Source organism: Macrosteles quadrilineatus, unplaced genomic scaffold (genome assembly GCF_028750875.1).
Source record: "Macrosteles quadrilineatus isolate MER2022 unplaced genomic scaffold, UCM_ALF_1.0 Scaffold_3__2_contigs__length_128488019, whole genome shotgun sequence".
NCBI classification, from domain to species: Eukaryota; Metazoa; Arthropoda; class Insecta; order Hemiptera; family Cicadellidae; genus Macrosteles; species Macrosteles quadrilineatus.
The window spans coordinates 46839411-46983589 of record NW_026542596.1 but is presented as its reverse complement, the minus strand read 5'-3'; the positions used below and the strand labels follow the sequence as shown (position 1 = coordinate 46983589).

The 144179-nt window shown below is 34.4% G+C and overlaps 6 protein-coding genes across 8 annotated transcripts; 2 read left to right on the top strand and 4 right to left on the bottom strand.

Moving 5' to 3' along the window:
• Window positions 1–9608: 9608 nt before the first annotated feature.
• Window positions 9609–25787, bottom strand: LOC128988621 (tumor suppressor candidate 3). The gene is made up of 8 exons (XM_054410083.1): window positions 25571–25787; window positions 24477–24649; window positions 21698–21815; window positions 20333–20473; window positions 19653–19793; window positions 19248–19398; window positions 18127–18295; window positions 9609–9830 (listed from the first exon to the last, which is right to left on the bottom strand). The coding sequence occupies exons 1-8, from the start codon at window positions 25649–25651 to the stop codon at window positions 9815–9817; spliced, it is 990 nt and encodes a 329-aa protein (XP_054266058.1). The 5' UTR covers window positions 25652–25787; the 3' UTR covers window positions 9609–9814.
• Window positions 25788–28037: 2250 nt separating this feature from the next.
• Window positions 28038–43662, top strand: LOC128988624 (DNA-directed RNA polymerases I, II, and III subunit RPABC4). Of its 2 annotated transcripts, none has more exons than XM_054410087.1 (3): window positions 28038–29504; window positions 42484–42576; window positions 43554–43662. In XM_054410087.1, the coding sequence occupies exons 1-3, from the start codon at window positions 29318–29320 to the stop codon at window positions 43574–43576; spliced, it is 303 nt and encodes a 100-aa protein (XP_054266062.1). In that variant the 5' UTR covers window positions 28038–29317; the 3' UTR covers window positions 43577–43662. The 2 variants fall into 2 exon arrangements, with proteins under 2 accessions (XP_054266062.1, XP_054266063.1); XM_054410088.1 differs by lacking the exon at window positions 28038–29504 and adding an exon at window positions 39935–40187.
• Window positions 28047–30930, bottom strand: LOC128988622 (uncharacterized). The gene is made up of 2 exons (XM_054410084.1): window positions 30251–30930; window positions 28047–28179 (listed from the first exon to the last, which is right to left on the bottom strand). Exons 1-2 carry the CDS (start codon window positions 30743–30745, stop codon window positions 28138–28140), a joined length of 537 nt encoding a protein of 178 aa, XP_054266059.1. The 5' UTR covers window positions 30746–30930; the 3' UTR covers window positions 28047–28137.
• A 10393-nt stretch (window positions 43663–54055) lies between the features above and the next one.
• On the bottom strand, window positions 54056–87917 carry LOC128990395 (uncharacterized). The gene is made up of 15 exons (XM_054412743.1): window positions 87783–87917; window positions 87266–87428; window positions 77930–78085; window positions 76612–76830; window positions 75660–75835; window positions 74602–74854; window positions 73757–73983; window positions 72966–73133; window positions 69527–69650; window positions 68382–68580; window positions 67123–67325; window positions 65946–66028; window positions 65288–65388; window positions 64059–64181; window positions 54056–61213 (listed from the first exon to the last, which is right to left on the bottom strand). Exons 2-15 carry the CDS (start codon window positions 87392–87394, stop codon window positions 58887–58889), a joined length of 4488 nt encoding a protein of 1495 aa, XP_054268718.1. The 5' UTR covers window positions 87395–87428; window positions 87783–87917; the 3' UTR covers window positions 54056–58886.
• A 328-nt stretch (window positions 87918–88245) lies between these two features.
• On the top strand, window positions 88246–104253 carry LOC128989568 (iduronate 2-sulfatase). 2 transcript variants are annotated; one of them, XM_054411468.1, is made up of 8 exons: window positions 88246–88568; window positions 91728–91905; window positions 96522–96818; window positions 98450–98596; window positions 100633–100770; window positions 101920–101980; window positions 102121–102340; window positions 103736–104253. In XM_054411468.1, exons 1-8 carry the CDS (start codon window positions 88374–88376, stop codon window positions 104054–104056), a joined length of 1557 nt encoding a protein of 518 aa, XP_054267443.1. In that variant the 5' UTR covers window positions 88246–88373; the 3' UTR covers window positions 104057–104253. The 2 variants fall into 2 exon arrangements, with proteins under 2 accessions (XP_054267443.1, XP_054267444.1); XM_054411469.1 differs by lacking the exon at window positions 98450–98596.
• Window positions 104254–104881: 628 nt separating this feature from the next.
• LOC128988578 (transcriptional regulator ATRX-like) lies at window positions 104882–141407 on the bottom strand. The gene is made up of 11 exons (XM_054409980.1): window positions 141300–141407; window positions 134402–134520; window positions 132175–132299; window positions 131111–131239; window positions 123128–123267; window positions 118086–118173; window positions 115209–117233; window positions 113763–113875; window positions 113210–113355; window positions 108148–108357; window positions 104882–107425 (listed from the first exon to the last, which is right to left on the bottom strand). The coding sequence occupies exons 2-10, from the start codon at window positions 134517–134519 to the stop codon at window positions 108155–108157; spliced, it is 3087 nt and encodes a 1028-aa protein (XP_054265955.1). The 5' UTR covers window position 134520; window positions 141300–141407; the 3' UTR covers window positions 104882–107425; window positions 108148–108154.
• Window positions 141408–144179: the final 2772 nt, after the last annotated feature.

Sequence of the window (144179 nt, the reverse complement as noted above, 5' to 3'; positions counted from 1 at the left end):
AGAAGCAAGACAATCCCACACGAGCCTGGAGTTGAATTCGTAAGAGGACCACTTAGTTAATCACAAGGCAAAAATGTGGTTTTGATTCTAAAATAATCTGTTGTAATTATCATCGGCTGTATGGGTTGTTAATTGCTGCGTCTAAGGAATGTGACAGGTCATTAATAACGGCTACGCAGCTGCGTCAAAGAATGTGGCGGCTCATTAATAAGACTACAAGATCGCGCCACTCATCCTATGCTCCATTCATACGTGGCTTAAAATATCTACACTAGTATGGGCACTATTTAAAAGTAAAAGTATTAACACAAAATGACCTAAAAAAAATTTAATATTTAAGAATGGCTTACCGAACGTGAAAGAGGAATTTCCTCGTCTGGGTAACCAGGCCAGAGTTGAAGACTTTCGTACGGTTTTTACAAGCCATAAAAAGTTTTTGCCTCAATACACTGGTAACAATAATGTTGAGAAACACACAAGTTTACTTTATGTTCTTTCTGGTCAGGGTCAGTAGGGAGTGGTTCATTTTGACGGGTTTCCAAATCAAAAAATATAAACAGATAACCTTTAGATATAGGTTTACTCTCGTTGGGTTTCATGTAACATTTATGGTTAGGATCCTGAAAAGATTCACAAGGTTTGCAATAAACCTCACCACACTTTTGTGGGGTGTAGATCTTCCCTTGATCATAACCAACTTATCACAATCAAGACACTTTTTTACGTTTATCGATTTTGTAGTCCATGAAACACAGCTGATTTCTTAAAATAATATTACATTCTGAACAAGTTATTCAACCATGTTCTAACTTACAGGGAGGTGAGATGGTCTGACAGTAGCAGCAAATATTGGATCATGTATGTCCAATTTTATGAGCATAGGGAACATGGAAAGCTTCACAATAATATTTACAGACAAAAGCAGCAGTTAGACTGGTAATGACATTAAAATGACCATTAGAAAATCAAGTTAATTTTGGATTTAGCATTCTCTGGACGACCCTCAAAATAAACATCACGCCCTTTGGTATCATAGTTGTAAACAGTGATTTTATAATCGATCAACAGATCTTGAAACTTTTCTAGTTCAGGAATTCCTGCACCATTCTCTGGCATTTCTACCCTAGCTCTCCGTATGAGCTTTTGCGCCATCACTGTCTGCTTTTCCTATCATCTTGATGAATCACTTTATATAGAGGATCTTTTATTGCATGAGCAACAGCTACCACCAAGGCACGGGGGAGACAAAAATTATCTTTAATATTTATCACTACAATACCAGTCCTAGCTTTACATTCCTCATGAAATGTATTATACAAACCAGATCTTTTACGGGTACCCAAACCTACAGGGAGATTCACTCGGGTACACTCAACTTTAAAGGTATCCGTTGACTTGATGGATTCGGAATTACTCTGTACTATACCCCGAAAAATTTGCCACAACACATCTTCATCAATTTCCCCAGCAGGTCGAAACGCTACATATCCATCTTTACCTTTAAGATTATTGAAGGGTAAACCCGAGCTGGTCATTATCATGGGCCTGATTTTTCATCTTTTTTACAATTGAAGCAAATCCCTGTCTCAGCCAATCAAACTCACTAGTTTCAGGGAGAGGATTAGAAAATTAAATATAGTCTTGGTCCCATAAAGTCTAAATTTCTTAACATAGGACTGGTCCTCACTAATAGTTTCAACAGGCTCAACAACAGCCAGATCCAAAAAATATAACAAATTATCGACCATTATCTTTACTTTCTTCATTTTTTAAATTATATGAAAAAGTTGTTTATAAGCAATTAGTAACTTATCTAGAAGAAAAGTAGATTTTATCGATTCAATAGTAAACTCAGTGGATAAAGGGGATAAAACAGTGGGCATATTTTTGTACCTGACTAAGGCCTTTGACAGTCAGCTTCTTTTGGGGAAGATCCGAGATTTGGGTGCCGACAGCAGGTCATTGAAGTGTTCGATCCTATTTAACTCAGAGATCTCAGTATGTTGAAATTAAACAATTAAAAAATAACGTTTTTTCAACCTCGTGCTCCCGGTTATCTATTATTCAACATGGGGTTCCACAGGGTTCAATTTTGGAACCTGTTTTATTTCTTTGTTACATCAAAGGAATGCTCATGTCATTTCAAAACAATGTATCTAATAAAATAAGTTTGTATGCAGACGATGCAAGTTTAAAAATAAGCCGTACATCTGTCTCTAGTTTGGAATTTAACTCGTTGAAAACAATAGATGCTTTCTTAAACTATCATCAATTACTTTTAAATTCCAGTAAAACCAACTTTATAGTATTTTCAACAGGTAAAAAAAAATCCAATTGATCCAGTGATTAATTTTAAAAATTTCAATCTTAATCAAGTTACTACAACAAAATTTTTGGGCTTAGTAGTTGATGACAATCTTTCATGGAACTCCCATGTCGACCATGTTGTCAGCAAAATCACATCTGAAATTTATGCAATTTATAGAATGTCTAAATTTTGCTCAGTAGATATTTTGAAAAAGCTTTATTTTGCTTTCATTGAATCTGCAATTTCATTTGGCATTAGTGTTTATGGTGGAACATTGAAGAAAATTTTAGATAGAATTTTAATTTTACAGAAAAGAGCAATAAGACTATAATGTTAAATTTAAACTGGGATGTTTCCGTACGTGATCATTTCTTAGCCATGGGTATAATGAATGTGTAAGGCATTTATGTTTTCCATAACGTTCTTTTAACTAAAAATCTTGTCTGAAAGAATATTAAGTAAACTAGGGGATAACCATGAATATGGCACCCGGCATAGAAACAAAATTGCTCTTGGTGCCCATAGATTGGAATTTTATAACAAAAAACCGTCATGTGCTGGAAGAAAATTTTTGGAAGGGCTTCCAGAGTGGTTGAGGAAAATTGATGATTGTGAAAAATTTAAAACGCAGCTTAAAATATACTTAACACAAAAAGTACTGTATAATTTTGATGAACTGTACAGCTAATATTATGTTGTAAGTTTAAGTAGTTTGATAATTAAATTTTGACGCCATTCAATGTACATACTTGTATGATTGATGAATAAAGTTATATTTTCAATTCAATTCAACAGAAGCCATTACAATGAATATTAAAGGAAATCTAAATACCACCACCATTTACAAACGTAATTAATAAATCATATTTAAAAGAAAACTTAATATTACTACTCACGACAATAATCGTTTTACAAAAAAATAAACACACTACACACAATTCAGCAAATGTTATAAAACATAGCAATAGAACTACACCTCTGAACACCACCAAAGTAAGAGTGAACTAGAATTTTTAATCCTCTCCTGGTTTACAAGGTCGTCAAGGTCAAGGTCGTTGGGTTGGTAAACAGATTGAAAGTAATTAGCCAGTGCCTCAGCTACAGTATCTTATCATTTCCCTCAATTTCCTTATCTTCATATTGCATAGTTGTACCTTTATCACTTGCTCCTCTCAACTTCTTTATAACACCCCAAAATGCATTGTGGGCTATTAGACAAGTTCATTTTTATATTTGTAATATGTGCATCATAATCTGTCTTTATTCTAAATTTTATTTCAGAACGTAATTGTTTGAACTGATCTCAAAGATGATTCATTTGAAATCTTTTAAACGTTTGCGAACTTTTTCTTTATTTTTATTATAAATTTTAATTCGTGTGAGAACCATGAGGGATGTTTTGTTCGGCATTTGGGGCGTCTTGCTGGAATGTGTGTGTGTAGAATTGTATGTATTTTGCTGTAAAAAATTTCCAAAGTGTACTCATAAGATTAACATGGGAAACTCAAGAGCCACTGGGGCAGAGCCCTTTTGACGGATCTGCACACGGGGGTATTATTGATATAGATTCACATTTACATTGATGCAAGCGTTTAAGCCATAACCCATGTGTTACACGTTAATAATTTGTATAATCAATCAGAAGGTGGAAGGTGATTGAAGACGAAGATTAAGCCGTTGTGTTTTGGCTAATTGCTGTATGCTTCCTAGTCACATGTTGATCTTGACAAAATGGAACTATTTGCTATTGCTACGTAACGGCGTTTCAAACACATAATGAAATCTACAATTATTCAAGGAAACCATAGCGTATGGATGATATGTAAATTTTGTTAAAGTGTACCTATGGTTTTCATTCAAACTAATTCATCACTTTTTTTTATAATAACTAATATTAAAAAATCAGTTTTTCTCAGTAGGCCAATCACATAAAAATTATCAACTAAGACACTATTATTTACAAAGCTGTTATGTGTTGAAATAAATAGCCTACAGTATCATATCCGAGAAATAATAAATTTATGATATTTGATTGAGTAATACAGTATCTTGAACATAACTAAATCAAATGATCAATTGCTCAAATTAAAGCCTATAATTTACTGATTATTTTAAGTATAAAACATAAACAATACTGCAGCTATTGATTTTTAAACACAGAAACCCCTTATTAAATATAATTTTCATGTTAATTGTTCACCTTGCGTTTGCTTGAAACTCATGCAATTTGAATAACTTATAGCTTTAAAAAAAAGCCGGTATTTCACTGAAGGTTCTTAGACCAAAATATATAGGATTGTATAATTATAACTGGTAAAATACATCTTAAATTGAAGTAAAAATTCAAAAATAAATCAAATTTATAATTTTTGGTCGTGTAATAGTAGATAAATATGTAATATAAATAAATATGGACTCATAGCAAACATGTTTTTTTTTATTATTCAAAATTGAACTGTCAATAAACGTCCAAACAATATGTTAAGGCTATTAGTATACGATTCAGGCTAGTGTTGTCACTTGATTATATTAGTCAGGTTGGGTAGCAGGAAAATATTTCAGTTCTGGCAGAGAGGCTGCAATTTTAGGTGGTTATAGTATATTATTTTAAGTATAAAACATAAACAATACTGCAGCTATTGATTTTTAAACACAGAAACCCCTTATTAAATATAATTTTCATGTTAATTGTTCACCTTGCGTTTGCTTGAAACTCATGCAATTTGAATAACTTATAGCTTTAAAAAAAAGCCGGTATTTCACTGAAGGTTCTTAGACCAAAATATATAGGATTGTATAATTATAACTGGTAAAATACATCTTAAATTGAAGTAAAAATTCAAAAATAAATCAAATTTATAATTTTTGGTCGTGTAATAGTAGATAAATATGTAATATAAATAAATATGGACTCATAGCAAACATGTTTTTTTTTATTATTCAAAATTGAACTGTCAATAAACGTCCAAACAATATGTTAAGGCTATTAGTATACGATTCAGGCTAGTGTTGTCACTTGATTATATTAGTCAGGTTGGGTAGCAGGAAAATATTTCAGTTCTGGCAGAGAGGCTGCAATTTTAGGTGGTTATAGTATACAAGTTTCTGAACCTAAAACCGCCAAGACCCCAATTTTTAAGGACCTGGGTCGTCCGTAATGACGTCATCAAAATGGCGGCCGTAAGAGGATGCTGGGTCCCCATGAATTGGCTATAACGACCGAATGCCTGAACCGATTTTCATGAACTTGAATACATTATCTCGGCCTGGGTTGAAAATGGTCAAGTTTCATCAAGTCATTTCAAAATGGTGGCTGTTCAAAACTAAAAAAATATGAGGAAAATAATTGTGATAAAACGATTCAAAGAGCATATTCCAAAAGCGTCAACAGCCCACCAAACATCATCTTTTGCCGAACATTTAATATTCCAAGGCCACAATTATACCAACATTAGCAGCAATATGGATATTCTACATTTTTCTAAAGATAATATAAACTTAACACATTGGAAGAGTTTGAGATATATAAGGCAGTAAAATCCGACCACCATAATGTACTAAATGACCAACAATTTTTCTCGGAGTCAATTTTCTAACCAAAATCTTAAAAAGTTCTCAAATATGCTGAGTCAGGAAGGTTGGGAGGAGGTCTACTTTGCACCAGTAGAGTTGAAATTTAACATCTTCAACAGTATTTTTATGTATTACTTTGATATATGCTTTCCTATCACTAAATGTAGAGATACTGATCAAAAAGTCCCTTGGAATAATCATGAGCTAGAAACCGAGAGGAAAAAAAATTATAGAAAAAAGCACATTAAGGAGAATAACAAAAAGTGAATCTTTAGTGATTTCAGCTAAAGAAATGAACAAAGCATTAAAAAAAAAATATTTTCAAAGCTAAACAAAGTTATATGGATGACAAAGTTTTGAGATCAGGTAATGTGTCCAAGACAACTTGGAATTTAATTAATTTAAATATAAAAAACAAAAAAAAAGGTTGTGAAGAGCATAGATGAAATAGAGGTAAATTCAAAAGTATTCAAAGTTAAGTAACACTTTTAATGATTTTTATGTCAATGTAGTTGATTCTGGTGTAATTCCAAAAATAAATACACCAAATTTACTAGTACCTAATTTAGTAATAAATAACCAACAAAATAAATTTAGATGTGAACCAATCAGTGAGACAGATATCAGTAAAATAATTTCCAAATTTGATAATAAACTATCATCAGGCTTCGACGATGTTCCCATAACAGTAATAAAGCATGCCCAGAGTTCACTTAAAAAACCATTTGCACACTTGGTAAATTCATCATTTATATCCGGCATATTTCCAGATAAATTAAAAATTTCTAAAGTAAAACCTCTTTATAAAAAAGGGGACCAACTAGATGTTTCAAACTATCGCCCAGTAGCCTTGTTACCTGTCATGTCTAAAATTTATGAAAAAGCTATGTATAATCAGCTTGTTAACTTTTTAGAAAGTAATGATCTAGGCTACTCGATAAAGAGCAGCACGGTTTTAGATCAAACCATTCTGTAATATCAGCGGCTGCTACATATATTGAGTCAATAATAAATTCAGTAGATAGGGGAGATAAAGTAATTGGAATAATTATGGACATAAGCAAAGCATTTGACAGTGTCTCTCATCATAAATTATTTAAAAAATTGGAAGGACTAGGGGTTGTAGGAATTTCACTAAAATGGTTTCAATCATATTTAACTGACAGGAAACAGTTTGTAGAAATTACACACTTAAACAATCATAACCAGATGGTTAAAACAAGATCGCAGTTGAGAACAATTAAACATGGTGTACCACAGGGTTCTATTTTGGGTCCCCTACTATTTCTTACATATATCAATGGATTACCCAAAGTTATTTCAAATTCAATAATGAATACCATCTGTTTATATGCCGATGATTCTAATTTTCTTGTAAGCGGAAAATCTGTTCATGATATAGAAAAATTTGCCATCGATAACTTGATGAATATCAATAACTTTTTTTCAGATCATCAGCTATTACTAAATCTTTCCAAAACTAATTTTACACGCTTTCATCTAAAAACTAATACCAATTCAGATTACCCAGCACTAAAATTAGCTGGTGAAAATATACAAATTGTTGAGAACACTAAATTTCTAGGATTATACATAGACAGTAAATTAAGCTGGAATGATCATATTGACCATGTGGCAAATCGAATGTCAACAGGCCTATTTGCACTTTATCGATTATCAAAATTTTGTAAACTTGAATCCCTAAAATTGGTTTATTTTGCTCACTCACATTTATCCTTTGGTATAAGTATTTATGGAGGAACATCACAAGCTAATTTAGACAGAATTTTAATTCTCCAGAAAAGAGCAATACGCATCATGTTAAATTTGGATTGGCAAGATTCTGTTAGGGAAAAATTTGAAGAACTAGGCATAATGACTGTATATAGCTATTATATCTATCAATGTATATTATATACTGTCCAAAATTCAAATAATGTCTCACTGGTAGGGGATTCTCATCAATACTGTACCAGAAACAGAAATAACTATGCAACACCTTCCCATAGATTAAGATTTTTTGAAAAAAGACCAATGTATATGGGTATAAAATGTTACAATGCTCTTCCAACAAAATTAAAGGACTACAAAATTTAAAAATAATCTAAAAATGTACTTTTTAACCAATCCCCTGTACTCAAAGAATGAATATTTCCTCCTACATAATATATTAGAATAAGAACTTTTTCAATAGTGAATATATCTTGTACTTTTTTGGGATTAAGCATTATGATTTTGATCCAATGTAATGATGCCATTCGTGCACATGTTTGCAAAATATGAATAAAGTTGATTTGATTTCATTTCATTTCATCTAATTTTATGTATGACACTGCCATCGGTTTACTGGAGAGGGGAGGTGTTATTGACAGGACACAACCTGGGATGATAAGATAACGGATGTACACCACTGCACTGACCACCTGCAGTCTGGACTCAAACTCCGCCGGGTTAGCGTCGTCTGTTTTTTTAACTGATCAGTTACCATAAATGTCTCGTATTCGTGTTTGTGTCGTGTTTAAATGTTTATTTATTTTCGTGTAAATATGACGCTTTGTATGAAGAAAGAAAACTGTCCTTGTGCAGCTTGATGAAGGTGTCACACACACACCGAAACTAGTTGTGCTAACAACAAAATTGGATTGCTTTATAGCAGGTATTTAAACCTTTTCTAATGAAATATTTCAAACGTAAATACTACAACAGCAATCCAGATATCGTCCATCTATCACGGGAAGGGTATCGTATAATTATCGCATCACTGTCACCGCTTATCAAGGAGGTCGAGCGAGACTTGGACTGACAACACTGAATCGCTACCATTGTTGCGCTACCCACCCCACCCCCCGCCTAGCCACCACTGTTGACTACTACACCGCTGATAACAACAATGGACTACATACAGGACCAGCTGTTCAATACCTCGACATCACGCTCTGCAGATGGTCAGCAATGATACATCAAGTGTAGTTCTGTGCGCGGGACGCCTTTGTGTGATGTTGAGGCATAATTCTCACTTGCCACATCACGCACAACAGGCTCCCGGTATTTCCTTCCATAGGTTTTACCATTTAAAAGAAGGTTGGTAGCGACTTGATCGGCAGTAACTGTTGTAAAGTTGTCTTTTGGTTTTGTCGCATCTACATTTATGTTCTTGAGGAACTTCCAGGCCCGTCTGCTGTTCACCTGCATATCTAAACTCTCCACAAGATCACATCACTTAGTTTTGCGATTTTCGGCAATGACTGACATAAGCTCTTCATATGTGCTGACACTGTGCACATTTTTGTAAACTTTACTTGACAAAGTCTCTCAGGGGACAAAATATTGTGTGCACTGCACAGTGTCTCTATGGCCTCATACACTTTTTTGAGGCGAGGAGCAGTTATCCTCCTTTTTCTACAATTGATTATAATTATAATTTAAATTGCAAGTGGACATTTGATTGTGTTACTCTCTGATAGAAAAATATTCAGAGTCAAAATAACCCAGCAAATCTAATATTGTTTGGAACAAATAGTTTTTAATACTGTATTGTCTTTTATTGTTTAGTAAACTTCAATAGATTATCAATTTTGCTCACATAACATTTTTGGTTTCAAATGCATCAGTTCACTTTTGTATTAACTTCAGTTAGGTAATTCAAGTGAGGGTCTGATCAATGAAAAGCAGTCTGCCAAACAAGTATTAGTCTTGTACATACGGAAAAGGGAGAATAAAAGGCATGTTTCTACAAAAAGTTTAATGTGCCCACAATTAATTAAAGTTTATTTGCAATTTGATCATGTAGCAGGATGGAAACCGACCACATTCTGGATGGTTCTTGGTGTCACAATCACTTTCATAACAGTCAAATATCAACTGAACAACAAACTAAGGTTAAAATAGTCCAACAACTCAGAGAGCTTCTGCCCAGTCGGGATCCACTAGTAGCTACTTGAAGAGGAAACTGAAACATAAACAAGAAGTGATATAACAATCTAAGATTGGTTTTTATAGGCAGTTCATAAAATTTTGCCCATTTTTTCAACTGGCTGCTAACAATGTAATATAAATTATTACAATATTGCAATAGGTACAGTAGACCCCCAGCACTGCGCCACTCCGGTACTCCAGTAATAATGGGTGTGGTGAGGGATCCAATTTGAGACACATTATCGTGTAACACTTTAATTCAAAGTTACATTTTAGAAGTTAGCCTCCGGATTACATTGAATATATTATGAAATTGGTGTTAATACCTGCTTCGTAGTAATCCTAATTGTTGCTAGTGTCGCAACTAGTTTTGACTTTCTACAAAGTCATCTTTAAGCATCAAGGATGTCAAAAGGGTGGTCACTTCATATGAAGGTCGTCATTACACACAAAGTACATAAAAACACGAACACAAACACGGACATTAAAATAGTACCACATTGACCGGTAGTCTAGACTCTTCATCCATCCGGTCGTGTCACATCATTCCTTACTACAGTTACCGTTTTGTTTGTTTTAATCGTATTAAATGTGCCTTTTTTACCATTTTAATGTCCGTGTTTTTATGTACTTTGTGTTTAATGATGACCTTCATATGAAGTGACCCCGCCACCTTTTCACACCACATGGATTGCACTTCAATGCCAGGGGTAAGGTAAGGGTAGCTGACATGTTCTTGAAGCTGGTGAGAGCAAAGTCCAATAGAGCTTCATGGGTAAAATCTTCTATGATGTTTGACAATGGGAAAATTAATATTGTTGAAGAACACATGAAAACAATGATTGATGAAATGAGGCGTGATAGTTCAGTGGGTTTTGCACACACTATCTCAGCAGATTTTGGAGATCCGAAGCACATGTCTGCAGGTGTTGCCGTTATCTTTAGAAATAAATTTGGGAGACCACAATCTACTGATTATATCTCAAAAAATCTAACAAAGCAGCAAAACTTAAATAAGGGAGCAACAGTCTTTAGTCTAGTGACAAAGGAAGTCTTTTGGGGAAAGCCATCAAAGACAGACTACGACAGCGCTTTTAAACAGCTAACAGAAAACTTTAAATCTAGTGAGCTTAAGACTTTGGTGTGCTCACCAATGGGTTGTGTCCGTGACCTAATTGAAGTGGATCATTTTATACAGAAACTAGTGGAATTCCAGCAGGCAACTGAGGCTACAATAATCATTGTCTCTTATTTCCAAAAATCAATCCGATGTCTGAGGAATGGTTTTTTTCACAAAGATTTTGTGAGAGCCCTGGAAAACTCTGTGGTTAAATGGACTACTGCCCCCCACACTCAACAGTCATCACCAGTGCAGAATGCAAAGCATCAGCAGCCAACTCCGTCAATGAGAGCCACAGCAGTCGACACTAATATCCAGCAACCACCTCAGCAGCAGCCAACTACATCTTTGAGCTCCCCACCAGTCGACACTACCGACTACCAGCAACTACCCTCATCCACCATCAGCACCAGCACCACCAGCACCTCTACACTATTAGCAGAAAGTTCTCCCAAGTGCAGTGTAACCTGTGATGATAAGAATGAAAGTGAAGGTGTAATGGAAAAAGGTAAAGAAATGTCAAAATCTTTTTTAGATTAATTCAACTCAACGTATGTTGTTAAAGAAATAAAATTTTACAGTTAGAATATTTATGTAAAGAAAAAGATTTGAATGTAATTTGTTTGTGTGAACACTGGCTGAAAGATGATCAGATTAATTTATTTGTTCCTAAAGATTTTGTTCCAGCCAGTGTTATATGTAGGGAATCTAAACTTAATGGCGGAGTGGGTGTTTATATTAAAAATTGTCTGAATTTTACAGTTATTGATGTTACTGAATTTTATATTGAGTCTGATTTTGAAATTTGCTGCATAAAACTTACGGATGAAAACGTTTTGATTGTTAGTATTTATAGAGCTCCAAGTGGAGATGCGAATAATTTTTTTGACTGTTTTGAGCGTTGTATTAAAAAACTATTACTTAAGAACCCCTTAATAATTATTGCGGGTGATTTTAACATTGAAATGGGGAAAAATAATAATGACTTAAATAGCAGTTTCACTAGATTTAGTAATATTTTGAGATCACTTGACCTTTTTTTAACAAATAGACAACCCACACGTAGTAATTCCTGCATAGATAACATTATTGTAAATTTCAATAAGAATTTATATCAGACTATACTTGGGGATAGCTGACCATATTCCTCTATTTTTTTAAATGTGTACAACTAAGTATCCACAAAGAAATGAAAACAAGGTGTGTTCCAGTGATTCGTATTTTAGAAAACAAAATAAAGAAAATATTGATTTATTTATTACTTACCTAAAACAAGAAAACTGGGATATGATTGGCGATTTTAAACAAAATAAAATAAATGTTGAAAAACTATTTGACAAATTTTTTTTAAAGAGATATAGATTTGTGGCATTTTTGTTCACCATTAATAAAAGCAAAAAACAAACAAAATATAAAAACCAATAAATTAATCAACTGGTACACACCGGAATTAGAAAAGACAAGAAATGAAATGTTACTGTTATTTTCTGTTCATAAGAATCTTCTTCCAATAAGATCAGAACAATCTCAGGCAGCTTACAATGCATATATTCAAATTAAAAGAAGGTACAGAAAAGAATTGGCAGGAGCAAAGAAATTGGCAGTTGAAAAATATATTAACAATGCCCCAAACGACTAAAATTCCCCCTCTTTTACCCCGGATGTCAGCCTGGATCCAGATGAATTTAATACATATTTTCAAAACTCAATAAAAGAGTTAAGTGACGGAATTCCTACTACACCTTTTAGTATGGAACACTTTTTGAGAGATAAATCTATCTATCAAGATTCATTCATGTGGCAAAAAGTCTCACCGGTGGACATTATAAAAGTTGTGTCTAAATTTTCAAACTCTAAGGCTATGGATTTTTATTGGTTATCAAATCATATAATCAAACAAACAATTGAATTTATAAGTAAACCACTTGCTTTTATCTTAAATAACTGCATGCAGGAAGGTTATTTTGCTCAATCACAAAGTTTCAAAAGTCACACCAATATTTAAGAAGGGTGACAAAAATATGGTTCAAAATTACCGCCCAGTTTCAATTGTTCCAATTTTATCAAAAATATATGAATCAATTATGTATAATCAACTCAATTACTTTTTTGAATCACATAATATAATTACAAACTGTCAACATGGCTTTCGTAAAAATAAATCAACAACATCAGCAATAATAAATTTAGTAGATTATTCTTTGGATGCTTTTTTTTTTTAATATCTTTAATATCTTTTGAGGCGAAAAAATCTGTTTCTCTCGTGCTGTGTGACCTCAGTAAAGCATGTGTCCCATTTGATATTCTCCTAAAAAACTTCAGTTTTACGGTGTGGCGCAAAGCTCCTTGAAACTGATTGAGTCATACCTCTCAAAGAGATTACAATATGTTTCCGTTAGAAATAATTGTTCCAAGATGATTGAAGTGGTATCTGGAGTCCCACAAGGATCAATCCTTGGCCCTTTTTTCTTTACAGTGTATATTAATGATTTGCCCAAAAACTTAAATACCTATTCCATTATTTATGCTGATGATACAACATTACTTTCCAATCATGAAAACTTGATTTATTTATAAGAAATGTCCCGACAAGCAGAGACAATGGCTTATGATTGGTTCTCGACAAATAAACACTTGTAATTTGGAAAAAACACAATATATAACATTGAGTTTAAAAAGAGAAGTCAATATGGAATTGGTCAAGCTTTTAGGAATACATATTGACTCAAAATTAAACTGGTCTGATCACATCAAATCTGTTTGTAGCAAAATTTCAAGAGTGACTTGCCTGCTTTGGAAACTCAAAAGTTTTGTTAGTCCTGATTATTTGAGACTAGCATACTTTGGCCTCTTTCAAGCACATGTAATATATGGATTACTTGCATGGGGTCACTCACCACATGTTAATGACATCCTATTGCTTCAAAAAAAAGCTATTCGTAATATGGCAGGAGTCGATCACGTAGCACACTGTAAGCAACTTTTTGTAGAGTTCAAAATTCCTACAGTATTCAATCTATACATCTTTCAAGTTCTGGTTTATGCTAAAACAAACTTAAATATGTTTCGTACTAGGCAAAATATTCATAATCATAATACCAGGGGGAGGGGGAATTTGGATATAGTACCACATAGGCTTACCAAAACTAAAACTTCTTTTAAACTAAATTGCATTTACTTTTTTAATAAGCTGCCTGAGAATGCAAGAGAGGTTAGTTTAAACAGGTTTAAATCTGTATTGTACACCTGGCTGGTAGAAAATCCCTTTTATAAACTTGAGGAGTTTTTAATACACAAGTTTGTATTTCTTTTTAATACATTAATGTCTTGTTTTATTTTTATTTGCTATATGTTACATTTGTATAACATTGTATAACAAATTGACTTGTCCTATTTCTGTACAAACAGATCAATGGAAATAAAATATTCTTATTCTTATTTTTACCACCCTTTTGACATCCTTGACGCCTGAAGATGACTTTGTAGAAAGTCCAAACTAGTTGCGACACTAGCAACAATTAGGATTACAACAAAGCAGGAATTTACAACAATTTCATTTAATCCACAGTATGTAACTGTATTTAGGAGCTTCGCGGTAACAAAAATATCATCATCGTCTTCTGCAATCGTGGTGAATTCATCATCATTTTTTGGCCGCATAGACATTATCATAGTCTCCAGTGACCGTGATTAGACATCATTATCGTCTTCACGGTCATGTAGACATTGTCATCGTCCAGCAGTTGAGGCAAAATTCTGATAATTTCCCACGGTCGTGTGACAATCATATTCATATTCATATTCAAACATCTTTATTCGTAAATCATGTACATTGGTGGTACAGTGAATAGTGTCAGAATACTTAAAATAAAAATACTATTTCTATTTATGGGAGGTGGAAAATTCATCAAAAGAATATAATGCTAGATTTATTAAATGCTCCTTTAGAATTTTCTTGAATTTAGATAGGTTCGTTTCTTTTTTTATGAATTCAGGGACAAATTTTAGAAAATCATTACCAGCATATGAGGGTTTTTTTTCAAAAAGTTTTAATTTGTGAGGCTGGACAAACTCCCTTCTCCTCCTAAAATTATAAGAATGCACTGAATTTATTACTTGCTCAGATTCATTTTTTTTTTGCGATAAGAATTGTTTCATAAATATATTGCCCATAAACTGTAAAATTTGTAATTTCTTAAAATGTTCTTTTGCCGAATCATCTCGTTTAAGCTTAAGCATAATTCTGATAGCTTCTTTTTGTCGCTTCAGAATACTATCCATATTTAATATTTTTGTTGACCCATATAATGCTAAACCGAATGAAATATGGGAGTGAATGTGTGCAAAATATATACTTTTTAGGGTTTTCAAATTACAATAAAAGGACATTTTTGATAATGCGAACATTCCAGAGTTAGTTTTGGTTAAAACTTTCTGTGTGTGCTTACCCCAATTCAAATTTTCATCTATTGTTAATCCCAGAAAATTGATTTGATGTTCCTTTTGAATATTATTTGAGTTGTAAGTTATTGTTGGATCTTTTGTAATTCTGTTCAGTGCTGTTCTGAAATTTATAAATTTAGTTTTTTGTGAATTTAATAATAAGTTATGATTGTAGAAATAGTTCCCAATATTCTCTAATTCTACATATGTAAGAATTTCAGCTTCTTCTGGAGAGTTAGATGATACAATCAAATTAGAATCATCAGCGTAAAGACATAATTTAGAATTTTGCTTGTAGGTTAAAGTATCTTCCATGCCCTTAAGGTAACACAAAAATAGGCCCCAAAATTGAACCTTGTGGCACCCCAAATTTAATTGGTTGATAAGTTGATGATGATTTGATAATTCTATTATGATTTGTCAAATGGGTAATTTCCACGAATTGAGATCTATTTGTCAAATAGGAAGAAAACCAATTAAGAGCTCTTTTTGATATTCCAATTATTTTAAGTTTTTCTAGTAATTTACTATGTTTTACACTATCAAACGCTTTAGAAAGGTCCATAAATATGCCAATTGTATAATGTCCTTTGTCTACTGATTCAATGACTGATTCGATAAAAGAAACAGCTGCGCTTACAACTGATCTTCCATTCCGAAATCCATGCTGATTATCATCCAAAATATTAAATTTTTCCAAGAACTCGGATAATTGTAAGTATACGGCTTTTTCATACACTTTAGAAATTGAAGGAAGAACAGACACTGGGCGATAATTGGATATAATTTCAGGGTCATTTTTTTTGTGTAAAGGATCATTGTCTCCTGCAGTCACGAAAAATCATGAATACACTTCACAACAACAGAAACATTATCCTCATCTTCTCCAAATTTGACCTTTTCATTAGCATTTTTAGACCGTGTGGACATCATCATTGTCTCCCGTGGTCATAAAAACAACATCATCATGCCCGATTGCGGGAATAGGGGTTTCCAATTGCACAATCTTCGCAGACGTGTCGGGTCTTGGTATCGGAATAATATTTTGACGATCCATTCTTGATACTGATACCAATGTCCAAATATCGGTGGTATCAAGAATCGACACATCACTACTTATAACAATTGTTTTGGTACAAAAAAACAGTAGTTTGCCCAATTAAACTGTTTTTATTAATGGCATTCCAGTAATCCGACATTTTAACTAATCTGGCAGTATCACGGTCCCATATCTGCCTGATTACTGAGAGTCTACTGTAAAATGAAATGAAAATCCTTTATTTCAACAGGCAAAGTTAGGGCCATGTGGCCCTTTCTTACACTTAACCTGCATACATATAAATATAAAATAGAATACACAATATAATAGAAAACATTATTTAAACAAAATACTTTTTAAAAACAAAATGTCTAACAAAATCACTCACACACTCAGTCAGCAATTACCGAAGTGCCTAAACAGTCCTAGGACGCACCAGCCAAGACCATACGCTCAAAGAACAATTTTTTCATTGCCGCCACGAACCGAGGGCAACTATCAAGCATTTTAATGGATAAAGGTAGGTTGTTCCAAAGACGGCAGGCAGTTACAACAAAGGCCCTCATATGCTGTACTCCAATGATGATGCGCAACGTGAAAGATGTAAACTCCTCAAACTACCTTAGGCTACAAAGCTGAAGTCACTTTCAAAATATTTTGGCAATCTATTTATTAAAATTGAAAATGCTAACATGGGGATTTTAAGTAGACTCTGATTGTTTAACTTTAATATTTTTGATTCGATGTAGAAAGGTGTGATGTGCTCAAAGCGTCTTATATCAAAAACAAAATCACAAGCAATAATTCTGCGAGCGTTGCAGCACACCAGCAATAAAATGTCCCACCAGCAAGCAACAGCAGCAAAAAGCACACCAGTCATGTTATTGATCACAGAGTTACTGTACCGAGTCCCACTAATTTGAACGTCTGGCAATTGGAACAAAATAAAACCAACCGAGAACACTGGGAGTCGTACGTATATTTTGGTAGAAAAAAAACTGTGAAGTAGGTCTATTTATAAACCACAATATTTAGAATAATTTCCATTATCCTGTGACCAAGCCTATTTATTATTTACATTTTTTTGGTTCCTTTAAGGTCGTAGTGTAGTATGTGATTGAGGGAGGTGATCATAGTGTCACTGTGATTGTGGGAACTTATCACGATTTCGCCATTGTCGAGATTGAACATAGCGTTTTCATGATCAGGGAAAACAATCACAGGGAGCAATTTATGGCCATTTATTTATAGTCAAAATAAAAACTTTGCTTTTTGAGAGTTTTACTGCATTTACAGGTAATTTGAACGATTTAGTAATCCAACAAGGGTACATTCACGATTCAAAGTTTGGATTAGCAGGGCTTTGGTTTATTGTCTGATAGTGTAGAAGGAATAAAATTGATTCATCTACTACTCAATCAAGAGAGGCTTTTCATCTTAAGCTACCGGTACCGTTGAAAATGCTAGCAGTAACAGTGAAATCATTTATCTTAGGCCTATGTTTTGGTAGTGTAAAGTGTTGTTTCTTATGCCAGTTTGGACTCATTCCCATTCAGTTAAACCTACTATTCTCTCAATAAATTCTTCTACCAGTTTATATTACATTTTATATTTCCAGGTACATTTTATATCAAATAAATGAATAAATTAAATTCAAAGTATTACAAGTAGTATTCAATAGTACTCAAAGTATAAAATAGATGACACACAGTTAAAAATAAGTATTACCTGTAAGGGTATCCGTGAGCTTTCGATCTAAATATTGATAAGATAACGCTGAAAAACACTGCTACAATAGCAAGACCCACAACGACAATGATCTGTCGCATTCTTACGTCTCCGTTCTTTCGAGCCGCAGCATCCGTCATCATGATCATACCTAGGACTATAGCGCCATCTGTGAAGCGTTAAGAAAAAATGTTCTCATGGATTAAAACTTTCTATTTCCACAATTTATATGTTACCAGTAGTTATACAGATTCATTAAGCCTTTACTATATATTGTGTAACTACATTAATCAAACAAATTAATAATGGTATTGGCAAAATGTTTTGATTATTTATTTGCTCATGCACAGTATGTACATTTTGTAAGAAGTATGCAAAGCTTGCACTAAGGGATAAAAAGGCAGAACGTAAATCTTTTGTCAGACACAGTAATGATAATGTTCTGATGTAGTTTTTGGCATTTCACAGCTAATTTTATTCCAAAACTAATATACTTTTAATGATGTTATGTTATATTTCATTGAACATGCTGTTGAGCTTCCTAGCACAGACTTAACCAAACTGTATATTACTAAGTCTTCAATTCTGTGTTTGTTTGTGTTTTAATCTGACACCAATTTTATAACTATCCATTATATAATCACCATTGGTACCATTGGTTGGACAAACAATGAAAGATGATTTTATGGTCCAAAGTTCAACGTAAAGTAGCTCATCGAGATAGTTTCACCAGAATCCTTAACCCAGTCATTCATGCACGAGTAATTGATTTAAATGTTACCATTGTCTGTTAGGTGTTTTTATTTCCCTGTCAAAAAGTCGGTGGAAATGTGTCTTAACTGTTTTTTTGTTAATAACTACCTGATGAAGTTGCTATTGTACTAACTCTATAGAGCAACAATGAGACAAGTTGGGAAGCTGAAGATGGCATATAAGGTTGAAACTTGTCATCCACAAGAAAATACGATTGAAGACGTTTAAGTAAAATACAATAGTTTCTTTGGCCGTACCACATGTTTGTGAGAAAGATGTTTAGATCTACGTGAACACCTTGACAGATTGATGTAGTTTGAACTATGATTTGCTACAACTATACAGCCTTAGAACAGTGAAAAGGATACTGAGCACAATTATGATATACGTCTCCAGTACAAACTGGCCCTGTGACGATCCGTGGATGTAGGCGACTCCTCCGGATTGACTGCGGTGGACAAACGGAGGACTGCGGATATGGTTCCACATCTGTCCGGACACCATTGCGAAGCAGAACAACTGTCACAGAAGAACATATTGATATTCATTGTTTGATGAACAAGTTGCCACTTACACACTGGTATGATATTCTAAATATTCACAAATCTGATTGGTGAAGCTATATGTTTCAAGGAAGGTACTTTATCCTTGAAAATGGTGCAAGTCAGTTAAGATCACACTTTAACATTGTAACCAATCAGGTCACTGTAGTACACCAAACTAGTCACTTGTCAAAGTAAATTTACAATATAATCAACAATTATATAACTCACCACTGCACTGATTGCCCACAGATTCTTGTTGTAGAGAAAGTCGAGATTGTTGCGTTTGAGGTACAAGAATCCAGCGACCAAGGCAAACAACATGACAAGGGCCATCGTTCCCGAGTAGTTGGGTGGACGGAAAACTCGGATCTGCAGAATAATGTACAGGTTTGAGAAGGCTTGAGGTGAAAATTCAATAAAAAATAGTCTGACAGTAAGAATATGGTAGGTAGTTAAGGGTATGTTGGTGTGATAAGGTTAATAAAGTAATGGTGCAAGTGATTACATACAAAGATGTCTGCTCTAAAAACTTGGTTTACTCAGATTTAAACAAAACAAAAATATATAGGTAGCCCAGAGATGTAATTTAAATGTCAATAATACATAAAAATCATCAGAGCTGTTGCGTAGCTTGTTGAGGCGTTTTCAGACCCCCCAACCCATTTTTTCGTTCCAACATACAACTATGTAATGTATAAGGAATCAAACACACAAACAGCACACGAGTAATTCCAATTCTCTAATTTGTAGGCCTAATGATTTATTACACAGATCAAAGATCACAGATCACAGATCAAATTAGCACCTGTTCAAATCACTTGTACAAGGTGTATATATCGGTACTTATTTTGTTTGAATAGATTCTTTATCTAAACTTAAAAATCACAGCTCACGACTGAGACTTTTACCTGAACATCTGTTCTTTCTCCGATCCATTTGGCAATGGACTCGGCAGCAAATCCGACCCTCTGGATGTCGAAGGTATCACTGTTCTTGGGTTTACCTTTGGCTGGGAAATGAATGAATATGGGAGCCGTGTTTAGTCTTAGCTGTAAAAACAAAATTACAGATTAAATGCAATTTTTAAGTATCAATTTACTAATCAGGGAAGAATATCTACCAAAGAGACAAAAAATTCTCTCTACACTGTAAAAACTGAAACTTGACTTGATGTAATCCTATGTTTAAAAATTGTCAAGTTTAGTATGGTAAATAACAATGGAGCATTATCAGTAATGAGCTTGAATGTTTGATCCTAAAAAGAAACTTAATGCACTTCCTACGGATAAAAAACACAGTAGACTCCCGATTTCCTACAAGGGAATTAACTAAGCTGCAGATCAACCAGGATAACAAAAAAATTAAAAATCTATTATACAAGTTAAATGTACGTTATGCAGCGACAACAAATATGTTTAGCAAGAGGAAGCCTATCATCTTATGGGCACACTATAAACACAGCTTCCATTGTTTACTTTACTAACCGCCGACACACTCCCTACAACAACCTTTACACATACACATCCACCCCAACAGCGCAATAGATTTGACAGGTTACATTTTGGTTGTGTTTTAATTTTGTTATTACTAGACCTGTACAGGCTCTCCAATATTATTGTTTTTTAAACATAAATGTATAAACATACTTAAAAGGTATGTACACTGCATTTAAAATGTGTTTTTATTACCTGTATTAAAGCTTAACTATACATTTAATGTCAATGCTACTTATTTGCCAAGCATTCTTGGTTAGATTGCATCATGCAAGATTTCAAGTATTCACAATCATTATTGTGGATAATTCTGAGTCTACTCTATATTAATCTGTTCTTCTGAAAAAACTCTTTAAAATAATGTTCTATTTAGTATGTTTGGAGTCAATTGGTTAATAATTACAATACAGCATACATGGAAAATCTTCAGCTTACTTCACAAAAAATGTTAAGTTAATAACATACTACGTTAAGAAATAATATTAAAATTAAATTAGTCTTAGTATTGGGTACCTTCAATGACCAAAAAAAACAAAAAAAAATACAGTTGTTATTGAGATAAGTAGGCCTATTAGAATTTTACAATACATTCTGGTGAGATTGGGTTCATCATTAGGCTACTCACTGAAATATAAGTGTAGATACTAGAAACAGATGTTACACCTATAATATTACTTTTTATCCATAGTTATAGAAGTCTGAATGAAATCGTAAATGATACATGGATGGGTTTTTTATTTGTATAAATTGTTTAAAGTGATAAAACTTAATCCTACCTACCATTTGAAATACATCACCACCCTCATCAAAATCCACCATAGCAAAGAATAACTTGTTGGAATATATTTGAGAGTAGCGGAACGAATTCGCCACAATAATGAACTCATCATGTGCGTGCCTGCAATTAAAACATAAGTGGATTAAAAGAAACAATATTTAACTCTAGGCAACCGATAAAGTTTTGTGTTTTCTAGAATCACTAAGGAGACTTAGGCCCGGTTCACACGAGCGACATACCTAGCAGACTAGGCTTGGACTAGGTAAGCACGACTGGGTAGCGGTCCACAGGATCACACCGGTTCACACGAACGACATGTCCACGGACTAGGTGAAAATATCGATATCAAAACCACTCGGATCCATCACTGGTGCACAATGAGAACAAAGAGAAGAATGCGAGCTGCAGCTCGACTACCTTATCGCTCGTGTGAACGCTCCCATAAGGCTACATGTACTGCTACGCAGTTCGACTGGGCGACTGGGTAGTTGCCACGACGGACTGGGAAGCGGGGCCCAACTAGGTTTTGGGACACCAAGCTTGAACACGACTAGCTAGTCGGCGTCCTAGGCTCGTGTGAACGGCTCCATTTGATCATGTGGTCCGCTACCCAGTCGTGCTTACCTAGTCCAAGCCTAGGACCTTAAGGCGGGAACAAGCTGGTCTAGTGGTTAGACACGAGACTTCGGTCCAAGAGGCCCCGTGTTCAAGTCACCAATGGATTTTATCTAAGTGATAATGCCAATGCCCCGCAACCCCTAGGTCTAGCCTGAAGTAATGTGAAAAACAATCCCAGACTCGTGCCTAGCAACCTAGGACAAACAAATAAAATAAAAAAAAGGAGAGTTAAGTTAAGGCTGATTGTAAGAAGCCATTGCATTTTAATTTTAATTTTTGGTTTAGTTTCATGAAATGTTATGAAACCTGTCCACTTCACAACAGAGAACAAAGGCCAACATACATAGAGGCAGTATAGGAATACAGCGTTTATTAAGTTTAAAAGAAAAGTCCTGGAGAAATTATAAACAATCAAATGAATAGGCCTATTTGTTTCATGCAAAGTTAAAAGAAGTTAAGCTGGGGCGTCGGATGACAAAAATATTAAGAGGGAGAGACACTTAGAATTTTCTAACCATAGGCCCATTACATGGATTTCCCAACTGTATTACTCAAATTTCCCACCTATATTACTCATATTTCCTAACATTAAGTTGTAAAAGTAAGATGAATATTTTACCTTTAAAGCCTCTCTGTCTGGCATACACAAATAGAAATAAATGAAGGTTTTCACACATTATGGAGTTGATCGTCACTACACTGTACTGATCAATAAAACATTAAGTTGATGTTTACAGCAGCCTCTTAATACCTATTTTTTAATAAACGCTCAATGGATATAGCTCTCCACAAGCAGCTAACAAAGAAATTCCCCTAAAAATCGTTGGATTATCAACATATGAAATTTCCAATAGGCTAGGCCTACTCTTTTATTTTAATTATTAATTCATACAGATGGAATGATGGCAGTATAAAACAGATTCAGACTTCCCAAGATCCCAACTCATAGCTTCAAATACCTACCCAAAAATCCCCAATCTTTTCAACATGATTGGGGGGGGGAGGGTTGGCCCTTAGTGACGCCCCTTATGTCAAGTTATGACTTTTACAACAATTTTGAGCAAAAATAATTTTTGTTGCAATACCAATATACCGGACAGCCCAGAGATTAGGCTAGTTCAATGCCCCATTCCAAGCTATGGAAAGTTCAGCATTTTCTCAAAGTAAATTGTATGGTTGGGGGGATTGGGTCCATCTCAAAATGATTGGAACTTTTCTCTTTTTAGGTTGACTTAATTTACAGTAGTTCTGTTTGGTTTTTAAGTGGCATAAAGTCTCTTTTAGTTAATTACTATAAAAAACGACAAAGTTTGATATATTCATTAAAATCCTACCTTTTATAAACTAAAGTCGCATTTACACAAAGCCAGTTGATGTTACCTTGCCACAGGTAACTTGAAATACAATAGAGGCAGGTAACCTGCCTGCCTCCTGGCCTTGTGTTAACGGGGCTTTAGTATACAATACTAATTCTTACAGAAATCCCCAACCTAATAATATACCTTCAGGATGTTCTGATTGATGGGGCCGGTTTAAGGGGAAAGCAAAGTACACGGTTAAGAACTCTCCAATGTTCAGTATTTAAGGAAAGAGACTAGAGGCATTGAAAAAAGCTACGTAGGCCTAAAAGTAGGATTAAAAGTTTATTTAAATCACCAGGACTGTGGGAGTAAGGAGTTAGGATAAATTGTACCTATATGGTAAGGTGGAAGACCCTTACGCATACTTCAACTATTTGTTTTATTATTTTTCCCAAAAAACAATAACCACGTCCACAAATAATAACAAAATTGACTATAGGCCCTAGCTACTAACAACTCATCTACTTTGACTCGGACGACAGACGTTTTGGATGTTCTAAAGCATTTTTTAGGCCTAGCCTACTTGTAATTTTTAATGGATGATGGGCAGTGGTTATAGTGATCGATAGAATCAAAGGGTCGCTGGTTCAATCCTGTGAAAAGTGGGTTTCACGGGGGGGCCGGAACTTTGTTTGCTTACAATAAGAGAAAATTGTCTAGAACCAGCGCTGCTGATTGATTTTTAATATGGTATTTAATAAGTTATTATCAAATTAAATCAGGCTACGGTACGTGTTGCTTATTAATCATTACTTATTATGTTGGTAAAATAACACAGCAGTAAATCATTCATATAGCCTACCTGCAAATTGAACATTGTCTTTGCGGCTCCATTGCTGTGAACATCACAACAACTGAATAGTTTCTTGGTGTAGCTTTCACAAATTCTCTAAATCTTGCTCCATTAAACTTTAAAACTGATCGCTTCATATTCATTTCTGTCAGTTGTTGCACTCTTTCACTTAAACTCTGTCCCTGTAAAATCAATTGTCCTTAAAAGACAGCAAGTCATTGATAAAGCAGGCTGCAGCCTAAATCATGAAATAACTGTTTCATCTTAGAAAACTTTAACCAAAATGAATTTTAACTTACTAAAATTTAATAGTTTTACTAAGTAATTCTACATGAATTTATGTTTATTATTTTGTGGCATTACATGCAGACACACAATGTAAGTTACTTAGTTTGAATTTAAAATGTGAGTTAATTACAATGTCGAAAACTGCTAAATCTCCTATTGAATTGTAGGCCAATGTGAAGGGAATTGCTGAACTAAACAAGCAAAACAAGCGTTTCAACATCAACTGACTTTGAAATAGGCCTATGTTCATTGTCTCTGGTACTGACACAAGATAAACATGTAGGCCTAAACTCAAGTGTGTACTAAAATATGTAGTTGTCTGTTGGATTCATACTTTAAAAGGTTGTATAAATTAATTCATGTGTTTTCCCATTGAAAACTAAACAAATAACTTTTAAACCGTGTTTAAACAGGCCAGAGATTTGACTGCAACAGTTTTTCTGGGCCTGCATCTGCGGAGAACTGTGCCTTTGTCACTGTTTTACTCTGGATTACCATAGCAAATACAAATTTGAGCTAAAGAAATACAGTTAATGAGCGAATTGAAAGGGATAAAAACATTAGCTTAAAATCAATATTTGAATAGGCTCATCCTCCCATAGAAAGACATTAAGTGGCCCAAAATTATGCTTGAGTTAGCCTATCAGATATTTTGACTTATGGGTGTTTTTATAATTAATTAATGATCATTTGATTAGTTTCATTTGAAAGATACATAGGTAATCAATCGTAAAATAATCACTCAGCCTAGATCCCAATAAATGCCGGCCAGATAAAGTTATAACATAACCTAGTATACAGTTTGTTATACTTGCCTTATTTTTTATTTGTCCAGTGCAAGACTGCAATAAATAAGTACATAAAGACAGAAGGACAAAACTCCATGATATATACATTTTAAATAAAAGTTAGTAAATTAAGTCACTTCTATTTGTTTACAAAACCGAACTGAACTTATGTCGAATCGATGTCTATTGCTATTCGTCTACTAAATCGTCTGCTTCTGCTAGTGGTAGTGCTGCTATGCTGTCACCTGTCAGCAAACGTTTCACTTCACTTTCACTTCGGTTCAGAATTCAGCAGTATTTCATATCAGCCGAGAGCGGACCACTCACGAAGCGACAACCAGACAACAAGCAACGTATTCAGCTGTTCAACAGGCAAGTAGAAATCCCAAAACCGAAGAAGTTTTAGATTTGATATTCAATGATCTGGTAAGAGACAAATGATTATGTCTTATTAATTAATTATTGAATGATCTTGCTTCCACTACGAATCCCCATCCAGTGGTTCTCACATGAACTTAAACTCCTGGGGCCCATTTCATAATAAACTACAAGTTACAAGTTACAACTTGTAACTTGTAATTTCCATAAGATTTGCATTGGGCGATCAGCTGATTTACTAATAATATTAGTTTGTACTTTATTATGAAATGGGCCCCGGGTCGTCAGGAAGAAATCTGACCATAGGATTTTCTACAGTAGAAGACTGGGTAATGTACCGGTTTACAATTTTCGGTCTCTGCGTATAGACAGTGCAAAGTCCTTGTCCTTGCTAAGAAGTGCTGATTACACTAAAGGGTGGAAAAAGTATACCCCAGAATATTAAAGCCTTCTGGTCCTATACAAACAGTCCAGCTATCCCAACTTTCATACGACTCTATAAACTTGCCGAAACCTCCATGGATAGATGTGAACTGTTTGCGGAGTATTTTTCCTCCGTATTTAAAGACTCAGATAATTCGGTCCCCAACTTCAAGAGAAACTATACAGTTCCTCAATTAACCATCTTAGCCACTAGCCAGCGATGTTAAAAGTAAACAAACTTCAATCCCTTGATCCCAACAAAAGTGTGGGGCCCGATGAGATCCCTGCATCAATTCGTCGTTTCTTTGCCTCGGCGATCGCTCCACTCCTCGCCATCTTGTGTGCAGGTTTATTGGCAGTTGGAGTCTTCTCTTCATACCTTAAAACAGGTTTCGTGATACTTATCTGCAGTTTACTGAGAAATTAGAAACATATGACACATACATACATTTTTTCCATCTGTAGTCCTTTGTCGTAATTAATAAATTGGAAAGGTCAGTAAAATAAAAAAAGAAGAATCTTTACCAATATTTATTCTTGTATCTTGGTGTATTGTACTTATGTAATCCCCCCCGCAGCAAAACTGCTATGTAAGCAATTTTTTATTTGCCTGGATCTGATTGAATTTTCACTGAAATGTTCCCTTAATCAATATGTTAGATTTAATTCCTCATTTAAATAACATTAGGTTTAACGAGTACTTAGGTTGGTTGCTGAAGGTAAAAAGCATGGTAGAACGATAAGAAAGGGGTTTTTATCACGGCCGCCTTTAACTCCAGGCCGCGGCCTTCGAAGTGGCAACGTCGCAAGTGGTGTTGTAACAGCTGTTTTGTTTGGAAGCAGCTAATGGTATTATTTGTGTATTTACGAAAGATTGGTTACTGGACTATGACAATATTGACTCCGCTTAAAAATGTACAGATATAGATTTTTAATTCATATTGTTTCGGTTTTCAATTCTGTATGTTTTATTTTCAATGTTTTAATACATTATTTATGTTCATACATTTTAATTTTAATCAATAAAGGGCGAATTCACATGTCTGCCATGTTATCTTATGGGACGTCTGTCACTAAACAACACCACTTGCGAAGTTGCCAATTCTACCAGGCCGTGGCCTGTAGTTAAAGGTGGCCGTGTTTTTATCCTGCCAACATGTTTTAAAAGGTGTTTTTATTGAAATGTTAAATTCTTTTTATTAAATAAAAAAGTTGCAAAATTTGATCAAAATGTATCCATACAAACTACAACAATTTATTGATTTTATCTTCCATAAGAAAAACTTGGAAATATTTTAAAGTTTCGTACAGATTTTTGGAATTTTCTCCATAGACTAGCCAACACGTATGTTTGATCTATGCTATTACCTAGCATACTCTGAAACTACATGGTGTAACACACTAACCTGCTTTAAGATTAAGAAGAAGCTATTGTATAACCAACCTAAAATAAACCCTTTTTTTTAAAGATTTTATTAACCGATCAGCATTTCATTGCTATACAGGTTAGATATAATATAAGAAAGACAAAAATAACATTATTAATTACATTAACATGGATAGAGGTCAGCTTAGCCCCTCAGGCACTTATTGTCACTGTTTTAGCGGGTCGGACTGAAAAGGCACTGTCCACCAATAGACAATAGACAATAGACAATAGACAATATATATTTATTCCTTTAAGCAAACAGATAATGCAAGTCAAGAATTTTATATGGTAAAATACATAGAGTTGAGACACATAGCTTAAAAACAAGATAAGAGCAGACAAAGATAAAGATAAAGAGTTTACATCAGATAAACAGGTCATGATGTGAGGCGATCGTCCATGTAGTCTGCAACAGAGTAGTAGGATTGGTCCTTTAGAAATAGAGTTACAGTTTTCTTAAATCTATTGAGTGGCAAATTTCTAATAGCTATTGGGAGTTTATTATAAAGAGCGAGTTGATGGTAAACATGACAATGCCGGGTTTTTGCAAGCCTTACATATGGAGTAACAAGGTTATGTCTAAATCTAGTGAGGTGATCATGATGAGCATTTTGAGGAGCAAATGAGTTGATATTTTGTTTGACATATACTAAGGTGTTTAAAATATACACAGATGGCATGGTCAAGATTTTTAACTTCTGAAAGCTAGTTTTACATGATTGACGATCTCTTAAGTTGTCAAGTAGTCTTACCGCCTTCTTTTGCCATCGGAAAACCTTTTTTGCATGGCATGAATGACCCCACAGTCGAATACCATAGCTGAAAGTAGCATGAAAGAGTCCATAGTAGACAACTAGCAGTGTATCAGAGCTTACTGATTGCTTAAGCCTTCTTATTAGGTACACAATTCTTGATAGTTTTTTACACAGATTACGGACATGAGGTTTCCAAGTGAGGTGGTTGTCTAAAGTGAAACCCAGAAGTTTGACATCACTTCTTGCATTACAGGTTGTCGGAATTTCTCTAAGAGAGAAATAAATTAAATCTGTTTTTTGCTCATTTATTACTAAATTATTGGATGCAAACCAGTTTTTGGAAGAGATTAAGGCATTTGAGAGTAGTTGATTGGCATGTTCGAAACAACTATCTGAGCATATCAAGGTTGTGTCATCAGCGTAAAGTACTGACAAAATAGGGACATTACAATACATATCGTTAACAAAAATCAGGTACAAGAAAGGTCCGAGCACGGAGCCTTGGGGTACACCAGCCTTAACATCAATGAAGTTAGAGCTAACATTATTTACTTTGACCTTTTGTTTACGTCCAGACAAGTAAGATTTCACAAGATTTAGTTCCTTATCTCTAACACCATAGAAATCTAATTTTTTGTACAAAATATCAAAAGATAGGCAGTCAAAAGCCTTTGAAAGATCAATCAAATTTGAGGCAATGATATTCTTGTTTTCAAAACCTTTAATGATGAAGTTGACAATAACTTCCATCGCTTGAACTGTATTACATTTTGGACGAAAACCATATTGATGATTATAGAGCAAGTTGTTGTTGTTGAAATATTGATACATTTGTGCAGTTATACAAGATTCTATTACCTTACCAACTATAGGAACAATCGCTATAGGCCTATAACAATCAGCCTTATTTGGATCCCCTCGCTTAAAGATTGGGGTGATATTAGCAAACTTCAAACATTCAGGAAAAATACCTTGGGTAAGAACTAAGTTTACTAAGTATGTCATGGGTTGGGTGATGATGTTACCAACTGATTTTAACAAATAATTGGACAGACCAAAAACATCCTCACTTTTTGAGTTGCTAAGGTGTGCTAGAATGCTGGCTATTACATCAGAATTCACAGTTTGCAGGGTGAAACCATCTACTGGGATTGGTTTATCACAATTCTTAAGTAAGTCAACATAGCTATCACAACTTACATCTATACCTACACTTGGTTGAACTGAAGTTGACACATTAGCAAAATAATCATTTAAAATATCAGGTGTGATGGGAATGTGAGAATTGGTCTTGTTTGCACCAGATTCTCTTTTTATAACTTTCCAGGCCATTTGACATTTATTCTTTGCATCCTGTATAAGATTATCATTTACTATTTTCTTTGCTTTGACAATTTCTTTGTGATAAAGTTTTTTAGATTTTATGTACATATTCTTGTCAGTTACAGTTGCACTGCATTTCCATGTGTCATACAAAATGAGTGTTAGGTTTCGCATAGCTTCAAGCTTTGGTGTGAACCATTTTTTAAAGTTGTGACTCGGTGAAGGACTACCTTTGACTGTTTTATTTTTTACATGAACTAAAGGACAATGGTGGTTAAAAATTGAGCATATGATGTTTAAAAAGAATGAAAATGAAAAGGCAACATTTACATCAATAAGGCTATACATTTCCGACCAGTCAACTATTGATAAACTATTACTAAAATAACCTAATCTGACCTCGTTCATTAAGCGTCTCTTTCTCATTGGTGTGTCTTCTTTGGGAGCAGGGACGTCATGATGTAGGTTAAGTTTCAGCCAGACTCCAGTGTGATCGGAGATATCTTGGTCAACCAGGGAAACTTCGTAGTAGTCCGGTGTTAGGTTGGTGTAGATGTTGTCCAGGCCAGCAGTAAGACGTGTTGGGCTGTGGTTTGTACAGTAGAGGTTAAAAGATCTTAATAAATTCAGGAACACTTCCGTTTCAGAACTTTCTAGATTTAAAAAGTCAACCTTGAGATCACCAGCCAAGGCTACCCGTTCATTGTTTTTTACAAATTTCTTGAAGACGTGTTGCAGAAGATTGTCTAGGTTGTCTATGAAAAGTCTAAAACTAGAGTCAGGAGTACGATATATGCACAAAATTATTATATTCCAGTCAGATACTCTAACTGCTGAACCCTCACAGATAAATTCTTGACAGAATGCAGAAATGTCAATACACTTAAAAGACATGTTCTTCCTAAGATAAATTGAGGAACCACCATATGAGGATGATCTAGTAAAAGAGTTGGCTAAAACAAAGTCGTCAGGCACATAATAACATATTTCTTCGCTGTTTAGCCAATGCTCATTTAAGCATATTATGTCAACCAATGTGTGGTCCAAAATCACTTCCAACTGGCCCAATTTATTTTTCAAGGAACGTATATTGAAAAAACAAATGCTTAGCTTCTTTAAAATTTTAGTAATAAGCCTAGGCTGATTTCCACGATGTTGGCTTAAGTTCCACTCATTACTTGAGTGTTCGACTCTAAAAAAGTCTCTTGTCCTACCCTAGGCCTAAAACGATTTGCTCTAGGAGGGTGGTATTTTCCTATGATACAACCCTGAGGCCACAGATTTGGGTGCATCAGTTCTTCACTAAGTTCTAAAGGAACACCTACCTTAAAAGAGTTGTAGCTAGTATATCTGGTCATTAATTTCTCACATTCAAAAGAAGCATTTTCATTCAGGCTCTTTAGGTAAGTTGTAATAGTCTCTGGAGCAACACAAGGGTCTAAACCCGATAGAAAGAGCCAGCTCATTCTTTTGGCTGGTTTTATAGGGTTGTTGTCGCTCACCTCTAATGTGCCATGAATTATCTTATTTCTCGGAGGAAGCTTTAAGGCTTCACTGTATGAGAGAGATTTATTATTAGGCCTAGGCCTACTATTGTCATCTTCATTTGGATTGATACTGCTAGAGCGTGAATTTCGAACTGGCTTGTTGTTTCTATTACCTTTCTTGTGATTAACTTCTGTCCATTTATAATTGGAGTTATTGTAGACTTTGTTGTGTTGAGTTACGTCTCTCTGAGAATACCTATTCTGGTACCTTTTATTCGTGTTTACATTTATTTTTGAAGTTGTCCGATTTTCCAGTGAGATTCCCTCGTTTAATACTCTTCTCTGATTGGAGCATGTAATATCCATAGAGTTGGGAGTGAGAGAAAAAACACTATTGTCAACCTTATTTTTGTTTGTAGTTATTTGATCACTCCCCACTTCTTCGAATTCGGTTTCATCGGATATCACATTTTGCAGGCTAATAGGCTTTGTTTTTGGTGAGGAAGAAGAAGTTTCAAAAGGGCTCAAATTAGCTATTGCCTGTTTACTCGATTGAGCAGACGACAGGTGTGCATTACTTAACCTTCTATGATTCAAGTCAACAATAGGCGAGCGTTTCAGGGCAGGAATTGGACTAGCCTACTGCGCATGCGCAAACCGTAAAATTGAGCTGACCTCAAATGAACGACTCTCACACAATTGAAGCAAAAGAGTTGTTTACTGTTCTGTCGTTCTGTCATCTGCGGATCTGCATCTGTCGATCTGTCTGCCCCTGCCGTGCCCCAATGATTGTATTTTTCAAAGTCTCAAGTGTTTAAGCTGTGTGTGTTTTTTTTTTTAATTAATTGGAGGTTTTATCGAAGTATCGTATGTTTTGAAGTCAGATTTAAGTAAGTGTATAAAAGAGTGTTTATTGTTATGCGTTCTACCGTGCACCCTTGTAAGTTAGTTTTTATACTGTAAGTTAGTCTTTAAAAGTGTTTGTTGTGTTTTGTTCCAAGTGTTGTCCAAATCAAACAACACGAGAAGAGCTAATCAAGTACATGTACCCCAAGTTAACTCAACTTTGGCCAGCAAGAGCCCATATTTTAGTAGTGTCAAGATCTACAACTCACTGCCAAGGAACATTATCCAAGAGCAAAATTTCAATAAATTTAAGAAGATGTTAAAAGAATATTTATGTGAAGCGGCCTATTTTAAAGTAGAAGATTTGTTCAATTAGGCCTATTATTGTTTATCTACCCATTTGACGACCACGTCGCAGGAGCGATGCTAGTGGGACATCATCAAGTATCAAGTATCAAGTAAGTAAACAAGGGGTACAGTTTCTTAACTGGGCTACACTAATATCGATTGAAACTACCGATTCGATTAGTAAACTGCGATTTGTTCACCATCAACAAGTTTGGTTGGTTAGGTTAGGTTATGATAGATTAATTTTATAATAGATACCTATTATATTTTAAAATATCGATTATTAATCAATATTTCAATTCGATAGTTCCAATAGATATTTAGCGTACCCCAGTTAAGAAACTGTACCCCTGTAGGGTTACACAGTTAGGACATGGTTAGGACTACCGACAACGAAAGCTTATCAATGTTTTACTTCACAATCCATAACTTATTCCTTCTGTTATCTTCAAACGCATTTATCTACTAAGAAGTAGGCCGAACCTTGTTTAGGCAAACATTCAATAGCCTATTGTATTGGATTATAAAATCAAACTAAGCTAAACTAACCTATAACATAACTAACCAAAATTTGCTGTATAAACTTAGGCTATGTTTCGATATTCAAAATTAAATTATCTATACCTAATAATGAATGTTCCCTTTAACAGGAAAGTACCCATTCTTTAACTTACATTATACTTAACCTTTATAAAGGCTACTCATACACACATATAGGCTCTAACCTAATAACTTAGAATGCTGTAACCTTTTGAAAGAGGCATTTCCTCGTGCTGTTGTAATTTTATTTATTTTATTTATTAAACACCAACGGCAAACACCATTTTACATTAAGTAATAGTCAGAATATATTAAAACATCGTTTGTTTAATTTAAATGGCGGTTTGTTTGGAATTATTTAGGGTAACATGGCCATGAGAAACATGCTATTTGAAACTCCAACGACAGAAAAATAAACGTTAAGTTTAAAAACGATTAAATTGTAGGCTAGTTATTTGTAGCGCCCAAAAACTGTTGTGCCGTTACCTACTTTTAGGAATAAACAATCTGCCCTCTACTTAGTGATGTAAAAATCATTATAGGCCTACAGGTTGTTATGGTCATATTAAGTATTATAAAGATCAAAATAACTAGGCCTACAATTTTTTCTTTAGTTGGGGTAATTTTGATGAAACAATACATTTACAGTCTTCATTTTATGCTAGAATGTTCTACCTACTATATACAATGTAGGCTATTAAGAACTGCAGTAAAGTCCTTTAGAGAACCTGCAATATCAGTACCTTCAATATATATTGGGTGAAATATCAGTTCGTTATACAAATTGTACTTTATATTATTCCCTGCGATATAAATTCCGATTTTTGTTTTGAGTATTAAAGGTATCGTGATATGAATAGTTAAAGCCATAGAGTCTTTTCAAATAGACTTTCACACTGTGCTGTGGTGGTTAAACAAGGTTAGTTCAGTTTGGTTTAGTTTATGTTAATAATACCCCCGTCGCAGCAAACCTGCATACTAAGCGAATTTCCATTTATCCGGCTTGATTTCTACTAAAATATTCCCTATAAATTTTCAGATTTATTTCCTATTTAAATAACATTAATTTTAGTGAGTACTGAGTAGTTAGGTTTGCTGCTACGGGGAAGATGTTGAGATGTGTTTTTTCAATTGAAATATTGATAGCTTAGTATGAAATAAACCAAATTGCCAAATTTGATTAAAATATATCTATAAACAAGCAAACTAGAACAGTTTATTTATTCTCCATAAGAATAACATGGGAATTTTAAATTAAAAATTTTTTTAATTTTCTCCGTAGTCAATGAACATTCAAAAACATTTCAATGTAGTAAATTATTTGTTTTTTAAGCTCTTCAAAATGGTCTAGAGAGAAATTTAGAAATTTTAAGTTTTTAGGGTCAACAATGAGAATACCCCATTTTTACCCCATAAAACCCCCCATAGACCCCTGATCCCATGGTCCGATTATGCTGGTTCGCAATCTCGTTTGAATAAATGTATGTTTACACGTTTGTACCAAATTTAATCAAAATCGGATCAATTTTGCTCGAGTTATCGCGCTAACGGACACATATATAAATATATATATATATATATGAGTTTGATCGGATGGTGTTTTTGGCCTCTGGGGACCTCAAAACGAAAAAGTAAATTGGTCCCGGGTCTAGGTCTTACCATGAGACCTACGGTAATAGCTTATTCCCTATATGGGAAATTCGCTAAAAACCAGGTAACACCTAAATAAATACAAATTGTTCCAATAGCATCATCATTGGGTTGGGTTAGTGTTGTACAGTTTTCTATCAAAACTGATTGTCAAAAGCGCCAAATTATACATAGTCGTGTCTTTTCATGAGTAACTTAGCTTATAGAAAAAAGCTAAAAATTTTGTTAATGGTGCCTTGTTTGTTTATAAACAATAGGCCTACCACTTTCAAAAGAACCTGCGCAGAACCATGGCTGTCTCGCGCACGTAGAGGTGAAGGGTGACGGTTGGGAAGGGCCTGGAGCAGTGGTGGGGATAAGTCGTTGGGGCGAGGTGTCTTTCCCCCCACTCTGACTCTCCTGCTGTCCTGCATGCACGACTCAAACAGGTGCGTGGTTTTTTTCTATGTGGTAGGCCTATAAGCTAACATAACCTAAACGCCGCAATGGTCTGTAAAAGATTGGCGGGTGGCACTCTTTTTAAAAAGGCCCATAGGCTAACAGATTAATAAGCAGGCCTATTTCTTAATCAATATATTTTATATAAATTTGAAGCTATTGTCAGTAGGCCTATTAATTTATAGAAATTGAAAATTTGATAGGATAGGTAGTATAATACATTAAAGTTTCTCTGCAGAACTTTACCCCATAACATTGCTGTTGCAGTGCAATGTAATTTTCAGAATCAGTCTTCTTCGCTTTGCATTTAGGCTAAGTAAAATTGATTTTCCTTGCTGCATATTAGGGAACATTATTACCATGTTTAATAGCCATAATAAGGTACAGTAGACTCCCTCTTATTCGGACACCTTTTAACCTGACATCGGTTAAACCAGACAACACTCGGTGGAAATTACATCTCTTTAACCGGGCAATTTTTATCAGCACGTCGGTTTAACCGGACTAGGTCGGCAGGAAGTGGGAGGTAAGCATTACTGAAACGACTGTTCTTGTGTTAAGGATATGAGAACAGTGATTACTTGTCTAAATAAAATGCTCTACTACATTTTAGTCAAATACTGTATATACAGTATGCATTTAAACGGTCAGTTTTAATGAGTTTGTGGGACGTCAGTTTAACCAGAAAACCCATTATCCGGACTGACCTCGGTCCCGAGAGTCTGGATAAGAGGGAGTCTATTGTACTGTATATTTTACTATGTTATAGTTACACGAATAAAAAAATAACAGCCAAAAATTCATGCAATAACCCCATAGTACCACATACAATATGTTTACTGGTGTGAACTACGCTGTAGGCTTCGCATTGAATGTGTTGCCCAAGTTTATTAAATTAAACCTAAAACACAGTTTTTTTGTTACAGAGTCATTGATTGAGGTGCTGGTGAACTGATTGAAGACTTAAAACTGTTTTGTTATCAGTGTGAGGTGTGATAGTACGGACTGTTGTGATAAATTACCACTGTTTATGATATACTTTATATGTTTTAAAATAAATGTTCTACATAAACTATTAAAATTGAATGATCATTTACAATGCCACTATTTCCAGCTGTAATAATTTTTTATACTTCTTTTATTTTTTACTTTGTTTCTAAACATAAGTTCTGATGTAGTCAATATTTGCATAATATAATATGCACTTTAAAAATATAAAATAGTAAACACAACAGCTTTTTATATACCATTGTTATCATTTATTGGTGTTTTTGTATTGCAATCGTTAAGTTGCATGCATAGTTGCAGATGCATTGGTCTGTTTAAATGTATAAAGGAACTAAAATAAAATCTGAAAATTCCAGACTAACATAAAGATTATTCAAACAAAGGAGGTTGAAGTATGTAAAAAATTCCTAAAACTCTTTTTTTTAAATTTGGTAAGTTTAATTTGATACCAAACCAAGTGTTGACCTTATTTCCTATATTTTCTCTGGATGGTATTTCAATTTATTATATAATTGCAATGATTCTGCTCCACTCAAATTCCAGGGCATGGACTGCAATCAATATCTGCCAACATCAAATTCGAGAAAATCTAAAAATTTGTATATAAAAAACTCACTTGTATATACCGTATAACATTTAAATACAACATGAAAAATAATAGGATTTCCTGGAATTTTCCAAAATGTTTGAGATCATTCTCAACATCCCTTCCTTGAATATACTCAGATCACTCAACAAAAATATTCTAAGAAAATTTTTATATAGCCTAGAGATCTGGAGAACATTCTGAGAATATTCTAGTAAAGTACTCTGGAATATTAATGGTATATTCTGAACATATAAGTTTAAACTAGGATTGCTTTCAGAGCGGTGAAAGCCAGTTGAGCGGAGAAAACTTGTTTTAATATTTGTTTAACTAACTAAATAAAAAAAAACAATATATGTACTAATGCTTGTTTTATTGATTAAAATTATAATAATTTACCTCTTGACTACATCTTGTTGTGATTCAGATAGGTTACCTCTTGCAAAAGTAGATTAAATTATAACGAACGAGATTTTCTTGTTTATTAAAATCATAGGTATGGTTTAAAAACGTTTAAAAGAAAAGTATAGAAAATTCAAAAATACCTTATGATTCTCTTGTTTACATTGATTTATATTGTTTGCATTGAAGTTGATCCCAAAGAGCTTAATCAACTATTCCATTCCAAAAGATAAAAATTATATTTCAGTGAATTCCGCGCCTTAAAAAAATGTTTTAACGGCATTTTCTCGTTTATTAAAATCATAGGAATGGTTTAAAAACGTTTAAAAGAAAAGTATAGAAAGTTCAGAAATACCTTATGATTCTCTTGTTTACATTTTTCTTGTAAACAAAAAACATGTCATAGCTACTTTAGTCCCATAAGCCTAATGTTAAAAATTTTAAATTTTAAGTTCGTTTTAAATTGCATTAGCATTATCTAATTGAAATTTGTTTGTTTACAAACCATCTCATTATTAGTCTAAGTCGTCTTGTTAAGTTTGGCTGAAATGTGTTCAGCCGTTATTGAGTGATGGTGTTATATTGTTTGCATTGAAGTTGATCCCAAAGAGCTTCGCTCGCTTCGCTCGCTCCGCTCAATTATTAATTTTGCCAAGTACCACAAAATAACAAGAACCAACGATATAAACAAATCGATGTAGTTTTTGTTTTTACATCGTTGCGCAGAACTGAAACTGAACTGAACTAGTAAGTTATGACTCATGAGTCGACTCGCTGAAGACCAAATACAACTGAGTTGGTTCTTTCTGGCGCATGCGCAGTAGGCTAGTCCAATTCCTGCCCTGAAACGCTCGCAACAATAGTGTCCATACGTTTGTTTAAAGCAATATTATTATTTAACACTTCTTTTACTAGTCCAATTAAGTTTCCAAACATAGTTTGTACGTCAATAGGGTTGTTAGCATCCTTTTCATTGGCTACTAACCTGTCAATTTTCCCAGCACATGTTGAGCAGAACCATTTTACATCTTCGTGTAATGTAATTCGTTAATAAGTTCGTATTTATGGTCGGTTATATTAAGGCACGATGGATGATACCATGATTTACAGAAACCATCACAATACAACCCACATCCATCACTTGGGATAATAATATCACATATAGAACAAGGAGCATCTTCACCATCGTCTGTCATCTTCTCCTGTCAATTCCTGTGTCCTAAGTGGGGACACAGAATTTGTAGCAAAAATCATGTTGCTACAATGAAACACAAATCAATGAAAACAAAACAATGGTTATAATAAAACATCTTGAGGCAATCTGGGTTTTAGTCGGAGTCTCTGGATTTCAGAAGGTTGGCCTGTGTTATAAAATCCAATGCTGCTGGTTAATGGAAGTTTTGTAAAAAATTTTGATGTAACTTTCTTGATAAAATCTTTCTATAGGTTTTATTCCCAGTTCTAAATGTATTTAACGGGTTCGAAAATACCAGGGACATTTTAGAATTATCCTTAAAACTTTATTTTGAAATGTTTGCAGTTTGCGAATTGAGCTTGGTGAAGCAGTTCCCCATACTGGGCAGGCGTATAACAATAGTGGACGTAGAAGTGTTTTGTATAAAAGGGTTCCATTCTTCATAGACATACATTAAAGGAAAAAATTTTGATAATCTGCCATAAGCCAAATTTAATTTTTTATTAATATGAAATTTCCAATTTAACTTTCGGTCGAAGTATACACCTAAATATTTTATTGCTTGGTCAGGAGGGTTCCATGCAATCTGTTCACCTAGAATTTCTAAATTTGGAGGATCTAGAGGTTTTCGGAGGGTAAAAATCTTCGCTTCACTCTTCATCGGATTTATGGCTATTCTCCATTTTGTGAACCATTCCACCAAATCGTTTAAGGAAATTTGAATGTTATTGTACGACGGCGCTGAAGGGCCACCAACTGTTAAAAAAATTTTGTCTTAATCTCTGAGTTAAAACTTAGAATTCTGAGTTTAAAGTCAGAATATAACGAGTGGGCGTTCCACTCTGAGATTAAAGTCAGAATTCAACTAGTGGGCGTTCCTCTCTGTGAAAGGAGTTAGAATTCTGAGATTAAAGTCAGAATTGAATTGTGGGCGTTCCTCTCTGAGAAAAAAGTCAGAATATAACTAGTGGGCGTTCAACTCTTAAGTCAGAATTGAACTGTGGGCGTTCCTCTCTTATTGCAACGATATTATCAGCATATCAATGCTATCATCCCTACTATCTTAGACAAAAGAAATAATATAAATTTCATTTCTGTTGTCTATTCTACTGTGTTCTTCTACTTGCAACGTTGCCAATTCTACCAGGCCGCGGCCTGGGGTTAAAGGTGGCCTTGAGAAGAGTAGAGTAGTAGAGACTAGAGACTAGATAGAGTCAAGTCCAATTCTTACGTTAATCTCAGAGATGAACGCCCACAATTCAATTCTGACTTAAATCTCAGAATTCTAACTCCTTTCACAGAGAGGAACGCCCACTTGTTAAATTCTGACTTTAATCTCAGAGGGGAACGCCCACTAGTTGAATTCTGACTTTAATCTCAGAGTGGAACGCCCACTTGTTATATTCTTACTTTAAACTCAGAATTCTATGTTTTTTCTCAGAGATTAAGAAAAATATTTTTTTATAGTTGGTGGCCCTTCAGCGCCGTCGTATTATTGGCCACAACTTCGATGTCATAAATCTAACCAAAATAGAAGAAGAAGAAGAAGAAGGCCGTAACTTCAAAACAATCGTAGCCGTAGCCCGTAGCTCGTTGGTTGTTGGTTAGGTTGTGCACGCTGACGCTGACGCAACGCAAGTGATCCGTCGTTGGCGTCGTTGGTCAATGAAAACCTAGTATCCCAATATTAATATCGTGTAGTAGTAGTGCTTATTAAGTGACTCCCCTTGAATTGTCATTTGTAGAAGTTTGCCTTCCTAGGCTAGATAAGAGAAATTATGGACCAAAATAAAGAGCAAACTCAATCAAAAGTTCCTATGGTTTATATCTGTGGAGGTAGGCCTATGAGAGTTAAGTTTTTTTTATATTGATATTTCCGCACTATTAACAAAAAATAACTATTAGGCAACACACCTAGGTGTAACAACTTAGGTTACATTTTGAATCTTTATCTGCGTATGCTATAAAAATAACTCGGTAAATAAAAAAATCACCTACCCAGTAGGTCTAGTGAAAAGGTTATGTTTGTACTTTTAATAAGCTGTCATTGGTGCTAGGGATACAGACTTAATGATTTAGCCAGCTTGAAGCTTGTTTATTGACAGAATGTTGTTCCAAAATAATCTTTAGAAAAAAAATTTGGGTCTTGTTGAGTCCTTTGCCTAATGTAACTTAATCGGGGCTGAGACTGATTTTAGGATTGCATTTAAAAGCTTTAAAATACAGGGTGAATTAGCATGTTCACTCACAAACCTTAGAAGTAATCGGAGAGTTTGATTTTGCTTTCTACTGAAATGACTGATTTCTAAGTCATTTTATCCTTAGTTAATGAGTTTCAGAGTAAGTTACCTAATGACACTTTAAACTACCTACCATAGCCAAATCTGAGATTAGCTGACAAGCAAACGCTAACTTAATTATTATTATTAGCAGCACCAATAAGTAGGGATTACAACAAGTAAGGGCCCTAACTTATAATACAGAGCCACAGCAGTGGGGATCGCGCACCAATGCTCCTGACGTGCAAACAAGCGATACCGCAATGATAAGGAGCTTTCACCGTGATTTGGTGAGGGTGAGCCACTCCAGTCGCGCACTCTCGCTTCTTTTAGCGGCAACTGTGGCTGTGGTAGCGGACCATTGGTTGCTACGGCGCTTATTATAACTTACTGCGCTATAAGGACAATGACAACATCATAGCTCTTTACTAGCTGTTTTGTGTTTGCTTCGTAAATCTTCTGTATATCTATTTCTGTAACCAAGTTATTATTTTGTTAGATATTTATGTATATTGAGTAACCTAGCGTTTTTATCTTTGAGAAAGTGCCAATCCGTCCTTAGCAGAAATTGTGTTCTTGTAGTTTGTATTGAGGTTTCTGTTGTCTTCTTCAATGTCTTGAATAAGTCCATCAAAGTATGAAAACCCCCTTTGATGGCCTTCCTAATAAAAACAGGGATGTACTTCAATGCTCCTCTTCTTTCGCCGATTTCTTTTTCTTAGAAAGGAAAGAAGCAACATGTCCTCTTTCTCACTTGACAAAGACATCTTTCACTGACGTTCGCTAATCTCTAGGTCAAGCCACTGCTGTGGCTTGCATGCGCCACAGGTGTGGCCAGACGCGTGTGACACCTCGGTGGTGATCGCACGATTGCAGTGGCTCAAAATAGCCGTCTAAGTTAAGGAGTCTAATAACAGACATCTGTTAAGACTCCTTAAAAACTTACTTGCTGTAATCTCTAATATACTTACTAGCTCAACAGCTAAATATAGCAGGTGAATACTAAAAAAAATACCCCCGCCGCAGCAAACCTGCCGACTAAGCGAATTTCCATTTGTCTGAATTGATTTTCAGTTAAATATATTTTAATAACATTGGGTTTAACGAGTACCTAGGTTTGCTGCTACAAGGAAACTAATAAAGTGTGTTTTTGAGTAAAATATTTATAGCTTAGTACAAAATAAATAAATTTGCCAAGTTTGATCAAAATATATTCATAAACAAGCAAACTACAATATTTGACAATATTCTCCATAAGAATAACATGGGAATTTTAAATTTACAATTTTTTTAATTTTCTCCGTTACTAATAATCGAACAAAAATACTTTTATTTACCAAATTATTTGTTTTTTTAAGCTCTTTAAGAAGGTTTAGAGAAAAATTGGGAAATTTTGTGTTTTGAGGGTAAAAAGTGAGAAAAACCAATTTTTACCCCATAAAACTCCCCATAAAACCCTGTTCCCATGGACCGATCATGCTGGATCGCGAACTCATTCAAGTTTATCCCGCCTTACACCTTCAAACCAAATTTCATCAAAATCTGATAAAAATTACTCAAGTTATCGTGTTCACGGACACATATATATATATATATCTATATATATATACATATATAAAAATTTGAACGAATGGTGTTTTTGGCCTCTGGGGACATTAAAATGAAAAAGTAAATCAGTCCCGGGCCTAAGTCTTACCATGAGACCTACGGTAATAGCTACTTCCCTATAGGGAAATTCGCTAAAATGATTTTATAAAAATCCATCAATATAGAATATAGTATGAATTTCTGTAGCTTATTTAGGTGGTTTGTGATCACTGTGTCTGTAGTGATGCCTGTTTTTCCCCCTTTAGAGTGTCACCATGAGAATGAGATCAGGCCACGAGACCCCATCCGCTGTCGAGAATGTGGGTACCGTATAATGTACAAGAAGCGAACCAAGAGATGTATCCTTTTACACTAAAAAAATCACCATCTTAAAGGAAAAAAAGTACTTTAGTAGGTAATGTAGGTGCTATTTATAAGCTTATGGTAGCTGACAGCTCCTTAGTAATACCTTTGACTATTAATACAACAACTAGACATTCCATCCCCATGTTAAAGTTGTAACCAGGATTTTAATAAAATTTGTCTTAGTTGATGTGAGCCACCTACAGAATGCGCTGATCTAAATTACTGATTTCTGCCGATTACATGATGGTTTTTACCAAGTCAAACTGATGGAATGACTTCTGTATCCAATAGTCAATGGTAATACATAAGTTACCTTTTTCTTCATGCTCGTAAATCAGCAGTCATAATTGAATAGTAACCTTACACTCCTTCAAAAATAAAGAATATGGCTGCTAACCCAACAATTTGACAAAACAGGTCTGGTAGGCCTGTTACAAGACTTATCCAAGTTACAAAACTTGGATAACTAAGTGTTTTCTGGTGAAATTTTACAAAGATTGTGTAAAATGAAAATGCTTTAATAACCATAATCTTAAAACAAAACATCCATGCTCGTGGCTTTAAAAGGACTTAGTAATGGCTGTAATAAAACGGAATTTAAAATTTGTACTTCTATTTACACATAGGTAGGGCCTACTGAATTTATAAAGGTTATTTGTACACAATATCTACCGGAAATAATTAAGTAGACCTAACATTAACCAATCTAGAAGTTGACCGCCAATAAATTTTGGAAACCATAACTGATACTGATATTGTTTTTAAATTTTACCTGATGATTTTTTTTTACCTACAAACATTTTATTTTTACGCATGTCACTTGTGAAACCTACTTAGGAATCACAGTTTGTTGTTTAAGGTGTCTGCCAAAACAATTTGCACACCCAGAAGCATCAGTAGACTTGCATATGATAAAATATAATAGTTTTACATCAATATGTTTTGACCATTTCCTTAACATGTAACTCAGTGGTGGTGTTTGATGCTCGATGAAGATCATCCCGTTTTCTCCAGTGTGTTCTACCTTTTGTTTTGTGTAACTATCTTAATGTAAATAAAACAATTCTTTTGTATTTTAACTTTTTTGTGTATATTTTTGTCAACTCATCCCTCCGGTTTTAACATGTTAATGTTTCCAAACAATAAATTGTACGTACAGTCTATTATTTTACTGGTACTCTTTGTTGGAGTAAGTCAGCAAGTCTATGGCTACTGGTTAGGATGTAAAACTTGGACTTGGATTAGCCTACATTGATTTATGTCAAGTTTTAAAGTTCTATTTGTATAGAACCTCAAGCTGTAAGTAAACAAAATAAATAATAAAATTTAAAGTCCACCTGCTAGGAATAATAGATCGGTGACTTTGCCAAGAACTGTTTCTGTTGTAGGCCTACTCCATTAAAAATATGAAATTTACTCTATACATTTTTCCTTCAGTTCCCACAAAATGGGCTTCTTTGCATTGATTATATACTTTGTTGCATGGTTTTTATTTTGTCGCACACCAGTATTCCAACCAAATAACACAAAACAGCGTTCTTTTATTATGCACAAAATGGGCTTCTTTGCATTGATTATATACTTTGTTGCATGGTTTTTATTTTGTCGCACACCAGTATTCCAACCAAATAACACAAAACAGCGTTCTTTTATTATGCACGTAATCTGTGTACCCTTGAAAACAAGTTAGCAACACTTAAAGATATTGCGACTACGTTTCCCCATTTCGTTCAATGTTTGGATTGAACCTAACCTAAAAACGTGTTGTACAGTGTTTGAAAGACTAAATATTTATATGATTTATAATAACTGTAGGAAAAATAAAATGTGTAACACGAGTGCAAACTGCCTTTGCTGCACACGAGAAACTTTCCACACTCCTCTACGGCTCTGCGTAAACATTTCTCTCATGTGCAACAAAGTGCCACTTCGCTCACAAGTTACTCAAATAACTATTGCAGCATGGCAACTCATTTATCTCTCAAAATAGCAACAATATGTACAGTACATAAGTTAGGCCTAACTGTACAAGAAGTTTAAGAAGTAACTTACTGTACAAAAAATAAGTTCCTAAGAGAATATAAAATATCATTCTGTTTGTAGACATGTGCAAATTGAAGTATGCTACACAAGACATAGTTCAAAATAACAATTTAGATGTGTAGGATCGTGATGGTGAATCCCCTTGACATTGTACCCTTTCTACAGCCGCCAAAGGAACTTAACTAATGCAAAGTATAATTTCATTTTCAAACCATTAATGATCTGCCTACTATCTTTACCTGGTCCTGACTGGTATGAAGTTAAATATTTTCCTTTCATGTACAGTATGAAGATCACGTCATTGTTGTTTGGGTACGTAATGAAAACACTCAGTCAAATTATATTTTTTTAATATAGAAAATCTTCAAGGTACGTTTCCATTTCAGTAATCCCTACATGGTATTTGTGCCAGTGAATATTTTATGGCAGGCAGTTTTATTCAATCAAAGACAATCACAAATCCTGGCACATTGCCTCAATGGCAAATTAACTGTAGGAGTTGCAAAAATGAAATCGTTCCCGAGTACAAAACAATACATTTATATAATCATAGAACTCTTGATTATCGTATGTAGAAACACAAATAAATGAGATACAGTACCAATAGTTTAACCGTCTAAAATTCACGTAGTAGTAAAATATATAGGTATATTTTTATGGTGGTTAAAATGTACAAAGACAATTTTGGAACAGGTTACCAGTAGTTTTTGAGCAATTTGTGTTCTAACAGAGGCTTAAAATATGTTTCTTGGGTCACAAATTTATATTTCTTTAAATATGTAGATCAAACAAATTCTGGACATGGATTATTATTTTGATGTACCATTTGTTTACAAACTAATGTCTTATCCAGTGTTTTCCCTCTGTGTTTTCAAAAATAATTAGGCTATTTACTACATTTTTTTTGCCAATATGACATTTTGTTTGCCTGTCCATGTCAATTTGGTTACCATCGGTTTCTTCTCGGGAAAACACTTTAGTAAATTTTGTGTGGGTAGTTATACAAGTTTTTTTTTTATTTTAAAGACATGTATAACAAAGATTGAAATATGACTGAACAGATCTAATTATTGAACACCAACTGCTTACAAGTATTGTACCGGTACGGTTAATGTATAGTTCTTAAAATTCCACATGATAACTTCATACAACAGAGTAGTTCTTCTATTTTTATATAGCATAGATACCCAAGCTATAGAACCACTACAGTTATTGATGAATGACAGGAGCTCTGAAGAGATATTTTGTCATAACTAAACATTAAATTTTAATTTAGAATTGATCTAGATGTAACCAGAATGTATCAAAATAGCATTGTCAACAATTGTGTTTTCTGTAAGTGAAGATATTTTGAGGAAACTACTATCCTTGTTAAGTTTACTTGCAGGTGATGCACTTCATACACTCTTCAACAATTGGATTACTAACACAAACACAAAGTAACCCAACACAGGTTGTAGTGCAAAGAAACTATTACATATTGAAGAAGTAAAAATTTGGCGATTTGGGAAATTTTTCTAAATTTTAATTAGGCCTATTGATGAAAAAATTCCTGACAGTTAATATATATAAGAGAAATTCAGAACCTTAAATCAATAAAACGTAACCCCTCGTCTAAATTTTCAAGGTGACTAGAGATAATCTAACTTATTTTCAAGTAATTGGTCTGGTAATATCACAACAACAACAAATGAAGTTGTGCTATAGTTTAAAGCGCATAACTTGCAGAGGGTAAATTGTTTTGATGATTTTGGTTAAGATATCCGGTGTTTTATCATACAAACATTACTAGACCGATATATATACACTATGTATAGTCAATGACGCAAGTACAAAACTAATGCCGGTTTTAGAATTTGCGTTAGATGGTTGGATTTGAAAAATTACCTGCTTACTTAAGAAGCTGTTTAAATACTAGTGGGCCTATATTATTTTTAAATTTTAGTTGGTTGGGATATAAGTTCAACACGATAAAGACATCTTTCCATTTAAAAAATAGCAATGGCTGTAGAATAACTTCCCCACATTCAGCATTTGACCTAGGGTTTCTGAAATTGAGTTGGCATTTCTATTTTCTCTCACATAATTTTATTAAAAAACTTCACTTCAAATAGCTTTTGACATCACAACAACAGGAAATAAAAATTCCTCACCCAAATCTCCAGTATTTGGTTGTATTGTGCTATCTACATATTATGCGTATAACAAAATAGCCATATCGTTTAAAAGTTTTCTCTTATCACTGTAGACAAAATAGTTCTATTATAACAACAGGTAATTACTAGTAAATTGGCTATTGAAGCAAGATTGAACCTAAGCAATATTGCTATTGATCAATGGATCGCTACATTCATTTCAGGCCTGTTACAATCTTGCTGCTTTAAACATAGACTATCCATTAAACATCTAACTATAAAGTAATCAAATACAAGAGATCTCTTTGATATAAAAATCTTATACAAATTATCATATTTGTTACGTTTCTTTCAACAACAAACTCTTTTAAGCTCCAAAGTTTGAAAAAAAAAAACGTAACATGCAGGAAGACTTAGTTATAATTTATTTCTTTGGAAATTATGTTTAATTATATTGATTATGATTACATATCTATTACAAATTATTAGCCTTATTTAACGTAATAGGATAAATAATACTGTTATTGTAGAATCACCTATGACTCTGGTAACAGATCACTCAGAATACCCAATAGTTTTTATAACATAAACTAAAACTGTGTGAACGAGCAACAGAAATAATATCCTGCTGGTCACATTTTTTTACCAACAGCAGCATCACGATATAATAGTACCTTGATAATAGATTAGGAGAATGCCATGTTATTTTTTGTAATATTGTCTCGGAGCAAGTGAAATAACGCTGATTGATTCTTCCGATTAAAAGCGAGTACAGTATTACAAAATAATTTATTACCTTGGTAATAAATTACTGAGAATAACTTGTGTAACTTTATACAAACTGTTAGAACAAGCGATTGAAAAAAACACTGATCGTTATTAACAACTAACAGCTGAAATATAGTAAACGAGGAAGTAATAGGTGACAAAAATAATAGTATTATTTCACCCATTACCAAAAAGCTAAGGAACGTTCCTTACTATTATTGCAAAGTAACAATATGTCCCATCTCTATTTAAAATACATAGCCTAATCATTATGAATAAAATTATGCTATGGAATCATAAAACAAAATGCAGCTATTTACTAATACCTTTCTAATACTACAAGTATATAGTTGGAGTTGGAACATATTCTCAAAATCCATATGTAAACAAATATAATGGAAATAAATTTAACAACTGGAAAACCTATAGGCTGAAGTAACTAAATAGTTTTTAACAATCTTCATACCTCCAACTCAACTTGGATGATTTTGAACTCTAATTAAATCATTCTAAGAGAGAACGCCAATATATACAAATTTGTGGAAACTAAAAGTTAAGAATATTCATCACCTGCGGGCAGGTTGCGTTTTGGGGACAAGCACCTAATGGGGTTGGGATAACGTTGTGTGGGTAAACAGGTAGCGTGGGTTCAATATGCGCGCCTTTCTGAAAATATCGCAAACACCCGACTATCTTGACTTTGAAAGTCAACCAGAGCGATTCAGCCTTACAAAACAATTATGGCCAAGCAAATTTATAATATGTGTAGCCTTTATTTATATTACGTGTCATTATATGTTTGAATTCCGAATAATTTATTACAAAAAATAATTATGATTTAATCGTTATTAGTATAGAGTTTTTACCACAAATGCGTGACAAATAATAAGAATTAAAAAAAAATTTATATTATTATATAGGCCTACAAGACTATAGAAAGAAGACAATGAGACCTATAAGACTGAGATGGGTGTGTGCCGATTTCAAGGTAAATTACAAAAAGTAAAGACAGACATTTTGCGAACGGCTAGTAGTACTGTACCAACAGCTGTGTGCTTTTAAACCGAAACTTAGCCTAGTATTTAGTTTTTTTGGCCGACGTTACTGACCCAATCCTTTTGATTTATTTCTTTATTATTTAGTAAAAGAGTTATTGCACCAATATACTACCTTAAAATGTTTAAAACTATCACAAAATAGTTTGTTAATTTTGTGAAGTGTAGTTTTTAACATTTTCTGCCCTAAAAAAACAACACCTAGTATGTAAGAAAATATATATAATAGAGGTCATTAAAAGTATAAAATATTCTTTGACAACAATAAAATCCTTTTTTTAAACTTAGTCTCGATGAATAGTATCGGAAACAGCTAAACAGAAGACAAGTTTTGCCCTTTTGTTAGAGGAATGATGAAGACTCTTGACTTCTTATCCTATTGTAAATGTGAACCCTGATTTGATATGTGTTTAGGTTTGGTAACACTTAGTGTGTTGGTGTTGATGAAATATTTTTTTCTTTTCTCCCCCTATATATATATATATATATATATACATGGAGGAGGAATAGTTTCCGTCAAAATATTTGAGTTTTTTTGGAGATTTATATCAACCTGATCAGGGATGGAGTAAAAAAATAACATAGTCAACATTAAGTGGTTTTCCTTGTTTCCTTACAATATACATTACGTTCAGAAAACTAAGATATAAATATTTTCAAATAAAATAACAAACCTTCTAACTTTTAACATGACAAAAGTGATCTTACTTTCAGAAAGAAATAAAATTATGGAATTAACATGGAATGTAAACAACAAGAATATAGCTTGTGGTACTAGAAAAAAAACAAGAGACAGTGGGTTAAGTGAACAAGTATTTGATTTAAAACCTCTGCAACATAATAAAAAAGTATAGGTAAAATTTAGTTTTGAACCTTTTTCAATAATTCACGGAAAAGGTGCTTCGTTTTTTGTAAGTATTAATAGTGTTAATAATGTTCTACAATCCACCATAAATTTTACAAACAAATATCCTCCTGCTAAATTCCTTTATGACCAGTTTTGATATTGACAAATAAAAATATTCAAACACAAAAATACAATTTTATCATAACAAATATCAAGGAAGCATTTCTTTGTTTAAGTTGTATCATAATACAACTGCCTTAACTACAGAAAAAACAGCTTAGCTTTAGTATTATTAACATAATTGATTCCTTTTCTATAAGATGGAAACTATAGTAAAATTCTCAATATGTTTTAAAAAAGTGGAAAATTTCTAAACTTCAATATCACTGATAACTTAGTACCCAAGTTTTGTTAACTATACAAACAGATATAGGTTCCATTCACAGTGTACTGTAGGAATGCATAAGACGATTTCATTGAAGTGAGATTTGATTTGAAGTGATATTTTCTTGGCAGGTTACTTGTAAATAAAAATCTGTTCCAAGCTATTTCAAAGCAATGAGTGCTACACAACCCCGCGCCACGCTGCACTGGACCAATATTATCATGACAGCGCTATGTATCTAAATCTATAAACGTCTTGTATTTATGTTAATGTTAAGTGTGTGTTTAAATTATGTGTTTGAAAAAGTTGCAAGCTTTGAAAATGCTTTACAAAAAGGTATAGGCTGATTGATTCAACTGAATAACCGTTGGATTATTTAACGGAGGTAAAGTAAAACCATAGATTAAGCACACCCCCTAATAGAGTATGCTTAATCTATGGTAAACCCTATTTTTGTCTTAACTACCAGGGGCCAGGAACATGAATTTTGATAAACAATAATGACTTTCCTCAGAGCAATAATTAAATATTAGGAATTAATGAACTAAAACATTTTTAATAAATGGAATTTAATACTGTAATAAAGAATATCCAGTGACAAAAGAATAATGGAAGCTTAAATCTTTCAAATTGTCATATTTTATATTTTAATATTGAATGATTTAACTTAAAATGGTTAGGATAATCATAGCTCAATTAATTTTTTTGGGGGACTGCATTGAAATTTTCAGCATATTCTAGTTTAAGTAACCACTTTGTGGCCTTTAATATTTATTTCATAGAATGATTATACTTTTTTGCCCCTATAATTTTGGCCAAACATTTTGCACTAAACAGTGTCTAATGGGAAATATATCCTAGCATTTGGTGTATAAACTTATTACTAAACGAATTAGAAATAAGATTCAATAAAAATAACTATTCCTGAATAAACTAAACAATTGTGCTATACGTATCTCCTTAACCTAAACTTATACCCTTACAATCACTATTGTCAAACAATGAAACAGTATGTCTACTTCCAGACTGATCCCTCAGTAACAAAATAATGCTATAATTGATTCCCTTTGTGCAACAATTTTCACTATTTCACTACAACTATCACAGAAAGAATTATGGCGAGATCATTTCATACATTCATAAAACTTATAAACTCACTTGAACAAAGGGTAGAGAAGATAAATATTTTCTCAATAACAGAAGATGTATATAGGCACATTGCATTAGGTTTTGCGTTAAAAACTAAAAATTTAATTATATCCCTATTATAAAAAGTTTTAAAATGGAAAAATGTAAATACTATATACATGCATTGCTCATCAATCAATATCACTTTTAAAAATATATATTTATGAGTTTATATGTTTTACAGTTCAAATTGGACCTGGTGATTTTATTACCAAAAAATCTTGTTCTAAAGCCACTTACTAAAACCCATTTGACATTTTACTGTATTAAAATAAATGTTTACGTTACTTATCTATATATTTCATACAAAAATCTTCCATCAGACATTTTACTAGGTAATTTTTTGACAAAACTCCCACCTACTGCTTCTGATTTGTCCAGAAAGGGTAAGTCTACTAAATATGGAAGAAGTGGCTATTTAACAATAAAAGCAAACATTCCATAAACATTAAAATAGATACATATCCCCCCAAGTCAACTGAAATATATTTTCTGATTTGAATATCAAAACTGTGAAACTAAATAGAATTGTACCGTAATGAACTTTCTGTTTCTGATCTGTGTTTAAGTTGTTGAGATAAAATAAAATATTATCTTCTACAAAACATTTTGGTTAAAAAATAACAGCTTTCTAACTGATCTTTCAATGAAAATAAAACCTTCTAATGTTCTAATCTTGAAACATGAAAGACAATAAACTATTTAGCTTGATCTAAACTTACAAAGATAAAAATACATTAGAATGTGACTTGAAAACACTTAAAAACAACGTGTAACCATTTGGGCCTCTAACTTCCTTCAAAGCTATAATTAAAGATGGAGGAATCCTTAAAGAAACTATGACTTTCCAAAATCGGGTTCAAAAGTAGGACAGTTTATCATAGTGTATCTGCTGGGAAGACGAGGCCTGTCTCGGTAGACAGGGAAGGAGAAGGGGAGGGGGAACAGTGACTTGCCGAGTCGTAACTGCTCAGAGATAGGTCGTCCAAACTCTCTCCGCCTACAACAAAGACACTGTTCACTGTATCGCTGAGGGAATGTATGATAATAAAAAAATAATTTATATTTTATTTTCCACCTCATTTTGATTTATATTATTTTACCTACAATCATTTTTGAACTGGCCTCTTCAATTCGATTTTTAGAATTGAAGATTCACTTTACAACATTGTTTATTTTACAGCACTAGTGTGGTAAAGTAACGGACCAATGATGTTAAAGGATTGAGAGAAAAGAAGTAAAATTGTAATGCTTCAAATGACAAATAATCAGCTGGTAACGACCAATTCAATAGTTTTTTGCCAACTTCCTGCTGGAAACTCACACATTCTTTCCTTAACCTAAAAATTGAACTAAACGTTTTACTAACCAACAGCTGGAGGAAGGTTTAATAAAAAATTTATAAAATGTCAAATAGTTTTAGTGAAAAAGGGCTCTAAGAGTTTGTAATAATCTTTTACCATGGTTAGGAAACGATTGTAGGTAAAGTAGTGTACGCAACTCACGTAATTAGCATTTACGACACTCGCAGAATTTTTAAGGGACTCGCCTCTATACTTGTGACATAAAGACTTCGATCATTGTGTAAACTACTATTGAGCGTGTGTTTATGTCATTGAACCTTTTATGGGAATGGTCCAAACCGTGGCCTTGTCACTATCTAAAGTCAGCACTTTTGTCAGAAAGCATAATTAATTCATAGTTCAATGTAAATTAGCATCTGAATGTAGAATAAACCCTGCTTGGAATCAAACCAGCAACACTTTGGATTTGAACGCAGTGGGAGCCCCACTGCTCGCCTTCTCAGGAAATGTTATTGAGGTTTGTGCTGAATTGACATTCTACACAAGTAATTTCTTCATCCATCTTCTAAGCACCCTGGTTTATCAGCTTCATTGAATATCAATCAATTCAAAATGTTAGTTTTACAAAAGGAGATCAAACTTGTATCATTATTATATTGTTTTCTTACTATGGCAAATAAGTTAATGTTTTGCTTGGAGTGGAAATAATTTCATACAATATTGTAAATATTATTTTAATCATAACAAGTCAGGCCAGTGATTTGCATGTGTGCTATGGTCCAGGGAGATAATTGCACCCCTCCACATATCTTGTGGGGGAATTTCCTTGTGCCCCCAACAAACCTAAAACCTTGCGCCCCTGGATCCGGGCCCATTTATTAAAGCAGCCCTGTAGCAAACTGCTGACCTCAAACTTAAGAAAGCATCTTCCCTGGTGTATCATTCGTCTGGGATAATACAGGTTAAGTTGTAAATGGAGTACAACACTAGCAGGTAAGAAAGTACTTTATTTTAAATATTATTTATGAAATCTCAATAAGGCCAATAAGAATAACTAAACAAAAACTTTGATGAACTGGTGGCTTAGTTAATAGTATGACACCAAGGCAGCATTGTCCTGGGTTTGCCGTCATAGTGTCGTAAAAAATTCAATACAGTTCAATTTTAAGCTGTACTAACACTAACTCACCCCATGCTTTGCTTGACATATTTATTGCATAGATTATTTTACTTATTGCTGACTTCACTACTCTATCAACCACCTAACTAAAAAATTAATCTTCCAGGATTTTATCGTACAACAAAACATCCCTGCTGTAAAAGAACAACAAAGAAAGCGTACAACTCTTGGGGGTTTGATTAAAAAACTGTTTCCAAAATTCAGCTGACTCGTGTTTTCAATGCAGTATGAATATTTCCTATGATTAACTTATGGTTTTCCTGTGAGTTACTGTACATTTAAACTAATAAAAGTTTGCATTCAACTGAACTGAGATTTAAAATAATAGAAATATTAGTAAGTAATTGAGTAATCTGTGAAGAATAACTGTAAACTGTTTGAATTTCAATAACCCTGAAAAAACGCTAAATTTCTCACATGCACAACATCTATTTTGCTTTTCTAAACCAAAACATATTTTTGAAGTAAATAATTCTCAACTACTGCGCTGTTTGAGCTAAATTTATGAATTATAAATTCAATTTCCTGCTGAAGTTGGAATAAAATCCAGGTAAATAAAATGCAAAATAGAAAATGAGCCAATTTATTTATCGTTTGAACATTTTTCAGAGTAATTACAGCTAATACAAATTTACAAGCTGGTGCTAATACAGGTACTGAGGTAAGTAGTTTTGTCAAAATGTACTATTGCTAGTTATATTTCCTTGCAGTAAAGCACTGCAGTTATTGGTACATTACACTGAATAACTATCAAGTTTGATTAGTAATAATTGAAAAAATATATAAAACTGTCAACCTCGTCAAATTTCTTTATAATAGATGCATTAACAACTTTTAATATTGGCGACTAAAGAAATTATTTGAGATTGTTTAACACATTTACTACGGAGCCTAATAAAGATCTTCTAGTGTAAATATTTAAAGTAGGCCACACTTGTAATTTGCATTTATTTCCGTATAAAATCTTTGAACTTATACACTTTTGATATGAGGTCTTCGACAACAATCACTATGTAGAATAAATGGATATAAAAAAAAGCTAGGGGATAATTTGTTTGTATTTTGTTTGTCTTCAATTTTATGATTTTTCTTTTGATATACAATATTATATTTTTAATGCCAAAAGAAATCAGTTTTTAAACAAGTCACAACAATCTGAAAAGTAGAGCAACTAATAGTTACGTGAATATAATCAAACCTTTTTTTTATAATTACATTTAATTATTGAGAGATTTTATCTTGGAGAAAAGGAGAATATGCACCAGACACTAAAGAGCAGTTTCACCTTATTAATGTGTGCAGCTACTTATTAAAATTTGTTTAAAAAAAATTGTGGTAGTTGTCTTTTTAGAAGACTACATGAATCGCTGTAACATTTACAATAAATTAATTTAATTCAACTATAGATTGTTACATAACTAATTGACACTCAGAAATTTTACCATTTGTTTAGTACCTATTTGTTAAAACTAAGAGAATTACACAATAGAAAACACATATTGAAACAAAAATAACAAAATATGCCAAAATATACCAGCGTCAAATTGAAATCATCTGATAAAACAGTCATAAGTGAATATTGTATTTTTTTTTATACTAATCTGTTAAAATCGTGGTAATGCTAATTATTAACAATATTTTAAATATAATGAGCATATCAACGCACAAACATTGTTATCAACTAGGTCCAATAGATTAATATATAAATTAGCATCAAAATATATTCCCAACTGTAGTTTGTTATGGTTTAATCAATCTATATAATGTATCTTAAAACTAAAAACATTTTTATGACAAATTATACATGTTTTATATTTTTTATTAAGTTTTTAAATTATATCACAGCATTTCTGATTGAGTTAAAACTTCTATACATATATACAAAGAAAGACGGCAAACAGACAACATTATTTGAGAAACTACATCTGTGGCTTGTTTTTATAACCTTTTAGAAAACTACAAAGGACTTTATACATTAAATTTGGGCTTAGAAAAAGAAACATACTTGATTGTGCAACATAATGAAAAATACATTAATATGGTTAAGATATGCTGATACTACTGATTTAAAAACGTGTTGCACAATTAGGGAATCGCTTGAAAATTTATAGCAAAAACTTCAAACTATGTTGTCCATTACTACAAGAACGCAACTATTATCTAATACAACATTTAATTGCAGTCAAACCACAATCACTCTTAATAAAGCAGTTAGATTAGGATTAAATATAACTTTTAAAAAGTAAAATGTTTTCCAAAACATTAAATAAAACTCTGTTTTATAAGGCATGCATTACAAAAATATCACTATCAAATCAAAAGTAGCTTTTAAAATAAAATTTTAAGTCACAATCACATTTCAATATGAACTTATTTACATATCTCACGGCCAAAACTGGATTGTCTATATAAATTAAAACATAAATACAATTGATAAAACCAAGTTGTACACTCATTTCAATCCACTTGACCAAGACAAGTTTGGTAAAGTTAACAGACAAGACATTTTGCTAACACAAATCATTTGTAGGTTATAAAATGTATTGGCATATTATTGAATGGCATACTTCCTCACATCAGGTTAAGAACTCATTTCAACCCTGTATAGAAAGTAGAAGAGAAAGTGCTACCCTAATTGCACAAGAGTATATAGATCAGGTTTGTGGGTACAAACATAGACAAAAAGAATTAAATATAGACTGTCAGCCTGCTGCAGTTACCATGGTTACCATAGGTTCCGGCGCACACCGCTGTAGTTTATGTAGCGCGTACGCTGTAAATACATGGCGCTCCAAGCGGTGCGCGCCGGAACCTATGGTAACCACAGCACAGCTGACGGTCTATATTTAATTCTTTTTGTCTATGGTACAAAACAACACAAAGAAAATTATTTCAAACAAAAAGTGATAGAAGTAGTAAAGGAAACAACATACTTATTTACTCTATTCTTTACCTCTCAAGGGGATTTAAATGTAATATAGTACATATTCTCGAGACCTACTTTGCTCAATAAACAAAATTGCGAAATTCACATAGGTTAGGTTAGGTCAGTAACCCTTATTTATTAGTCACTCGATTGCAATTTTGTGAAAGCCAATTCAGAACGACACGTTGAAATTGTCAGTTTAAAAAAAGTTCATAAAAATGTTAAAGTCAATGCTGACAAGCATTAGGGATGATTTCTATTCAACATAAGGCACACAAAGCTAAGATAAATAATTTGGTATCAAACATAAAAGTTCTTTTTGCAGTTTTGTAGGTTGAAAAGTCTGTAAGAAAAAGGAAAGAGTGTTGTTCATTTATAAAAGTGTACAAACTTATGTAAACATTGTAAATTCACACTTTTGTGCAATTAGTGTAGAAATTGTAACACAGACTAAGAAACACTATTTTAAAACTATGTAATAAATCGAGTGTAACAATGTATCTTAATTTAAGTTATACTCTTCATAACATCCAAACAAATATAAATAAAATATACCTTGTACCCGTTTGATATCAGTTTGAATAAATGATTACACATAAAATGAATGTTTAGTACCACATAAAATATTACATTCCGTATAGCAAAAGGCAATAATTCATGTTAAATAAAATTCTTTACCTACAATCCTACGTCTACACAAATAAGCTTACCGTTATTTTTGGTTTTTAGATTTTTTTGGTGCAGTAACACAAGAGAGCTAACTTTCTCACATTCATACCTACAACAAACTCCTACAATCCACAACACTAAACTAAACACTGAGACGATATTTAAAATAAATAAAATAAATAATTATAAATGAGATTGAAAAAATATATATTTTCCTAACTAAATTATACATGGCATAAACACAATTTAAACCTTAAAACCCTTAATGAGTAGGAATACATTGAAACCACATAAGATCAAATAAATATGAAAAAATCTAATTTAAAGCTTGATCGGGGTTCTATTTATTTACATTTACCATTTAAAACAAACGGAACTAATTTAAAGTACAATAAAGCATTTTTAGAAAAAGCAAGTTTTGATTTTTCTGAACTAAGCGATATAACCACCTAAAAATCATTTCCCAGCCAGCATAACGCAACTAAAAATGCACCATGAATCTTAATTTGTAAGGCTTATATTGTTAATATCTAACAGTATTGCTTCTAGTTTTAGAAAAACCGAGTTTCAATAAAAACAAATTAAAAATATTATGTACATTTGGTGTTCAGTACTTTATTCCTAAAACTTGGACTGAAATTTAAAATAGTCCAAAGTAAAAAAAAAGCATATTTTGGGGATGACAAAAATTGTACGAATTTCAAAGTTAATCCAAGCAATAAAACAAACAAAAACCATAAATCATGTTTTTATTTTAATAAATGATTAATTATATGGCTTAATTAAGTAAAGCTACCAGACAATGTGATAACAAAGAAAAGTAATTTTTTATTAAAATTCTCTGTGTCTCGATTACAATAACAATCGTTTTTTTCTACAGAAAGTCAGGATTTGCCAAATTCTCATGAAATATTTCAAAAGGCTAATATATTAAAAAAAAATAATGTTGCACACACCTAAAAGTTGTGTTTTTTTTAAGAGTTAAACTTAAAACATAGTTATATTTTTAGCTAGTTATGCACAATCAAATCCAACTAAAACATATGTTAGTGCAGGAAATGTCTTTTTGAGTCATAAATTATCAATAAAACAGCTATTAAGTGAATGATACACAAGTTAAAACAGTATTGTGATAAGCTAAACAAACAATATTTAAAACATTGTTTATAATAGTTCCTTATTTTGTAGCTTCTCTAGAGTTTTTGTAGGAACAAACTATCTCTTAGAGTTTATAAGTTTTTAGGAGCAAATTGAATTTCCTCTGGTCTCTGGTAATTTAATATGGCAATGATGGTTTTAACATAACTTGGAAAATGATGATATTTGTGTTATTTCTGTTACTCTGTATCCTGAAACCGTGAAAATTGATAATCACGCATGTTATTGAGTGAGTAGTCAAATACAAAGATACATAAATATTTGAAAAAGTACAAAGTAAAATTACTGAAAGGAAAATTAAATCTCAAGTACCGAATGCTGCATTAGGTACAAATAATTCACATCATTTTAATATTAAAATGAATATCACCAAGAAAACAAAACCATGGTAAAATATTCGGCATAATAGAATCCCTACGTTTTTTAACATTATCTATAACACTTTTATTTGTGTTGTAAAATCTTGTACTTGACTTAATGAAAGGTTTAGGTTATCATAAATAATTCCCTATAAATGGTGAAAATAAAAGGTAACAGTAAGAAACTCATCCAAAATCACCAGTCAGAGTAGCAATGGTGTTTACTTTTAAATTAATTTACAACTAGCATCGATACCAACGAACCTCTCCAGAGATCAAAACAGTATCACCTTTTCTTCTTCTTCTGCTTCTTTGACTTCTTAGTTGATGTTTGTGTGCTGCTTATCAGATCGTCTTTTTCCCCTGAGTCGGTGTTGGACTTGTCTTCGACGGAGCTGCCGTGTTTGGATTCAGACAACGTTTCTTCTGGTTTGAACTGAGATACTGTCAGACTCTCTTCAGTTTCATCTTTAGACTCAGACTCAAAGTAGCAGGAGCCAAGAGAGTCGTGAGCAGGCTCGACCTCTTCTCCTACGCTGTCATTGCATGATTCGTACACCGAGTCTCGGTCTTCCACACTGTTGGTTTTGATCACGTCTGTTTCTTGTGTCTTGGATTTGGCTGGGCTGGCTGCAATACTACTCCATGAGCGGACAGGGGCCAGCTCTTCCACCTTAGGTATGTTTCCGTTGGCATCTTCGTTGTTAGGGGACACGATTGAACTCCAAGAGCGCTTAGGGATGTCCTGTATATCTGCTGCTTCTGAGTTTTTCACTTCCTCCTTCTCCAGTGATTCTCTTTTTCTGACTCTTCTTTTAATTCCGTCTGAAGATAGTTTTAAATCTGGAAAACTATCGTCCATGGATTTGCCAGGCTTGGAATCGCTTTTTATTTCAATAAACACATCCTCTTCTTCTGAATCAATTTTCTTCAATGATTGTTCCAAATTCTCTTTGATGAGAGGTTCATTTATTTCTTTATCGTCAATTTTAATATCCGACTTTACTAACTCTTCTTTAACAGTAATTTCTTCGAGTTTTGTTTCGTTATCATGGAGTTTTTGTTCAACTTCACGATTTTTCCGAGTAAATTTTCTGTTTTTCCCTTTTTTGTGGGCGTGTTTTAGGTCTGACTTAACAACAACCGGTTGACAATCATCACTAGAATCTTTATCTGTGGTTTCATCATTTTTAATCTTATCGATTTCTCTGTCGGAGTCTTTATCATCCATGACAATATCTATATCTTTTTCAGGACTTAGCTCTGGAGACCAAGTACTATCTTTGACCAATAGATCAGATTCAAATCCTTTCAACTCATCATCAGTTGTGCTATTCTTTTCTTCAACAATGTTACTGTCTAATATATTGTTACAGAAATCAGGAGATAACTCTTCTATGTTTGATTTTTCAATTTCAACATCACTTACGATAACGCTCATCTCTTCATCACTTTTAGCTTTAGCACTGAATATCAACTCAGATGATTCACAATCTTTAGTGTCATTAGATAGTTCTAAACACAAAGTTTCAGATGATGTCTCTATGGGAAGTGTTTCAACATCAGATTCATCATTTTTCTTTGCTTTACTAATGTTTTCAACATGTGACTGTAATTCATCACAGACTGGTTCAGTTGAAAGATTGTTTTTTTTGGATCTTTTCTTTTTTCCTTTTGGTTTTTCTTCAATTTTGTCTGATTTATCTTCAACCACAATTTCCCCTGATTTATCTGTAGGCAACACATCTTGATAGTTCATTTTTGATTTTTTTCTGAGCCTAGAGCTTGTTTTGTCATTTTCTTTGATTTCTTCCTTAGCGGTTGGAATCACTTGTTCAAACAAAATCTCGGATTCACAATCAATCACCTTTGCTTCTGCAGTAAGATCAAGACTTCTCTTGCGTCCTTTAAAATCTTCAAACTCTAGTATCGTTTCCTCTAAATCTTTTTCAGCCGAAGCCTCCCTCAACTGCATTTCTATGTCTTCAGAACTTTGCAGCATCGCATCACAGACAGGTAAATCATCTACTACTTTAGCTTCAGTTACATCCATTGCTCTCACAATATTAGGAACAATAAAAGTATCTTCAGCTATTTTAGATTCTACATCTACTTTAGGTTTGTTTTTTTCACCTTTACTTATCTTCCTCCGTGATTTTCCATTTTTTCCTCTCTTCTCACAAGTCTCCAAAACAGGTTCTTTGTCTTCAGACTTCCTTTGGGTTTTAGAGATGTTTTCATCAACTTCAGCAAGTACTTTTTTGGAACTTCTTCCATCCAGCGGTTCAGTTGGTTTCTGTTTTTCTTTACAACTACTCTTGACTACGTCTAAACTAGAAGCACCTAGTTCACTTACTTTAGCGTGTGAATACAAACAAGGATCTAGAGATGGGTCGCTGAGCATGTAATCGCTCAACCAAGGTTGGTTTACTGTTTTATTCAACTTAGATTCCAATGTAATTTTCTTAGTTTCAGTGCCTACTACAGTTACTTTCCCGTCATCGGTGAGTAGGTCGGAGGGAAAGTTGAGTTGCGCTGTTAGGGTGACAACGGAGCCCAGAGGGTTCACTTGGCGTTCAATAACGGGCTCGCGCCTCACCACCCCTTTTATACCTTAACAGACAAAACGCAAAATGTCAACAATGCAATCTTCACGAACTGCAACAAAGGCAAAGAAAGCTTTCAACACTAACTCAACTTGTGGTTAAATTTTAATTTTTATACAACTGGATGCAGTAGAAGGGATTGAGCAGTTTGACCCACGTAGTAATACCGCGGTGGAAGAGGAAGACAGACAGTATTGGTCTTGTTATCCTCAGCCACACATACCACTTTAGCAACACAAACTTGGACCGGACGGTATCAGGGTTATACTGTGTGAGCGTATTTCCAAAACAACAAGTCAATGATTGTAACACAAAACCTTCTTGCTAGCAGTATTTTTATTCCGCACAACGATGATGTTCCTAGTACAAATACAATACTTTCGAGGGTTAAAAAGTTTAAAGAAAGTGGTACCACTCTTAACACTGACAAACACGGACGACGAATAACAGTGAGAACATTTGAAAATGCCTAGTTGGTCGGTATAGTGGTTGAGCAGACGCCAAGTCATTTCTCTAAGAGGCTTACTATTGCATTAGAAATGTCAAGTTGTACTTAGAGAAGGAAATGCACTAAATGCGTCAAACATTTGGCAAATATCTTGTTGCCTGCTTAACTGCTGCTCTGAACAACTGAACATTTACCAGTGTCTTCACTGATCTTCGTCATCCAAATTCCTTGGTTTTAAGAGTGCTACCACTTCCCTACAACTTTTGAACACTCAATTGAATTGTGCTGTGTCACAATCACTGACAAGTTGTTTTGGAAATACAAAACTACAGCATAACCTCACTGCTGCCCAGTCAGAACCATTATGGTATGAGTGCTTATAACAACAAACCAATTGTGTCTGATTTTCCTATCCACAACCTGAGTAGTATGAGAGTCAAACTGCTCAGTCCGTTTTAAGGCACCATGTAGTATATTTTAACTGTCGTCTTAAGTCCTTTTATTTCTTCACTACTTCACAATACAATTAGTCAAATGTTGGGAGAGGAAATAATTATTTTGATTGAGAGATTTTGGAACATGATTTCTAACTAAGCAATAAAGTTCAAAAATAAATTTAACCAAAATCAAGATTAATACTAAATACCTTTCTAGTTTTGTTGTACCGTAATGTAATTGTAGTGCATCCTTGCTTGCACACATAACGATGCCTTTTAACATTATGTAAATTTACCGTGATTTAAAACAAAAATTTTGTAAATTGTTAATTCATAGGCCTATAACCCTTTACTACTACATTTTTCTTTCAATGTGTATCATCAACAATATTTAATATTACCATAATATGTAACAAAAGACCTTGAATAAAAAACACAATAATCACGATTGAAAACCAATGTAAAAAATAGCCACTCAAGTTTAATTGTTGTCATGAATCACTTAACAATAAAAATATTTATTAACAACGTTTTCATTAATATATACTGTATGTCAAACATATAAATATATCACATCAACAAAATTACATGTTATATAGGTCAGTTTTGTTTCGATAATAATTGTTGCCAAAAAATTATTACTTTTACTTGCAACTACAACAACTGTATGTCCGTCCATAAAGAAAAAAATTGTGTACAAGAGGTTAAAATAAAATGTTGTTAAGCCAAAAAATAGTCGAATGACACTATATCTTCTGCCTTTAGTACTACTTTACTCTGTAAACCGTACAATTAAGTAATAATAGAGTAAATATATAAACCAATTTAAAAAGTATCGAGTGAATAAACGACAATACAAAACATTCACTTGCAGTTAGGCGACTTAATATACAGTCTACAATAATATAACCAATATACACAGGGAGAAATTGATACACATACAATAAATGACAATACTGTACTGCTATTTATTACCAGTGCATATTCTACTTCATGGGTTCAAGCTAAAATCATTCAGATGGTGAAAAAAGTAATAGGCCTATAGGAGTTTAACTTGTATTTGAGATTAAAAGTTAATAACACAATCGAGCAAAACTGCTGATCAACCGAAATGATAATGTGTAACGATAAAATAATCATAAAATGCATCAAATTATTCTATACTCGGGTGTGTTGCTACCCGAGTGGTTAGTATCCCAAATTTCAATGCGAGAGGGACATTGATCCTGCCATATCCAAACAAATGTTAGGGGTTCGCACTACTTTCCATTAGAAGCGTGTGCGATTCCTTAATTTAAAATGCCACAGTGAACAATAAAAATAAAATAAAATATACTGAAAGAGCCGTTAGGAATAGAACTCAACCACGATTCACTCCACAATATTATAGACTATTAGAGCACAAATCCCAGCCTACAAATTAAATCCTTGTTTGCTTGCATTTTATTTTTACTACACCTGTGTAGCCTATTTGTTACAAACTCTGATGCCTTCCTAAAGGCGACAAAAATAAGAAACTATATTTAAAATGTAGAGATAACCTCAGACATTCCTAGTTCACCATAGCACCATATTGAAACATTGTGGCAGACACGAATATTATACTTTAGTTTATATTTTAAAGGAAGCTAATTGGCTAAGTAACATATTTTTGAAAAGGAATAGAGTTTAGCTAGCTTACCTGATAAAATTATAGTCTAGGGGCTAATATTATATACATCAACCTCCTGTCTGAAGAAGTCCTACATCGGGACTATATATCAGTGTTGTTTTGTGACTTTTTATTGTGTGTACCTATTAGTCCTTGGACTCATATTTCCTAGGCAAGCTAGCTGATTTCCACCCCCTTTTCAAAAAATCCTTATCAGCCACTCTGCTTTCCTTTAAAATATTTTACTTTGAAGACAAAAAACAAAACAAAGGACAGGGGAACAGATGTATGTTACATAAGTGAAAGAATTACTAACCAGTATTGCGGGTGGCAGGTGCTTCCAGCATAGCCTCGGCCAGGTCCTCGCGCAGTCTGCAGCTCCAACTGCAGTCAGTCTTGTAAACAAGTTCCACCATGTTGGGGGATAGTTCGAGGCTACCTGTGAATAATACGATTGTGTGAGAAAACTGTAAGCTATTTTTGTTGTCTTTTTAACCCCTTTTTAATAAATCATATCCTAACAGTTACCAATGTGCACATCTACAAATAAATCTGTGGAATTAAGGCAAAAAAAAACAAAAAAAAAATGTATTTATCAAACTGTAAGTTCAAGAAATGCTGTTTCCCTGTGATGAGTTTGGTTATGTTCAACGACCTACCAACCACCGTTTAAAACATGGAAATACTTTTTCATCAGAAAATCAAGATTAGTACAAATGTGGATACTCAGTCAAGACAGTCTATACAATTAGTGAAATACTTCTATTAGAAAAGTATTACTTTTTTTGATTTGGCCTACTGCCTGTTTAGGAGGTAATAAATTATTTTATTTGCATCTTCCATTTTGGTCTTCACCCATTTAGACTGTGAAAGACAAATAATAACATTGATACCACTTAAAACGTAAATGTGTCTTTTAAATAAATGAAACAAAACAGTTGTAGACAAAGTTGTTTTATTTTGTTCCCTTGAAGTGCTAACATTCATGTGGCTTTGCGATTTTATCTTTGAAATAACTGTTTCAACATTGTAGGAAACTTAGGTGTTGAAGGTTAGTTTAACACTTTAGTGTAGATAAATTTTAAACAAAAAAATTTTCATTTTGGTTCAATTTTGAACAAAAAACATTTTACTATATACTTTCAAATAGTAAATAGTCTTTTTTTTAACACGTGTAGTGGATACAAGAACAATGTAATTTAAGAGATTTCTGTGGACCTTTTCCATCATAGTTACTGTAGTACAAATACAATTATACAATGTTTCAAGGAAGAATACTGAGTTTAACAACTTATACTGGTGAATCATTTTAGGTGCTTTTACACAGTTGTTCAAGGAAAGAGCACTTTTGGCTTGATACAATAAGGTAGAAGAAATGGATACAGCTAACTTACCCAAGAAAAAAGTTTCAGACAGTTGATGGTACACAACAAGTTTACAGCACGATTAATTTTATATCTAATTTTGTTAACTGCCAATCTACTATTTCCTTCTTAAGACATTGCTTGTGAAATAGTTATGTACTGTACAGGCAAAGAAACTTACTGCAGGATCCAGACTCTATGATGAGAGGCTGTTTGAGAGGCATATTGACTGGATTGGATCGAACCACTTGTTTGTTGATATCCAGTGCATCTCCGGTGTCACTGCATACAACAAAGCTAATATTAACACTCAAACTCATACATACTTTAAGTATTCTTTATGTCTGCTTTTTAAGGTTATGTTAGAATGAGATTGACAGATTTCAGTGGAACCAATTAGTCAACTTAGCTCACATGTCGGCTGGCTAGAACAGTGCCTTGAAGCCTAAATGAGACAATAGCGCTTGTAGCTATATTTCAAGAATTACTTTAGCTTCAGTGGTTTAGCATTAGGTTTGCCAAGCCATGAAATGTTGTGTTGTACTAGGCAAGTCCAGGGAAAGAGCTGGTCTAATGGTATAGTGCAGGGTGCAGGGCTTCAGTCCCCGGAGTCCCAGGTTCAAAACAAGCCTGTTACCTATGTGATGCTTTGACCCTTTAGGCCTAGCCTTAAGTAATACGTAAAATTGTTTTGGTTTAGAGTGAAGCATCTTCGAATTTCAAAGTGCAACATAAAAAATATGCAAATGCAACCTCGTTAAAGGGTTAAGCGTCTGAATGATTTTAAAGCACAACCAAACATGGCACTGCATCACCGAGATGTACGATGAGGAACTTACTTGTTTGAGCTGACGGTGATGAAGGTAAACTGAGGTCCCATCCACAGTCTTCTGTGTGGTCCGGCGTGGGTAACTATCTCCACCTGAATAGCACATAATATATCACATTTTATGTTTTAAAGTGATCATTACAATAACTCAATGTGCTGCAAGACGAAGGTCCTAAGTACTTAATGATATATGATTATATCCCTTCATCTTGCAAGCGACACAAATTGTTTGAAAAGAATTTAAGTGATTAAAATCACACAACTTAAAAGTAGACATATAATGCAACAATGTAATTTGAATCAGGAGTGAGTTGATTTGTGGATCTCAAAGCGCTGTTATGACGGTTTTCTCAGTTTAGGAACTAGACTCGATCATTTTAAAGAGAAAATCAACGTAACTTAGTGCTACACAAGGTCTATTTACACATCTACTACCTTTGATTCAACAAACTCTACTTTCTCTTCCATCTGGTTAGCTTTAGAAATAAGAGTGCCAAGTCACAAGTAAGTACAATATGTTCTTAAAAATGATTTAGTCACTGTCTGCAGTTTTTACTTAAATGTTATGTACTGGATTAAGATTCAAAATCTGGCAACACGAGACAGGAGAGGAATAGAACAGGAAACCGAAATGAACGGATAAGGAAACAACACTGATCAATTCTGGTAGGGCTACACCACATAATGCTTCCTAATATACCGTGCATTTCATCTAATATGTTTTCTTTCCTGCCTAGTGTGACCCAAGGTAAAGAACACAACAAGCGGCAAAACAAAACGCCACAAAAATAAAATATTAATTTAATACTCTTTTTGGGGATTTATTGGATTCTGCAAGTGGCATGTTGTTTTCACATGAAGTGACATGTCCTGTCTAGGGTAGCAGCTCTCATTTGATAACATAGAAAGCATCCAACAGAAACATTTTCCTTCCTTTTTATTCTTCTCCGTGACCTTTTCTGTGTAGCTCAAGCTTGATTTGACAACTACTAAACTTGACAACCTCTGGGTCTACAAAGTGTTAAGTTACGGTAGTGACATTCTACAAAATATCAAATTTAAAAAATAAAAGTAATTTTGTTAAAACAAATAATAAAATAACTGAAATACACATTCTTAAAGAGGAACGAGTTTTAGTTTAGAGCACATAAATTGAATGGACAAGTCAAACTACACAGTTGAGTTACCTGAGACAACCAGCGCTCGTCGTCAGAGCCCGTGTCCGTGGGTGTGGGAGGGTCGGGTGGTGTCGGGTGCAGCAGCGGGTTGGTGCAAGGTAAGGGAGGATGCAGGGCGCTGCTGTAGGGGGGTCTCTGTAACACCCACTGAGCTCTAGCCTCCACAAGCAGCTCAATTCCTGTGTCATCACACACCTTCTCCTTGCTGATACCTGTAGCGGTCAATCAAAAATAGACAAAGATAAATTTGTTGTAATGTCTATTTAATAATAAATACTGCAAAATCTCAAGATAAAATCATACAGTAAAGTCATAAAATCATACTCAAGACAACTCGTTGATAATTCACAAGTGATCCAGGATGATGGAAACATAACCTTAAATACCCAAAAAATAACTAACATTAACCTTTAATGTACAGTTAGCATGTTCGCTGCGGGAATCCCATTGGGGGGGGGGGGGGCGATCGGAAATGCGATGCAGCCTTGGCGCACCAGCGATCAAAGAACGCAATTGGCATTAAAATATTTAAGTTTAGACAGCAAAAAAACAGTGGCAGTGATGGTGCTGTGTTATACCGAGAGTGGTCGTAGTTCACTGAAAAACTCACAGATAGCAGCACTGCCTGAATCCGTAGCCATTGTCTTTGTAATGTGGCTTGAAGAGACAAAATTACTAAAAACAAGACAAAAAGCGTTGCGTTGGGATTTTACGGGAAATTGTACTATCAACCTAAACCCAACCTACACCAAATTAGAGTATAGGACCAGCACAGCACAACATACTGACAAAGTTTAGTTGATCCCCGAAAAATGCGGAGGTCACAGTACACCAACTTGTATAACACTGCACCGTGACTACGACCAGTCGTACGCACGCTGTGCCAGTACGGCATGACTCTGATCGGAGTCGTCTGCAGCGATCGAGTTAAGCTAAGTCTAGGTAATAATAAAACATTTCAAATGCAGTGCAAAGTCTCTTAAATTCTTAATAGTTATTAATACTACATTAGAAAATAGCCATCACATTTTATCTTTATTAAATACGGTACAAAAAAAAAACAAAACGAAAAAGCAATCTTGATCAACTGACATTTATGGCGATCAAATTGATACCCTTCTAGACTTGATGGATTATAATAAAAAATAAATAAATAAAAATAATCTAATAAGATTCAAGATATTTAGTCTTCAATTGGAAATATGAATAAAAAAACTGTAAAGCTGAACCTAGGGCTGATTTAAGCTACTTGTTCAACTCATAACTACCTGAGAGATGTCTCGGGTCCAGATCGTACTGCACCAAAGCTCCATTACAAGCCATGATGTAAAGAGAGTCCATGGACCGTCTGGTACGTGAGCCCCCGCTGTGGGGTGGCAGAGACGGGGCCCTCGGTGCCCCAAACACTACCGCCACCTTGACAATGCTGTCTTCAGTAGGCGGGGCTAGAGCACTTTGTCTCCGCACCTGCGATTTAGAAAATGAATTTGAGTAGAGACAATTCTTAAAGTGTTTTAGTGTCGTGTCAATGACTACAACACACAAAAGCTAAAACTATTTAACGAATTATGAAAATTTTAAGAGATTTTGTAGATGCATGTTTTTCTAGCTGAGTTGTATACGCTGCAGCGGGGTGCTGTGTTGAGCCTGCGGAGTCCGCAGAGCACACAATACACAGAGCTACGTCAGAGTGTTTTCCTAGGAATCGCACGCGCACCCCGAAAGCGGGGTTCAAACTGCGGGCTGTGCCGACTCATTCTACAGGAGTCTACGTCTCAGTCCGCAACGGGATAGCGAGGAGTTCATGTTGTTGTGCAAATGGTTCTGCGAGAGAAACTTGAAGTTCACACCCCACGAAGTCTAGGAAAACACTAGTCCGTCTTTGTCTGCTGTACAGTCTAAAAAAGCACTGAATGCCATACCCCGGCACACACCTCGCAGCTAGGAGAACACACCTAAAGTCTGGTAAGCTAACATGAAAAAGTCTACAGCCAAGAATTGAGGGAATTGTAAATTTTGTAGGAGGCAGTACATTTGTTTATTTGCATTTATTTATTATTATTTTGTTTATTTGTTATGCATTTATTTTCCTTCCATCATATTAGTATTCCAATTTATATTTTTAATGGCCGGAATTTATTATAATATTTAACAATGACGATACAAAATATGAAAATTCTTAGTAAATGTTTAAATAGGCCTTCAGTTAATTTATTGATTTGCATTCAAGAACAGACAATAATTTAAATTAGTAACATAACAATGAAGCTTTTTATTTTATGTGGTTACATAACAGAAAGCTACAAACAAATCCATCTTAATATCACCAGTTAGTTGTCCATTTTTCTAAAAAAATAATAAAACAAATGCATGCCTAAAGAACATTGTCCTCACGTATTATGTAGTACCTTACCTGAGTTAGAGGGGTGACTGTGGTGGGAGTAGGGGGGGTAGGTTGTCCTCCTCCACCAGGGGGAGTCTCCCACAACACTGGGCTGTTGCGACCGTCGTCGGTCAGACCTGCACTGCGGTGAAATCTGCAATACCACACCACATGTACAGGAGCGATACAAAAAGATGCGGATAAATTTGTATACAGTAGAAACTTTTAGATCCAACTATCCAGATTGCCAACTATCAGAGAAAAAAACTTAAATAACCCAAAAACTAAGCTCATTGCAGTTTTTTGCATTTTACCCCAACTTGTTACAATTCAATTCAAATATCTTTATTCGTTTTTATGTACATTGTACAATAAATAGTGTCAAAATAATTACAATAAATAGTAAATTACAAGCAAAAAAAAATTTTTGAAGTAAAAAAATTGTGCAAATTGTGTAGTAGTAGTACAAATTGTAATGCGTGCCAATTGTGGCCATAATGAATCAAGAATCATTATCTATATATATAAAATCCAATGTATGTTTGTTTGTATGTATGTATGTTTGTTTGTCCTTTATGGACTACGAAACCGCTCGACAGATTGTAATGAAACTTTCAGGCATTATTAAGCATTATTCAAGGATGGTTTGTGTGAAGTTTGGTGCAGATCCGTCAAAAGGGCTCCGCCCCAGTGGCTCTGAAGTTTCCCATGTTAACCTTATGAGTACTCATATTTAAATGTAATTTAAGAATCTTAACAGCTGGTTCAACTAATCAATTTGATTCTCTGATGTTCAATAGTATTAAAATGTTAATAGGTTTACCAACAGGGTGCAGCACTATTATTTTTTTTTAATTTATGTCAATAGCTAATTTGCAACCAAAAGGTGAGTGAGCGTAGCGAACAAACTTCAACCCGTAGGCGAGTTAGCGTAGCGAAAGAGCTAAGCAGTAGGCAAGTGAGCGCAGCGAATGAGCTCCAACCTAAAGGTGAGTGAGCGTAGCGAACGAACTTCAACCAGAACGTGATTGAGCCATGCGAACGAGCTCATCTTGAAAATGAACGAGCTTTTGGCATAAAACCACATTAGGACAGGACGACGTCTGTCGGGCCAGCTAGTTATTTATACAGTATAAGAGTATAGGATATTTTGATTGAATTTAGAAAACTTATTGATTTCATGAGATATATTAGTTAAAATATTATATTACATGTCATTCATTCATCACTAATAATTAATATTAATTTCACTATTATTTTGTATGTTTTCTCCGATAATGTTTGTTAATGGCCCTAATAATGTGTCATAAGTCATTTAAAATGTAAGCATAGCCTAATAGGCCTAATTATAATTTAAGTTCATCAAGATCTACATAGGCCTACTTAAAATTGAACCATTATTCTAAATTTAATCCTAAAATCTTATTTTATTACATTAAATTCAGTGAAATCATTTGGCATCTTTCTTTGAACATTGTCGTATTACAATATCATAATAAACTTGGCCTATTTCAGAGCAACAATTAAATTATATAAATTATTTGTATTTTCAATTTAAAGCCTACTATACCATTCGAACCGGCACGACCATGCCTCCCTGAGATTAAAGAGCTTAAATTATATTTATTTATATGTTAATCACTTATAATTGAAGAAACAAACATATGTAACTATAGCCTAGAATCACTTTTCATCCACTTTTGGAAGCCCCACCATTTTGTTACCATTGTTAGTCCCATAGAATTCAACCAGTATACTTGTAATTCTCTTAATAAATCTTATATTGTAACTTAATAAACTTATTTATTCTTAAAGTAATTAATCTATTATAAGATTTAAATCAAGACTTACCTCATCAGACAAATAAATGAAACATAAGTTAGGAATGATCTTTATTAATAAATACAGGGTGTCCCGTAACTCTCTGGACACTTGTATATAGCGTTATTCCTTAGGTCAAGACAAACACATTTCACCATAGGAACATGGGTCTGTGGTGTCTAGTTTACCGACTGTCGGTATTTATGTGTTTTTTACAAAAAAACTAATAACTCCTAAACGGTTTGAGATACAGCTTTGATATTTTGCAAAAATGTTAATCTTATTAAGACCTATTATCGTTAGAAATTATACTAAAAAATCATTAACCGTTTCAAAATGGCGGCCATTTAAAATATTTGATGCCAAATTTCACGAAAACCATTAACTTTACAAAAAAATTGCAAGAGACAAAAAAGTTTGTAAGTTTTATGTAGTTTTTAATGATACCTGATTTGTTAAGATTGGATAAATAATAACAGAGAAATGTCTTCTTTTCTAAACGCATGACCACTTTTCTCCATTTAAACAATGCTAAACAACGTAAAAGGAGTATTAGCATTGTTTAAATGGAGAAAAGTGGTCATACATTTAGAAAACAACACGTTTCTCTGTTATTATTTATCAAATCTTAACAAATCAGGTATCATTGAAAACTACATAAAATTTACAAACTTTTTTGTCTCTTGCAATTTTTTTGTAAAGTTAACGGTTTTTATGAAATTTGGCATCAAATATTTTAAATGGCCGCCATTTTGAAACGGTTAATGATTTTTTAGTATAATTTCTAACGATAATAGGTCTTAATAAGATTAACATTTTTGCAAAATATCAAAGCTGTATCTCAAACCGTTTAGGAGTTATTAGTTTTTTTGTAAAAAACACATAAATACCGACAGTCGGTAAACTAGACACCACAGACCCATGTTCCTATGGTGAAATGTGTTTGTTTTGACCTAAGGAATAACGCTATATACAAGTGTCCAGAGAGTTACGGGACACCCTGTATATTTCAATGTGGGCTAAGTCAACAGTCAAAGAAATTTTGTAGATCTCTTAAAGAGCCAGCCAACAATAATAAATAGACATATATAATGCTTTCCTGTGCGTAGCAATATAACCAAGCAAAAATGAAAATTTTACTTTTTAACCTAAAGGAAAATATTTTTAATTTGTGTCTAATTTAATCGAGAAGTTTGCATGAGTTTACATCAAGAAGTGTTTTGTTACCCTTTCAGTTTAAAAACAAAAATTATTTAGGCTACATCCAACAAAAGTATAGGATATTGCAATGTAAATTTGAGATTCGAGATAAATTTCAGAAGATTTTTTACCACGCCTATGCTAAAGAATGTTTTTTTCATAGACACAAAATACAGTGTACAAGGACAAAGTACATGTGCCTAGTTATTTGTAGTGTCGTATCAATCGGCGGGTGTTGCTGTTTGAAAATAAAATCCAACAAATCGGATTTCAGACTGGGAAACCGGGGACTGGTCCCATTTGATCCGGATGATTAGAGTCCTGCTGTATTCACTTTTTCTCAAACTACCTGCTTTGTTGGTGATACTCAAATGCTCAGGAAAGTATCAAAACAGAGTAAACTAAAAAAAATCTACTAAACTATTTAGCTATTTACGTTCTAATGTACCTGGAGAGTTTGTTGACAACGTGAGGGGTGGTGTGAGTCCTCACCCCCACAGTTCCCCCGTACGGAGTGATGGGGAACACGTGTGTGGTACCTCTCATAGAGCTGATGGCCACCCAGCGGGAGTCTGCGGAGAACGCTATGTCCTGGATACGAGCAGTGGTGTCGCCTCTGTAACATAGCAGTAATTAGACAATGAGGCCATACACCAAGAACATATATTTTCATAGGAAGAAAATATCCAAACATACAAATACTTTAAGATGGTTAGATTTAAGTTTAACTTTTCAATATAGCCAAATTGAAAAAAAAAACTAACTGAAAGCTGTGGCATTTTTTAAGCCACATCAACTACCATATTGACAAAGGGGGGGAAATTGGACTGTTGTACGGATTGTGTCAATTAGGATGGCGTGTACTGTGATTAGTACTCCTGCAAAAGAGATAGAAAATATCCCCAACCACTTTTTCCCTACTCTGAAGATGTAGGTACAGTTAGTTTTAAAAGTAACTTGTTATAATTGATCCGTACATAGGCCTAATATAAAGAACAATGGTGGTGTGGTAAGGGTTCTTGTGCGTGTATGCATCCAGGTTGCCACTCTAAATTATTTACTCCATAGCGCAATCTTTGATTAGCTTTTTCAGCAATGTTTTTTTGTTTTTATATGCGGATAGTCCATATAGCCTAGATGAAATGTTAACTTCAGTATCCAAACGTAATGATACTCAATAAGTCAATAACCATAATACATTTTTTGGAATCTGTCTCACATACCAAATGGGTAGTTTACCTGTGCAATATGTAGAGATGTTGGACGTACGCTAGCGTGGAGGTACACGGGTGAGTGTTTATACGGAAAACGTTGAAGCGATGTCCTCGTTTGTCTGCAGTCACAAGCAGCATGCCGCTGGGGTCGAAGCTGAGTGCAACGATTGGCTCATGGTGAGCGTTGAAGTGAGCGAGGATGCGGTTCGCGCCCTGATGGTCTTCCTCACTTGCGTCCCTGGGACCTTTGGTCTGTGAAAAAGTTTAATTTGGCATCATTCAAGGTGAAAGTTCACTAGTCATACACCACTTGAGTACGGTATATGAAAATAGGAAGTATACACACATATGTGATGATAAAAAAAATAAACTTATACAATTTTGTTATAGAAATACTCTATTTTTATTTAAACAGTTTGAAATCCTCTTTCAACCGTGCATTTGCTTGTCCACATGGGCCTCAAGCCTGTGCATGTGTATTAAGCCAATATAGAGGTGAGGCAGTACAAAAATGAACTCTATTACCTGGTTGTTTTCTAAAATAAGTTACCTGTAAAACCTTTCTAAAGCTTACAATCCAGGCATAGAGCCTTTCCTTAAACAAAACTAATATCATAGAGCCTTTCCTTAAACAAAACTAATATCATAGCCATTCCTTAAACAAAACTAATATCATAGAGCCTTTCCTTAAACAAAACTAATATCATAGCCATTCCTTAAACAAAACTAATATCATAGAGCCTTTCCTTAAACAAAACTAATATCATAGAGCCTTTCCTTAAACAAAACTACTTGGATGAAGTGTTTATTGCATTGAATTGTATTTTATGACTACCTACAGTAGAAGCAACAACAGACATTGCCACTCACCTCGATATCCAGTATGGTGACCACCCCCTTGTGTGTGGGCTCTGCATGGGGTGCGTGTGGGTGGAAGTGTGTGTTCTCAGGACTGCCTCCGGTCAGCGAAGACGCCACAGTCTCACTCAGATCGCGCAGACCCTTGCCCAGACACTTGGCTGCGTGGAACACTGTGGCCGTCACACTCTGCGGCCCCTCGCTGTGACAACCACCTAGGGAACGCCACTGCGACACAAGTCTACGGTCTGCGTACGCCAACCATCTACACACAATGAGCGGTTCTATTTACAGCATAGCTATAAATAACCAATAAATTTTAAAGGCTAAAGACGCCTGGCTGTAGGCCAGAACTGTTCTGAAAATTACTTCACATTAGGCCTAGAAAGTCGCAGCGTTGTCACAATGGTGAAGGCATTGGTGATTGATGGGATTTGAACCCAAGACCTGGGTAATTAAACCTCCGCTACTCTATACTATTAGGCCAGCTTACTTACACAACTAAACTCCTAGATAGCCTAGTAAGATACTTATTGCAGATTAAAGACGAGGAAGGATAACTTCAATGTTAAACGCTTTGTTGCATATGAACCTTTGACTATTTGAACTCAACAAAAAACATGAATTTGACTCAAATTTATATTTTTCAAAGGAAATAACTGCAAAAATTTAAGCTGTTTCTGTATTGACTTCATTATGTTCTTGCAATGCGAGGGTTGTTTACAAGGTATTGTCATGTTTAGGTCATATTCCTAAGAGGAAAAATTTTACGGTCCTCTATCTAGTTACATTTAACAAAATAATATATAACACAGAATTAATTTAATACACAAACCATTATCTTTGTATGGACTTTGACTATGAAGAAAATTTAACAAACCAATAATTAGGACAATAATTAGGAGCAAAAACGTAAACAACACAAATTGGATATACTTTATCAATAGCCAGTTACAATTTAGCCTACCATCCAAAAATTAATCCACAAATATTGTAACCATAAAAAAGTTGAACACCCTCATACATATTTTTATGTTCCCATACAACACTTGGAACATTTAGAGTTGTACCTTGTGCCGAGAGCTACTGGGTTGACGTCGGGGTTAGGGAAGCAGGTGGTGACCACAACATTGTCTTCTAGAGTGGCAGCGTCAAACACTGCGATCCTCTCGGCCAAGGTGACCACGACAGACCTGCGATTGGCCATCACATCCCACACTTGATGAGAGAACTTGATGCTCTTCACCTGCGAATGTAAGTGGGTGGGATAAGTGTCCAAGTATACAATAATTTTAAGAAACCACTATAGAGAGCCAACTTAGACTGTTTCACAAAAGCCGAACACCACTTATTTTAGATGAACCCTCCTACCAAATAAGACACATATAGGTAAGCTTAATAATATTGATAACACATGTAAAGGATTTAATTCTGCGCATGTAGAAAGAACTCAGTGCTACACTTGTCAGTGCAAGTCTAAGGCAACTGAGCTACCATTCCACCATCCGATAGCATGGACAAGTGCTAAAATAAGGACGGGCGACACTAGACCTTGCTGGAAAGATACTAAAAACTACTTAAGCGCCAGTGGTCTACTTCACCGTTCAAATTTGGGATTAGCTACTTGTGTCACACTGTCTTGAAAGGTTAAAGCAATATTTATCACATTCTATGACTGTTCGGTTGATTCAACATATAGGTTTCAATAAATTATCTTTAGAAAATAGAGGTGATATAACTAGAAATGATTTAAAAGATGGGAAAAATAAATATCAAACCAAATTTCACATTACTAAATACTATAGGCCCTTAATGACTTATAAAATTGAAATCCTTAACTTTATACAGTAAAACTTTTAGCAGCAGTAATATTTCCATCACTTAACAGTATGCACAATGATCAAAGATATGAACGAGTTGGTTCATATCTTTCGAGGGGCTATGGCAGTATTGTATTGCTAAAAATGCTAGATTACAATTGTTGTACCAGATGATGTATTACTGTTGTTTGACCGTATTTACCTGGTCACCGTCCCTCAGTGATATGAAGCTGACAGAGCAGAACTGCGGCCCGGGCCCAGCGTTGTCCACCATCGCCACCAGAGGTCTCTTGTGTCTGTACAAGTCCTGTCGTAGTGGCAGTCTCGGTTCTGGTGACGGCAACACACACAATGTGCGTACACTGCCTTGCGACCATGACAACACCTCACGGGCCTCCCCCGACGCGGGCACTACCCACACCTACAGCAAAACAACGCATAACTTATCAATTAATTCTCCATCAATCTAACTATTTAAAAAGAATTTTCACAAAAATATTCTATTTCCCATTAGAGTTAGAGTCCCATTAGAGTCCCATATTGGATAGTAATTTTATTGCTTGAACATCAAACAGAGGATGTGCTGACAACTTTGCACTACGGAGAAGAGAAACGAAGCAACGTCGGAAGCAAGTTTTTCAACCTTCTTCCAAACCAATTTGAAGGAAGTAATAAAGGAAAGAAAGTGTAGGGGGAAAACGACAATACCTCTTGGAGAGGTTATTTTATACCAACAAAAAATTCCTCCACTCCAAAAAACCCTATGAAAAATTGTATTGCATTGATCTAACTTGAGTATGACAACATTGTAATTCTCAATGTAATTACATGACTACAACATAACTGAATACAACCACACAGAAGTAAGGTACAGAGGAAACCTTACATCTCAGTGGCACAACGCAAACTGTGTTCTATTCAAGATGTGGCATTGATTGAGCTATCGATAGTAAAATTATTCACTTCAGATTAATGTATACATAAAATGGCTGACTTGCTCTTATTTGCATTGGAAATTGGTTGTACAATGGAACCTTGTTATATCATGTCTTATGAGAAATTGTAAAAATGTCATTTGGCAAGTTTGAAATATCAATTTAAATAGATCTTGCCAATTTATGGAGATTTTGTGATTCATGAATAAAGCCCATATCTTAAAGGCAAAGTTATAGGCTAGATTCTTTTTTCAGAGGTCAAGCTATAAGTTAGGGGAAGCACACAGACAAACATTGAATTAGTCATCGACCAGTTTCAGTAGCCTATATTAATGTTGTTGACAATTATTTGCCCCAACAAAGTACTAGTCACATACATTCACTACCTCAATAAGGTTAAGTATTTTTATTTAAATGGTTATCCATCTAGTAGTAACCAGATATACTAGGCGCAAAAGACAAGACCCAAATCGCGCAAACCTAGATAATCAACGACATGAACGATGCAGGAAAAAAATTCTTAAAACCTACACCCTCATCATCAACTTAATAATTAGGTATGGTTCACTAACACCAGTTACTGACCTGTACTCCACTTCCATAGCCCAGCACCAGCAACAGTGGGGCAACGCCATCCTGCTCCCCAGTGTCCGGGTACAGTGCCGGGTCATTGATGTCTGCCTGCTGCACCCTAACCCAGGTGATGGCTTCTCTACTGTCTCCACTGTTGCCACTGTATGCCTAGATACAATTGAAATATGTAAATAACCCCATCTATATTAAAAAAAAACTCCCACCACAGCAAACCTGCAGGCTAAGCGAATTTACTTTTGCCTGATTTGATTTTTACTCAAATATTTCCCTATAGATGACAGAAGGGCAGCAGGGGAGTTAATCAAGTGAGTTTTGGTAAGATGTTGATAGTTCCGTATAAAAAAAAATGATTTACCAAATGTTGTAAAAAAATAGAGCAGAGCCATAAACAAGCAAAAGCAGACCACAACAGTTGACTTATCTAATATATAAAATTCTCGTGTCACAGTGTTTGTCTGCAAACTCCTCCGGAACGACTTCACCGATCGTTATGAAATTTGGTGTGTAAATTCTGTAGGTATGCGAATCGGACGTAAACTATTTCCCGTTTCGAAATTCTTAAAAGGGCTCCGCCCCAGTGGCTCTGGAGTTTCCCATGTTAACCTTATGAGAAATGGAATTAATGAATCTTAACAGCTGTTTCAATTAAACAAGTTGGTTCTGTTCTATGATGTTCAATAGCATTAAAGTTACAAGGATTACCAACAGGGTGCAGCACTATTATTTCTTTTACATTTATGACAACAGCTAATTTGCAACCAAAAGGTGAGTGAGCGTAGCGAACGAACTTCAACCTGGAGGCGTGTGAGCGTAGCGAACGAGCTAACCTGAAGGCAAGTGAGCGCAGCGAACGAGCTCCAACCTAAAGGTGAGTGAGCGTAGCGAACGAGCTCCAACCCAAAGGTGAGTCAGCGTAGCGAACGAACTTCAACCAGGACGTGATTGAGCGATGCGAACGAGATCATCTTGAAAATTAAACGTAACGGTACTTTCTTTCCATCGGTCTGTCTTAGGAGAAACCTATAACTTAGGCGATACGAAGTTCACCGGGTCAGCTAGTTCTCTATAAAAATAATGTAGGAATTTTAAATTTACTGTTATTTTGGAATGTTCTTTTAAACCAGTAATTAATTGTTCAACAAAGCTTCCATAAAGCTCTGTTCTCATAGTCTGAATATACTGATTTACGAATTTGTTTGAATAAATGTAGGTCAAGACGTTTATACATTAATCTAACTGCCAAAAACGGTCCTCACACTTCGCTTTGCCAGCCTTTACTACTTCATTTACCACTTCCTACGTCGTGGACCTGTTTCCCTCCCTTCCCATAGCATTCTAGTATTTTAGATACAATTATGTAACTGCTACAAATGTTTCCCCAGCAAGCATTTCCCACACTCTTCACTTCTCGATTTTACTACTTCCTTCACCACTTCCTACATCGTGGAGCTGTTTAAGTTTGCCATTTATGAGATGGATCCATGAATGTGATTCGCCGACGAATTGTTTAAGATAAAATGTTATTTGTCAACAGCTACCTTATTTAGCTATGTAGATCAAATCTGTTAAATACTGTACCTAAGAAAGTATGTTTTATCTATGACTGTAGTCGTTTAGATATTACTGTTAAACCTATTCGATCAGTGGTCGTTTCCAAATTGCTTAAATATAAACTAAGACTTTCTCTGTATTGTTTGATCAGTTGACATCATCCGATTTTTTCCTTTGTACTGTGTTTAGGTTGTGACTTGATTTTAACATATGCTATGATTCTTAGTTTTGTTTACATTTACGTTGTTATTTTGTAACCATTATGGCAACCCATAAGGCCAATGTTAAAATTAAAAAAACTTTGATTTACTTTAACATTATATAGGCATTATCAAAAATTGAAATTGGTTACGTCCAAACCATCTAAACATTTAACAAAACAACCTTGGTAAGTTTGGCTAAAATATGTTCAGCCGTTATTGAGATAAAGTGTTAAATAAAGATTGCATTGAAGTTGACCCCTAAGAACTTTGCTTCGCTCCGCTCAATAAAATAAAAAATTCCAACTATTCAAATATGCTGGTAATGCTTCAAACTAATTTGTCAAGTTTTTCAATACAGATGATTTTTGTGATGTTGACTCTATTAGCTGAAATAAGCTTCCGGCACGATTAGGCTCCTCTAGATTTTTATCTCAGTGTAGAATATGTAATTTGGTTTATATTTTTTTCTGTAAGTATACCGTAGTCTTCACTGTGCCAACTAAATGACCTTAGTACGGGTATCTTATTTGATTTTTTTGTTAATGCCTGATTTGTTTTTGTACTGTAATTTATCTTTGACTTGTGTTTTTGCAGCATGTAATCAACTTTATTGACATATCCAAATGCATGTACATGTCTAACGGAATAAAAATATCGATTCTTGATTGTTGATTATGTTTCCATAAGAGTGAGTTTTATGAAAACATGTTATAACTTTTAAATATTGTCTATTGTCATTTATTGTTTAAAGTAGAAAAATTTTATAATTGTGAAATAGGTAAGTTATGGAAGTAAGCCTTATGATTATATGGTTTATAGGATTTGAACTTGTTTTATGTGCCGTTAGGAATAGATTTTGACTAGGCCTATTCTGAATTTTTCTAGTTTCTGTACTATTACTCAAGGAAATGTTAAATAATTTTCCTTTTCCATATTATTTTTCTTATTCTATTAGAGATTACAATTTCATCCAATTTTTTAAACCGAAATAGATAGAAATATTCTGTTTGTAGCATTGAGTCTTAACAAAGGTTCTGCAATTTTTGCACAAAAAATGTTTAACCTCTTTAACAGGGTAGGGAGTAGGAGGTGACTTATTTTTTTCAAATAGCAACCCCTATTGAGTGACCCCTTATTTTGACGGGCTTGTCAAAAGAAACACAATGATGCAAACCCGAGGTGAATATCTCACCCCTAGCCAAAATGGCAGGTATTCCAAAATGGGTGCTTTTTCACATAAATCAAACTTTGGAATACCCGCCATTTAGGCTAGGGATGAAATATCTACCTCGGGTTTGCATCATTGTATTTCTTTTGACAAATCCTTCAAAATGAGGGGTCACTCAATAGGGGTTGTTATTTTAAAAAATAAATCACCCCCACCCCCTACCCTGTGTAAGGGGTTAAAAAATATTGTTTATGTAAAAAATTGCGGAACCTGTGTTAACAATCAATTCCTTAAAAAGAATATTTCTATCGATTTTGGTTTTAATAATACAGATTTGTTTCCATATTTATGAAATTGGTGCTTTTTTACATAGGCCTACAGTAAATCAAGTTTTGGAATACCTGCCATTTTGGCTAGGGGGTGAAATATCCACCTCGGGTTTGCGTCATTGTGTTTCTTTAGACAAGCCCTTCAAAATGAGGGATTACTCAATAGGGGTTGCTATTTGAAAGAAATAAGTCACCCCCTACCCTCACCCTGTTAGGGGGGTTAAAAAATATTTTTATGTAAAAAAGTACGGAACCTTTGTTAACAATCAACGCCACAAACAGAATATTTCTATCTATTTCGGTTTAAAAAATACAGATTTGTTTCAAGACTTAATTTACACACTGTATACTTATTTATATAAATAACTAGGCCTAAACAAATTATATTTTCCCTGCCAATTTACAAAAATAGAGTGTGTTAAACAATTTTTGAACGATACACTATACTAAGTTGTGGTTGTACACAATCAGAACAGTATGTGTGCTATCAGTATCGCTGGTGATAAGACAAGGTCGGGTGTTGTCTTGGTGTCTAGTAAACAATAGCACGTGGGAGTTCCTGATACTAGAGAAAACATTAACTGCACATTCCATCTTCAAATCTTCCCAAACAATTACAGAGAATGATTAACAGTAACTATCTTGATTAAGATGACAATCTGCCTAATGTTTTAAGGTTGTTAATACATACGGTAGGCCTACTTTAATAAGGGTGGTCTAAGAAGGCTAAATGTGTTATGAATTCAAATTTCAAAGTAACTGTGTGAGATATTTTGAGAAGTAAATCGTAGGAAGCAAGCAAGTTAAGTGATAGAGGATTGAGATGATAAAAAAAGTCTTTTACAATGCTTTAAAAAATTGAAGCGAGCAAAAAATAACAGCTTACCATCGACGTTGTATCGATAGTCAAAGGTTTTACTGTATTCTGTTTTGTTTATTTCAGCTTAACCAATCAATAGTTTTATTAATACTTATGAAGTCAAACGGAGTGAAGTCCGTGGGTAACAGCTAGTATTAATTAACCAGAAATGCAGGGAGTACCATTAACCAAACTGGATGTAAAATCTATTTAAAAGTATGCAGTTAGTAATTTACTTATACTGTACCAACAGTACTTCTACATCACTATTCATTAATCACTAAACACCACAGAGATAACAGTTTGAGGTTAGCTCAGTTGTTTTCTAGTTTTAGAAATTAGATGGTTTAAGTTATGACAAACAGGTGCACCAACATCAGTTCTACACATCATAACGGTAGCTTTCCATACAGAATATCCAGATGCCCTGATTTAAGAATGAGCGCGCAGGTGTAAACTCTGCCCCAAAGCGCCCATTCTAAAGCGTTGGGAATGACGTCATGGCACCCTCAGTGCCCTTCAGTTGTTCTGCCCTAAGACTAAATTGGGATTGGGACTGTCTGGCCACCGTCCGTGCCTTCCTTACTAAGCAAGCGACGATCAAAAATAAGTCATTACTGAATTGAATTATCCAATTACTTGATATATTTATTTATTGTATATTGTTTTAAGTACCTATTCGTTAAAGTAATTGTAATTTAATTTAACTGAAGAATATTAAAAATGCAATTTATTTATGTATTGTTGGGAGGGCGGCGTCTGAGGGTCCTTATGGGCTATCCCCCACTGCCACTGGGGTGACTTCAATTTACCTGAAGCTGTAAATGTGTCGCTGTGCATCAGTCGCGGCGCGATTATTGCAAGACTGGTACCCAGGGCAGTGGTCCGTTACTATAGCTAGCAACTCTTGCGACAGTCGCTCTAAGCAAAACAGGACAACGCAAACTTCGTTAGAACAGTGTCCAACTACTATCGCTAGGTTCCCGACTATCGCTGCAATCGCTCCAAGCAAAATAGGCCTTTAACCAGAGGCTACTCTACATTCTCTAAAGCAAATTAACTCTGTTACAAACTATCAAGGAGCTATACTGGACCTAGTATTTACTTCCATCTCATTCAGTGAAGTGGTTGCAGCAGAGGAGGCATTGTTACTTGAAGACAAACACCATCCCTGTTTATCCGTTCAGCTCAAACTTCATAGCCTACCACTATTCTAACTCATTTCAAGGTTTCTCCATAACATACGTCACAACTTAAAACTAGGCCTAGTCTATAGCCTAGTTTACACGGGTCGAGTTAGTCAGACGAGTTATTTGGCCCAGTTACTAGGCCCAGTTGTTGATTTGTTCAACTCACCCGGGACTTGACTGGACTGTCTACACGCATTCCTATTTCTAACAGGGACAGTGTCCAAGTTTAACGTTGCACGCAAACGACGAACCTGGACACGTTTTTAAGTTGTCCAGTGTTGGCGTTGCACGACACGACGAAACTGGACACATTCAAAAGTGTCCAAGTGTAACGTTGCACGCAAAAAACAATCCTGGAAACTTAATCTGTCCAACTTAATCGTTGTCCGTGTGTGCCTTTGTTCAACTTCGGCTTCGGCGCGGTCCCAGTGTAGGCATAGAGAAGTAATTTTTATTATTTCTCTATGGTGAAGGGTATTCCGTACACCCCGTAGCTTTTGTGTTAAATGTAGTTCGAGTTTAAAATGGCCCTTCAAGAGTTTCATACTGAATCTATAGGCCTACAGTAACTTAATAAAATCACTGAATTAGATTATTAGATATAACACTGAATCACCACTTAAATTCAGAGGTTCCTTATAAGCTTTTTTGCAAATAACTTTGAAACGGTGAGGAAACAGACCTAAGTGAAAGGTGATATTCTGAAAGAGTATAAGATTTGTTACTAATTACTATACTGCATTTTTTTTAATAGCCTAATATAAAGGCAACCAAAAGTTGCTTCTATAATAAACAATTTTTAAACACAGTTTTCAATGTACCTACTGTATTTCTAATAGAACACATTTTTAGGAAGTGAGGTTTCTAACGACCCATTGATTAATAAAATCAGTCCAGTAGAACTGTTTAATCTTAAGTTTTACAACAATTTTGAAAACTGAATTTTATAAGAGTAGATTTACGAGACAATGCAACACAGTACTGTTCAACTTGTACTTGTACAAAATCACTTGTACTGTTCAAATAAACCATTGAGCATAGAGGGTGAGTAGGCCTACACACTACTCACTGAACTAACCTCAATCATACTGATCGTTGTGTGTGATCGACTCACTCAGCAACCACAAAAAATTAATTCTGTGGTCGCTGGACTCACTTGATAGCAGTAGACAGATGTTTTGCGGGCAAATCGTGGTGGTGGGGGTAGCTACTGGGCCGAGTAACTCGGTTTTCAACTTAATCACACAACTTGCTCTCAACTGACCACTTTTTATCAACTCGCCTGTTGCTCGGCGAACTTTATTGGATATGACAAATTGATTAAGGGTGCCAATCTATATAAAGTTTTATACTTTAGGCCTTAAATTAAGCCATGCAATGTAGGCCTAGGCTGGCCTATTAGTAGCTTAAGTGATCCTAACTTAAACTGGATGATAGGCCTATCGATTGTTAGTTAAAATATTTCATTCTATAGGCCTATAGCCTAAATATTGATTTTACTGTTATCGTTATTATGAACAATAACCAGAAGAGAGGCCGTCCACCGCTCTTTTAACTTTGCTGGGGCTGCAGCCTACCTTTAATTTATGGTTGTCGTTGTTGGGTTATAGTTTATTTTATAACAATGACAAAAAAGGTAGGCCTACTTAGGCTAAGGACTATTTACAACACTTTTACGGCACAATTATAACACTAGATTTCATACAGATTTTCAATATCCTATACACAGATTAAATCTTGTGGAAAGGACACCTTCTTATATGGGTAAAAGATTTTTTAACAATTTGCCTGGGTACCGGTACTACAAATCTATAATAGGATTAGTATCTTTTAAAAAAAAATTTTTGAATTTTTGTTGGAAAAGAATTATTATAGTAGGCTATTGATCAGTTTCTCGAAGACAAATCAATGTGAATTGTTTGTTTTGTTACCTACTATGTATTTATTTTTACCAATATAAGCTAGTTTATTTAAGTATAGTTTGACAATGTCACCTGTTTTTTCTGGCTGTGCCAGAGCATTTAAAAAAAAAAAAGGTTTTGTGCAGGGGTGCCCAGAGGGGGGGTACCGTGGCACATTTTTGGGGGGGACTTTTTTTAAGGGATTTTGGGGGGGATATTTAATTTTTGCTAGCTGTCATGATGGCTGTATAGTTTTGTACAAGCAGTCCGAAAAAGTGTTTCTCACTAAAAGTAGCTCACTATCAACAACAACAACATTTTGCCGTTCGTAATTAAGATTGCTTCTAAGAATGGTAAAGCACCTTGTCAGACAATCCTTAACATGCCAGTGTCGAATTTTACATGCTACATATGTTTTGTTGGTTCTTTAACTCCAGCATAGTCAGGATTTACAAAAGATCCCCTTCTGGAGGTGTCGTCAGAATACGTTACAAACAATTAACACAAAACACGAAATGATTACAGATAGGCCTATCACGTGTGTACATTGCCGTCGGCAAGACTGGAAGTAAACTGAATCGGGTTCAGGTTATGACGGACCGACGTGGTCTCTGGATTGTCGTCTGCGTTGTCAACAGCTGATATTGGACTATTGTAGTGACTGAGAAGAGTATTGAAAATATAATGGGATATAAAAATTTTGTGCTGTCCCAATTTTATGTATTCATATATTTCAAACTCCTCAAAGTATTTAATAAATTTCCTTTCGAGCTGTACTGTAGAATTTCGAGACCATCATTTATATCCAGCATATAAATTGGTTATTATTGTCAATAGTTTTGAATGGAAAACTCAATTATGAATCCCATTATATTTTCAACATACTTTCCTCCGTCACTACAATTAGGCCAATATCAGCTTTTGATAACTTAGACGACAATCCAGAGACCACGTCTTTCCGTCATAATCTGATTCAGTTTACTTCCAGTCCTGCCCGCGGCAATATACACGCGAGAATTGATAGGCCTATCTGTTATCGTTTCGTGTTTTGTGTACAAACGGATTGTCTGACAAGATGCGTTCCTACCATTTTAGTCATAAAAGGCAATCCTGGGGCTATAAAAATGAATTATAAGATTACTTCGTCACAAAAACCTTTTGTTCTAAAGGCATGGTATTTTGCCCGGCGATTTTTGTAGAAGGCAGCCTGCAGTGGCGAGCAACAATAGTCTGACTTATTTCGTGACTCTGCCTATAATTTTGAAACAATTAAGATACTTTTTGCCAGTATTATTAATACACTTAAAGCTGTTTGAATTCTTAAGCCCTCTAAACATTAATGCCACCTAATATATTGTAGGCTACAGTTACAGTACTGTGTTGGAGTAGAGTAATTCACCGAGTATATTGTTGAACGTGTTGAAGACTTTGTCGATTGCAATACTGAGCACATGTTCGCTGACAATACAAATTCGGAATTTTGTAAATTGAAAAACTTCTAATTCAACCATTAGTTAGATATGTATTGTTAAATGACGTTTCCTATTAAACATTTAATTTTGATTCTCAATCAGCAAGTTTGTTTTTTGTACCTCAAGTTTACTAAATACTTTAAATACTCGTTTTATGAGGTAAAGGGAAAATTGTCAGATAAATTGGTGGGGGGAGGGTAGGTTTAAATAGACGACAACATAAATTGGGGGACTACTCCTTTGGCTTGGGGGGGGGGGATTGCGCCTCTGGGTTTAGGGGGGATGGGCACCTCTGGTTTTGTGACAATAAAGATGACTTTGACTTTTAAATTTTGTAGGCCTAAGCTCATGAAAAAAGAAGACACTGGTCAATACTGATGTCTTTGTAAATTGATCTACCATTCAACAAATAAAAAAAAGCCTATCAACTGTTTATAGGCAAACTAGCCTAACTTAGGCTAAGTTTAGGTAAGTTAATCCAAACTAAAATAGACTACATTGAGTTAGCCTAACAGAAACCTAAGAGGTCCTACACTCATTCGAATGAAAATATTGATTATTCGATTATTTCATTCGAATGAGTGTAGGACCTAAAGTAAAGTGCAGCCGTAATCAAATTTTAATTTGATTGCTTGAAAAATATAATTGGCCTACCTGAGGAACAACATCTTGTATGAAACCAGTGACACTGTCGATAAGAGAGGGGTCTATGACAGGTTGTGGTAAAACGACCTGCCCAGCACTTCCTTTCCGAGGAGCTCTTTTAGATGACTCAGCTGACATTCTTCAGTTTTCAACTTCTTTTTAGTATCTAACCCTAGAAATGTAATTACATTTTGTGATTATTAGTGCTGTAATAGCTTACTATAAGAAGCCCCAATTTCTGAAGGACATTCACATAATGACCTAAAAAATAAGCTAACTCAAAGCAAATTTTTAGTAATCAATTCACAAACACACAAAAATGCTACGTTAAACATGATTCGAAACAAAATTGATGTCTAATTGTAAACTAAGACATTTCCAGATCTCAACCTAGGACAATAACACAGACGTCAATATACCCAAACAAAGCACTGAATACACCACTCCACAAATAGTGTTAGCAATCATTAATAATCTAAGATAAAGGTTTTGAATTAGTGTTATTTTATTCTCAGAAAATACTTACATATTTCTATCACAGTAAATTCGACTAAAACTAACAATTAAGCAGAGATATTTGGATTTTGCACTATCTACGACGCAAATTCAAAGAACTGTCATTGCGCCATCCTTATATCTCCTCGTCCAGCTGTTCTTGTTGTCTTCTCTCTATTCTCAATTCTGTTGTGTTGACTGCAGTATTGGACGAGTGACGACACAAACTCAAATCAGACAAAGTTTAAAACGTTATCTTAATGTTAAAGTTTAAATATAATAATACATCGAACGGAATAAATATTTCATTAGAATACTATTAAATCAGGTAAACTAATGGCTTAAGATTTTTTTTTTTGTCAAATTTTATACGAACCTGCATTTTAAGTGGTGGTTTGACTATTACGTACCGTAATACCAGAGCAGATAGCAACAACAAGCAGCTGATCGTTGTAAACACTGTCCAGGTGTAGTAATGTTCTGAGTTTGGGCGAACTGTCAAGTTAGTGTTTACATTTTCTTTGTTTGCCCTTGACGAAGCAACTAAGTCTAATGTAGATACATTTTGAGCCACATAGTTGCAGAAATAAATAATAATAACTAATCACAATCATTTTTAGATATGTTAATTTTTATTTATGTAGTGTTATTTTCCATTAATTTAATGTTTAGTGCCTTAGGAAAACAAAATATACTAGTCATCATCTCAGATGACCTTAGGCCCTCACTTGGTTGCTATGGAGACAAAAACGCTTTCACTCCTAATATTGATGCGTTGTGTGAAGAGTCTGTAAGATTTTCGAATGCTTTTGCACAGGTATTCATCCGATTCATCAGTAGTTGAAATTACGATGATTATTTTTTTGTTGTATCAAAATATCTTTATTTTTACCAACATAAATTAAAAGTCAAGAATCTTGATGATTTTTGAAAATCTACAGTACCGTAAGTTATAATAAGTTATAAACATTGGCATGGTAAAAAAACATTTAAAAAACGTCACAATTTTTTATAAAATACTAGGTGAAACCCGTCGAAATCGACGGTTACTTTCAAGGCTTACGTTAATTCACACGATATCACTAACTGCGAAAAATTGGGTGAAATATACATATTTTGAGAATTTTTTGTACCTATTGTTTAAAGAGTAATAAAGTGTAAGAACAATAATGATATTAATTAATTGCGTTAGTTGCCAAATTTGGTTGATCATTCAATGAATAAAATATTCCCCATACCGTAAAGTCATCGGAGTTATTATTAGTATGTTATGGCATCTCTTCCTTTGGAAGAACCTTTATAGTGCGTTCACACAGCAGTGGCACCTGAGGGATTAGGAGGCCCCAAGGGTTTCCATGGGGTGTCCTAATCCGTCAGGTGCCACGGCTGTGTGAACGGAGCATAAATAGTATTGAAATCGTATTGGTGGATCTTTTGTAGTTAAACACTTCCGCGATTTCATCAGTGTAATCTATTACTTATTTAATACGCAAGCAGATTTTTTGTGACAATTACTCCTCCGAAACTACTGAACCGATTGTCATGTTTTTGGTGTCATTGGAAAGAGCGTAACTTGAAGTTGTGCAGGAAACTTTCTTTTTAGGGAAATAATGAGAGAGTGAAGCCCTGGAGCCCTTTAAAGTTTCGTATTTCTCCATAAGATTAACATTGAAAACAAAAATTGTTATGAAACTCCAGCTGTTGTCAGAAATCAAAAGTGAGAAGAAGAGCATATGTTAATTGTTAACAGTCAATAGGTTTGCTAATTTAACAGTTTGCTACAAACATTTGCTGACTTGGTTGAAATTCGTTTTAAAGTAACGCCTGTAATACTTAGCAATTGCTCGAATTCGAGCAACAGGGACACTAGTATGATTTTATTTGAAAAGAAAATATTTTTTGGGAAGACATAATCTAATTTCAAAGGGGGGTATATCCGTTACAGTGTAAGTTTGATTTTTCCTTCGTCACGTCACGTCAGTTCATATCGTACTTCTGTGCCAATGAATGAACCCTCTATCATAGTTCTGAGAAATTGATTGTGGGGTTACTGTTTAAGCTGGAATTCCTTGACATGGGTGATGTCAGTTAGTTGTCTCAGCCTAATCAATAACATAAAGTTGTCAATATAATCTCTCTACGAAATGTTAGGTGTAGTGAAGTTGGCTTTTATTCCTGAACTGTTAGGGGCCTCCTAGTTCATATGTCTTGCGACTTCATTGGCAACAAATAATACAAATGACATAATGGGACATTTCCAAAAAGCAAAAATACTGTAAATTTGCTGTTACGTATATATTGAGGTTTACATATTGTTAATCAACGTATCTTATAAAGGATTATGTGATCTAGTTTAAAAGGAATATGACCTTTCTGTCATTCGACAGTAGCTGCTTAAATAGTATTTTCTCTTTGTAGGTACCATATTTTACAGCCAAAATGTTGTTTTATTTTCAATAATGTTACCAACCCAGTGCGCCAAAGTCCGTATATAGGCAGGTGCAAATAATTTGTCAAGATGGGTACCATTTTAGGCTAGGTTTCTATGTTTGGATTTTATTAGACACGATAAGAGCAGATATTTCTACATAAACATTTGAATTTGATATGTGTAGAAGAATATGATAAAATGTAGGCAAAAGTGGTGAAAAATGCAGACACCAACCCGTACAATAGATTACCTATAAGATAGTTCATTACCAAATAATTTAAGAATTGCTGTGATAGGATTCTCCACTGATTTCGTAATGGAACGTTATATTGCAAAACATGACACGATAAAGAAGAAAATCCATTTTAAAATCAAAAAATAACATTGAAAATAATTATTTGGTAGAATTCAGTAACTCTCAATTAATAAATGTGTGTTGTTTGAAATTCAATTTAAAAATGAACAGCTGTTTCATTAAAAAGTATTATTCACATGATCAAAATGTAAACAACTCTGTGGAGGGATCTTTAAAGGCTTTTGGGACAGAGTCCGAAGGGATTTTGCTTTTTCTTTTGATAACTCATCTACAGACCAAGACCTTTCTTTGGGCACCTCTACCAAGTTTCTACGCCCAGCCACTCTCTCAAATTAATGGGCACACCATTATGGTCGATTACCATAGGCCTAAAAATGAAAATATTCAATATTTCATGTACCGTATACTGTGTATATCTTGTCTGAAAATAGACTACACCTTTTCCACATTTATTTGAGAAGTTATTATTATTCAAGAATCATTATACTGTACCTTCTTGTATTTGAGAAGATATCAAATGTAAATTACAGTAAATTAGTCAGCTGAATATTTGATAAAACAACAAATGTAAGGATAGTCAATTGTATTTGGGTACGGTAAGTATTATGTAGGGCCTACCGTATATATATCGAATTGAGAAATCGTTAATTTAATTTCAGGATGAGTTTTTAATTTGAGAAGTTGGCAAAAACTTAGCTAAATATTTATTTCTCATTATCAAATCACAAGTTCTCAAATACATTAAATCATTTCTTAAATAAGAGTTCACAGCTCTTAAATTCATATGATGTTTTCCCAAACACAACTGACTGTTCTCAACTTCATTTGATGTTTTGTAAAAAGATATATTTGACTAATCTCAAAAAGGTACAAAATTGATGTGTTCTGAAATAAACATATAATACTTAAACTGTCTCTCAAATAAAATAGGAAAAGGTGTACCTACCTGATTAAATGTAAGTGGCTGGGTAGCTGAGTTAGGCTATGTAGTGCTCGCCTAACAACCAAAAGGTCGATGGTTTGATCCTGAGAAAAGTCAGTAGCTTTTTTTGTTCCTGGGCCTTAAATTAATAATATCCTGACTACTGAAACAGCTGTTCTTAGTAAGTAACAAAAGTTTCAAAGAACATCTCACTCACATTTGGGTTAAAATACGCACCTAGGTGGCATCCCCATCTCAATTCATCGATATTTTAATTTAATCTACAATATTATTATTTTTCTTTTAGCAAGCTTTGTGTGCTCCGAGCCGGAATTCTTTTTTAACAAGTCGAAGACCAGATACTCTTAATTTGTACGACTTCTACAGCTACTGGAGAGACATAGCTGGCAACTTCACAACATTGCCCCAGTACTTCAAGGAACAAGGTTATTTCACAAAGTCTGTGGGGAAAGTGTTTCATCCAGGTTAGTTAAGCTTTTTAAAGCTTACCAATGTGGCAGCTTGAGTGGATGTTGATTGCTAGGCGGGTTTACACACTGCGATGAACATAGGCATATAACTTTTTCTGCAACATATATATATAAACATTGCTCATATAAATATAAACATTGAACATATAAATTGCTCCGTTTTGCCGGATATTGGGCTGTACTATTTAGACGTTCCAACAACGTATTGGTCAGATTCATTAATTGTGCTTCTAGAATTCCTTGCTGGCTCAACATCATTTAAAAAGTTCAAAGTACCACAATACAGATTTGATAAACATATCAGCACCAGCACCAGATTTCACAGACTTTTTTTAATTTTGCCAACCTCTTCTTGCACACTGTTCTTATTGAGTTTATTTTCTTTATAACATTAGACCTGTCAACAGAGGGGGTCAATTCGTATACTTAGTGACCAAACCAGAACAGCCTTGGTCTTTTTTTTTGTTTCGGTTTGAATAGTCTTTGTTTTTATCTTGCCACAAGCAGGGTAAGCCTGTAAAGTTCGATGAACTCTGCCAGAAACTCTCGCGAGGCTTGAAGGAGTTCTGATATTTTAATTTAGTGAAAAAACCAATTGCACTTTGATAAACAGTGCAACATCACATAACTAAAATAACATTAAAAAATACACTGTACATATAGTTAATACGTCAAAACTGATGCCTATAGGGTGGAACGATTTGTTTGAGTCACCTTTACACACACCGACCTTTTGGTAACCGGAAGAAATCGATAGCGATTCGCACCAACCTTTTAATCTGACTAATTTCAACTAGACATTCTTGTGGTTTACACGTTCTGACTTGCTTGCAACAATTTCTTTACAGGTTTGTTAAATGTTTCATTATAGTGTGTAAGGTCCTTTAACTTTTAAGTCTTTTAACTCCCTTGTTATTGAACGTAAGTAAAAGATTAATTTAAATTGACTTTTTATTTTATTAATGGAGCCCTAGGTGAGTGTAAAAACCCATGTTGTCACCTCCAGGAGTGGTCGACAACATAGGGGTGGGGGCGCAAAGTTGCGAAAAACGTTAATAAGAAAACCGCTGTTAACTCCCTTGTTATTGAACGTAAGTAAAAGATTAATTTAAATTGACTTTTGATTTTTGTAGTAGGGGCCTAGTTGAGTCTCAAACCCATGTCGTACCCTCCAGGGGTTAAAGTTTCAAGTCTCTATAACTTTTCTGAATGGTTAATAATCTAACACTGAAGTAAGTCACTTTCAAGATTCCCCATAAGAATAACATGGGAAACTGTTATAGCCTCGTAACAGTGTTGGAATCTTTCAAATTTTGACATTAAACTTACATTTTAGGGGTGAAGGAGCTACGAAAAAATATGTAATGATTAAAATTTAATGTTAACTATTAATAATAATTAGTTAGTTAGGAAAAAAGTAGGGAAACCCATTAAAAAATTGAACAAAATTTACCAATTTTTTGAAAGTTGGGCGTTTTTTTAGGGGTAAAGGGGTGTGATTTTCGGGAATCGTTTAGCAGGATTTTGTAGAAAACTCTATTCCTGATCATAAAATTCTTTCATATATTTTCTAGCTCTTAGCCTTTTTGAATTATAGGCGTTTAAAAAAAGTGTTTTTTCGTTTTTTGACGTCCACCATTTTGGATTTTTGGTCGGGTTAAAATTTTAAAATGGGACTTATGGAAATTTCAACGTTAGTTAGTTAGGATCCCATACTACAATACTACAAAATTTCAAGTCTCTAGTACGTTTCTAAACGAATAAAATGAGCATACCAAAGTCTTTAAATTTCATAGTCATTCTTCGTAAGAATAACATGGGGCTCGTAAAAGTAGTAAAAACCCTTCAAATTTTGACATTAAACTTAAGTTTTGGGGGTCAAGGATTAAATTTACGAAAAAACAATAAATGAATAGAATTTAAAGTAAACTAAGTTAAATTGTTTAGTTGGTACAGCTGTTAAGATTCTTTAATTCCATTTAAATATGAGTGCTCATAAGGTTAACAACATGAGAAACTCTAGAGCCACTGGGGCGGAGCCCTTTTGACGGATCTGCACCAAACTTCACACAAACCATCCTTGAATAATGCTTAATAATACCTGAAATTATCATTACAATCTGTCCGGCGGTTTCGGAGTCCATAACGTTCAAATATATATATATATACAAACTTCCTCTTTTATAAATATAGATAATATTTGCAGAAAAAATTCTAAGGTAAAATAAAATAGTGAAAATCATCATAAATTTGAAAGAAATTTACCAGATTTTGAAAGTAGGGCGTTTTGAAGGTGAAGGAGTGCAATTTTCGAAGAACACTTAAAAGTGTTTTGTAGAAAATTTAATTCCTCACCATTAAAATTATTTCAAATCTTTTCTAGCTCTTACCATTTTAGAGCTATAGTCCTTTAAAAAACGTGTTTTATTCGTTTTAAGGTGTCAGCCATTTTGGATTTTTGAGAAGGTTAGAATTTGAAAATAGGACTTTTGCAAATCGATACGACAATACTACAAAATTTCAAGTCTCTAGCACGTTTCTAAACGGTTCAGATGAGCACACGAAGTCAATGCACCACTTTCAATGCTATTCCCCGTAAGAATAACATAGAGGGGAAATTTGAGATTTGGGGGGGGGGGGGTTAAAATTAGAAAATGTCATTTTTGAGAATTTTACCGGGGGTTTGGGCCCAAGACCAAGAAGTTTGCCAAATTTCAACTGCCTAGCACCTTTAGAAGTGCTCAAACTTTAGTATACCTAAAGTCGGTTACATATACGGCTGTATAGTATATGCACATGCGCCCCCACCCCTAATTTGTCGACCACCACTGGACCTGGAAGCAACAACACGGGTTTTTACACGCACCAAGGTCCCCTTTAATAAAATAAAAAGTCAATTTAAATTAATCTTTTACTTACGTTCAATAACAAGAGAGTTAAAAGCGGTTTTCTTATTAATGTTTTTCGCAACTTTGTGCCCCCACCCCTATGTTGTTGACCACACCTGGAGGTGACGACACGGGTTTTTACACTCACCTAGTTCCCCATTACCAAAATCAAAAGTCAATTTAAATGAATCATTTACTTACGTTCAATAACAAGGGAGTTAAAAGCGGTTTTCTGATTAACGTTTTTCGCAACTTTGCGCCCCCACCCCTATGTTGTCGACCACCCCTGGAGGTGACGACATGGGTTTTTACACTCACCTAGGCCCCTATTAATAAAATAAAAAGTCAATTTAAATGAATCTTTTGCTTACGTTCAATAACAAGGGAGTTAAAAGCGGTTTTCTTATTAACGTTTTTCGCAACTTTGCGCCCCCACCCTTATGTTGTCGACCACACCTGGAGGCGACGACATGGGTTCTTACACTCACCTAGGTCCCCACTACCAAAATCAAAAGTCAAAATCTCTGACTCTTTTCATGTTTACTCAACTGCACCTAGCACCTCGCCTATAAGAGGTACAGGTTATGCTCCCAAGAGATTATATATACAAACAAACATTTCAAAATAAAGATAAACAATGTGATTGCAGATATAAAGGTGTTTTTTTGTTAATAATATCAATTGTTATTTATTTAGTATTCTATAAAGTAAACAATAAATTTGATAGATTGATAATTTTATAGTTAGTAGGTAGGCCATACATTCAATCTAATACATAATTATATGAAAAGAAACTCAAATAAACCTTAGATATCCCACATGCCTCTGTCTTAATCTGATATAGATGCTTGAAATAGATTTAACATCCACACACATTCAAAACTAAAAAGTAGAAAATAATTTATAAATATGTGGAGAGTATAAATACTTGTAAAATTTAAAACGAAAAACGTGGGTTACATGCATGATAATAATACATTAGTTCAATAGGTGAAGGTAATTGTAAATTATCTATTGCATGCACCCCACGTTTTTAGTTTTAAATTTTACATTTAAGAATTTTTACACTGTTTTTTGTGTTTCAATGACAATAAATATTCTTTATTCTTCTTTATTCTTTATTCTTACAAGTATTTATACTCTCAACATATTTATACATTATTTTCTACTTTTTAGTGCGTTTAAAAACGTTTTGTTTTAAAAAAGTTTTTTATTCATAAATTATTACACTTACCTTGCATACATAGGCCTATATTCAGCTTAGGCTACACACCTCAGAGTGTGTCTGTCCCAAAAGAACTGAATAAATACATGAGGTACTAATATATGTGGTAGCAAGCACTATAGTTCTATTTAAATAAAATAATAAAATAGGAGCAAAAAAAAATAAGCAGGACATAATATAGAAGCATTAGAAATACAATAGCCTACTTTAGATTTGTTGGAATGTACCAGCCTTATGCAGCATCAGGGCCGCGTTAAGGGTCAGTGGAGCCCTGGGCATACCCAAAAGCAGTGGTCCCATTTTTCCTAGTGCGGGCAGGCGGTGGTTGAGACTGAGAGGCACCCGGTGGGCACCCCCAAACCTTCGGCGCCCCTGGTCATATGCCCAGCCTGCCCGTTTATAAAAGTGGGCCTGTGCAGCATACAATCTATTCAACCAAAAATCATGATTAGGCTTACAAACTTTTTAACTTAGTGAAACGCACATGTGTTTGACAGGTATCTCCAGTAATTTCAGCGATGACCAACCCTACAGTTGGTCTTGCGATCCGTACCATCCGCCCACTGAGGTGTATAAGGATGCAGCTGTGTGTCCGAGGACAGGTTCGCTATGCAGTGACCTCGTGTGCCCCGTGGATCCGGCATTACAGCCCGGCGGAACTCTGCCAGATCTTCAGAGCCTACATGAGGCCCAAGTGTTCCTACGAAGCCGTAGAGCCAATCAACAACCATTCTTTATGGCTGTTGGTTTTCACAAACCTCATGTGCCGCTGAAATACCCGTCAGAGTTTCTGAGTGTGTATAAAGATAAAGTGTCTTATATTTGCGTTAGCTTGTTAGACTTTTCAGTATGTGATCATTTAACTACCGTAATGGCCCAAAAATGGGCAGCACCAATTCCAATACTGTAATTGTATAAATCAGATTTAATTATTAATATTGGTCCAACTCATACCCATTGATGCTTAGGCGTACTGTTGTATTTTGACTCCCCCACATCAAAATGGAACCATTTCCTTTAGGCCATCTAAGAAATAACGTATAACTTTCTTGGTAAAACCATGTGAATGATATGTCATTTCCAGTCTTTCTTGTAGACCAAAATGTGGAATTAAAGTTGAAAATAAAGACTGATGAAAAATCTATGTATAATTAATAGTTAAATAGGATGAACAGGTCCTAAAGGAGCTATAGGTTAGTGGCACAAACATGGCAAAACACCATTGGTCATTTAAAAGCTGTGTTGATCCATTTTGTAACAATCATACTATTAGCTGCAGACAATTGGTTCGCAATACGTTCTGGAACCAGTTAATCCTGTGACCTAACGACAAGTAAAGATGAAATACCCCCGTCGCAGCAAACCTGCATACTAAGCGAATTTCCATTTACCCGGCTTGATACAGTTTAATAATAAATACAGTTTATTTATTATCCATAAGAATAACATGGGAATTTTAAATTTACAATTTTTTTAATTTTCTCCATAGTCAATGAACATTCAAAAACACTTCAATATACAAAATTATTTTTTTTTTTAAGCTCTTCAAAATGGTCTAGAGAGAAATTTAGAAATTTAAAGTTTTTAGGGTCAAAAATGAGAAAAACCCATTTTTACCCCATAAAACCCCCCATAAACCCCTGATCCCATAGTCCGATTATGCTGGTTCACGAACTCGTTCGAATAAATGTAGGTTTACACGTTTGTACCAAATTTCATCAAAATCGGATCAATTTTGCTCGAGTTATCGCGCTAACGGACACATATATAAATATATATATATATATATATAAATATATATATATATATGAATTTGAACGGATGGTGTTTTTGGCCTCTGGGGACCTCAAAACGAAAAAGTAAATCGGTCCCGGGTCTAGGTCTTACCATGAGACCTACGGTAATAGCTTATTCCCTATATGGGAAATTCGCTAAAAACACTAACTTTTTAAAAACAGGTTTGTGAAATATCTAAATTCTGTGAAATATCTTAAATACCTAAGAAAGTTATAATTTGAAGGCTCTATAAACCCATGCCAAAACAAAATACTTATTTCTTTTGTCAATTTTATCGTTATAAATTTTGAATTTATTGTAGAGAGTGTCTCACTAACCTGTCAATAAAATTCTTTTGCCCAGGTATCCGTAGTTCAAGTTAAGTAAAATTGCTGCTTAGATAACACTCTGTACCAGAGGTTCCCAGTACATGAGTTGTTAGATATGATTTTTAGACAATATTTTTGTCATTTGTAGTGTTATAATGAATTTAAAACTCTCATAAATTTTGGTGATGGGGGAAGGGAGGAGGCTTCATTCTCTCCTCCCACTGTTCCCTTACTATACTCACTTACGAATATTTGCTGTTCTGCAATATTGTGTAAAAGGACATTTCGGCCACCATGTACATTTCTTTTTCAATGTCTAGGATATCACCCTCTGAGAAACGTCAGTCTGCCCCCAGACTCCTGGCCTGGTCAGTTGCCTTCTGTGGCTTGGAATCCTTGGACGGACATTAGAAAAAGAGATGACATTGCCTCACTCAATATATCTTTTCCGTATGGTCGAATGCCAGGTTATATTTTTACACCTTTTAAATTGTATATAGTATGTTAATGTTGAGAAGTTTAGCAGTATTATTTGTTTAGAAGAACTTTAGTTTGTATATTAATGTTTTTTGTAGCTTTAACAGCTATAACCATAGTCAAATAAAAAATATTTCCTATCTATTTTTTTTGTTTTACTTAGACCGTAACTAAAATCTTTTGGTAACTGCATGAAACAATTTTATATATAAGAAACTGACACATACTTCCTCCCCTCCCATTAGCTTGTCAACCATATCCTTCAGCACCTGACTACTCCACCGCAGTTTCGGCCTACTGAAAGGTCTCCTGCCTTCTGGGTTATTCTGGTCCACAGCTTTTGTTATTGATGAACTTTTTCTGCTCCACACATGCCCTGCCCATCTCAGTCTCATTATAATCAGGGCCTCGTTAAGGGTCAGTGGAGCCCTTGGCAAACCCAAAATCAGTGCCCCCATTTTTTCCTAGTGCGGGCAGGTGGTGGTTGAGGGGCACCCGGTGGGCACCCCCAAACCTTCGGCGCCACTGCATGGGCATATGCCCAGTCTGCCCGTTTATAAAAGTGGGCCTGATTATAATGAAAGTAAAAAGTGGTGATATATAAAATTGTAATACTAAAAAATACCTCACTATTCACCGTCTAACTTGCATCAACACCAAGTGTAACATCACAAACCCAGAAACGTGTAATAAGTTTATAATACTTGTGCCAATATACCAACTCTTTATTGATTCTTTTAACTTCTAATCTCTCACTAGTATGTCAGTATGTCTATTATCCATTAAAACTTATCAATCAATATATTCAATTCTCAATATATTCAAGTGGTCTTTTAGCGAATTTCCCTATAGGGATGTAGCTATTACCGTAGGTGGCATGGTAAAACCTAGGTCCGGGACCAATTTACTTTTTCATTTTGATGTCCCCAGAGGCCAAAAACACCATTCGTTCAAATTTGTATATATATATATACGTCCGTGAACGCAATAACTGGAGTAAATTTTGTCCGATTTTGATGAAATTTGGTTTAAAGGTGTAATGCAAGATAAACTTGAATGAGTTCGCAAATCAGCATGATCGGACCATCGGAACGGGGTTTTATGGGGTAAAAAATGGTTTTTCTCATTTTTGACCCTCAAAACCACTGAGCTAAAATTATAACTGGAGGTAGCACTGCCATGGCAGAAGTCTGTAAAAAGCGTGTCGCTGATTTTGTTAGGTTGGTATAGCAGTGAGTTTTCTTATCCAATAACATGGCTTCTATAACTAGGTTGGTATAGCAGTGAGTTTTCTTATCCAATAACATGGCTTCTTATAACTCACACCTCACGCAAACATGGCGGCTGGCGACACGCATCTTTGACATTCAGTGCTACCTCCAGTTAGAATTATAGCTCAGTGCTCAAAACACAAAATTTCCCAATTTATCACTAGACCTTTTTTAAGAACTTAAAAAACAAATAATTTAGTATATCAAAGTGTTTTTGTACAGTTATTGGTAACGGAGAAAATTCAAAAAATTTTAAATTTTAAATTCCCATGTTCCTTATTCTTATCTAGAATATTGTAATATGTTGTAGTTTGCTTGTTTACGTATATATTTTCATCAAACTTGGCAAATTTATTTGTTTTATACTAAGCTATTAATATTTTACAAAAAACTAAATCTTATTAGTTTCCTTGTAGCAGCAAACCTAGGTACTCATTAAACCTAATGTTATTTATATAAATTTAATTGAAAATCAATTCAGACAAATGGAAATTCACTCAGTCAGCAGGTTTGGAATGGTAATGCAGTATTAAAATGTATCGTGTTAGGGGAAGACTGTGACTAAAATGTATAAAAAAGTGTGTGGGCCTATTTAATTTCAATTTGTATACATAGCTAAAAAACAGCAAAATTACTGCTATGGTACCCTAGTTCTTCATTTAAAAAGAACACTAATTTTAATACAATCAAACTAAAAATGACACTATTCTTTGTAATAAATATTTGTGTCACTAAAAATAAGTTATGATTTCTAGATGAATGGACACATCTGATTCGGCAGAGCTATTACGCTGCAGTGAGCTACATCGACCATTTGGTTGGGAACCTTTTAAAAGAGCTACACAAGTCAAAACTTTATGAAAACACTATCATAGTTCTGATAGGAGATCATGGTATGTTGACATAAACTTGCATTCTTTAGGGTTTAACCCATTGAGCATAAATTTTAATTCTCATGTATGATTGATTCTCATTGTCACTTTATTGAGTCTAATACTGATAATCAAAAATAAAAATTGCAGAAAATGTGATTAATTTTGTATACATAATAAAATTAACAGAATAATTTACAAGATAATCGTATAGGTAGCAGAGTGGTTGTAGTACTCGCCATCAAATGTTAAGGTTGCAGGTTCAATTCCAAGCGAGATCGTTACCAGACCCAGATGCCATTGCTATCTATTAACACGTTGAGTGCAGGCTACATCAAACCGGCGCTTGCCATTGGCGACGAAGTCCTGGCGTGCCACCGAAATAGCGAACGCAGTTAGCATTAAAATATTTCAGTCTGACAAATTACAAAAGAGCAGCGGTGATTGTACTGTTTTATCCCGAGAGTGGACGTAGTTCATTGAAACACCCAGAGGTAGCAGCATTGCCTGGATCCATATCCAGTCTCTTTGTAATGGGGCTCGAAGAGAGAAAATCTCCGAAACCGGGACTAAAGCATTGCCAGACGGGATTGTACAGGAAATTTTATTACCAACCTACACCAAAAAAAAGCTTGCATTCTAAGCTACAGGCTGACAACGATTATAACGTCCCCCGGCAATGGCTGAGCTCATACTGAACAAATGTAGTGGGAGTGGCGTGACTACATCTATAGATTTAGGCCGATAGGAGTGCTTGTGATGCACTACATCAATAGATGTAGCCCGTACTAAACGTGTTAATGATGTTCTATAACAGGTTGACGTTTGATAATAACAAAACCAGGGCTCAATTCCCTTACAAAAAAGTTATTAAATGCCACTGGCTAAGATAGGTGCTTTAAAAAATTCATTGACTTTAACCTCTGGTTTCTGTCAAACTTGTCTGGTAGTCCAAGTTTAGTTCCGTAGGCCGTAACACAAATGTTAGACAACATTTTTAGTAAAACCTTGAAGTTAGGCAAATATAAAAATCTTAATATTTCTCAGATATGGGCAATGGATACAACTTTCAACATTTAAAATAAAGGTGACCGTTGGCAATAAGTTGACAATAATGTTGTCCACAAACGGTAGCGAACTAAAATAAGATAAACTTTTCTCTATTTTCAGGATGGTCACTGGGAGAGCATGGCGAGTGGTCCAAGTTCAGCAATTTTGACGTTGCAGTCAAGTACGTTTTTACAAAAAAATATTTTACTTTGGAGATTTTAATAATTTAATTTTCCACTGGCATGATAAATTAATTGAAACTACACTGTAGATACAATTGGTGAAACAAAATTAACCTTTGTAAATCTGACGGTGTTGCAGAGTTCCGCTGATTCTGCGGGTGCCTGGACTGACAGATAAGTCAGCAGTTCTCAGATGTGTTGCAACTCCTGTGGAGCTGCTAGACTTGTTCCCCACTCTAGTTGATGCTGCCGGCTTGCCTTCACTCTCACCCTGTCCTAAAGAGTCAACATCAGTTCCCGACTGTACTGAAGGCGTCAGTTTGATGCCCTACATATTTTCTGCGATCAAGAAAAATAAGGTGACTACTAGGGATGAGCATTGATAGTTGATGTTTCCGAAACATCGATGTTCGATGTTTTTTACATCGATGGTAGGTTACCGATGTTTTTGTTTCATCGATGTTCTCGTCAAACATCTATGTTTTTGGCCAAGTATTGAGATATCAATGTTTTCCTTTACTGAAGAGTACAAAAAGCAGACGAAAAACCATAAAAAAACATCGACGTTTTAGCCCCAATAACATTGGTGTTTTCGCAACAATGTTATCATTACATCGATGGTTGACCTATCGATGATCATCCCTAGTGACTACTCAGTACCACGTAATTGAAGGCACTAATAACAATTATTTTTAACAAAGGTTACTTGTACAAATGTGTATTGCTTAATATAATTCAGTTTTTTGAAAAATGAATGTAATATGTCATAGGTATTGGCACTAAATGACAACTTTATGTTAATAATAACTTAAATTTCACAAAATTGTGCTAAAACCGTGAGGTTTACCAAAAAAAGTGTTGACATCATTTCTGTGTAGTTATTCACGCTCTACATTTTATGTCTCCACCTAAATATCTCTAAAACTAACCGTTTTCGAGTATTTATCGAAAAACCAGTTTTGGCCGCCATTTTTCCAATATGGCGGCGTTTGCCCAAGGGTGCCAAGGTGGCACCCGGTATATTCGTAATCTGCGCAAAAAACTGAGTCAGAATCAGTCAAAAACCCTTTGTCCACCCAAATTTCCAGGTCCCCTAGCTGACGCCCAGACTAACTCCACACACATTTTTGCATTGGTCACTTAAAAATTTGACAAGTCCAGAAATGAACTGATATCATCTGACAGCACCTTTGATAGATTAACATGACTATCCGTGAGTTTACCGATTCAGTTATGTAAACTTGTTCATCAAAACTAGTAGACTTTCACTATCACATTTTAATATCAACGTTTTTGGGGTCAACTTGAGCTGTTTGGCCTCTTTGCAGAATTATGTTCAGAGCAGTAAAATGGGTTTTTTTAGTTACCTTATCTAATCTAATATTAATCTTTTGAATGTAGTTTTTAATTCTGAGAAATCTTTTTAGCTCAAGAAGACAAAGGGGCGTAAGTATAGAGGCTTTTCTTTGTTTTGCAAGTTACAAATTATTTGTCATTTTTATTTGTTATTGTGAAATAAATTAGAAACACAGACCCACACACAGATGCACAGTCTTGTGGGGGATATTTTCCAATACATATTGATTTTGCAAACTTTTATATTTACTTTTTGAAACTAGGTATACTCTCCTAGAGCTTTGAACAGAAAGTGATGTCAGCAACAAGGTTGAAAATAAATATCAGCTGAAATGTTTTTCCACAAAAACTACTATAGTGTATTAGTAGTGTTTATACTCTTAATTCCCCTGTTTCAGACATATGAAGAGACTGGAAGACTAGCTTTAAGCCAGTATCCGAGACCTGGTATATACCCGACTTTACACCCTAACAGTGACAAGCCCAGACTCAGAGAAATCAAGTATATGGGATATTCAGTGCGTAGTGGACAATACCGGTACACAGAATGGCCTAGGTGGCAGCCAGGGGGGCCGATTTGGGACGATACAGCAGGCGCTGAGCTATACGACCACAGCATTGATGACAGAGAGGACATAAACTTAGCAGACCGTCCAGCGTTTAGTAGAATCAGGAAAAAGTTGAGTTACGAACTTAGAAGAATGGTTGACAAACGATAGATATGGAGTTACGCCTTGAAACAGCATTTAAAGATGGCGAGTATTTGGTCTAATTGCAAAAGAAAGGTATTGTGTGTTATGACAAAATAGAAGATCACTCTGAGGAAAATGGATTAGTTTTAAACAGATAATGATGATTATTGTATTTAGTTTTGTTTTTGTAAAATTTTATAAAATGGTTATCAATATATATCCGATACAAATCATATTGACTAAATTTTACTGACCCTAATATACATGTTTCATAAGTCTGAATAAAAAGGGTTTCTTTGAAAATTTTTTCTTGGGCAACACCCTGTAACTATTATAAACCACTATTATCCTACTATCATCCTAATTACTATTATCCTTGCTTACTCTGGGCCAACAAATTACAAAAAAAAGTCTGACAAGGTCAGTAATACATTGTGAATGCGTTCCGATGGATTTTATTTGAATTGAATGATTAACAGGCATAAAAATTTTACTCTTTGCCAGAGGTGTAGTCGTAAACTTTCCAGTGTCAGAACCTCACCATTATCCAAAAACTGACTGACATTACAGGATTTATACATAGAATTCCAGGAAAAGCAGAGTGGGAACACTGGTCCCACGCTCTTGGCTTTGGTTATTTGTTATCATCAACGTTATCAGTAAAGATAGATGTGTTACAAAAATGTTTTAAAATTTGAACCAAAGTTAAAAAAATAAGATTTTTTTAATACTACTAAAATGGAGAATACCATCACAGATTTTAGAATATATATCATAATAATGTTATGATTCGCCACTTGAATAATTTTGTGAACAAAGGACATTTAGAGCAGAGAATAAAAAGGCAATACGTAAATTTTATACAAAACCATTTACTTATATTCATTTTAAAACTAACAGACATAAGAAAACTTTGAAACAATAATTCTAAACTACAATTTATCTTGTACAACGGTAGTGAAAAAGTAAATACAGATATACTTTCTATATGTATGGTTGAAATTTCACAACATTCCAAGCAAGATTATTTTTTATGAAATGTGCTTGAAGATGGGTACTGCATCTCCCAACAAAATGCCATTAGAAGATCGAGCCTCTGACAATAGTGGAAAAAATAAACTGCTTGGAACCCTAATAGACAGGCATATTAGAAATGTCTATAAAGCATAACACAAATTTGACAAACAGCTAGGTAAGATAGGAAAATAACAAAACTAAAGACTTAAATATACAAGGAAAAAAATCTATTCTAAAAATTACGATTTCAATATTTACATTACATTCATGTATTATAGTTTTTTTTAAATAACTGTGAAAGGTAAGAAAAGAATTCACATACCTCTTTTACTGTTTGAAAAACAAGAGGTAACAAAAAAGTACCCACATACATACACACATATTAAAAAATTTTATTGTAAATAATTAAAAACATATTGTATTTGTACTATTAAAAATTGAGATTTTGAGTTTTTTTTTTAGATTTTGTTAGGGTGTAAAAAATCATAAACAAAAATAATAGTATGGTATAGTAATACTGCATACAGCAGGTAATAGCTTTATTATAGGAGATCTAGATTGACAGACAAAGTAAAGGCAACTATGGAGTGGATTGAAAGGAACCTTTCATCTGACTGATTAACTAAATCTGTTTGTCATACTGGACTAAACATTTAGCTTTATTCCACATACTCTAGTGACAGAAATATGTAAAAGACGCGTTCTGTTTCACTTGAAGGAAAAATTGAGTTCATTTTTAACTATTGTAATTATTTTTAACCTTATTTTAAACCCTCAAATTTGACCAATATTTGGTAAAGTATTACTAATATAGGGGTGTGCGAGTAGTAAAGTCGAGTTTAGAATAAAAAACTCATTTCAAGCTTTTTAGAGTCAAGTTTTTTAATAGCAAAGTTACACACATGATTGCTTCATAATATAAAAATAAAACTCCCCAAAATGATTAGACCTGGTACTTTAAACAATATTCAAAATTAAGCTTACATCGTACTTTAGTTTAAAATAAAAATACTTATTACTCAACACACTATACAATTTAGCCATACATGTGGTTAAAGCAATTTTTTACAAAAAATACTGGGATGGTGAGCCTATATTAAAAAAATCTATTAATACCTTTCCTCTCAGATTTAAAAACTTTATTTAAGTATGTTTTAAGGTAAGTTGACAGTAAGAGTTAGCGTTGATTCTGCTGTAACTGTTAAAATAACAGATTTTGATTTTGAATACTGCGTTTAGAGAGCTTCCAGAAAACTCACGATAAAAGCTTGATACATCAGTTTTCATGAAAAGCTTTTGAGTCGAGCTCTGGAAAACTCGCTCGAAAATACACATCAAGAATACTCACACACCCCTAAGCAGAGAGTTTATAATAATAATTTTACTCAAATCTTATCATGAGTAGTCTCCTCAACCTTTATTGATAAGTTTTTTGTAATGATTTGAAGTAGTACAAGCATAAAAAGTCTACAACAATGTTTTAGTACATCTGTGTGTACAAACTTAACCAAGATTCTGTACAAATATAAACTTCTGGTGTATTAAAGTAAAGCCAAGTGAATAATTAGGATTTTTTAAATGGATATAGTTGAGATAGTTTCATCCCTCATAAACTACTTTTTAAACAAGTACTATATTAAGAAAAAATATTGGTGTTATGTTTTGTAAGCTTACTGTGCATCTATTAGCCCATATAGTCTTATTTTCTGAGATTAGCAAGTTATATCTTGAAAATGTAAGGTAGACGTAATTCTCATCCCAAAGTCTCCGTTTGCACCGTTACAAGGACTTGAGGGGTAAACGGTAGACAAAAGGTGTATGGGAATGAGGAGTTGACAAACTGGGTGGTAATCTATCTATTTTCAACAGATTCCAAATATAAATGTCAGAATGTGAGTTGAGCTAGCTTGCCTGATATTGTATAAACACAATCAAAGGTCACAGAGCCTAACACTGGTGTTATGACCTTGTTGGGTATCTATTAGCCCGCGACTCAAGAAAACAGCTAAGGTTTATCCATTTTTAACGACCAAACCGCCACTTGGCTTTGCTTTGAACATAAAATATAAATTTGTTTGATAAAACATAACTATTGAATATATTTACAGCTTTAGTGTTATTCTCTGATCAATACTAATTTATACCAATCTTCTACTTGATTGTGGCTTGAACAGGTTTAAAATACACTGATAATTTACAAAGTGTGTTGAATCTGAACCGTCTAACACCTCATATCGCAGACAATACAATATAATACTAGACACTAACCACTGACTGACTTCTTGACACACACTCACTCCACTCACTCCGCTGCAGATGCTGACTGTTAAGTTTTAATTCCTCTGTACAAAATCAGTCTGTCGCTACTCGCTATCCAACCTGAAAAGTATAAGAGAATAGGTGTTATAAAAATAGGCCATCAGTTTAGTTGACTTGAAGGCCCAAGCTAACGAGAGTCGAGCCAAACAGAGCGCATATACCTGAAATAGCAGAGAGCATTTATAAAGTGCAATATAAAGTTGATGATTCGTCGTGGTCGTAGGTGATGTTCATGGTTTTGCCGTGATCGTGGGAGACATTATTGCTGTGACAGCCAAAGAAAATTAAAATTTTGCCGTGACGGTGTTCAATATTTAGCTGGGACTGCCAAAAATGTTCTTCATTTAACAATGACCGTGGAAAATAATCTTGATTTTGCTTTGACAACACAAGAAATTTACGATTTCACCATGACCGCAGACAATTTTTTAAAAGTGCACAAATTTGGAATGTTGCTGGGAATGAAATTCTTTCAAAATTCCTCATAACTCTACAATAAAATGGCACTTCAGGTTTCCTCCGTGAAATATCAAAATTCCCACATAATTCCAGGTGTTTTACCGGTGCAAAAAAACGTCTGTATAATTTTATATTACGTACGTATAAATTAATTCCTGGTTTTCCCAGAATTACTGGTCTGTGAACACTCTGAGATTTAGTTAATTCATAAGTGGTTTGACAAAGCAAGAGTGTTGATTCTAATCATACATTATTACATAGTCAGATGAAACAGGTTTGATAGCGGAGAACGTTACTCTACTGTGAGCTCAATGATGACTTACACAAGATCTAACGATGATAGCCTCCGCCCCAGCCTCCTCTGTGAGACCATCTGTCCCCACCCCGGGGGTAAGGTGAGCCACCTCGGCCGCCTGACCACCTGTCCTGGTACCTGTCTCTGTTCCATCCACCTCGGTCGCGGTCACCAGACCTCCTAGAGTCCTGGGGATATCTGTTGCGGTCTCCCGAGGACGAATGGTGTGATCGAGAACCTGTACAGAAGGTAATAATTAAAACCACTACAGTAAACCTTCGATAGTTTGACATGGGCTGAGCTATTTTGTCAAGTGATATTTAATGGTTACTATTGTAATGTAAGCTGACTTAAACATTAATTTGTCATTTATTGTTGACTTGAGAACTAATGAACAGTGAAATTGTTAAGCTTTTTAGTATTTAATAAGTTTGGGTGATTTCTATATACTGTAAGACTTGTGTTTTTACTTTCCTGTATATTAAACTCTATTTACTCCCTTTAATTCGACATCCCTTAAGTCCACAAAGTGTCGAACTATCGAGGTTCTACTGTACCTAACCGGTGATGGACTTGCCCACTTTTATTTTGGGTAATATAGCTCAGGAAAGGATGCTAATTGAGCTAAGCTATTCACCCCTGCTTTTGTTTTCCACATACAAATTCTGAATGGCTGAAGCGATCCGCACAAAATGTAGCACAGTCATAGTAATCAATTATAGAAATGTATAAATCTGAAATGAAGCAAATCGGACAACAGGGCTTTCTCCTACGAATTAAAATTTTAAGAAATTTAAAATTGGCCTTGTGTGTTGATTAGTCGTTGTGACAGTTTTTGCAAGAAAAGAAGAATTAATTAAAAGGTAAACAAAAGAGTCATCAGATATAATTGAAAAACAAGCCATTTATACAGGCAGATTACAAATTTGGAACCAAAGTAAATAACAGCCGGATTAATATCGTTGAGAATAATAAACAACAAAATAGATAACCAATATTATGCACCATTGACTTTAGATGCTACCAGTAGACATCCCATTTATGTGAACCAAATGTTCCATTGACTTTAGATGCTGCAAGTTGACATCCCATTTCTGTGAACCAGATGTGCCAAAGAATTTGGATACATCAAGTAGACATTCAATTATATTTGTTAACTTTGGATACTGCAAGTATACACCCCATTCACTTGAACTAGATATACCATTGACTTTGGGTACTGCAAGTAGAAATAACATTCATGTGAACGTGAACCAGATGTGCCATTGACTTTGGAAAACATCAAGTAGACATTCCATTTTTTTCAATCAGATGTGCCATTCACTTTCAATACTGCAAGTGCATTCCCGACTTGTGTGATCTAAATGTAACATTGATTTGGAAATTGCAAGAAGACGTCCCTTTAATTTAAACCAGATGTAGCATTGATTTTGTAATGAAAGTACACATCTATCAAGACAGAAACAGATGTAGTATTGACTTTGGATAGTGCAAGTACACTTCCGACTGGCGTGAGCCATGTAAAACATTGGCTGTGGGTACAGCAAGTGGACATCCCATTTATATAAACCAGGTGTAGCATTAGCATTAGCTGTGGATACAGCAAGTAGACATCCCAATTTATTTGAACCCGAGCTTTTTGAGAACAATCATATCTTGGTTAAATTTCTCAAAATTATCGGATTAATATGCATTGCTTGCTCAGCTTGCCGAAAACTGCATTGTACATCTAGTGATTAAATTAATTATATAAATTGTGTTATGCCTTTAAAATGTACTAAGTATTATGATGTAAAGTATCGTACGTTACGAAAATCCGGAACTTTCGTGCTCGCACGGTAAAACACCACTTACCGGGCTAGTAACGTAATCTCATCTTACTAATATTATAAATCTGAATGTTCGTGAGTTTGTGTGTGTGTTGCTCAATCACACAGTAACTACTGGACGGATTGGGCTGAAATTTGGCATGATGATAGCTAACATTCCTGATTAACATATAGGCCTATTCTTATCTCAAAATTCCTTTCGGACTTCGCCCTAGTGGCTCTGCAGTTTTCCATGTTAACCTTATGAGTATTCATATTTAAAAGGAATTAAAGAATTTAGTGAGCTGTTTCAACTTTACAAGTTGGTTCTATAATATGCAATAGCATTAAAAAGTTATAGGTTTCCCAACAGGGTGCAGCACTCTTTATTATTTTGATTTTGCATATATGACAACAGCTAATTTGAACTAAGCAGAAACAAAAAGCTGTGATACGCAATGAGAACTATCAAAGTAGGATTGTTTACAGTTATGTTAATGTTTTTAATTCAATGAATAATTTGTGATATCGTGCGAATGTTTGATAATTTTTTTCTTTCTATTGTTTAGGTGCAGTGGTACATTATGGCTATGGTATATGTGTTATACTATATCATACCGTAAATTTAAAGAACCAAATTTTATCAAACTGTGTCCTCCCCCATTGCAAAAATGCAAGGCTTGAGCATGACTGCAATAAGCATTTATACTTATATGCCGACCCCGTACTAAGGACTGGTGCTCTGCTAGTATACTATAAATTTGATTTTCTTCAGTCTGCCTAGCAAAGTTCATTTGCTTGTTACCTTTATATGTGACTGGCTTCATCCTTGGCAAGGAAACCTGACAATATATTTACAGAGACATAAGAGAGTGACGATCCAACAATCATTCCTAAAATTTATTTTAATTCTCATCTTTCAAATATCCCCGCCGCAGCAAACCTGCAGACTAAGCGAACTTCCATTTGCCTCATTGGATTTACACTATGTCTCCTTAAAAAATATCCATTTATTCCCTATTTACATAGAATTATTTTAATGAGTACATTGGTTTGCTGCAACAGGGAGGGTAAAAGTGTTTTTTTTTTATGTGAACAGTTTAGTAAGAAATAAAAGCAATTTCTAAATTTGATCAAAATATGTTCACAAACAAGTAAACTACAACCGTTTACTTATTTTCCAGAAGAATAACATAGGAATTTTAATTTTTTTTTTGAATTTTCTCTGTAACCATTAGGCGCAAAACAACGCTTCAATATACTAAGTTATTTGTTTTTAAGCCCTACAAAATGGTTTGGAAAAAAATGTTTAATTTTATGTATTTTGGGTCAAAAATGGGATAAGACCATTTTTTTAGTTTTTACCCCATAAACCCCTGTTTCTATAGTCAGATCATGCTGGTTCGCAAAATTGTTTGAAGGTTTACATGTTTATACCAAATTTCATCAGAATCGGATTTTTTCTGCTCGAGTTATCGTGCTTACGTACATATATATGTATATGAACCATATTACAAAAATTGTAGTGATTAGGGCTACTATTTTGATATACAAATATATTAATTACTGTTGAAACAAGTTGTTGTTCAATAAAATGAATTTTAAAAAGGGTACTTAGTTTTTAATAATGTATGAATTTGAACGGATGGTGTTTTTGGCGTCTAGGGACCTAAAAACGACAAAGTAAATCAGTCCCGGGTCCAGGTCTTATCATGAGTACTACAGTAATAGCTTATTCTCTATATGGGAAACTGACTAAAATGTTGAGAAAATTTTTTTGTAAAAATCACCCATACCCATAATTACTCCTGAAACGTTGGGTAGCCGCCAAATTAAATGAAGAATCAGTTTTTAAGCCAACAACTTTTAAATTGCTCAAAGATTTATAAAAATATGTGTGAGGAATGTCAGAAGGTATAACTTTGTAACGCACCTATTCTTTATATTTTTTAAAACCGTGTGGTTAATTGGGCTAAGTTCAGAGGATACCGAGGTTGTTATCTTGCTGGGCCAGCCTGATAAACTAAGACAACAACATTCCCTGGACAACTTCCTCACCCCGTCATCCTCACAGCACAATTAAAATCTAGAAAAACTTATTAATTTTAAATAATTGTTATTCTCACTTAGTTTTCATTAAACAAATTTTGTTTCTTATTCAAAAGCTTAGTACCAAGCATTTTAAAACATACAACAATTAATAACTTTGACAAATATTTATTTATTCTATCCACTACTTCCCACAAACTTAAACATTTCCAGCAAATCAGGCTAAGCACAGGCCTTACCCATCTTACCCATGTAGACGTTTTAATTTTAGTTTAACATTATTCAAATAAAATGAAACAAATCCTACCTTTATAGTATCCAAATAGTACATTTATACATGAATTGTGTCAAGTCAACAAATAAACAAATACATTTGGTATATTTGCAGCACTAAATTATTAACCAAATACAACTTTATCCCTAACAACAACTGTACGGTACAACTATTACAACAAATTATTGATTTGAATTACTAGCAACTAATTTATACATGAATTGTGTGAAGTCAACAATTAAACATATACATTTGGCAAATTTGCAGAACTAATTAATCAAGAGCTATATGTATACAACATTTTCTATAACAACTACTATTCAGTACAACTATTACAACAAATTATTGATTTGAATTACTAGCAACTAATTGAACAAATTCCCAACTCTGTAACAGCATTTATCTAACAAAAATTTGAATAAACACATTTTAAATAGATTAAAATCAGTTAAACACTTTATGTTGCTAGGCAGGCTATTATATAATTTTATACTAGAGTAATATGGAGAATGTTCTATCGTAAAAGTGCTAATACTAGGGTATGTACGGCTATTCTTTTGAGTTTTGAAAAGTTAGTTTGGGAAATTGGATAAATTTGACTCTTCTGAGTTGTAATTTGAATTTACCCAGAAGATTACACAATAATTAAAGAGGTGATAGACATATCCATAATAAACCATCATGAGGGTCGATGTGTCAACAGATTTAAATAAAATAATGAACATAAATTGGGGTTTATTTAATTTTTTTATAACTTTGCCATTGTCTGCCAGTGTATTGGTATTGTTATTCTTTCTTTTCTTCCCTTTTGCATTTTTAATTACATAAATTATACATTCAACTAAGTAAGAGAAGTTTATGTTTGTTATAGACAGGAGAAACAAGAAGAAATTTCATAATGGCCTGTTTTGATATATGGGACATAAAATAATTTCATTGCACAAAACACGGGTTCTTACTTGACTTGTAATCGTCAGAATGTGTCCTGGAGTTTCTATCTTCATCCTTCCTTCTTTCTTCTGCTTTATTTTTATGTGTTTTATCTTCTTCTGTGTTTTGTCTTCTTTCTTCATTAACTGACCCATTTTTCAGTCCTTCAGTTTCCCTTTAAAAACAACAAATTTATTTCTGGTGGTTAAAAATTATTAACATTTACTGCACAATAATGAACCAACTATAACATTTTTTAAATTTATTTGATGGTTATTAGGCAGTTTAACTTTCACTGTCATAACCACAAATCATTGTCCACAAATTAGAAAATCTCAAAAGCAAAAATTGTATCAACAGCAGTTTCATCTGGTCATTTGGTTGATTTTTATGGCAATTTCTTTGTAATAGTATACTTAGAAATAAGCTGTCAATTTTTAAAAATCATGCAACAATGTCATTCAAATAGCAACATGCACCAACATGCAATACCTTTGACTCTGGCTGGAAAAATAGCAGAGCTATAATAAATCTCTTTACAATATGAGTCATAATATAACTAAATCAAACATGGCAACTTACATAGTTCTTGATTCAGTTGATTCATTCACTGGCGTTTCTTCTTTTTCCGTTTGCTTGTCCTCATTACTTTTGTCTTCTGCCTCACTCTCCTCTAATTGACTATTGGCTGATTCCTACAACAAGTAAAAAGTGCATTCAACCATCTTTTTTAATAAGCATATTATATTACAACAGAATTCTGATCTTTAATGTTTTGCCTAATCAACTAAAATTTGAGTCAAACCCAGTTATTTTGTTAATTTTAAGAGAAACCTTCAGAAATCACTAGGCTAATATATAAATTCTACATATATTTTACATTTACTTACATTGTGTTTGTGAGTTTAGGTTACTAAGTTGATAAATAGATTGAGAAAAAAAAAATTGTTGCCAGCCTGTAGCTTAGAATGTAAGCTTTAGTCTGGTGTAGGTTGGTACTAAAATTTACCGTAAAATCCCTTCTGGCAATACTTTTGTTCCGGTTCCGGCAATTTCCTCTTTTCAAGCCACTTTACAAAGACACTGGCTACGGATCCAGGCAGTGCTGCTACCTTTGGGTGTTTCAGTGAACTACGTCCACTCTCGGGCTAACGCAGCACAATCACCGCTGCTCTATTTTTATTGGTCAGACTGAAATATTTGAATGCCAATTGCGTTCACCGACTCAGTTGCGCGGCGGGGCTTCGCTCGGACCTCGCCGCCATTGGCGAGCGCCTGTTTGAAGGTATGCCGCACTGAACGTGTTAAAAACACTGAGCTATTAAGCATGTTAATAAAATAAGCAGGTATATTTAAGAGTGACACTTGTGATAACAGGTAAATTTTAAAATTAAAATTTATAGTGCAGTAATACTTAATACAGTGGAACCTCGATAAGAAGACCCCTGATAACAAGTGTTGTTTTCAAATCCCCTTCAATTTATTTTACGCCAAATCACATGTTATTGCAAACCTCAATAAGGAGTCAACCTTGATAACAAGTCTCATTTAATAATCCCCATGAGAGTCTTGTTATGTGGCTGTGTGGTTATCAAGGTTCTACTGTATCGTACCAAAAAGTTTAAATTAGGTTGGTAAAGAAAATGTAAGTTTAATAAAAAATAACACTTGTTTAATTAAACTACGGGTTAATGAGGGAGATGTTCTAGGTAATACAAGTAACCAAAAGTATGAAAACTCTAGAGATGTTGAATATTTTACGATCCAAAACGCTATTAGCAGTCATTTGTGACTTGTCGTCTAGCCAAGATGTAGCAATTCACTGTAGTCATTCTGAGCCCCTCCCCCAAACTCAAATCACACACAAATTGGACAGACTGGACAACAACTGATTTTTTAAATGATATTCCAAATAAGCCAATAAATTACCAACAATATTACAGAAACTTTTAAGAAACAATTTTTGTTTTTGTCATTATTATAAGTTGCTACGATAATTTTCTAAGCAAAAATCAAAAACTCTAATACCTTTGGTTGTTTTTCCTTTTCATTACTGCAAACTTCTTTGTTCAAATCTTGTCCCAATACACCATTATCAGTTGGGTCATGAGCTGCAACTGCGCCAACTGATGTATAAGTCGTCTCGCTTAGGTCCTTACTATCTTTTAAATCACAATTTACATCATCAAATTCATTATTATCCATCAAATCTGTATCCTCACTAGCCTCCAAACTAAAAGAATCATCTTTAGACACAGCCTTACCAGAGATAGCTCTATCTGCTTTGGTTTGTTCATCAATGGCTTCACTACTTTCTTGACTTGTCTTTTCCTTATCGTCAACGAGTTCTTCAGATGACGCTTCACTGTTTTCATTATCTTGGCTCTTAGCCTGTTCCCCATTGTCAATGACCTCTTCGTCTGACTCACTGTTTTTATTTTCTTCGAAAGTTTCATGTTTTTTATCGTCAACGTCTTCTTCAACTTTCTCAGATTGATTAACTTCTGCTTCCTTTTTATCATTTGAACACTCTTGATCTGATGTGTTATTCTGGTCATCTTCTGTGGGTTTTTTTATGGTATCGGTTTCTTCGGTTTGTGTTTTAGTATCGGGTTCATCGGTTTCTTCGGTTTGTGTTTTAGTATCGGTTTCATCGGTTTCTTCTGTTTGTGTTTTAGTATCGGGTTCATCAGATTTTTTTTCAACAACTCTTTCATCATTCTTCTCAGAAGGTTCATCTTCATCTTCTTCAGTAGTTACTTTATTGCTGTCAACTGATTCAGACTGTTTCTCATAAGACATGTCCTTATCAAAAGAAGAACTTAGTTCTGTGTCTACCTTCCCACTGTCTGTTTCTTTATCTTCTGTCTTTACTGCTGAATCTTCTTCTTGATTTTCACTCTCGTCTACATCCATTTGTTCCTCTTCAGTTTTCGATTGAGCCTCCTTGTTATCTTCTACCTTACCACTGAGGTCTTCTTTAATTTTATTTTCATTCTTCTCTTCGTTTTTTACATTTTTGTCCTTCCATGTACTTATTTTGGTATCAACACCTTTTTCAATCAAGTTAAGATTTTGGTGAACTGCGTCTGTCATTTGCTTGAGCTTAGTAAAAACATACAATATATCTTCTGTAGATTGAACTGCTTTAGAGCATAACTTCTCACACCGGATCATCATCAACGTGCTTAGTTCTACGACATCTTTAAGAGCTGAATTTATAAATCCAGCTGCTTCAACTACCTCTTTTTTAGCATTTTTTGGTATTTTCAATGCTTTTAAAGATGGTCCATCAATAGACTTGTGCTTTGAAGTTCTGGATTTGGATACTAATCTCTCCGATTTAGATTCTGATTTATCCTCCTTAGATTCTGTATCACTTTCATTTTTATATGATTGTTTCCCTGCAGAAGTACGTGAACTGCGTTTTACAGGAGTTTCAGTAGTTTCCTCGTCATCGTTTTTTACACTTTTAACAGAAGATGAACGATGTGATTTACCGGTTGATTCCGATGGTTTATCTTTCTTACTTTTACTCAAATGTTTCTTTGTTGGACTTTTTTCTGTTTTAGAAGAATTGGACTTTGATTTTTGATGTCTTGACTGGGGGGTTTTTCTCTTTGGGGAAATTTTGGTGTCGCTATCTTCCTCTTCATCTTCCTCTTCATCTTCTTCTTCATCTTCTTCTTCTTTTTCCTCCACTTTCTTATGAGATGTGCGGCTAGGTCTTTTCTTTGACTGGACGTCTAATTCAGAGTTTTTACCTTTCTTGAGTGTTTTGGATGATGCTGATTTTTCATCTACGTCTTCTGTTTCATACTTTTTACTATTACTTTTTCTAGACTTACTTTTGCCAGGTTTACTGTCTTCTTCGTCTGAACTAATCTCAACGATTGCCTTACTTATGTTACGAGATCTTCTACTTGGAGTTGAAGTTACTTGCTTGGTTTCTTCTAAAGAATCAGAACTCTTGTGTCTCTTGGACTCTCTTTGTTTCTCTGGTTTAGGATCATCTTCTACTTCACTAGCTTTACGCTTTCTTGATCTAGCTTCCTAAAAAAATTAAAGAGCATTATTTAAATTATATATTACTATCCTAATCTAATTATATAATTAAGTGTTACCAACAGATTTTTTAGTTCATGGAGAGTTATTCAGTAAAAATAGTGTTTGGAAATAGGATAAATCCTCCAGTGGCAGATCTAGAACAGTCACAAGGGGGTGGGGCGAACCTCTCGGGGGTTCGGGAAAAATTTGTGTTAACTAAGTCTCCAAAATGGCAGTTTTATACCATTTCTTTGTCTAAAGTTAGTGTGACAAATTATTTTACGCAATGTGGATGTATTACACAGTAAAAAAATATATATGTATGCCGAGGGGGGGTGGCCGCCCCCTTCACCCCCCTCTGGATCCGCCACTGAAATCCTCTTTAACAGAACATTACAGGCTTAATTAGTTGGATCTCAGGGGTGAGTAATGTACAGTATTTAGGATAGGACATTGAACAAAGTTGAAACTTGTGTTGAGCCGAGAGATTACAGTAAAACTATTAATTAGAATTATAATGTCATTTTTTACATGAACAAGCACACTACAGAAATATTCTGTAAAAGTTAGTTGATTTATGCAACCCTGGACAAAAGCTTAAAACAATTTTCCTATGGCACAAGTGATTTTGAGTTTGCAGGGTAAGAAAAAAGTTTGACAAAAAGGCATAGCCTACGGTAAATCAAATCAATGAATAATCCCTGAGGTTGAGCGGTTAGAAGATTTGCTTACAAAATTAACTTTCACACAATACTCAAGACCAAGATTGTGAAAATTAGCTATAACAGTCTCCCAACCCTCTCTGATTAGAACAAATAACACAAAGAGGTAACAAATTAATAACTTTTAGGTATTTACATTTGTAGAACTTCTTTTTTGACTTCCACGCCTGGATGTACTGGCTGTTTCTTCTTCACCTTCATCGTCTGACTTTCGAGAGTTCTTCCTTAAAACAAAATTCAAATGTTAAAATTTATTATAGTTTGTGTTCATTTTTTAGTCCACATTATTGTTTTGTTGGTTGGATAGTGCCAATGTATCTAATGCATAGATGTTTCACATAGATGTACACTACCGGAAAGAGAGAGATTCGGGAATTTGCGGGACATGATGATGTTTTTGTGACTACGGAAGATGTTCAGCATTTTGCCTCTGTATAGGAAAATAAAAATCATGTTACCATAACTGAGGGTTTTACTGTGATTGCAGAAGACAATGATGGATGATATCTAAAAGACCGCAGAGGATATTGAATATTTTGCTGTCATCTGGGAAGAATATAATGATTTTAAAAACGAATTATGAGTTTAAGTTATTTGAAATTTTTATTTTTATTTTAGCAAATTTCCCCTATAGGGAATAAGCTATTTATTCTTCCTTAATGACTTAACTAATTTTTAGATAATCTTTAGGCCTACTTTTACAGTGAATAAATTAATTGAAATTTGTTATTAATTATTAATTAGTTGATTACTATTACCTAGTACCTAGGTTCATAATTCTTTTATGAAGGTCTATTAAAAAATACATTCAAATCAACAGCACAAGACTAAATTGAATTTTGAAAAGGTTCGTGACAAATCAACTTATTAGGCCTATATAAGATTAGGTTTGATTGTAAATGGCTTATTGCCTGCGAATTAATTGTGTTTCCGTTGTGTTTTCTTATTTTGTGTTCCTTTAGTGAAGTGACATGCCTATAATTTCAAAGATAAACCTACTCATCCTGTCCTTTACAATATGAGATTAGATTTAATCTGTATCTATAAAAGAGGAACTGTATGTGTGTATATACGTAGCGACTCCAAAACCGCTCGACAGATTGTAATGAAACTTTCAGGCAATATTAAGCATCTTTCAAGGATGGTTCGAGTGGAGTTTGGTGCAGATCCGTCAAAAGGGCTCTGCCCCAGAGGGTTTTAAGGGCCAATGTCAGACTTTTTGATCTACAATGTTTACAAATAAATATAATTTAAAAGCAGATGTTTACTTTCACCAACTGTTTTGTAGTTTTGAATAATCACAACATTCTGTATTAGCATTAATCATGATTTGAAATAGTGCCACAGTGTTTCTACAGAGTGCAGCACAGAAAACTATTTTACTTTTGAATACCGGTAAGTCCAAATGTATTAAACCCCAATCGCAGCACACCTGTGCACTTAACAACGTTTAAATTCTCCAATGTTAAATATTAAAACATAAAAACCTTTATAAAGTATTATAAACAATAAAAGGGATGACAATGCCTTAATATTTTTATCTTTCCACACAATATAAAAGGCAAAGCCCTCACTGACTCACTGATCACTAATTCTCCCACTTTCCATTTACCCAGGAGGCTGAAATTCGGCACACCGATTCTTTGGACATTAGATAGGAAAACTAAGTAGTTTTTATTCTGATCGGGCTTTCGGGCTCCGCCCCAGTGGCTCTGGAGTTTCCCATGTTAACCTCATGATTTTCCATATTTAAAAGGAATTAATGAATCTTAACAGCAGTTTCAATTAAACAAGTTGGTTCTGTTCTATGATGTTCAATAGCATTAAAGTTACAAGGATTACCAACAGGGTGCAGCACTATTATTTCTTTTAAATTTATGACAACAGCTAATTTGCAACCAAAAGGTGAGTGAGCATAGCGAACGAACATCAACCTGGAGGCGAGTTAGCGTAGCGAACGAGCTAACCTGAAAACAAGTGAGCGCAGCGAACGAGCTCCAACCTAAAGGTGAGTGAGCGTGGCGAACGAACTTCAACCAGGACGTGATTGAGCCATGCGAATACTTATGATGTTAAACGGAGCAAAGCCCCGCGGGTACAGCTAGTCCATAATAATGTATAAAAAAACTTAGCTTTAAATAAGCTTGAGGCTTTGAGCTTTTTCTAAAAGCTAGGTTTGTTGCACACCTCTAGTTAAATAATAAATGATTTAGTTATATGTTTACAAGATTTTAATTTGCTTTGACATAGTACCAATTTATTTTATGTATTTAGAAGAGTTTAAATTGGAATCTGGCTATTTAGAATTCATAATTACTGCTTTAATTTTGTTCTTTACTCCAAATCCCCCCCCCTCCCCATTATCCACTATTACTTTATTTACAACATGAATACAGACAGGGTTCGGTGTTGTATAATCATAATCCATATAGAAAATATAATTAAATTTTTTTTAATTGGTATTAGTATCGGGAATTGATATTGACAGTTGATAAATTTTGGTACTAAAACATTTTTTTAAACAATCATTTTAGACTGTATAACTTTAGAGTAAATTGTCATAACAATGTTAAATACTAGGGGTGTGCGATGCATCGAAAATGCATCGAAATTTCGATTCGATGCATCGAATCGCGATTTGATTCAGTGGTGGTCAAAAAACGATTCGATTCACGAGGGAGTCAGTATCCATATACGAAAAACGCCTGCGGAAAGTCAATGCAATACCCGCAATACAGGAGCGCGTTGCTGTTGCGTTTCCTTTACGAAGGCGTTCTTATTTAATACATTCTTTGCATTAAATATAGCTTTAATTGTTTTATATTTTTTTGTTTTGACATTGCAAATGATTAGAGGTTTGTTTTTTGTCTTGATGTAAGCAGTGTGTGAAATATTTTACTACTGTGAACCTAGCCAAAACAAGGTAGGTTACTCCAAAATCATTTTAAAAATAAGTCTGAAAAATTGTTACTTAATACTTAACTAGTAAGATTAATGTTATAGACTGATTCATTTGGTATTTTTGTTAGGTGTCTGCCGGTCCCCGTCCCCGAATTTTTGTTGGGGCAAAAGAAAAAAAAAAAGAATAATTTATTTCCAAAGAAACACTCTTATATTATTATATCTATTATTACAGAGGAATTAAAATGTTCAAATGAGAATTAAAAATTAAGTTGGCTCACGACCTTTAAGAATAAAGACACAACAGAGCAATTGCCGCACTGCCACTAGCCAGAGCCAGGTCTAGTCGTCTACTGATAAGAGTAACAAGACAAAAGCCGTGACGCAACACTAACAGTGCAAAGAAAACAAAGTCAAAAGAATAGAAAGACTATTTATCCAGACATACTAGTATAATCATTTATTGTTTATTCAATACCTAATTAAAAATATATTTTATTATTTTACATAATAAATTATAAACAAAAGAAATATCTGATATAGTGAACAGATCTGTATCTTGGTTAGATGGGGTTAAAAAAATATATTTCTAAGATCCAATACAATATTTACAACTCACAAATTACATTGAATTAATTTCTTTGAAAATAATCTCTAACAGTTTTGTGTTTTTGAATAAAGAAATATATTTCTTTGTCTCTACTCCCTTGTTTCATCACTTGCATTTTGTCAGCAATTGAAGCAACTGGGTAGCAACCGGGTGGTGTAAGAGGGGAGGGGGAGGGTCTATGACCTTGAATTCACACATCGTTGCCCGGGCCTGGCTGGTGAGACTGATTCATTGTTTTTGTTGACATACTACTACCCTTCCTTAAGAGAAAAAGGCCCTGCTGTTCCAAAAACATTGAGGGTAGTTTAAAAACATTGACCTGTGTTGCAAAGGGCACTAGGCTAGAAGATAGCATTTAAATTTCTTGTCTCTTGATTTAATATTATTTTAATCTTCTATATATTATTTAAGAGTTACTTTTCGGGTACCTAATTAGTTGTGATATTGTTTGGCTTTATTTTATGGATTTTTAATTCTTTTCATTCATTAGCTATCAAAATCAGTTGTTTTAGGATTTTAATCTCTTGCAGTAGGTCTATACTACTATATGACATGATATGCATTTTTTAGTCCTTATTAATTATACCATAAACAATGTTTGTATGTTATTTACTGTTTTTGAGTTTTATAGGAAATTAGTTTACACAATATCTTTTCTTCAATGAGTTCTCCACTTGACATGTTGCTTCTAGCCTATTACTATTTTAGGCCCTATAAAAATAATGCCTAGGTAAAGCTGTAGGCCTACTGATGCCAATAATAATTCTTTATTTATGATGATGTAACAAATAATGTAAGTGTGAGGTTATTATACTAAGGAGGTTAGGAGGCAGGGAATGAATGATACATATTGCATGGTGGAAACATATTATTTTTATTTTCTTCTTGCTTGCAGTCCTGAAGCCGGTCCACAGGCCCTAAACTTGTGATATGTAAATTTATTTCTTAATGGTCTTTTTATATTAAGTTCCATTCAAATTTGTTGTAATTTAGCTACCGGCACCTATTTAGTTATTTAAACAGTTATTAAAATGAGAATGAATGTCTTGATAAAAAAAATATTTTCTTCTTTCTTGCAGTTGAGCCAATTCAAGTAAAAATTATGAAATAGGCAAGTAAAGCAGCTCACTGGTATTTCCAGCAGTTATTCTAATACATATGATTGAAAATAAATATTTTTTCACCTAAAATTCATATGTTAAGTATGAAATAGGCCTAATACCACATCAACAAAAATTTGTATTACACAAATGTGATACATTTTAATTATTGTTAATCCACTCAATTGACAATTATGAATAGAAAAATACCGTATTGCTTCGAATCGAGTTGCATCGAATCGAATCGAAAATCTTTTGAATCGAATCGTTGCTTCGAATCGAAAATTTTTTGCTGCTTCGCACACCCCTATTAAATACAATAGATAACTTTTTCATAGGACTGCTAATGACCATATAATAATTTTATTTTTCTTATTTTACTGCGTTATCTTCTGAATTGTGCGTTATCTTCTGAATTGTCTATGTTATCTGAGTTGACTATCCAAAATCAAAAGTTTTTCTGTTAGTTGATGCGCTATGGTCTCAAATGCACAATTCCCTGGTATGCATGCCCAAAATGTGTGTTGTAGAAAAACAAAATATAAACACTACTGTAGTTAAACTTACTTGGCCTGAGCGTACTCTTGCAGGGACCAGCAAATTGTACGACAATCGTACAATGGCTTAGGATTGCATATCAAACATTGCCAGTCATCTGACTCCAAGTCTTTCACATCTTGCTTGGACAGGTTCTGCTTTATGCATTTCTGAAGACAAAAAATTATTATACATATTTTTGTTAAAATAGTAAATGGAAATATAATGGTTTTGCTTTTTTGGGCACGGCGATGAATAAAATACATATGTATTCATAGAAACTTAAGGACATAAATATGTGTTGGCCAGATCTATTATCTAACTTTGTGTGAAATATTGCTAACAGTATAAAAACACTAATTATTTGTTTTTTTAGCTTTACAAAATGGTTTGGAGAGACATTGAGAAATTCTATGGTTTTAGGGTCAAAACTGAGAAAAACTAATTTTTAACCCCTAAAACCTAGTTCCCATGGTCTGGTCATGCTGGTTCGCAAACTCGTTCAAAAAACGTTTTATTAAAAAATCATTCACGTTTCCGATATTTAGATGGTTCTGGTCCTAATTCAATCAATCAATCAATCAAAATATCTTTATTTCATAATATGCAAACATATAGTTACATGAAATAGAGTCATGGGAACTAAAACTAAGTGAGATGGTTATTCAAAAAATACATAAGGTTAAATTGTATTCTAAATTATTAAGAGAAAGAGTCAAAATCAAAAGAGTCAAGAACAAAACTCCCCGATAGAAAAGAAAGCTGATTGGATTAGAAATGCTTTTGCCAAATTTAAAAATCTGTTTGTATTATTTATTTCTTTTTTGATATTTTGTGGCAAAAGATCAAAATATTTGTTTCTTTTATAGGTGATTTTTTTTTAAAAAGCTCTAATTTATGATGTTCAATCAATCGATGGGGTCTTGTATTATAGCTATGGACAGTATTACCAAATGTTAGTTTATTGTTAGATACTACAAATTTTATTGTTTCAAAAATAAAGAGGCTGTAAACTGTAAATATTTTCAATTTGGAAAAATCATTTTTAACTACATCAGATTTTTTTTTTAGATTCAAAATTACCGTTAATGCCCTTTTCTGTTGGAGTAATATTCTATCCATGTTTAATTTAGAGGTTGACCCATAGATGCAGATACCATAAGACACATGTGAATGGATTAAGATTAAGGCAAAATATATTGTTTTTAAAGTTTCAATATTGCAAGAGGTTGCCATTTTCCGAAGAGCATACAAACCACTTGTTGTTTTTTTAACTACAAGATTTACATGGTCGTTCCACGTTAGGTTTTCATCGATAACTAATCCCAAAAAAGTTGTTTTCTCTAATTGATCTATTAGGTTTTCTTCAATGAATATTGTGGGATTTAATTTTTGCTTAGTCTGTTTGGTTGTAAATGTTACAAAATTAGATTTTTGTGAATTCAGCAGAAGGTTTTTACTATCAAAAAAGTCTTTAATCATTGATAAGTTAATATGAGATGCAATTTCTAGGTTTTCTTTACTATTGGCAGTTACAATCATGTTAGTGTCATCGGCATAGAGACAAATTTTATTGTTCGTGTCCCATATCACCCCTGGTAGACCCTTCAGGTAACAGAGGAATAACAAGGGACCTAGAATTGATCCCTGGGGGACTCCATATTGTATGTTTAGCAAGCTCGAACTATATGTCTCCTTATATATAGGTTTTGAATTATTAAAATAATGACTTATTTCTACAAACTGTTTCCTGTCTGAAATGTAAGATTTAAACCATGCCAATTCTGTACCTTTAACTCCAAGAGAGCTTAGTGTATTTATGAGAGTAGGCCTACTGTGGTCTACAGTGTCAAAGGCTCTAGATAGGTCCAAAAAGATACCGATGACTTTTTCACCTTTATCAATCGAATTTATGATTGACTCAACAAATTCCACACTTGCTGTTATGGTGGACTTCTTTCGTCTGAAACCATGCTGCTGCTCATCTAAGAGGCAATTTATTTCAAGGTGATCTAATAGTTGGTTGTACACAATCTTCTCTAAAATTTTTGAAAATACAGGAAGCAATGATACAGGCCTATAGCATCTGACATCCTCGGGGGTCCCCCTTTTTAAAAATGGGGATTACTTTTGCCACTTTAAACTGGTCTGGAAAAATACCTGACATTAATGAGTGATTAATAATATGAGTCAAAGGAATGGATATGAATTGCCATGATGCCTTAACTATTGTGATAGGAATATCATCATTCCCGGTGGAAAGCTTATTTTGCAGTGATGATAATATTTTTCCTACATCATTTTCTGTTACTGTTTTAAATTTAAACGTGATTTTGGAAAACACATTGGTCGGATTGCAAGTGGTTGTTAAGTGATTTGATTTTATGTTGTTTATAATTAATTCTTTAACAGCATTCACAAAGAAGTTATTAAATGTTTCACAAATCATAACTGGTTCTGTAATATATTTATTTTGATAAAATATTTTAAGGTTTTTATTCATCTTAGAAGATTTGCATGTTTCTGCATTTACCAGATTCCAAGTAGTTTTAATTTTATTTTTTGAGCTCATGACTTTTCTCTCAAAATATCTCTTTTTATTGTTTATAATCTGATGTTTGAGATCCTTTTTCTTATTTTTGATTACTAATTTTAGATTTATATCTTTATGTGTTCTAAACTGTGCTTCTAGCTTAACAATTTCAGATTGCTTTGTTCTCAACACTTCATCAATCCATTTATTAGCTTTATATTGTTTTTCAGTAACATATTGCTTTGGAAAGTGAACATCAAGATAGTATTTAAAAATATTATAAAAACTATAATACTTAGTAAAGACAGTAGATTGGAAAACAGCAGACCAAGACTCAGAACTTAAACTTGTACAAAAAGAATGTATATTATTACAATCAAACTTTCTTATTTTATTTCTGATCAAATTATTTTTTATTGCTTTAATATTCTTAAACTCCATAATTTGGCCATCGTGATCAGATATATGAGTTACTATACCCGTTACTCTAAAATGGCTAGGGTCAATATTAGTTACAAAATTATCAATTGCAGTTTCTGAGTGGTCTGTTACCCTTGTAGGGAAGTCAACCAAGTACTTCATATTAAAACTAGACAAAATATTTACAAATTTCTTACATCTACTATCTTTAGTTAGTACATCTATATTGAAATCACCTGTAATTATGATATTTTTGTATTTTTTGTTCAAGACATTTAAGAGTATTTCAAAATTTTCAAAAAACACATCTAAATTTGAACTTTTAGGTGATCTATATAAGCAACCAAGTACAAAAGTGAATTTACTAGTTATTATTTCTACTAAACAGCATTCAAGTTCTTTTTCTACAAGTAAATCCTTAATAGCAGGAATATCAACACATTTAAAATTGACATTATCTTTAATTAGGATTACAACTCCTCCCCCTCGACCCAAACTTCGGGAAAAATGAGATGCTGCCACATAGTTTGAAATATTTAGCAAAACAATTTCTTCTGGTGTCATTTTATGTTCGCTCAGTGCAATAATATCTGGTTTGGTCTCATTAAGAAAAATTTCAAGAAGGTTTTGGCGGGAGGGAAGGTGTTGAACATTGTGATGTATAATTGAGAAATTATTATTGAGCTTACTACTGCTATGATTACTTGCAATTTGTCTAGTTTTACTTTTAGCACTTATTTTGTGAGGGATGTTTAGTTTCAAGGTTGGTAATGTTAGATTGGTGGAGTTACTGGTATCAATAGGGAGTTTAAAGGCAGGAAAATATTGGATTGACTGTCATTAGTGGTGAGGTAAGGCGCAGATGGTTGGTGGTTATCAGGGTCACTAATTATACATTTACTCTTTAAGATAAGTGGACTTGTGCAGGACTGAGACTCACACACTTTCACAATACTCTGCTTTTGCACTGCACTCTTTACCACTTCACTATACTCCAGAGGACCAGGTACCAGCCGAGGAGAAGTGCTGCCAGCAGACATGGTCAGTGGTGGACCCTCGTGAGGGTGAGGTGTAGAGGTGGTGATGTTGTCACGGTCAGTTGTGGTGGAAGTAAGAAAGTTGGTCTCCTTAGATTTCAGTGGTGTTTTCTGGTGTTTAGGTTGTGACGTGGAGGAAGAAGACTGCTCCTCTTTGTGAGATTGGATTGCTTTTTTCAGTTGTTGTAGAAAGCTGGAGTGAGAAAGTCCATTCCACAATCTTCTCTTTGCACTTGGTTGGTCGCAAGACAGCACACAGATTGTTGCATTTGTTGTTTCATGCAGTCTTCGAACATTCTTGGAGAAGTGTTTCAGCTGGATGTGGTCCCGTACGCAACCCATGGGCGAACATATTATTGTCTCAAATTTCTTCTTCGAAAAATCTTCAATGAGCTGCATGAACGCCTCGTCGTAGTCTTGTACAGTTGGCTTGCCACAGTACTCCTCTTTTGTGACCAGGCTGTATACTGTTGCTCCATTTGGCACCTTTTGACACGTCAATTTGGTATTAATGAAGTCAACTTCTTTTGGCCTACCGAATTGTTGTCTGAATGCAACTGCCACACCGGCAGTCATATTCCTCTCATGGCTGATATCTCTGGATATTGTGTGGGCAAACGCAACAGATGGATCCCCTTTGATTAGGCTGATGGCTTTTCTCATGTCCATTTCTATAACATTAATGTCATGTTTTCTTATGCCTGGCATTTTTTCCTGCCAAGTGACATTGGTGTTAAGCTGTGTTTTCCGCTTCTGTTGGGGAGTAATCATGTTCTTTATCATAGCTGCCAATTTTATTTTACCCTTTTTGTTAAGATGTAGTCCATGCATTGTATATAGGTGGCGAGGAAGCTCATTCAGGGGAAGAAATTTAGCGTGTTCATGCTGAATCAGAAGTTGTTCCAAGTCAATATTTATGTATGATATTCTTCTATTTAATCCTGGTGTGTGATGTCTATAAGGCAGAGCAGAGACGATGACATTTGTGTGATTTGTCTTGTTCAACATTGTTCTTATAGTTTCACAGTAGCTTAACTCAGCCTGTACAATTTCATTATTTGACCCTCCTAGTATAATGACTGTATCGGCTTTTGTAAATAATTTGGTAAGCTCTTCTACTTTAATAAGAACCTCCTCCATCGTAGCATTTGGTTTAAAAATACAGTTTATATTGTAGTCGTTCCCTTGCCAGATAGATGATAGGTTTTTACTAAGGTATCTCCCATGACTGTCTGCTAAAATTAGAATATTCTTTTTATTATTTTGGTGCTTGGGGAGGGGTGGTATTGTCTTCGTGTAGCTTACAGGTTTGTTTGGAGTTTTGTCATTAGAACCATGTTTGATCAATTCAGAAACCGGACTTTGAGTAGTTTTATTCTTATTATTTCTGTTGGTAGACACAGTCTCAGTGGTTGTTAGTATCTGTGGGTTATTAGGCTGTGGGAAGGTAGGAGCTGAAGTCTCTGAGCAGAGTTGCGCTAACAGCAGCCGCGCGTTGACAATGACATGTAGCCCACACTCATAGCTGGCTGTCTGTTGGGCCACATTGCCCTCTACAAGTTTGACGTTGGAACATATGGTTAGATTCTCTAGCAGTATCTGAGCATGGCGTCTGTTCATGCCTTGGGCTGAGTCATAGTGCACAGCAGTGTTTGAGGCTGTATCTAACACTAACAGACTCCAGTGGGTTCCACCTCCATCATCTAGAGAGTTGTTTAAACAAAAGAAAACAAGGCGCTTGCTTTTAAAATCTAATTCAGATAGCACCGCTTCGACTTGTACCTTATTTTCTAGCTTTAGAATGTGTGTAACTGCTGCTCCCACAAACATTACATCTTTACGGTGGATGGAAATTTCAGAGTTAAATAAATTAAAATATGATGACAATAGATCGTCCGATAACCACTTAGTTTTGTCATCAATGTTAGCTTTCAGGTTGTTGAGAGTTTCAGACACATCGCAAAGTTTTGTTGCTAATTCATTTGCTTCTAATGATTTTTTGTCAAGCAATTTCTTTAATCGACTGTTTTCTACAATGAATTTACTATTTGCGCATTGTAGCCTATCATAATCTTCGACAAGTATATCAAACTTAGATTGCAAGTCTCTATCTTTTATACTTTTACTTGAAACCTTTCTTAGGCTGTCATTCAAGTCATCTATCCTACTTTCCAGAGTTTGTTTTTCACTTATCAAACTATCATTTACAACCAAAGATTCATTTAATTTCAATCGAAAATTTCGCTTAGACTCATCCAGGAAGCCTTCCAACTCTTTTATTTTGGACTCGGCATCTCTTAATCTCTGATTGGTATCTAGATGCTCACCACATAGAACATTAAATTCCAAAACAACTTTTGCTGCCACATTTATAAGGTGATCAAAACAATTCAATTCACTATTAGCAACAAGCTTACTTAATTGGAGACAAAATTCAGAAATTAAACTTTCAGTTTCAGTACAAAAATTTGTACAACCAAGCATTAAATCGCCCGGTCCTTCCATAGAGAATTGTAGGCTAATGTAGTCAGAATGGGAAAGCGTGTGCACGGTTTACCAATGAAGTAGTAGCGCCTGCAATACCTGGGACCACCCTGCTCCGTCTGAGTGACGTGGTGGTTGCGTCGCTGAAAGTGTAGGCACTCCGTAAATACGGTGTCGGCGCCCGACGGCTCGACGTTGGCAGTGGCAGGGAGCGGCGGCTGGGTAGAATTCCCTGTAACTGGTAATCCTGAACACGGCTGCGCGGCAATGATTGCGCAGTCGTAACAAACATGCTGCCGCAATGTCTTATCAGTCTCAGTTTCACGGTTATCAAAGTTTTAGCAAATAATAATACCGTAGGTCTCATGGCAAGACTTAGGCCCGGGACTGATTTACTTTTTCATTTTAATGTCCCCAGAGGCCAAAAACACCATTCGTTCAAATTTTTATATATGTATATATATATATATATATATATATATATGTGTCCGTGAACACGATAACTTGAGTAATTTTTATCCGATTTTGATGAAATTTGGTTTGAAGGTGTAAGGCGGGATAAACTTGAATGAGTTCGCGATCCAGCATGATCGGACCATGGGAACAGGGTTTTATGGGGTAAAAATTGGTTTTTCTCACTTTTTACCCTCAAAACACAAAATTTCCCAATTTTTCTCTAAACCTTCTTAAAGAGCTTAAAAAAACAAACAATTCAGTATATCAAAGTGTTTTTGTACTGTTATTGGTTACGGAGAAAACTAAAAAAATGGTAAATTTAAAATTCCCATGTTATTCTTATGGAGAATATTGTAAAATGTTGTAGTTTGCTTGTTTATGGATATATTTTGATCAAACTTGGCAAATTTATTTATTTTATAGTAAGCTATCAATATTTTACTAAAAACACACTACTTTATTAGTTTCCTTGTAGCAGCAAACCTAGGTACTCGTTAAACCTAATGTTATTTAAATAGATCAATTGAAAATCAATTCGGCCAAATGGAAATTCGCTTAGACGGCAGGTTTGCTACTTCCCTATAGGGAAATTCGCTAAAAGCAACTTACGGCACAGATTTATATCGTCCAAATTGATACTTAATAGTCCAAAGATAATATTAACACATACCAAGTTAAATCCATTAGTATTTTACCACTTAAAACTTAATTTTAAAACTCACTATAACAGATTGCTTCTTTTTAGGTAGATCATGTCTACCAACCTCCGGGGATTTTCATCATGAATTTATCCGGGGATTTGGAGTACAACTGTATATGCTAGCATTACAATGTTGCACAGGTAAGTCGACACAATTCAGGAATTAAACACTCGTTTTAGCGACTCTACTGTACTTTTAATTTCCAGGACTTAAAGTTCCAATTGAATTGATATTAAAGCTGGGTTATTGTTAGATATCAGCGAATTAAGTAACCTATTTAGTTATGATAAGCTAGATGTCTATAAGCTGGTCCTGGGTTGCAGTAAAATAACAAATATACATGTACAATAACAAACAATTAAGTAGAATGAATTATATTTACCTTACAAAAAGAACAGGTACATTTGCTGCATATATACAGGGTACCTCCTTGACCACACCAGCGGCAATACTTGTCATCTCCTTCATCATCAACGGAAAAATACCCGTCTCCATAGAAAGAGGAACATTCCTGAAAACACGCGAATCTGATAACTGAAGTAATGATACACTGGATGGAGAGTGGACAGAGGTTTTAAAGTGAAAATACTATCCTGATATAAAATATAACAATGAGAAAATAGTAAATGCCTACTGGTACCGCTAAAAAAATGTCCCTTAAAACTAAACAGGGTTGTCAGCAGAATCTATAAACAAAATTCACGCATAATTCCTGATTTTCCTGGAATTCCACTGACAACCCTGACTAAAATAATTTCAAACAGTTGTATTGAAAAAGTGGGTCAGTTAAGTGTTCTGCATAATTTCCCAACAGCAGCAATAAACTTAAGTAGGTACAAAGTACAAGATTTTTACAGCAGAAGTTTAGTGTTTTAAATTAAATTCTTTTAAATTAAATGACTTTTAAAATGTAATAATATATTTGGTTCTTACCGTCTAAAAAATCAGGTGCCATACCGTACTACAGCCATTTCTAAGATAACTCCATTGTTAGATGCATAGTGGTACACTAAACTATAGTCTTGTTATACTTAATACAAAAAGTCTACATTTGCATTAAGTCAGGTGTTGAATAAATATTAAACATAGAAAAACAGGACATCAGTTTTTAAGCCATGCATGTGCTACAAATGTTTTTGTGTATTTGTCTTTTTATGTGTCCATCCTGTTTTTATATGTTTAATATTTATTAAACCGCTGACACAATGCAAATGAAGACTTTTCGTATTAAGTGTAACAAGACTACAGTTTAGTGTACCACTACGCACCTGACGATGGAGTTATCTACAAAACGGTTGTAGTGCAGAATCAAATATATTATTATTATTATATTTTTACACAATCTGCCACACTCAAGAATATATTTTAAAACTTATTGAACATTCAAGATACCTTTATGAAATTTATAGGCTAATAACTAAAAACTATTGATTCACTATCACTAACCTTGCACATCAAGACTCCCAGGATCATATGCACAAATGGTTCAGCAGACTTCTTTACAATGTCTACAAGACTTTTTGTGCAGACTGTACACTTGAGCTTTTCTTTGGGAATGTCATTCACATCATCTAAAGTAACCAAAACAAATTGAAATGATTGAAATAGCAACATATATATTCCAAAAGTATTCTTCACCAAGAAATGCTTGTGGCAATAATAATGACACAAAAGTAAATTATTTATTTTCTTTGGGGAATTTTTGGAAAAGGAATAGGACACTTTAGCTAGCTAACCTGAGAAAATTTAAGTCCAGGGGCAAATAAATCCACAATACAAGAACTTGTTCCAAAAACCTTTCTTTAAAACCAGATTCTATAAGTAAAATTTGTTTGTAAAACTTGTTGTACTTTCTTGTACTTGCTTTAAAAAAAATCTAATATCTATCATTTTACTGGTACCTACTTCTACTAGTTTGCACTTGCAGCTTTAGACCATTTCAGTCAAAGGTGATGATACTATTTTGTCCAGTGGACCATTTCAATAACACAATAAGTTAAAGGGGTTGAAAGATCAGCGAGAGACGCAAAGGCAGCCTAGCATGGCGGTGCATTAGTCTCCCGGCATCTACGCGTGTTCTCGCTTGGCCTAGCCCTTGCGTATTTCTAGCCCTGGTGGGAAGTAGCTTTCAATTTTACTTTAGGGTTATGCATTTTTTTTTTTTTAGGTTTAATCATTTAATATAAAATACCAAATCAAATCATTTGTTGTCTATATACCAACAACATGTACAATGCATATACAAAGTCAGATTGCAAAATAAATCAATAAGTACAATTTCAAAATACCCCCGTCGCAGCAAACCTGCATACTAAGCGAATTTCCATTTACCTGGCTTGATTTCTACTAAAATATTCCCTATACATTTTCAGATTTATTTCCTATTTAAATAACATTAATTTTAGTGAGTAGTTAGGTTTGCTGCTACGGGGAAGATGTTGAGGTGTGTTTTTTTGAATTGAAATATTGATAGCTTAGTATGAAATAAGCCAAATTTGATTAAAATATATCCATAAACAAGCAAACTCCAACAGTTTATTTATTCTCCATAAGAATAACATGGGAATTTTAAATTAACAATTTTTTTTAATTTTCTCCGTAGTCAATGAACATTCAAAAAAACTTCAATATACTAAATTATTTGTTTTTTTAAGCTCTTCAAAATGGTCTAGAGAGAAATTTAGAAATTTAAAGTTTTTAGGGTCAAAAATGAGAAAAACCCATTTTTACCCCATAAAACCCCCCATAAACCCCTGATCCCATGGTCCGATTATGCTGGTTCGCGAACTCGTTCGAATAAATGTAGGTTTACATGTTTGTACCAAATTTCATCAAAATCGGATCAATTTTGCTCGAGTTATCGCGCTAACGGACACATATATAAATATATATATATATATATATATAAATATATATATATATAAATATATATATATATATGAATTTGAACGGATGGTGTTTTTGGCCTCTGGGGACCTCAAAACGAACAAGTAAATCGGTCCCGGGTCTAGGTCTTACCATGAGACCTACGGTAATAGCTTATTCCCTATATGGGAAATTCGCTAATATTCCCTATATGGGAAATTCGCTAAAATTACCAAGGTGTAGGCCTACATACCTGGGATCAACTTAGATCACTCCAAAAAAGTAACTTCTATCAAATTAATCAGCCAAATTGAGTTTTAATTCTTATTGAGTTAGTGTTGATAGGCTACAGACTAACAAGATTTATATCCGGGTGACATTTAATTCTAAGCATTTGTTTTGGCTTGAAACTGTCAGATATTGTTACAAGTTGTAAAAGTTGTATTTGTGAAGGTTCATGTATATTCCTATAATAGTTTTGCTTAGCGTATCTGGAAAATGCACACTAAATATGCAAACCAACTACTCTTCTAAAAAGGTTTCAACTGACTACAAGTTCCCCATCCGTAGAACTGGTACACAGCTAGTCCTATATAGGCCTATAGGGCCTACATATATAAAAATTTGAATAATATAGTGTTTTCGGTCTCAAGGGACATCAAAATGAAAAAGTATATTGGTTCCGAGTTTCTAGGTCTTGCCGTGCCACCTACTACTAGTATACGTATAGTATACTGTAACGTAGATTAGATATAGTATAAGTATATCTACTTCCCTATAGAAAAATTTGCTAAAAACTAATAATTACCTGGACCATTCCTGTTTCTGTATTTTTTTTCCTCCTCTGAGACGTTGATTGATAAGTTTTCCCCTAATGCCCGAGCGATCTTAACCGGCTCTGGATTAGGTTCTTTTGTTCTGCCCATCCTGACAACCACAAAAGAGAAGGCTAAGTTATTTTAGAGATTAATCAAAGCAGACCATAGGTACAAAATTCCTGAAAGGAAATTTTCAGTTAATCTGACCTTAGTTTTGAATGAGATACACATTTAACATATCTAACATCACAAAAGCTCAAATAAGCACAGTTACCTTATTTGTGAATGCCACTCACAATGTAGGTGTAAATGTGTCGTAATAGGCCTACATGTATAATTAATTTTTATCTCTTGGGAAAACAATAATAATTAGTGATAATACAACATGCGAGTACAGTTCTGCAGAGAAACTACAACACATATTATTATCAGATGAAATTCCCTAGTTTGATATACGAGGGTTATCCAGAAAGTAGATTACGTTTTGGAAACAGTCTTGGAAAAATATTTTATTATATACAAATGAAAGCCACACTTAAATTCTACTTTACTACATATCACCTTTCAAATTAAGGCCCTTCTCATAGCGACAAACGAGCTTAGAAATTCCTTCGTCGTAGGATTCGGCCGCCTGCTTCTTCAACCACTTGGTTACCGTACCTCTTCTTGTAGGCTAGCTGTGCGTCGTCATCAAAACGCTGCATAGCCAGCCACTTCTTTATTGCTGGGAATAAGTGAAAGTCACTCGGTGCCAGGTCGGGACTGTACGGCGGATGAGGAAACAACTCCCACTTAAAAGATTCAAGAACATCGCGCGAGTGACATTTGTTGTGTGGGGCTTGGCGTTGTCGTGAATCAACAGAATCTTTGAGCTTAACTTCTCCTGCGCTTGCTTTGTATCGCTCTTCTAAGGTTTTGCAGAGATTGCCAATATCTTTAAGAGTTTATTGTAGTGTCTTTTTCCAGGAAGTCCACAAAAATTACGCCTTCCTTATCCCAAAAAACAGTCGCAATCATCTTCCTATCCGACATCGTTGCATGCATTTCTTGGGTAGCAGGAATATTGTGTGCCCCTACTGCATTGACTGCAATTTCGTCTCGCAGTTCACATGTTTGACCCATGTTTCGTCACCAGTAACGATGCGATCACATCACCATCTTTATCGTAAGTGTCCAGAAACGTTAGTGCTGCAGCCATTCGCTGATTTTTGTGACTCTCTGTCAAGATTTTTTGTACCCATCTTGCACAAAACTTGTGGTAACCAAGCTTTTCGGTTAAGACTAGTGCAATACACTTCGCTCTTTGCCATGAACGTTAATTCGGCCATTTTTAAATTGTATGACCCATTGACACACTCCACCTTCAGTAATAATGTTTTCCCCATTAACTTCACAAAGTTGCCGATAATTTGTTATCGGTTTACAGTTTTATGCAGTCAAAAACCTTATATCTGCACGCACCTTCACATTTCGCGGCATATTTAACTGTCAGAGTAACTCAACGGAGTACAGCAGAAACCTCTCAATAGCAAGGCTACATGCCAACTGAGCTGCATAACAAACTGACACCAAGATGGCTGCGCTAGCCCAGCCCTTGCGGATACAGACAAAAACGTAATCTACTTTCTGGATATCCCTCATATTATTGTGCTGTATATAGTTGTCATACCGATATCATACGTATGTATTGACATGGCCCTGGAGTCTCTTCAAGAAGACTCTTTGACAATGACTTGAGGTTTATGACAATCCTATAATAGATAAGAGATAAAACTATGCTGATAATGTAATTTGAGAAGTTGAAAAAAGAGAAAAAAAATGCGACAGGGTTCAGAGAGTTATTGTTCTGAAAAAAGTATATTATTCAGTTTAAAATTTTCGGGAAACTTTTTTGCTTTTAAATTTTATTTTATTTTACATTCAATTTTGTTTTAATTGAAGATATTATTATACCATATTGAAGCTAAGGTATTAGGCTTCAAAAAAGGTTGAAGTGTACAAGTAATTTATTAGGAGTTATAAAATTAAAAAAGTTTAAAACTTTTTTAGCTTATGGTTTCAAGTCACCCCACGGGCCTCAAGTCACCCTGTTTTACGGTACTTGAATATTTAAATGGAATTAGCCTATGTAAAGAATCTTAACAGCTGAACTAAACAATTTGATTCTGTGATGTTCAATATACCATTAAAAAGTTAAATAGGTTTACCAACAGGGTGCAGCACTATTAAGTTATTTTTTTTAATTTACATGACCACAGCTTATTTGCAACCAAAAGGTGAGTGAGCGTAGCAAACGAACTTCGACCAGGACGTGATTAAGTTGCGAACGAGCTCATCTTGAAAATGAACGAACATTTGATATAAAACCACATTAGGACAGGACGACGTCTGTCAGGCCAGCTAGTAAATAAAGAGAATAGGCCTAGGCTAGGCCTGCAAGCTTAGATTAAAGTAAGTCTTAGCTTAGGCCTACCTAGCCTCCTTAAAATAAAGGGAGCATAATCAGACATAAGAATAGCTTACTGAAGCCTAACAGCCTAAGGCTGCACTTTACTTGACGTCCTACACTCATTCGAATGAAAATATCGATCGATCCATCAATTAATCGATCTATCCTTTGGTTAGCTAGGTAAGGTTAACCTAACCTAACTAACCAAACGATATATCGAATGAAACAATCGAATGAAAATATCGAATCGAAAAAACAATCAAATGAGTGTAGGACGTCAAGTAAAGTGCAGCCCAGCCTAAATCAAGGAAAAGTTAAGTTTGGAATAGGTAGGCTTAGGCTAAACCTAAGGCCCTAGTTAAAATCCCTTCCTTTAGGCCTATATGTCAGATCTTAGTCTAGGCTACCTCAGCCCATTAATTGGCGGCTAGGGTGCATCTGTTCCAAACTAACACTTAAATAATAAGGATGTAGGCCTTCTAAAACACTTAATAGGCCTATAATCGGGCCACACAGGTTTTAGAGTTACGCTAGGACTAGCACCATATGAGGACACAAAACTTATACAAAATGCCGCGCCGCTAAGACAACATAAAATCATTTTTCGTCATAGTTGAAGGAAATCCAAAAGCATTTATATACCTAACTAAAGATACACACTTTAATTCACTCACCTTAACTTATCTTCAGCTAACACAACTAAGCTTTTGTATTGTGAACAAAGTTTTCTCTAGCAAATTTGTTTTTGCTTACAACGAGGTTGAGGTATCAAAAACAAAGTTAACATCGACTTTCGACTAGCAAGTAGCAAGTAGCAAGACAAGACAGCGAACTGGACTGGAAGCTGGAAGAAGGAGTGAGTGAGAGTGATGATGAGTGATGGAGTGATCGTGGAGACCGAGCCGAGACCGTTCATGGAGGACCACAACCCCCCACCACCGCGCCGTGGGACAGCGGAATTGGAATCGGAACGGTACATCGGTGCGCCTTCTTCTTCTTCAAAAATCCCGAGCCTCCTCCCTACTACACCCACTGAGCTATAATTCTAACACTGAGTTATAATTTTAGCTCAGTGACTACACCCTCAGTCATCATTTTAGAATTTAGAACTAATAGCCGAAGTCGGTATTTACTCAGGGGAGGTACGGAAGAGGCTACGATGACAGCTGTGGGCTTCTTATTAGCTGAGGGAACGCTATTACCGTAACAATACGGTTTGTGGACAATGGCTTCGGTGGTCTAGTGGTTAGCATGCCGGGCTGGTGTACTGAAGGTCCCGGGTTCGAATCTCGCTGGATGCATTAACTTTTTGTCTAAGATTTTTTTCATTATCAGCAAGTTTGGTTGGTTTGGTTCGGTTATGACAGTTTAATTTTATTATTAAGTCATTATAAAATTTTAATTGAGCAATTTCTAGTTTTATTTAATAAACATAATTATTTTTTTCTATTACTAATCTTTTTTATATTATTTAATTATCAGCAAGTTTGGTTAGTTCGGTTAGGTTATGATAGTTTAATTTTATAATTAAAAAATTATAAAAATTGAATTTGAGGCATTTATAATTTTATTTTATGAACAGAACTATTTTTGCGAATAGTAAACCTTCATTGCCAAAATGCTCTCTACTACAGCGCTGTTCGCGGAGGAATTTTGAACTAAATGCCTCATTCGTACCTCCCCTAAGGGTAAAAACACAGTGGAGCAGGGCAGGTAGCTGGTAGCCTGGCTGGTCGCTTACTCGCTTACTGCGATGTAGAATTAAAGCACGCGTTGTTATGGGTACGCACACAGTCGCGCCTAGCAGGTAGCCGACATGGTAGCAGTAAGCTAGGCGGCAAGCTAGAAGAATTGCCAAGTCGATTGTTTGGGAGCTTCAAGCGGGGAGGGCTCGACTGGGGCATGCGCAAATAGCAGAATTTGACAGCCACGTGTTCTCGAGTTCGCAAGTTCCGCGCGGGATCTTTCACTGCGCATTCTTTGTATACGGAGTGTTGTTTGTTTTAGTTGATTTATTTGGATGTTGTTTTGTTTACATGAAATAAAATAATGGACGTAGACAAATTAATATCAGAGGTTATTATCCGTGTGCCTTTGTGGAACCAAGCCCATCCGGAGTCCGGACTACCACAACGTCACGTACTCAACGATATGTAGAATGAAATAGCGAATGAACTGCCAGGATGGATGGATTCAAACAAAAGTTTATCCTATACCACTAATATTATAAGTGATAATATTAGTATCGGCGGCTGACAAGCGACTGTACTGAGCGCCACTGTGTGTATGTCCCAGCTACCCTCCAGGTAACCAGCAGTAAGCGAGTAAGCGACCAGCCAGGCTACCAGCTACCTGCCCTGCTCCACTGTGTTTTTACCCTAAGTCAGACCCGTCGAAGTCGAGTCGATTCGATAGGAACGAAGTAGTTCGTGAGTTTGATAGTTGCTCAATACCAAAGTATTTTTTCAGGGGAGTTATTTAAAAACTAATAGCAGTCACAATTTCCGACGAGTTAAGCGTCAACTCAAAGATTATGTAACTAATGGAAATACCCACTGTTTTATCATTTTTCAAAGGCTATTATTTAGTGTTTTCTACAAATAGCACTCAGCCGAATGAGATTGTTAATGATGAAATTCGTCATTGCTGTCAGTATATCTTTACAAATAATTATTTTACTTTTTTTACTTAAATAACAGTATAACTTGTTCATATTATTTACTAAAGAACTACCTGAATTCCTCATTCCTGCATAACCTGTAGGTATATATAGTCAATGCTAATATTCCCTAAAATAATTTTTTGAAGACATTTTCCCAGAATTTTCTGACTGATCCGCCTATCCACATTGCCAATGCTGTAAATATATGTTTTGTATTTATGTCAGTTTGTCTAAATGTATATTTTTGATTTTTGAAAGTATTGACGCCATCAATCCCTTTCGGGTAAAAGATGAAGATACGGTAATAAGGTAATAAGTAAAATCAGAAAGTGGGGATTTTTTCAATACCGTTCCACCTTTTTCAGCAGATGATTTTAATAACCATTACATACATGAAACAAAACATACATACATACACATATATGTGGAAAAAAGGTAGTAGAAAAGGCTCATGTTGAGCAAGGTTAGGAGATTAGATTACTCTAATTTTCGAAATAATGCTAATTGTTCTCGAAATAAATGTTCATGGAAATTGGTAACAGAGAATGATATGACAAAAATAATAAGATCCCTTAATCCGTTAAACAGTGAAGATGCTTACGGTCTTTCAAACAAAATTGTAAAATTCATTGCTCCTTATTATGGAACCACTGATACATCTTGTGAATATGGTGTTTTCTAGTTCAACCTTTCAAATCCAAATTGCTTGAAAATCAGTAAAACCATCCCTATTTACAAGAAGGGGATAAATTTCGCATTTCAAATTATAGAACAATTTCAATGGTTCCGGTGTTCAAAAATAGTTGAATCAGCTGTGCTAAAGCCCAGATCTTAGATTTTCTGAACATAAATAATATTTTTAACAGCAACCAATTTGGTTTTAGACCGAAACGTTCAACTACTTTGGCTATAGATTATGTGGTGTCTGATATCTTGGATGGTTTGGAATCTGGTATGGTTATCTTAGTGTGACACTTTTTGGACCTCATTAAGGCCTTTGATTTGGTCTTACATACGATTCTTTTGCAGATGTGAATTTTCTGTCATAATGGAGCACGAACATTTTTTTAATGATACCTCTGTTGAAGACTACAATTTGTTAATTTATGACAACAAAGATCAAATTTTAAGGAGGTCCTTGATGGGGTTCCTCAAGGGTCAGTGCTGAGTCCGGGTTTGTTTATCCTCTATATTAATGATTTGCCTAACTCTATATCTTACAAAACAATTTTATATACTGACGACACATCCTTCATTTCATAAGATGACAACTTTCACTATACAAACCAAAGTATAGAAATCGCCATTGAATTGAGTAAGCTTTACGATTTGAAAAGTAATTTTCATGGAATAAATCATGATAAATCAAAAAAATGCGTTTTACTTTGCGTAATCTTGAAGCAGACAATGCTGTTTCTGTTAAACTACTGTACTTGGAATATCCATATACGCTAAACTCACTTAGGACAACATACCAATAATATAATTTCAAAATTGTTCAGAGTATTGGGAGGGAAACAGGTTTGCGACGTAGGAAGTGGTGAAGGAAGTAGTAAAGGCGATTAGTATGCAGCGTGGGAACTGTTTATGGCGATGAGAGAATGAGAATGAGAATGAGAATGATTTATTTCCTGAAAGCATAATATGTACAAGGAAACGTCAATACATCAAAATCATAGCCTAAGCCTGCAACACACCATGCAGAGAATTGAAAAACAAAAACAAAACTTATTTATCATCACACATTGGCACTCATTGGCTAAAAAAACTTACTTACTTGGCCAGGTGAAATTTCAAAATACTCTTTGAATGAGTAAATCGGATTTGCCAACAGAAGAGATTCAATCCCCATTTTGAATTTTGCTTCCGGCAGGTTCCGAGCTGTACAAGGGACCTTTTTACAGATACTAGGGGGTTACAAGGGGTTTTGATTAGATTAACGTATCTGCAATTCTGAAATGCTATGGGAAGGGAGAAAAACAGGTCCGCTACGTTGGAAGTGGTGAAGGAAGTAATCAAGGCGAGCTGTCCGGAGTTTGGGAACTGTTAATAACGATTAGATTAAGGTATCTACAATCGTAAAGTGCTACGGGAATGGAGGGAAACAGGTCCATGACGTAGGAAATGGTGTAGGACGTAGTAAAGGCGAGCCGTGTGGAGTTTGGGAACAGATTTTTGTATCTCCGATACTAAGACTGCTTTCAGAGTTAACTAATGATTTTCTCCGAGCAAAGTTCGGTCCCCAGGTACTAGAAAAAAAATGTATATTATTTTATTAGTGTGTAGTGTTGGTCGACACTAGCCACCAGTGTCACCGGACAAGAACTAGACATGAAAAACGAGCTTCAAAATTTACAATGGGATGAGAAGTCTACTTGTGAAATCATCGGTGAGTCTAGTCTATGATAAAACATGCTTCCTCGGGGATGTATGTATAATCAATGAGGCTTATATATAACAATGTTAATGCTTATATATTTCATTTTTCTCTCCTCAATATCTTCCTTCTTTATATTTTTTACTCTCTATAGTCTAGTAACGCGAGCGTTTCAGGGCAGGAATTGGACTAGCCTACTGCGCATGCGCCAGAAAGAACCAATTCAGTTGTACTTGGTCTTCAACGAGTCGACTCATGAGTCATAACTTACTAGTTCAGTCCAGTTTCAGTTCAGTTCTGTCTGTTCTGCTAATCTGCTGTTCGCTACCTCCATGACGATTGACGACTTGAGTCTCTAAGTCAGTCATCCCATTCCTCTTTCACCCCATCATCCGTTGCATTTTAAGTATTCGGTACTTTAATATTGACTATGGGAATGGACTAAAAATTGGGTTTTCCCACTTTTTACCCTAAAAACATTGTTTTTTGTATTTTTCAAGTTATTTTGTGGTACTTGACAAAATTAATAATTTAATTCAGAATATTCCATGAATATTCCAGAGTACTTTACCAGAATATTCTGAGAATGTTCTCCAGATTTCTATATACAAATTTTCTTAGAATATTTTTGTTGAGTGATCTGAGTATACCTATTCAAGGGATTTGCCTGGGATGTTGAGAATGATCACAAACATTTTGGAAAATTCCAGGAAATCCTATTATTTTTCATGTTGTATTTAAATATTAAACGGTATATACAAGTGAGTTAACAAATTTTTAGATTTTCTCGAATTTGATGTTGGCAGATGTTGATTGCAGTCCATGCCCTGGAATTTTAGTGAAGCAGAATCATTGCAATTATAAAATAAATTGAAATACCATCCAGAGAAAATATAGGAAATAAGGTCAACACTTGATATTTGGTATCAAATTAAACTTACCAAACTTAAAATGAGAGTTTTAGGAATTTTTTACATACTCCAACTCCTTTGTTTGAATAATCTTAATGTTAGTCTGGAATTTTCAGATTTTATTTTAGTTCCTTTATACATTTAAACAGACCAATGCATCTGCAACTACACTTGCAACTTAACAATTACAATACAAAAACACCAATAAATAATAACAATGGCATATAAAAAGCTGTTGTGTTTACTATATCTATTTTTGAAAGTGCAAGTGATTGGGATTATGCAAATATTGACTACATCAGAACGTATGTCTAGAAACTAAGTAAAAAAATAATTAAAAGAAGTATAAAAAAATTATTACAGCTGGAAATAGTGGCATTGTAAATGATAATTCAATTTTAATAGTTTATGTAGAACATTTATTTTAAAACGTATAAAGTAAATCATAAACAGTGGTAATTTATCATAACAGTCCGTACTATCACACCTCACACTAATAGCAAAACATTTTTAAGTCTTCAATCAGTTCACCAGCACCTCAATCAATGACTCTGTAACAAACAACTTTGTTTTAGCTTTAATTTAATAAACTTGGGCAACACATTCAATGTGAAGCCTACAGCATAGTTCACACTAACAAACATATTGTATGTGGTGCTATGGGGTTATTGCATGAAGTTTTGGCTGTTATTTTTTTATTCGTGTCACTATAACATAGTAAAATATACAGTACAATAGACTCCCTCTCTTATCCAGACTCTCAGGACCCAGGCCAGTCCGGATAATGGGTTTTCTGGTTAAACTGACGTCCCAAAAACTCATTAAAACTGACCGTTTAAATTCATACTGTATACAGTATTTGACTAAAATGTAGTAGAGCAATGTGTTTAGACTAGTAATCACTGTTTTTATATCCTGAACACAAGAACAGTCGTTTCAGTAACGCTTACCTCCCACTTCCTGCCGACCTAGTCCGGTTAAACCGATGTGCTGATAATAATTGCCTGGTTGTCTGGTTTAACTGATGTCCGGTTAAAAGGCTTCCGAATAAGAGGGAGTCTACTGTACCTTATCATGGCTATTAAACATGGTAATAATGTTCCCTAATATGCAGCAAGGAAAATCAATTTTACTTAGCCTAAATACAAAGCAAAGAAGACTGATTCTGAAAATTACATTGCACTGCAACAGCAATGTTATGGGGCAAAGTTCTGCAGAGAAACTTTAATGTATCCTATCCTATCAAATTTTCAGTTTCTATAAATTAATAGGCCTACTGACAATAGCTTCAAATTTATATAAAATATTTTGAAAGAAATAGGCCTGCTTATTAATCTTCTAGCCTATGGGTCTTTTTAAAAAGAGGACC

Excerpts from the sequence above, each read along its gene's own strand:
- LOC128988621 (XM_054410083.1), bottom strand. The coding sequence starts at position 25,651 with ATGTATATATCATGGAGTTTTGTCCTTCTGTCTTTATGTACTTATTTA. Across the intron at positions 24,650-25,570 it reads CTGGACAAATAAAAAATAAG|GGACAGAGTTTAAGTGAAAG; the intron begins GCAAGTATAACA and ends TTGATTTTACAG. Across the intron at positions 21,816-24,476 it reads AGACAATGTTCAATTTGCAG|GCACGCACATGATGAGTTCA; the intron begins GTAGGCTATATG and ends TTTTAATTGCAG.
- LOC128988624 (XM_054410087.1), top strand. The coding sequence starts at position 29,318 with ATGATTATAGAGCAAGTTGTTGTTGTTGAAATATTGATACATTTGTGC. Across the intron at positions 29,505-42,483 it reads ATTCAGGAAAAATACCTTGG|AGTGTCACCATGAGAATGAG; the intron begins GTAAGAACTAAG and ends TTCCCCCTTTAG. Across the intron at positions 42,577-43,553 it reads CAAGAAGCGAACCAAGAGAT|TGGTGGTGTTTGATGCTCGA; the intron begins GTATCCTTTTAC and ends CATGTAACTCAG.
- LOC128988622 (XM_054410084.1), bottom strand. The coding sequence starts at position 30,745 with ATGTCTTTTAAGTGTATTGACATTTCTGCATTCTGTCAAGAATTTATC. Across the intron at positions 28,180-30,250 it reads AGAGACGCTTAATGAACGAG|ACTACATGGACGATCGCCTC; the intron begins GTCAGATTAGGT and ends ACTCTGTTGCAG.
- LOC128990395 (XM_054412743.1), bottom strand. The coding sequence starts at position 87,394 with ATGTCAGCTGAGTCATCTAAAAGAGCTCCTCGGAAAGGAAGTGCTGGG. Across the intron at positions 74,855-75,659 it reads CCAGTAGCTCTCGGCACAAG|ATGGTTGGCGTACGCAGACC; the intron begins GTACAACTCTAA and ends CATTGTGTGTAG. Across the intron at positions 68,581-69,526 it reads CAGTCACCCCTCTAACTCAG|GTGCGGAGACAAAGTGCTCT; the intron begins GTAAGGTACTAC and ends TCTAAATCGCAG.
- LOC128989568 (XM_054411468.1), top strand. The coding sequence starts at position 88,374 with ATGTTAATTTTTATTTATGTAGTGTTATTTTCCATTAATTTAATGTTT. Across the intron at positions 100,771-101,919 it reads AGTTCTGATAGGAGATCATG|GATGGTCACTGGGAGAGCAT; the intron begins GTATGTTGACAT and ends CTCTATTTTCAG. Across the intron at positions 102,341-103,735 it reads CTGCGATCAAGAAAAATAAG|ACATATGAAGAGACTGGAAG; the intron begins GTGACTACTAGG and ends CCCCTGTTTCAG.
- LOC128988578 (XM_054409980.1), bottom strand. The coding sequence starts at position 134,519 with ATGGGCAGAACAAAAGAACCTAATCCAGAGCCGGTTAAGATCGCTCGG. Across the intron at positions 131,240-132,174 it reads TGGGAGTCTTGATGTGCAAG|GAATGTTCCTCTTTCTATGG; the intron begins GTTAGTGATAGT and ends GCGTGTTTTCAG. Across the intron at positions 113,876-115,208 it reads AAAAGGAAAAACAACCAAAG|GAATCAGCCAATAGTCAATT; the intron begins GTATTAGAGTTT and ends TACTTGTTGTAG.